The sequence below is a fragment of the Coregonus lavaretus genome, assembly GCF_964263955.1.
Source record: "Coregonus lavaretus genome assembly, chromosome: 27".
Taxonomy (NCBI): domain Eukaryota; kingdom Metazoa; phylum Chordata; class Actinopteri; order Salmoniformes; family Salmonidae; genus Coregonus; species Coregonus lavaretus.
In genome coordinates this window covers 8,739,709-8,883,887 of record NC_140014.1, presented here as the reverse complement: position 1 = coordinate 8,883,887, position 144,179 = coordinate 8,739,709, and the positions used below count along the sequence as shown (strand labels likewise).

The 144,179-nt window shown below is 43.9% G+C and overlaps 1 protein-coding gene and 1 pseudogene across 5 annotated transcripts in view; both read left to right on the top strand.

Moving 5' to 3' along the window:
• Positions 1-10,031, top strand: part of LOC311102593 (parkin coregulated gene protein-like) — a 186,832-nt pseudogene extending 176,801 nt beyond the window's left edge. The window contains exon 4 of the transcript in view: positions 9,873-10,031. The product of the transcript in view is annotated as a parkin coregulated gene protein-like (transcript). The remainder of the gene's footprint in view (positions 1-9,872) is intronic.
• Positions 10,032-23,651: 13,620 nt separating this feature from the next.
• Positions 23,652-111,792, top strand: qkia (QKI, KH domain containing, RNA binding a). Of its 4 annotated transcripts, none has more exons than XM_084144394.1 (8): positions 23,652-24,060; positions 48,658-48,800; positions 62,243-62,359; positions 73,707-73,850; positions 101,454-101,541; positions 103,242-103,634; positions 108,683-108,757; positions 109,886-111,792. In XM_084144394.1, exons 1-8 carry the CDS (start codon positions 23,916-23,918, stop codon positions 109,900-109,902), a joined length of 1,122 nt encoding a protein of 373 aa, XP_084000520.1. In that variant the 5' UTR covers positions 23,652-23,915; the 3' UTR covers positions 109,903-111,792. The 4 variants fall into 4 exon arrangements, with proteins under 4 accessions (XP_084000520.1, XP_084000519.1, XP_084000522.1 ...); XM_084144393.1 differs by having other exon boundaries at positions 103,218-103,634; XM_084144396.1 differs by having other exon boundaries at positions 103,242-103,520; positions 109,886-111,597.
• The last annotated feature ends 32,387 nt before the right edge of the window (positions 111,793-144,179 follow it).

The window sequence follows — 144,179 nt, the reverse complement described above, 5'->3', positions numbered from 1 at the left end:
AGTGTGCCTTGAATTCTAAATAAATCACAGACAGTGTCACCAGCAAAGCACCCCCACACCATAACACCTCCTCCTCCTCCATGCTTTACGGTGGGAAATACACATGCGGAGATCATCCATTCACCCACACCGCGTCTCACAAAGACACAGCGGTTGGAACCCAAAATCTCAAAATTTGGACTCTAGACCAAAGCACAAATTTCCACCGGTCTAATGTCCATTGCTCGTGTTTCTTGGCCCAAGCAGGTCTCTTCTTATTATTGGTGTCCTTTAGTAGTGGTTTCTTTGCAGCAATTTGACCATGAAGGCCTGATTCTCACAGTCCCCTCTGAACAGTTGATGTTGAGATGTGTTTGTTACTTGAACTCTGTGAAGCATTTATTTGGGCTGCAATTTCTGAGGCTAGTAACTCTAATGAACTTATCCTCTGCAGCATAGTTAACTCTGGGTCTTCCATTCCTGTCGCGGTCCTCATGAGAGCCAGTTTCATCAGAGCTCTTGATGGTTTTTGCAACTGCAATTGAAGAAACTTTCAAAGTTCTTAAAATGTTCCGTTTTGACTGACCTTCATGTCTTAAAGTAATGATGGACTAGTTTCTCTTTGCTTATTTGAGCTGTTCTTGCCATAATATGGACTTGGTATTTTACCAAATAGGGCTATCTTATGTATACCCCACTACCTTGTCACAACACAACTGATTGGCTCAAACGCATTAAGAAGGAAAGAAATTCCACAAATTAACTTTTAAGAAGGCACACCTGTTAATTGAAATGCATTCCAGGTGACTACCTCATGAAGCTGGTTGAGAGAATGCCAAGAGTGTGCAAAGCTGTCATCAAGGCAAAGGGTGGCTATTTGAAGAATCTCAAATATAACATTTACATTTACATTTACATTTTAGTCATTTAGCAGACGCTCTTAACCAGAGCGACTTACAGGAGCAATTAGGGTTAAGTGCCTTGCTCAAGGGCACATTAACGTCATTTAGCAGACGCTCTTAGCCAGAGCGACTCACAAAACACTTTTTTGGTTACTACATGATTCCATATGTGTTATTTCATAGTAATGATGTCTTCACTATTATTCTACAGTGTAGAAAATAGTAAAACATTAAGAAAAACCCTTGAGTAGGTGTTTCCAAACTTTTGACTGGTACTGTGTCCCAAATTTGTATTGTGTTGTGTATTGACAAATAAACATTTCCATGTTATACCATGTGTATTAACATGTAATACATTTTTATGGCCATGGTGCCAAAGTTAATTATAGGGGGAGAGTTTACGAATAGGCTACACAATAGACCAGACGATGGCCAATCATATACCCCAGGTGGTTCCAGGGGCCAGGTATTTCACTCATTGTTATACAGCAGTTCACAGCCTGAAATGTTGTCATGCTAATTAACCATTGCTAGCCAACACATCAGTCATTGGAAATTATGATTATGAAAAATAGCAAGCAGAAAGCAACAACACTTTGTGTTTTATTCTATTGTGCAATGTAAGGTGACATTATTGTCTCTTCAACCCCCCTTGTCATAAATACATAGGGAACATATGCTATCCTGTACAGCACCTAGGCCTACAGTATATGCAAGGATTTTGGGCACTGGCCAGCCGGGCTAGTAGACTGCAATTTTTACTAGCCCGGGTCCAAAATTTGTGCCATGCAATATTTTAAAAGAAAACATTTCACTGGTGGGCTAGTTGGGCACATTTTCTACAAGCCCGGTCTGAAAAGTACAAGCCGCGGGCTAGCTTCATTTCCATCCCTACCTATTTTTACATGATATGGTTCAATGGTAATGTATCTTTAGCATTTTCTGTTTTTTCCCCCTATAATTTCAGATTGCATATCTCATTCATATGCTTGCTACACACACGAAGCGATGCAAGGTTGGCTTCAGGAGTATTTACATCATATTTATTATTTCGAATTGCTACTAACCATCTTTTGCATCTCTCTGTATACTTTATCGGAAAACTGTGAAATGTAGTGCCTTCTTCCCTTGATTTCCTGTATAAAGTGCAGCCAGGGACCGAACATCAGCTTGCTCTCTTTATCCACTTTGCGTAACTAACTTTATCTGCGATATGCATAACTCTATCAACTTTCGCACTAGCTCCTTCCCCCACCCAATTGTTTTTGGGGATCTGTGACATCAAGGTCCATATAAGGGCATATTGTGAGGGCGCACATGCACACTTGTTTCCCATCTCCGCTGCTGTGGCAGTCAGCTACATAAAATAATGATATAAAATAATCGCAAACGTTTTAGTGGAAACATTTCCTGACTCAAATCCGATAGTACTTTTGACCAAAATAGTTCATTTGGTCGTACGATTTCAATAAAACAACAAATTTGCCCACACTTCGCGGATTTCTTAATCATGAATTCACTGGCAGTGGAGCAGAGCAAGGCATGCATCCAGCAAACGTCATGAGTCACGTGACCCGTTTTTGCAGCTGTTTCAGTACAGCACTACAGGGAGAGAGAGGGGGAGAGGGCAAACTCCCCTGGACTAGTTTCAATGTATGGAATTACTTGGGAGTTTCTGTATTTTGGATAAACTTCTCCTTTAAGGTTTTGGATAGGGTAAAAAAATGAAATTGTGTCTACCACTGAGATTGAACACGCAACCTTTGGATCCGGAGTCATGGGATTACGTTCGGAATGGTTAAAGGCCCAATGCAGCCGTTTTTTATATCAATATCAAATTATTTCTGGTTAACAATTAAGTACTTTACTGTAATAGATTTCCATTCAAATGGGCAAAAATAGCTTTTTAGCAAAAAACTATTTCTCAAGCAAGAGTTTTGCTAGGACTGTCTGGGAGTGGTCTGAGAGGGGAGGGAGAAACTGAAAAGTAGCTGTTATTGGCAGAGATGTTTGGAACTCTATTTGTTATTGGTCTATTAACCAATTTACCGTATAGGTGATGTCACCATGGAAAGCTGAAACTCCCGCCCATGCAAACCTGCTGTTTAGAAGGTCCTGTGTAGATTGTATTTTCAACCAGCAACTATCAGGAAATAACACTGATCAAATGTTTTCACACTTTTACAGTGTTAGTTTCATCAGCTGTTGTACAATATGATATAAAACACAGGAAAAAGTGAATTTTGACTGCACTGGGCCTTTAAGTTAAGGGTTAAAGCTTTTGGAAAGGATTAAAACATTACGTTTAGGAATTCATTCCGAATGGCTAAATTAAGGCTTGGGATAAGGTTAAAACCAGGGGTTGGAACCGGTTCAGAGAACAGAACCAAAAACCGGAAAATAATGACATTTTTCAAGGAACAGAACCGTAAACGAAAGTGATCCATACTCTTCCGGAACAGAGCCGTTATTTTAAAAGCATGGGAACTGGTTAATAACATAATTGTATGTTTTTTTTCTAGTCCCACAAAAAAACGCAACAAAGTGCCTATGCAAGGTCCTGTCACTCATAAACTTATTCCAGTGTCTGCCTGCAAGCTGAAAATCTTTGCCAGTGTGTGTGTGTGTTTAGGCTACCTGACCCTCCCCCCTCCGAAGCATAGGCTACTGTACTGACGTTAAAAGCTTGATTCAGAAGATAGGGAGAGATTTTTAATTAGCTATAGAAGAATGGATTAACTTGTGTGTTTTTAATTCTGGTGCCGCTCTGCACACAAAAGCTTGTTAGATAGCTAGCTCAAGCTTCTTAGCAAGCTAGCTCAAAGGACATTCAATGTTCCTCCATAGAAGGCGCTCCTCCTAGGTATAATTCTGTGGACCTAATTCCAGTGGTGGAAAAAGTACCCAATTGTCATACTTGAGTAAAAGTAAAGATACCGTAATAGAAAATTACTCAAGTAAAAGTGAAAGTCACCCAGTAAAATAATACTTGAGTAAAAGTCTAAAAGTATTTGGTTTTAAATATACTTAAGTATCAAAAGTAAATGTAATTGTTAAAATTTAAGTAAGTATCAAAAGTAAAAGTAAAAGTATAAATCATTTCAAATTCCTTATATTAAGCAAAGCAGACGGCACCATTTTTATTTTTCTATTTTTTTACGGATAGCCAGGGGCATACTCCAACACTCATAATTTACAAACGAAGCATGTGTTTAGTGAATCCGCCAGATCAGAGGTAGTACGGATGACCAGGGATGTTCTCTTGATAAGTGTGTGAATTGGACCATTTTCCTGTCCTGCTAAGCATTCAAAATGGAAGGAGTACTTTTGGGTGTCAGGGAAAATGTATGGAGTAAAAAGTACATTATTTTCTTTAAGAATGTAGTGAAGTAAAAGTAAAAGTTGTCAAAAATATAAATGGTAAAGTAAAGTACAAATACCCCAAAAAACTACTTAAGTAGTACTTTAAAGTAGTTTTAATTAAGTACTTTACACCACTGTCTAATTCAGATAATGCATGTCATAACAAGATGCCCAATGATTCAAGTCTCCTCAACCCTCTCTCGCTCTCTCCCCACCAAAATTTCAGTCGCATCTTGCGCCATAGGCTACAATTGTCTGTCCATCATGCATGTAAACAACTAGCTTGCCTGCTCTATCCGCACTGATTGGTGAAGTAATTTAACGAGCTAAATGTAAAAAAAAAAACGGTTGATTTCACAGGTTAAAAAAGGAACAGAAAGGAACGATGTAAACTGGTACTTTTTTGGGGTTTGAACCGGTTCAGAACTTTATTTTGCTGGTCGGAAAAGTGGAACAGAACAAAAAAATATAGTGGTTCGATTGGAAAATAATTTAGGTTCCAACCTCTGGTAAAATAAAATAAAAAATAATAAACAAGTGTCTACCACTGGGATTGAACATGCGACTTTCGTATCCAGAGTCATGGGATTACATTCCAAATGATTATGTTAAGGGTTAACGTCTGGGATAGGTTTAAACAAACATTTTACAAAGAAAATGTCTATCCCTGGGATTGAATACGCGACCTTTGGATCCATAGTCATGGGATTACACTCATCTGCCACCCCCGTCCATAATGCCACAGCAAAACCCAAGCCTACTTGATGGTAATAGCGCTCACTGTTGCCCCTAGTGGCCGGTTTTGAAGGCATTTCCAGGACATGGACAGATGTCCAATTTCAAAGTCAATCTTGAGCGATCTGGCTGGGAAGAGAGGGGAGAGAGGGGGAGTGAGCTAGCCTCACAGCAACCACATCTTCCCACCCCTTCACCTCCTCACCTAGTCTCTGTCTGCTAAGAACTTCCCAATCACAGGAGGCTGCTGAGGGGAGAACGGCTCATAATAATGGCTGGAACGGTACAAATGGAATGGCATGAAATACCTGGAAACCATAGAAACCATGTGTTTGATGTATTTGATACCATTCGAGCGTCTGCTAAATGACTAAATGTAAAACATTCCACTGATTCCGCTCCATTTATTACCACGAGCCCGTTCTCCCCAATTAAGGTGCCACCAACCTCCTGTGCGCCCAATCCAAGGGATTTGATATGAAAGACAGAAACAGAAGGACACATTTTCTTTCCAGCTCTTTTTTCTATCGGGCTGATTTGTAAAATGACGCTCCCCCTGAAATCCCCCCCAGATTGTGCATGCATCCCAAATGGCACCCCATTCCCTCTATAGTGCACTACTTATGACCAGAGCCCTGCCTGTGGGCCCAGGTCAAAAGTAGTGCACTATAGAGGGAAAAGGGTGCCATTTGGGACGCAGGCTGTGTGGAAGAAGCACTCCGTATCGACCGCCCCTCTCCCTCAAAGCACTGCCAAGCCAACTCCTGCTTCCCTTCTCTTTTCTTCCCTTCTTTTCTTATATATATGTATTGTTTTTAAAGATTTTTTGTCTGCCCAGAGAGGGGGAGAAAATAAACGTTTTCCTGAAGGACATTTGCACAAAGAGCTTTAACACCCCTCCCCCTCCACCCGTCGCTAAACACACTATTTTTACCTCTTTAAATAATGAGAATCATTGCAAATTCCTCCTTCGCCTTCCTTTGATGCTGCATGCCTCCAAACACCTTTGTGACTGGGTTCTATGTCCCAAATGGCAGCCTATTCCTTTAATAGTGCACTGTTGTGCACTTCTTTTGACCAGAGCACTATGGGGCCTGGTCAAATGTAGTGCACTATAAAGGGAATAGGGTGCCATTTGGGACGTAACCTAGAAGTGGACCAGGGCTGAAATATACATGAACCTTAGTCGTTGCACCGTAGCCTACTCTTATTACCCAGGATCCCTTGCATCCGTGCCAGGGGACGGCCTCCCTCGCTCCCTATCGTGTCACTCAGGCTGCCACCACCCCCTCCTCCATGTCAGCTGGAAAATGTCTCCACTAATAGGGAGTCCCTCTCTGGGCCTGGCCCACCGGGGCCCCTACACACATGCCACAGCTGCAGAGAGAGAGACCATCTCGCAAACTACACCACAAGAACATAGTACTCTCTCCTCACCCTCCTCTGCTGAACACTATATTCACTCAGCACAGGCCCCACCCAAGTAGATTTTAGTCATTTAGCAGACACTCTTATCCAGAGCGACTTACAGTTAGTGAGTGCATACATTTTCATACTGGCCCCCCGTGGGAAACGAACCCACAACCCTGGCGTTGCAAGCGCCATGCTCTACCAACTGAGCTACAGGGGACACTGCATGTTGTTCTCTTTGTTCATTGATGGGCTTGACCTTTCTCTTTTACAGGGTTATGTCTTGCTTTTTATTGCTCAAATGCCTGTGTGTTTCTTTTTCAGTTTTTGTGCTGCTATAAAAGATGTGGGTTAACTGGTAGGTGGGGAGAGCCTGTATTGTGGGTGGCATTAAAGAAAATACAATTTTGAGTTCAGGAGTCAGAGATATAGGCCTACAACATGAATATAGAACCTTTTCTCGGAGTGTGTTGCTGAGTGCATATGGTTGTTGGAAAATATGTATATTGTAGCTAACATGAGCCAAGACATTGGACTTTCCCTGTTTGTAATTTGCAGAGCGGTCTGGCTCTGATCAGTGTCAGAAATGCTCTTGCGCACGCTAGCACATGCATACACATGCATGCACGGATGCACGCACACACACACACTATCGGAGGTTCAGCCATACACTTCCTTTACTGTTCTCATGGGCTTTGGGGGCAGATTTTACTACAGTGCTTTGCTCCCACTTTCCTCAAATCCAGTTTTGCATCCTATTAAGCTTTTATGGTCATCCGGCTCAGTTTGAACCCTTAGAATGACTTTATAAAGTGCGAGAGACCGGCTATGCAGTTAGGCCTCTGACACACACACTGTCTCACACACACACACACACACACACACACACACACACACACAGACACACACACACACACACACACACACAGAGAGAGAGAAAACAAGGAGGGATATTTTGGCTCCATATTCTGCCTTTACATCTGTTGCCTCTTGTAGGCTATAGCCTAGTCCAGTGCTATTGGCCGTCAGTCAGTTGCACAAGCGCCTCCGGACATTGGCAGGAGTCGTTTCCTCCCTAGTCCTTTTGTTCCATCGTCTTTACAAAGCTGAATGCGTGGACTTGGATAGAATGGCAGCGAAGCTAGACTGGGAAACCTCTACTCTAGCCTCTGAAGGTTATTAAAACAGATGTTAGACTATACTATACTGTATTCTCCCTTTGGTAACGTCCCAAACCTGTACCATAGGCAGCCTACTTAATGCATCATGTATTAAAAATGTATCAAACTAAAAGTGTGTAAAAAGAGGAGGAGGAGGAGATAAAGACAGATGAGGAATGAGCCCAAACCTCTAGAGAAACACACAGGACACAGAGTCCTATAAGCCTAGCAGGCTAGGGAGCTCCAAGTGTGCCAAACAGTTATTGCTTAACAGGCTTCTTTTTATGTGACTAGCCCCATTTGTGTTTTAACGGCCAGCTAGCAGAGAGGTGAGAAAAGAAAGAGGGAAGGAGGAGGAGGAGGAGGAAGGAGAAAGAAAAGGGAGAGAGAGGGAGTGAGAGAAGGCTTTTCAGAGCTTCTCTTCAGTCCTAATTGGGCTTGTGAGAGAGGGGTGAGAGGGGTGCCACTTGAAATGGGAAGAACAAGCAGGTAAGCTTCCTCTCTCTCTCTTTCTTGTTCTCGTTCTCTCGCTCACTCTCAGGTGGAGTACCTATCTCTTTCAGTGTCTAGTGCGAGGTCAACGTGTTCCCATGATATCTCTATATGATCCTGAATCACAAATCACTCCTGGCTACGGCAAATACTGAAACTCTCTCTCCCTTCTGCCAAGACAAAGGGAGGGATACCTGCACAGTGTGTGTGTGAGTATGTGTGTGTGAGACTGTGTGTGAGACTGTGTGTGTGTTTGCGTGTGTGCGTGCATACTTGCTCGTGCATGCGTGCATAATCGTGTTTGTGTGTGTTAAAGAACAACTCTCCAAATGTCTTTTTAGCAAATAAAATGTTTGAAAATCCTTGAACCACATCATTTGCCAACAACCAACTACCAGAGGCTGATTGTATATGTCTGTGTGGGCTTCATTACTTCCTGATTGACCTCCCTTAGAAAAGCCCTGCTCAGTGTCTCAAGTGTGGCAGCAGGAGATTGGCAGTTTGCGACGGCCTGATAAAGTTACAGTAATAATCAGAGGCTGTGTTGGGGGAGGGGAGTGGAGGGAGGGAGGGAAGGGGAGGGATGGGAGCATCTGGGGGTGGAAGGACACTTCAGGAATGTTTTTTGATAGCAACCCATACACAGAAAAAAAAAAATGTATGCACGCACGACTGTAAGTCGCTTTGGATAAAAGCGTCTGCTAAATGGCATATTATTATTATTATTATTATTAAGTTCCCTCAGCGCAGTGTGTGTGTGTGTGTGTTTCATATCCTCTATCCCCTGTCTACCCCCACCACACACACAACACACACACACGTCTTCCTCAGGGACAGTTTTATGACTGTGCTCTATGGCCTCCCTGTCACTGGACCACAATGGGGCTCACATAAATACTAGGAGGGTGAGAGGTTGTGGTAGTACTGTTGCTCCTCGGCTGACTCCCAGTTGACTCTGAGAGAGAGACAGAGAGAGAGATAAACAGATAAACAGGCAATGCGGGCTCACCTTATATTCACCACACACACACACACTCGGCTGCCTTGGGAACACCACTATGCCCCAGGTCACTGAGCATGCCCAGTTTGGAACAACACCACGATAGATAGATAACCCTTAACAAAGGACAATTGGTATGCGATAACATCACGCACATGTGCTCTACATTGCTGTACGCTACAGGTTCATCATGCTTTCAGTCATGGTGTTACAATTGTGCTAGAGAGCCAGAGAGAGAGAGAGAGAGAGAGAGAGAGAGAGAGAGAGAGAGAGAGAGAGAGAGAGAGAGAGAGAGAGAGAGAGAGAGAGAGAGAGAGAGAGAGAGAGAGAGAGAGAGAGAGAGAGAGAGAGAGAGAGAGAGAGAGAGAGAGAGAGAGAGAGAAGAGAGAGTAGAGAGAGAGAGAGAGAAGAGAGAGAGAGAGAGAGAGAGAAGAGAGAGAGAGAGAGAGAGAGAGAGAGAGAGAGAGAGAGAGAGAGAGAGAGAGAGAGAGAGAGAGAGAGAGAGAGAGAGAGAGAGAGAGAGAGAGAGAGAGAGAGAGAGTTAGGTGGAAAGAGAGCTAGAGAGATACAGAGAAAGAAATGTAATTCAGTGGGGAGCATTTTGTTTGAAATCAATCAGAAACATCACATTAGCGTCAGATTTAGTGTGGCCTGGTGAAATGTATTTCTGTATCACTCACTCAGAGACAGTCCTGCTGCCGTGACAACAATGCTCACTGTTTCTCCCCTCTCAGCCATAACACCTACTGTATCTGTGTGTGTGTGTGTGTGTGTACATGCATAAATCTCAGACAATGCCCTAACACCTCGTCTCCCTCTCTATCTCCACAGTCAACTCGGGGACGGCATTGACTACAGCCAGCAGAAGAGGGAGAACATCGGAGACCTGATCCAGGAGACCCTGGAGGTGTTTGAACGCTACGGGCTGAGGACGCCTTCATCAACATCAAATACATGGTGCCCACCTACGAGTCCTGCATGCTCAACTAAATGGATGGACACCGCCGCAAAGACCCAACATCACTAACTCACCCCCAATACTTCCCTTCCCCTCCCCAATTCAACTTAACTTGAGCCAACCTCTCTCTACACTACCTTTGTGACCCATTAAATTCCTAACCGCAAGTCATTATTCTTTTTCACCTGTCTGTGTAATTTGGGAATGTGCACTGTATATTTCTACAACTGTCATACACTTCTTTGTCAGTTCTTTGTCACTTCTCTTGTGAGCGGGGTTCAAATGCAAAAACAGAACAAAAGAACACTCACTCTATTTAATTCTCATTAAAAGCAATATTGTCAGATCCATCGTCCTATTTTTTGCTGTATTTTAATGGGTTTCTCTTTGGTGTAGACTAGATACTATACGACTTGCTATTTTCTACTAGTTCTAGCTACTACCTTTTGTTATGTTCCTGTGAATGCGAGTCCCTCTATGTACATGTACATTTGGGCACAACTCAAAAATACCTTTACATAACAAATGCTGAAATATGCAGCTGGACCCTATGATAAAAATGTCAATTTAAAATTAGTTTACCATTAGAATTATTACAATATATCCCTGGAATTCAAATTTGAACCTCGAAACCAGTTCCACAGTTTTTTTCCATTCTTCCCCTCTAATCAGGGACTGATTTAGACCTGGGACACCAGGTGGGTGCAGTTAATTATCAGGTAGAACAGAAACCAGCAGTAGTCCGGACTTCGTACAATAAGATTTGTATACTCCTGGCATATATCATAGCAAGAGGTAATGAATGTACTGGTAATAAAAGTGTTATTGTGTAGAATGGAAGGCAGTCGGACACAACTGCTGCTGCTGCTGTGAAAATCTATGCCTCCTTCCCATGCTGGAGCGTGCCCGAGCATGTTGGGAAATGCCTGGTGGAATGAGGGCTAGCAGCATTCCTACGTGCTGCTCACTCGTTGCCACAGAACCTGGTAACTTGCTTTGTCGCCTTTGAACCTGTGTGAATGTGTGCATATGCATGCGTGTACTCATACCTGTGTGTACATGTGCACGTACGTGTGCATGTTGTTTACCTCCAACACACTCCACCGTGACCTGGTAGAGAAGCAACACAAGTCCCTCTATGCTACAGCATTGCCTCTCACCCCATCATTGTGTCTCGTCAGTCCTCTCTCTAAGGCTTGCCTTGTTGTAGCCTAGAGTACAGTACTTAATTAGATTCTCACTCAATGAGAGCCTCTCTCCAGGCAACAATGGCTGAATTAGTCCGACTGCTGCTCACATCACACCACGCCGATTCACCGGGGAGAAAGACACTCTAATGGATTTGTGACACTCACAAAGACACTCGCCCCAGCTCTCATTGTAACTAACGTCCGCCACAAAGCATCTTTACAGCTGCACAGAGAAAATAAGAAGTTTGGCACGAGACAACTTCATAACATCGTATTGCTCATATGTTTGGGAGCTTTGTAAGTCTCTGCTGAAGGCGTATATGTTGTTGATGCTTAATACAGTAAGTCTATCATTCATGGTTTTAAAATATCCCTTCCCATAACAGTATGTTTTCTCCACTACTCCCTGACTGGATCAATTCACTATGCAGCTCAGTGCTACAACTTCATAACATGAATCCGACTCCACTTCTCTTCTCCACACCAAGGGTCTGTTTTGAGCTCGATTAGGTCACATCAAAGGAACTAATCTGTGTCAAATAGAGTCTGTATTGTGTGTCGATCACTCTGGACCAATGCTCATTTAGGTAGGTGAGAGTGCAGAAGCGGAAATTGACATTGGCCTCCAGCAGGGCTGATCAGTAATGTACACACACACACACACACTGGCCTCCAATAGATCAGAGTAGTAACACACATAAACCCTACTAGCATCAAATCTAGGCAGTGTATTGTCCTTCTACATCCAAACGTTAGAGCAAAGCGACAGAGCAAACTGAAACAAGCATGAAAAGAGAGCAAATAAGGTGTTATTTGTCCTCATCTGAAGCTTTGCACTAGACTGCGTCTGATTTGCCTCAGACTGGATCACTGGCGTGGAAGGCCCAGCGTGAAATGAAATGAGTTGAATGTTTGTTTTTATGTTCTCGAAATGAAATGGGTCACCTTAAAAGAGCAACATTCATTTCCGAGACCACTGCTGCTGATCATGTTCTAACTTCCCTCTTGAAGTATAATGAGCTATTTCTCATTTTGTCACCCTTTGTGCCAATCCAAAAACCTAGAAGTGCTTTGTTTCCCAAAACTGAGAAAATCGTTTAAAGCTGCAAGACTTTGTCCTCTACAACTGATAGAAAAAAGGGATTTGAATGTTTTATATACCAGATGATTTTTGAAGGTTCGTTTGATTCACTGCCTACTGTGAAATATCAGCCTGTTGGGTGTTTTGGAGGATAATATTGATCAACGCTTTATTCAAACGTTTTGCAATATCTCTGTATTTGGGTGTTCAGGTTTTCCTGATACTCTAGATGTGTGTTGAGAATATTACGGAAATTCTCTGGCTTTGCTAAAATAGCCCAAGCCCCAAATCCAAGGTTTGAAGTTGCTGATTCTATTTGTGCCGTGTAATGTTTCCTATGATGTTAGCATTGGAAAGCTGTGTGTGTGTGTGTGTGTCTGTGTGTCTGTGTGTCTGTGTGTCTGTGTGTCTGTGTGTCTGTGTGTCTGTGTGTCTGTGTGTGTGCAAGAAAATAAACACTGAAAAATGTGGGAGAGAAACTACAGTACTGTAAAGAAAGCACTGATCTGGTTTGACAGACTTCAATATTTCTGATTTATGTGTACAAAGTCCTACAACAACCCACCATAGGCATGCCCATTGCCAAATGCCCACCTGTGGAACAGGGTTGTTCCTGGAAGAGGGAAATAGCTTTCCCTAATCCCCAAGCTGGCCTTATCCTTACTCTGTGCTGCAATGTGAGCCCATGGAGGGTCACCCCAGACCCTGGGCATTCTTGGGGGGCTCAGTCACTCAGCGCTACCAACTTTGCCCTCGACAGCTGCCTCTGTGGCCCGCTGAGTGGCAATAAACCCCCCTACAACTGGCCCAGCCAGAGCTAACGCTATGCTACGCTAGCCCTTCTGTTAGCTCTTGTTCCGTTAGCTCGCTGGCCGCTCTGCTGCAGAAGGTGACTTTCCTAAAGCCGACCTCCACAGAGCTCAAGTGTGTCCTTGGTGTGTCTCCGTCTTGCCGCATCATAGCGGTGGCAGGCGAACAAAAGCTTTTGTAACGGTAAGCCTACAAAGAGTGACACAAAGGCAATGGAAACAGCCCGGTTGTGCGCTGTGAACAAATAGGAGTGTCTGAGAGAGAGAGGGAGGGTGAGAAAGAGAGCGCAAGATATGGAAAGAAGAGAGAGAAAGAATGAGAGGGAGAGACACAGATAGAGAGACAAAAAAAGAGTGAGGGAAAGAGAGAGAGAAATAGAGAGAGCAAGAGACAGAGAGATTGTGGCAGAGGTATAGAGACAGTGGCGAGGAGGACTCCTGGAAAGAGAGGGAAATGGATCCGGAAAGAGTAAGTGTCTGTAGCAGGATGGGTAAGGGGACAGGGGCTGTTGTGTCACCTGGTGGGGAGTGAGCTGTCTAGTCAGGCTCCACCTTTAAGAGCAGTCAGCTGCAGAATAGGACTGCAGGCTGTGTCCGGCCAGCTCCTCTCACTCGCTCAACCAGACGGAAAAAAGAACAAAGGTTTCCCTACAATGACTACTGGCTGGTATTGTGGTGATCCTAGCCAGTTGTGGCCTACCTACCCACAGCACACTCCAAACCCACTGACGTCCTTAATGCAGTTCAGTGCAGCACTGTCTCTCAGAGAGCTGCTCTCAAAAGGCAGATAGAAGTAACAATAAAGGAAGGGGAGGGCGGCACAAACTAAATAAACAGCCCACTGGGAACAATTCATCTTGTTCAAGTAAGTCTAGCAGAGGCCACACGCTACGAGCAGAGTCTCTGAGCATGTGGAGATTTTTTCGCAGCCACAATGGAGATGTATTTATCTCCGGTGCCAATGCACCAGGTGTCAGGTCTGTGGTTTAATTCAATTCAAGAGTATGATAAGGGGGAACACTTTCAAAGGAAGCTCGTATTACGTTTTCCTCCCAGTACCTTCCGAAATGCCTCCTAAATATTAATAAACGTAGACGCCGCTACAACCAATACAATCTCCCATCCTATTTATTTTTAGTGTGTTTTTCTTATCGATGTAGAACAGGAGATTTTACTACAGGATCAACCCTTCTTCTCCTTGGAAGGACGTGATCAATGAGGAGGCTCTCACTCCAGCTGCCCTCATCCTCTCCCTCACCCGCACCCGCAGGTCTTATCTTAAGAAATGTGGCTTGGCCCCTAAGAATCTCATGAACTTCTACAAATGCACCATTGAGAGCATCCTGTCGGGCTGTATCAACGCTTGGTAAGGCAATTGCACTGTCCGCAACCGCAGGGCTCTCCAGAGCGTGGTGTGGTCAGCCTAGCGCATCACCGGGGGCACACTGCCTGCCATCCAGGACATCAGCACCCGGTGTCACAGGAAGGACAAGAAGATCATCAAGGACCTCAGCCAGCCGAGCCACAGTCTGTTCACCCAGCTACCATCTAGAAGGCGGAGACAGTACAGGTGCATCAAAGCTTGGACTGAGAGACTGAAAAACAGTCACCACTAGCCGGCCTAAGCCCAGAACCCTGACCTGAACTTAGCCACTGTTCACTGTTACCACCCAGTATTATACCTTGCACCTTAGAGACTACTACCCTATGTACATAGTCATTGAACACTGGTCACTTTAATAATGTTTACATACTGTTTCACCAACTTCATATGTACAGTGGGGAGAACAAGTATTTGATACACTGCCGATTTTGCAGGTTTTCCTACTTACAAAGCATGTAGAGGTCTGTAATTTTTATCATAGGTACACATCAACTGTGAGAGACGGAATCTAAAACAAAAATCCAGAAAATCACATTGTATGATTTTTAAGTAATTAAGTGTCACGCCCTGGCTCTGGGGACTCTAGTATGTTGAGCCAGGGTGTGAGTTTTCATTAGTTTTTCGTTCTAGTTTTGTAGTTCTATGTTGGCCAGTGTGGTTCTCAATCAGAGGCAACGTGTATCAGCTGTTGCTTGTTGTCTCTGATTGGGAACCATACTTAAGCAGCCAGTTTTCCCACAGTGTTTGTGGGATCTTGTTCCAATTAGGTTTGTGTTTGATCCAAGGACGTCACGTTATCGTTTTGTTGGTGTATCATTAAATAAAAAGTATGTTCACCTTCCACGCTGCGCCTTGGTCCTCTGTTCCCGACGATCGTGACAGAAGATCCCACCAACACTGGACCAAGCAGCGTGTCCAGGAGCCAGCGCCAGAGGTATCGCTAAAGGACATCAACCTCGACTGGGCCTGGCCCACGGGGAGGAGAGACCCCCAGAAATGTTTTAGGGGGGGGGGCTCACGCCGTGGACGACGGGGCAGCAGGAGGCCGCGATAGAGCGGTCCAGTGGGTTTGCAGAGGAGGCCGCCAGGTTAAGGGGGCCACTGGTCAAAGAGGAGAGGGAAAGTGTAGAGGCACGGCGAGAGGTACTGGGGTGTGTTACCAGTCCGGTCCGGCCCGTTCCTGATCCCTGCGTAGGACCAGTGGTGTGTGTCCCCAGTACGGTCCGGCCTGTTCCTGTTCCTCGCATCGAGCCTGTGGTGCGCGTCGTCAGCCCGGCCCGGCCTGTTCCTGCTCCACGCACCAAGCCTATGGTGCGCATCGTCAGCCCGGCCCGGCCTGTTCCTGCTCCACGCACCAAGCCTATGGTGCGCATCGTCAGCCCGGTTCGGCCTGTTCCTGCTCCCCACACCAAGCCAGTGGTGTGCGTCGTCAGTCGGCACCGGTCAGCTGCTCCACGCCGGAGCTAGAGCAATCCGCTCCACCGGTGTTCAGTCCAGCTCCGGCCAGCAGGGTCAGACCGGACCAGGGGTACTTTGGGGGGTTGGAGTGGGAATCATGCCCGGAGCCGGATCTGCCGCCAAGGCGGAGTGCCCACCCGGTCCCTCCCCACCCGGTCCCTCCCCTGTGGTGTTTGGTTTGGGGATCAAGCATGGTGGTGGTGGTGTGATGGTTTGGGGATGCTTTGCTGCCTCAGGACCTGGACGACTTGCCTTAATAGAAGGAACCATGAATTCTGCTCTGTATCAGAGAATTCTACAGGAGAATGTCAGACCATCCGTCTGTGAGCTGAAGCTGAAGCGCAGCTGGGTCATGTAGCAAGACAATGATCCAAAACACACAATCAAGTCTACATGAAAATTGCTAAAAAGCAACAAATTGGAAGTTTTGGAATGGCCTAGTCAAAGTCCAGACCTTATCCCAATTGAGATGTTGTGGCAGGACTTGAAACGAGCAGTTCATGCTGGGGTGCAAATTAGTAAAATAAATAACAATATGGGGATGGGGTAGTTGGGTGGGCTAATTTCAGAAAGGCTGTGTACAGGTGCAGTGATCGGTAAGTTGCTCTGACAACTGGCGCTTAAAGTTAGTGAGGGAGATAAGAGTCTCCAGCTTCAGAGATTTTTGCAGTTCGTTCCAGTCATTGGCAGCAGAGAACTGGAAGGAATGGCGGCCAAAGGAGGTGTTGGCTTTGGGGATGTCCAGTGAGATATACCTGCTGGAGCGCAGACTACGGGTGGGTGTTGCTATGGTGACCAGTGAGCTAAGATAAGACGGGGATTTGCCTAGCAGTGATTTATAGATGACCTGGAGCCAGTGGGTTTGGCGACTAATATGTAGTGAGGGCCAGCCAACAAGAGCGTACAGGTCACAATGGTGGGTAGTATATGGGGCTTTGGTGACAAAACGGATGGCACTGTGATAGACTACATCCAATTTGCTGAGTAGGGTGTTGTAGGCTATTTTGTAAATGATATCGCCAAAGTCAAGGATCGGTAGGATAGTCAGTTTTACGAGGGCATGTTTGGCAGCATGAGTGAAGGAGGCTTTGTTGCGAAATAGGAAGCCGATTCTAGATCTAACTTTTGATTGGAGATGCTTAATGTGAGTCTGGAAGGAGAGTTTACAGTCTAACCAGACACCTAGGTATTTGTAGTTGCCCACATACTCTAGGTCAGACCCGCCGAGAGTAGTGATTCTAGTCGGGTGGGTGGGTGCAAGCAGCGTTCGGTTGAAAAGCATGCATTTAGTTTTACTAGTGTTTAAGAGCAGTTGGAGGCTACGGAAGGAGTGTTGTATGGCGTTGAAGCTCGTTTGGAGGTTTGTTAACACAGTGTCCAATGAAGGGCCAGATGTATACAAAATGGTGTCGTCCGCATAGAGGTGGATCCGAGCGTCACCAGCAGCAAGAGCGACATCATTGATATACACAGAGAATAGAGTCGGCCCGAGAATTGAACCCTGTGGCACGCCCATAGAGACGGCCAGAGGTCCAGAGTTAAAGCAGTTCGGCATAGAAGAGTGGGCCAAAATTCCTCCACAACGATGTGAGAGACTGATCAACAACTACAGGAAGCATTTGGTTGGAGTCATTGCAGCTAAAGGTGGCACAACCAGTTATTGAGTGTAAGAGGGCAATTACTTTTTCACACAGGGGAATTGGGTGTTGCATAACTTTGTTTATGAAATAAATATGTAATTGTTGTGTTATTTGTTCACTTATGTTCACTTTATCTAATATTAGGTTTTGGTTGAAGATCTGATAACATTCAGTATCACAAATATGCAAAAGTAGAGAAAATTAGAAAGGGGGCAAATACTTTTTGACCAAAAGTCGTCGAACATCTCATTCCAAAATCATGGGCATTAATATGGAGTTGGTCCACCCTTTGCTGCTATAACAGCCTTCTCTCTTCTGGGAAGGCTTGCCACTAGATGTTGGAACATTGCTGCGGGGACTTGCTTCCATTCAGCCACAAGAGCATTAGTGAGGTCGGGCACAGATGTTGGGCGATTAGGCCTGGCTCGCAGTTGGCGTTCCAATTCATCCCAAAGGTGTTTGATGGGGTTGAGGTCAGGGCTCTGTGCAGGCCAGTCAAGTTCTTCCACACTGATCTCGACAAACCAGTTCTGTATGGACCTCGCTTTGTGTTGAAAAGGCCTTCCCCAAACTGTTGACACAAAGTTGGAAGTACAGAATCGTCTAGAATGTCATTGTATGCTGTAGCTTTAAGATGTATTTTCACTGGAACTAAGGGGCCTAGCCCGAACCATGACAAACAGCCCCAGACCATTATTCCTCATCCACCAAACTTTACAGTTAGCACTATGCATTGGGGCAGGTAGCGTTCTCCTGGCATCCGCCAAACCCAGATTCGTCCGTCGGACTGCCAGATGGTGAAGCGTGATTCATCACTCCAGAGAACGCGTTTCCACTGCTCCAGTTTAACACATCAGTCATTGGCTTCATTAATACACTACATTACCAAAAACATGTGGACACCTGCTCATCGAACATCTCATGGGCATTAATATGGAGTTGGTCCCCCCTATAACAGCCTCCATTCTTCTGGGAAGGCTTTCCACTAGATGTTGGAACATTGCTGCGGGGACTTGCTTCCATTCAGCCACAAGAGCATTAGTAATGGCAGTGAGCTTTACACCACTCCAGCCAACGCTTGGCATTGCACATGGTGATCTTAGGCTTGTGTGCGTCTGCTCGGCCATGGAAACCTATTTCATAACATCTGCAAAAAATTTGTTGCACAACCAATAACATCTTCTGCCTCACACAAACAACACACACATGAACAACACACACACACACACACACACACACTCTATTTTTCTTATCTGCTGTGGGGCTAGGAGTACCCCACACATGGTTACAGTTGTAGCATTTGCAGGATTTCCACCTTAGCTCTAGCCACTCGTAGACTTTACAGATGTGTGATGAAAAGTTGTAAATGTTTCTAGTAGTTTGTCCACAGTTTGTCAGAGTGACCCATGGTTTAGGACACTGTTGGTCATTTGGAGTGACATTGGGCTGACTTTTGGTGTTTCCTCCCGCTGACTGATGAATGGCAAGCAGGTTGAGGGGTAAATTTGTCCTATCAATGCTGTCCATTAAAGGTGGCTGCAGCTGTTCTAGTTCCACCAACCTCCCTCCCTCCCTCCTGTGACAACAGCCACGCATGCCATTCCACCGAGTGGACGGACCACTAATAGAAAAAGGCACTGTGCCAAGGTGACCTTCAACAGCAGCGCTATTCCATGTAACATCTGAGGACTTTGGAACAATAACACTTGTTACACCTGCAAACCAAGCTTGCCATCTCTTCACCAAATCCATCATCCATCCATTCATCCATCCAATGCCATGTCGGGATCAGCCCTGCTTTCGGGTGAAAAGGTGAAAAGACTCAAATATTGCCTTGAGAAGGTGCAATAGGACAAGGAGGTTATGGCAAATCTTGCCTCCTTAGAAAATAAAGTCCTTGGCTTTACCCCTCCACTCTCAGCGACCAGCTGCGCCTGTGGCCTGTGGCATGGACGGACAGACAGCGCCTGTGGCCTGTGGCATGGACGGACAGACAGCGCCTGTGGCCTGGACGGACAGACAGCGCCTGTGGCCTGTGGCATGGACAGACCCGGGGGCTTGATTAGAGCGCTGCATTGGTGCCGGGGGGAGCCACATCCATCATTTGATATCTGTCTCCATGCTGCTGACTGGATTAGAGTCCTAATCCACCACCACCCAGATGGACAGAGCTGCTGATTGCTGAGGATGGGTAAAAAAAGAAAGGAAAGGAGCCGCTCCACTTTGAGCACCCTCTGACCCCCCCCCCCCCCCCCCCCCACACCCGCACAGACACACACTCATAATCATCTCAGGTACTCAGAGGTCTCCTGGGGTTCATTTGTGTGTGTTAAAAGTTTCAAAAGTTTTGATGATGGTAATTTGCATATACTCCAGAATGTCATGAAGAGTGATCAGATGAATTGCAATTAATTGTAAAGTCCCTCTTTGCCATGAAAATGAACTTAATCCCCCAAAAAAACATTTCCACTGCATTTCAGCCCTGCCACAAAAGGACCAGCTGCCATCATGTCAGTGATTATCTCGTTAACACAGGTGAGAGTGTTGACGAGGACAAGGCTGGAGATCACTCTGTCATGCTGATTGAGTTAGAATAACAGACTGGAAGCTTTAAAAGGAGGGTTGTGCTTGAAATAATTGTTCTTCCTCTGTTAACCATGGTTACCTGCAAGGAAACACGTGCCATCATCATTGCTTTGCACAAAATGGGCTTCACAGGCAAGGATCTTGCTGCTAGTAAGATTGCACCTAAATCAACCATTTATCGGATCATCAAGAACTTAAAGGAAAGAGGTTCAATTGTTGTGAAGAAGGCGTCAGGGCGCCCAAGAAAATCTAGCAAGCGCAAGGACGTCTCCTAAAGTTGATTCAGCTGCGGGATCGGGGCACCACCAGTGCAGAGCTTGCTCAGGAATGGCAGCAGGCAGGTGGAAGTGCGGCAAATACTTTTGGAGGATGGCCTGGTGTCAAGAAGGGCAGCAAAGAAGCCACTTCTCTCCTGGAAAAACATCAGGGACAGACTGATATTCTGCAAAAGGTACAGGGATTGGACTGCTGAGGACTGGGATAAAGTCATTTTCTCTGATGAATCCCCTTTCCGATTGTTTGGGGCATCCGGAAAACACCTTGTCCGGAGAAGACAAGGTGAGCGCTACCATCAGTCCTGTGTCATGCCAATAGTAAAGCATCTTGAGACCATTCATGTGTGGGGTTACTTGTCAGCCAAGGGAGTGGGCTCACTCACAATTTTGCCTAAGAACACAGCCATGAATAAAGAATGGTACCAACACATCCTCCGAGAGCAACTTCTCCCAACCATCCAAGAACAGTTTGGTGATGACCAATGCCTTTTCCAGCATGATGGAGCACCTTGCCATAAGGCAAAAGTGATAACTAAGTGGCTCGGGGAACAAAACATTGAAATTTTGGGTCCATGGCCAGGAAACTCCCCAGACCTTAATCCCATTGAGAACTTGTAGTCGATCCTCAAGAGGCGGGTGGACAAACAAAAACCCACAAATTCTGACAAACTCCAAGCATTGATTATGCAAGAATGGGCTGCCATCAGTCAGGATATGGCCCAGAAGTTAATTGACAGCATGCCAGGGTGGATTGCAGAGGTTTTGAAAAAGAAGGGTCAACACTGCAAATATTGACTCTTTGCATAAACTTAATGTAATTGTCAATAAAGGCCTTTGAGACTTATGTAATACTTGTAATTATACTTCAGTATACCATAGTAACATCTGACAAAAATATCTCATAACACTGAAGCAGCGAACTTTGTGAAGACCAATACTTGTGTCATTCTCAAAACTTTTGACCACGACTGTACAGTATGCCTTGTTTCACCCACTGCCAGCCTCTCAAACAATGTGCTTACCTCTCTTTTCTATTTCACCCTCTCTCTCTCCCATGGATTTGTCTGTATTTGCCCCAGATTCAGGCAACATATTTGACTGTAGATACCCAGTAGTAGGCTATAGAACACAAGAACACAAACGGGAAAGAAACTATGTTTTGTTACGCACCTTTTGTGCTGTGTGTATGTTTGTTATCAGAGCCTTTGGGCCTCAGCATCACTACTGCTGTGAATGTTACAACAGCGTTATCACAGTGTTATCTCAACCTAGCTAGAATAATTTCCTTGACTAACCTGTGGCAGTGGCCTCTGATGCCAGGGACTGTGGCCCCTTGTGGCCCTTTGACACCCTCTTCAAAAGGAGCTAAACGAACGCATGTTCACAAAATAATCTGGAGCATCTTTCATTGGATTAATTGTTAAAAGGAGCCTGTGTAAAAACAAACAAAAACACAGGGGTTGGGGGTGAAATGGGGGTGATTAACACTATCTCAGCTCTACACTAGCTCGCTGCCAAGACAGTATCTCTGTCTCTCTCACACACACAATCACACCACGAGCATGTGACCCAATTTAGAAACAAAGCCAGGCGCAAGGTACAAATTACCATGCGCGCCAATAGAGATAAAAAATAAACACATTTTTTTAGTTTTAAATAAATGCCAGATCTTTTTGATGCCAGAAATCTGTGACTTCTCTCCATCGCTTATATTCAAATAAGGGAGGGGGTGAAAAGGGGAAACATAAAGCAAACACTATGAACAATTTGGCTATCTCTGAGCCACAGAAAATAGGGGTTTCTTTTTCTGTCTTCTTAGTTTTTCCCCGTGTATTGCCCAGTGTGTTATCTCTCCTTTAAGTAAAAGGGACCTGATCCAGTCAATTCTGAAGAAAAAAAAATCCAGACATTTGTGATGTGTTTTCACCGCTGGTATTGCGTACATTCACAGCAGTACTTTAGTAATTGGAAGAGAGGAGGCACACATATCTTACCCCAGGTGTAAATTGCATGTTGGAGCCTTTTTTTCGCTGATGGATGGCAACAAAATCATGTGGATAAATGTCTTAAGATCTGGTATGTCGGTGTTAATGATATTTCTACTTTGTTGTCTTGTTCGATATACCACAGCTTGAGATGGCTAATTGTAGTAGCTTAGTGTGAGGGACAGATATTACAATGATTAATAGACCTCATTCTATTTCTATGGGCAACCATATCACATCTCCCCTCCTGCAGTGAACAATCCAGGGGCGTAATGTAGAACAAACATGCCTCTCCAACATGTAGAACAAGGAATTATGTCTGCGCTATTCACAGCATTTCTATCTGCAACGTTCGACAACGTTTGGCAACTGAACATGGCCCTGGCATGAGATTTGTTCTTCCTTGTTGTTATCTTGAGAAATGTGTGTTGTCTCCCGTGTGAGACATACCAGCAAAGACCTGAAGTGTATCACTGAGGGCTGACACTTGACAGCTAAAGCAGGTCACAGTGCAGCTGGTTAGTATTCATACGCCAAAGCAGAGAGACTACTCCCACAAAGGCAGATAGACTACAGTGAACCAATTGAATAGGGGCAGAGGTCAAATTTGCAGATTTAGGTGGGCCCCGCTCAGTCGACAGCAGCCAAAATTAGAACATGACAGGGTTTCATTTGAATTAGACAATTAGGGAACGACCCAGGCGGCTCCATTGTGTGGGCTATTGATAATCTGCATTGAGTTCATCTTCAATGGATATGGAAAGGTCTGTCCAAGGAAGGGGAAGGCTTGTTATAATAACCTAGGCCTGTACTGATTATTGTCACAGTGATTAATTCATCCAAAGCGGACCTAGAGAGGTAATTTAGGTAGCTGTTTTCAATTTAAACATCATCACAACTAATAATACAACTGTTGGTTGTCCAATGTTAATACATTATTTAAGTGTTGAAATGTAGCAATGCTTAATTTGCAATGTTTCCAAAGTATCCTATGCTTTTGATTTCTCTGTAACTACCGAAATATCCTATTTAGAGCCCCATAGAACCTGTGTATGAAATCTGTAAATAAACTCACTGTATTGGCTCTAATCTCTGTGTAACTCGTGATACCTATTGGCACGTCACCGCCTTCATGGTGCAGTACCTTGTCGTTATTGGTTATATCATCAGTCCCTTGAAAGCGATTCTAGCCAATAGGTGAAGAGGAGGACGAACGCTTTCGATTAATACTTGCTCGCGCTGACAGTGTTGAATTGGTACGTCCCTGGGCGCACAGACTGGAGAAGAATACACGGCGAACTAACTCTTTGGGAGGAGATAGTGGTTATTTTTTCCTCTCAGCTCTAACAACAACTTAAATCAGATATTGCACACAGGGTCGTCAAACTACAGCGATCTAAACTTGGGGGGACCAAAGGATTTGATCTCCAAGTTTTTTTCTTGAGCATTTTTTCCCTTCTCAATAAAAAGGATTCTGTTGGAGGCTCGCTCGCACTCTCGACGCAAAGATGATGGTCGGGGAGATCGAAGTGAAGGAGAGACCGAGGCCGAGTCCCGACTATTTGATGCAATTGTTGAACGAAAAGAAGCTGATGACCAGTTTGCCAAATCTGTGCGGCATCTTTACACACCTTGAGAGGCTTCTCGATGAAGGTAAATGCCGTCTTGAGAAATGGGGAGGTTGGGAGGGGAAGCGTATCCCTCGGGCTCGGTGGGCATTCTTGCTGCAAAGAAGAGCGCATGCATGGTAGCTAGCTACCTAGCCAGGCTAACATGTCAGGCTAGGGAGTTACAGTATCGCATAGCGCAACACAACTTCTTCTTTTAACTTTACAAAGTGAGAACTACGAGGAAGTGAAACTAGTTTCGTGCACCATTCAACAAGGATATATTTTCTACCACCAAACCTCAATTATTTCTTTTGTAGCTAAGCATGTCGTTTTGCTTTACTTGTGACGACGAAATAAAAGTTTTTAGCCCGCAAACTAGCTAGCCATTTTCCTACCAGTGTATCCCAGTTGTAGGAAGAAACTGGATGGTAACTTTACATTTCTATTGTAGCCTATCCTGTCAAGTTTGATATGGGTGAATACGAGTTTATTACAGAGGATTCATTAATTGTAACGTTAGCCCGTCTCCACGTTCCATCGAACTCGTGTGAACCGGATTGGTAACAAATGAGCAAACTTGACAGGGTAAAACGCGCCAGGCTTCGTGGATAACCTTTACTACAAACACGACAAAAAGTTGCCTATCAAACACAACAATGTAGATGTCCGTATTCACGCATAATCAGCTCGTTTCGGTGTGATAAACATACAGTATTTGCATATATTAGCAGCTATCTGATTGCGCCACATCGGAATGTTCCTCGACTGTTGCGATTCGGATATTGAAACAATGGCTCGGCAGTGGTGGTTTGCCTTGCAAAGATTTCTAGGTTCCAACTTTGGATTTGCAATTAAATTGCGGTCTTTAGGCTAATAATGTAGTTATTAACCGTGGAAGAAATATCGACAATGTTTAGGCAGGAATTGTGTAGTTTTTTTTCTTCTTCATTCTATAGTCGTGTTTTCATCTACATGCCGTCTTTGTCAGGGCCATCGTCTCAGCCACGTTGTCGCATGATCTTTTCTAGTCTGCCACTTCAGATCCATAGTTTACATTACTATATACTGCTATTGCGGCCTAATTATATTATATACAATAATTCCGTTTTTCCCTAACTCGGTCCTGCTCCCACCCCCCACACGTTTAGTTGTTTTGCCCTAACACTAACGTTACATAGCGGATTCAAATAACCAACTCATCATTTCAATCGACTGTTTAGCAAAAAACTAAACGTCCGAGTTTGGGAAACCCTGCAATAATGTACTATTCATAACGGGAGTCGTGTGTGGTTTATGTAATAACGTAGGTGACGCTAGAGAGCGCCACTTCCCCCTCACTGCCCTGTCCTTATCTATCTGATATGGACAGCTGACATCTAGTCACTTTTCTGGAAATAAAGACTAGCGTCGCTATAGAACGTGTATTCTAGTGCGTCGGTAATGCAAAAAGGAAAGGTATTCAGTTGAATCTAGTCTGGTAAGGTACGTTTTGAAGACTGACAGTTTTATTCCAAATATAGAACCAAATGTGCCCCAGAGTCAAATGTTTTATCTCATGGTGCACATTTTTACCAACCAGTTAAAACAAAGAAGTATTGTGTCACCTCCTGGAAAACAAGTTTTGTTTGCACTGTGACATTTGTGAAATGCCTCACCAGCTGGTCTCCTCTACCTCTCCAGTCTACCATAAAGACAGTTTAGATAAACTCACAACTTCCACTTCTCCAGTTGACGCATTGCTAAAATGATTACCCTGCAACAAGCAGCACTCATGGGTTAAAGTTCTCCATCACTGCAACGGCTTTCCATCATATGTATTCTGGAGAGGTCGTTTTGGAGATAATACAAATGGTTGGAGTTGACACAGCCTAATACAGACAAACGTCTGTTCTACAAAAAATATTCCCAAATAAATGTATTTTCAAGTATATGGGATTTTTTGTTGCTTAACCCCTGCTCACTCAACCCTTTCCTTCCCTCCCTGCTGTTTTTTCAGTGGAGACACAGGAAACTGTGGGCCTTTTTCTCCCCTGACTTCCATCCTACCCCACTGTCTTGCACCCAAACTCCTCCAGATAAGAGGAAAAAGGACCAGGCACCACAGTGTGTTTCTCTCTCACGCTGAATTGGTTTACCCAGTCAGCTCTGGAAGCCTGGCCACAGTGAACACTCAGCTGCCAGCCCACCCTGGGCTTGTTGTTGCTCAGAGTATGGGGGGGTGGGGGGTTAAGACACTGGGGCTGAACCCCCCCCCCCCCTTCCCTGGCTGCACATGTGGTTTCACAATTCACATGGTGCCTTCTGCTCTTTCCAAGCACACAGCTCCACAGTTTACTGGGGTTACCACAGCAGCCACCCAAACTTTCCCCCTCTGCCAAATGTTGAGTGTGTGTGTGAGGAAAATCACCCCAGTGCAGGAGGCTCTCTAGGTTCACCCCTGTTTGCTGATTCTTTGGACTTTCTGGCATGAGCCGACCCCCATTATAGCGCACTGCTGTGATATGTATTACTGAAATTGAGTGCAAACGTCACCAACGTGTAGGGAAAAGCATTACCGTAGCAGGATGATGTTTATAAAGTGGACTGCTTCTATTAATCACAGTGGGAAGCTAGTGGTGTGGGGTAGGTACATTTGCGTGCCATTCAGGTTATGCAAATGGAGACCACGGTTTCAGTAGGCGGCGAGGGTAAACATTGCAGTTCATTATGACTTCTGTCTGAGAGGACCGCTCGCAGACTGCAGTGATTTTGTTTATTTAACCTTTGGTTATTGTGTGAATAATTTTTGATTCCAATGAGGTGTCAGGAGTTTTATCCAGGAAGTAGCTTACAGCCTGGGATTCTGTTTTGGTTGCATAGGAAGTGGCACTATATAGGAATCACACCTGTCTAGTACATTTAGTCAAGGTGACCCTGGTATCTGCTGATGTAACTGAATGACAACGGGAGTTGGCTGAAGGAAATACCCTGGGAAAACAGACAAGGGGGCTTTTTCTCTCTCTCGACGTTTCAGCAGCATTGTCTTTGTCAAGACTCCATATGGAGAAATACCCAGCGTGTAGATAGAAGCACACTGGAGCGTTTTCATAGTGAGAATCCTAATTTACTCACAGGTAGTGTTGCACGGTATACTGAAACTGCTGTACTTTTGAATGCTAGTTTAGACACTGGGAAAGAGAAGACTAACCTGTTTCAACGCTTCATAAAATGGCTGAAAGCGAAGGCCAAAAGCACAGCTCCTTTATGTCCCTGGTTCTCTGTAAATTGTTGTATACTGAACAAAAAGATAAACGCAACAATTTCAAAGATTTTACTGAGTTAGTCAAGACTCCTTATGGAGAAATACCCAGCCTGTAGATAGGTCACTGGAAAGTTTTCATAGCGAGAATCCTAATTTACTCACAGGTAGTATTTACTCACAGGTAGTGTTGCACGGTATACTGACACTTCTGTACTTTTGAATGCTAGAACATGAAAAATGGTTCTGTTGTAGAATTTGTTACTTTCGTTACTTCTGTCAAATTTGTCTGGCTGATAAATTCTGTATTAGCGCAGCTGATGTCCCCTTTATAGCGCGAGTGCACCATGTCTGCTCTAATTAGCCTGCGCTGGGAGACTGAGCTGCATCATGTTAGCTCCCTACTCAAGGTTCACAGAAGTTAACACTTAACCGGCGCCTGTCCAAGGACCTGAGTTTGAGAGGGGCTAGAACACTACAATGCAATGGGCCTAGGCTACATCTTGATTTATAATAATAATAATATGCCATTTAGCAGACGCTTTTATCCAAAGCGACTTACAGTCATGCGTGCATACATTTTTTTTTTTGTGTATGGGTGGTCCCGGGGATCAAACCCACTACCTTGGCGTTACAAGCGCCGTGCTCTACCAGCTGAGCTACAGATTTACCCAGTTTATGAATAGAGATTTACCTTTCAAATAAATTATAATATAATGGTAATGTTGTTAGATTGGTAAAAGTTGAATTGATTCATGCATACATGGCTGTCATTGAAAAATTCATGTAACATTTTTCACATGTAATGATGTTAAACGTAAAAGATGTCCAGTAATTGAACAGCACATTAGCGGAGTTGGTCTGGATCAATTGCCATTCTGTGACCGGCTAATATGCCTAGTTTTTCTTTGCCATGGTGTCGATTCATCATGATACGAAACCTGGTATTGAAGTAATTCTGGTATCGTGGCGCTACTCATCAACACTTCGCCTCATCTCTCACAGAGAACAGCTGAAGCGAAGTCGAGAGTGGAAGCGAAAGGAAGGTAAGATTCTCCCCTGGTTGCCTCTCCTTCAGAGCCCTGCTGACAGCTGCGCGCACAAGCGTATATAATACACATTCCCGCGCCTTCAACTTGGTGCGTGTGCGCAGCTGTTTCCGTGGCGAGGGAAAGCCGACATCATGAACATTAGCTCCTGTGACCCCCTTGTGTAACAACTACTCCCGGTTCCCTGGTTTAGCTCAGTACCGAGATGCGTGTGTCGCCTAGGTCCTTAAATTGCTGGTGTGTATTGAGCCACTCAAGGTCACTTGACAGGCGTTTTTGAAAGCTGTTCATCTTTCCCAGGTGACACCCGCTGTGTATGTGTATATATTTATATTATTATTATAATTTTTTAGAATCTGTCATGCCAACAAGCAAACTTGTTCAATCAAATAGCAATTTTTTTCTGTTCGCGTCGAGATGCTATAACATTTTGGAAGGCAGTTGAAGTACAGGCAATTGGTTAAGAGTAAGCACTAAATCAGTATAGACTAGAATCAGACTGTATAGAGTCATCTCTTTGGATGTCAAACCTGATGACTTTTTACTCAAGCCTAATCTGTTTTGTTCAAAGGCTGTTTCCCTACAATCTCCAATTAGCCCTTGCTTGTTGCTCAAGTCTTGTGTTAGAGCGGAGTGCTTCAGGTTGTGCGTGGCACTGATTCGCCGCTAACCAATGCACAATGGATAGGTTTTGTGTTTACGGTTTGTTGCAGGCGTTGGGTTTAATCAGATGCTCCCTTGCGATTTGTCACCTTTTTAAGAGGAGTGAATCTGTGTTTAGGCATTGGAAGTCCCTTGGGAGAGTCAGGGTTTAGAGTTGGCCTTTAATAAAGATTATAGGAGAGTATGCAGTTCTCTCTGTCAGTCTCTACCCAGGCCCTGCCCGTTGCCGAGGGACTTCATTTCCTGCCGTAGGGTGACCCTTTGCGAGCGCAGGGCAGGGCTAGACCTGCACTAACCTTCGACACGCAATCAATTTGCCATCAAACAAGATTGAGTGCCACTTGCAAAGTAAGACAGCGCCTGGGGCTTTCAGAGACACAAGCTCTTGAATGGAGAGACTGTGGAAGAGGGAGAGAGGAGGGGAGTCAGGGCATGGTTGTTGTGCAGGCTGAAACCTTTTATAGGTCTCTGTCGCCCCCCCCCTCCACACGCCTGCCTCTGATTCCCTCCCAAGGCACCACTTATAAGATGGAATTTAATTAACCAGACCCATTCACTGAGCCACCAGTTGTAAAGCTGAGTTGCGGGCCTGATTTTCTCAATCTCGCGCTCTCCATGGGTAATAAATTGGGCAGCCAGAGGAGGCTGACAGGGTGAGTGTAAGGCTGTCCCAGGGTCCAGCGTGTCTCTCACCCCCCTCCCTCCCATCTCTATCTGATGCCTGCACACTGGTGTCTGTGTGAGCTCAGCCTGGCCCACGGCCCGGTGCAGGCCCCGCTACAGCTGATAAAGTCATCCTCCAACAGGCCCTGCCTGCCCCGTTATCTCGGGCCACAATCCCGCGAGTGTCTTATCACAACCGCCTCTGCCCCAGTTGTCTGGCTTTTCCTGTCACCCAAGCCACTCTGCGTTTGGCTGCTTACAAGCAGACCACTTTTTTTTTTATATATATTTTTATTCTCCCCTTTAATTCGATAAGATACAACATTTAGTTGTTCAGTTTAGCTGTTCTCTGAACTTGAGCAACTCAAAGTTCCATAAGCAAGGTCACGGTGCTTCCTTTCAGAAGGGAAATGGCACAGCATTTGGAACACTGGAGAACAAATGATGCGGGGCGTGAACAGGACATGACAGTTTAGAGATGTTTTAATCTGTAACGTAGCCAGATTCGTTGGTGGGTGGGCTGAAATTGAACCACTCAAATCATAGAATTATAATTTAAACGCATAGGCTACCTTACTATTGCGCTACTGTACTCGATCGCACACAAACCATTTAACACCTGATTTCAAATACCAAACAGTCATTTTATTTAGAATGTAAATTCATGGCTATGAATTTCACAAGCGACTCACAGCCTATACAATTCACACACACACAATAAACCCATAGGCTATAGCCTAGAACTATAACATAATGCCATGACATTGCACAGTTCACAATAGGCTTGGCGGCCTCTTTCACTGGATCCAGTCCAGGATATCGGCTGAACTAATTGCACACACAGCCTATATATGTAAAGTTAAAAACCAGATTAAATTGAGAATAGTCTGATTTTTATTATTAATAGCCTATATTCATTGTCAATTTATGAATGAAGAGACTGCGAACGGTGTGTATTTGAGGCGGGGAACACATGCTGTTTTAAATGACCAAAATTCAACTTTTCAAAATCTTCACAAAGTTCCATGCAGTCCATACCCTAAAATGATATAGACCATCTAGAAGTGAGTCTCAGGTTTACAATGCACATAACGTTTCCAAATAACTCTGACACGTGAATGCAAGGGCGCTGTTTCAAAATATGATTTTTTTTTTAAAAAAAATGTATCACTGTTCCACAGGCGCTACAGTCAGCAGTTTGGGAAAAATATATGTTCTATTTCATTTTGTTATATTACTACTATAAAATATTGGCGTGTTGACTGATTAAGGCACTGAATTATGAGCCGTCTCGGTTGCTAAATGAGCAAATGAAATGGGCAGTGGCATGGCGCATATAGCCATAGAAGCACAGTGACATATGCCTCTATGCTGACTTTGGAACTCCTCCAATTCTAATACATCTATTTAATACACCATCACAAAACAATCTATAGTTTTGTTTAGGCAGGTCTTAAGAAACATGGTGCAAAAGAAATATATTTCAAATTATCAGAATAGCACATTTTTGAGTTAACTGTCCCAAAAAAATCGGAAAACGCAGACGGAATCCAGACAGTTAAAACGGAATGCAACAATATTTAAAAATGAATTGAACTCGGTAGGATAACAACTAAATAAATGTATTGAACTTTATTAGACAATTCATTGATTTGCCCAACATAATCACAAGACATTAACAAAATGCATCAGTGATTTGTATTTTCATTCAACTTTCTGAAACGGAACAGGAATGCCTCTGTGTGCGGTGGGCGCGTTTGTCTGGTCTTCACTTTGTGTAGACAAAAGTGTGATTTATTGAGAACGAAAACCTGATGACATTTTAAAACGGACAAAAGCGAATCAGGCAAAATTAATAAATCAAACCGATTTTATAGGACCCTTATACACCACCAGAGTTCATAGCAAGCAGTGCACTGGGGGGTGGCTTTCAGTCAGTTATTTTTGGCCACCCATAAGGTGTGTCAATGTCTTTCCAGTTACTCTGTTCTATTATATTTCATCAACTCTGACTAACCCAGTGCACTGCTAGCTATAAATTCTATCAGATGGTGTGTGCATGTTTAGGTAAAGACAAATGTCCCGTTTGGAACACTGACCAGTAGAGCATAGAAAACTGATTTGAGTGGGCCCACCCGTGCCTTTGCGGCAGGTTGAAATACTTCTGTCACAACAGCTCTCTTGTTTTTTTGTTTATCTTTGGGATGTTTTGGCTTGAGAACCTCGTCCTCCCTAGACTTTGACCTACCCCCTTTCCCCTCCAGTTTTTGTATGTGAGGAACATGCCTAATCAAAGAAAGTAACACCCATTTTAGGCAGGAAAGAGCTGCCTAAGTTTGGTTTAGGCTCTGGGAAAGAGAAGACCAACCTGTTTCAACGCTTCATAAAATGGCTGAAAGCGAAGGCCAAAAGCACAGCTCCTTTATGTCCCTGTTTCTGTGTAATTTGTTGTATACTGAACAAAAATATAAACACAACAATTTCAAAGATTTTACTGAGTTAGTTTGTATAAGGAAATCTGTCAATTGAAATACATTTATGACTGCTTAGGGGCGCAGCCATAGGAGGGCATAGGCACACCCACTGGGGAGCCAGGCCCAACCAATCAGAATTAGTTTTTTCCCCACAAAAGGTCTTTATTACAGACAGAAACACTCCTCAGTTTCATCAGCTGTCCGGGTGGCTGGTCTCAGATGATCCCGCAGGTGAAGAAGCCGGATGTGGAAGTCCTGGGCAGGCGTGGTTACACGTGGTCTGCGGTTGTGAGGCAGGTTGGACGTACCGCCAAATTCTCTAAAATGGCGATGGAGGCGACTTATAGTAGAGAAATGAACGTTCAATTCTCTGGCAACCGCTCTGGTGGACATTCCTGCAGTCAGCATGCCAATTGCACGCTCCCTCAACTTGAGACATCTGTGGCATTGTGTTGTGTGACACAACTGCACATTAGAGTGGCCTTTTGTACCCAGCACAACATGCATCTGTGAAATCATGCTGTTTAACCCTCTAGTCTAAGCTGGGGGGGGGGGGGGGGGGTTCTAAGCTAAATTATGGAATTGTTTTAAGATGGTCATACCAAGGATAATTTAGCTAATTTATTTGGAATTTTAAGATCCCTTAAGGCATCAAATAATTATTGGATGAAACATTGAATTTGGCATTTCTGCATTGAATAACAGATTCACTACATGGAACAACAGATGGTCAAAAGAAAATCTCTAAAGGGCGTTTGTTCTGAAGTTTCTGTCGTATATCTGTGAGATGAAAGATCAGGACACGGTTAATTGTCTCTCTCGCGTATTTATCGCCTTATTTTAGGCACTAAACTCTCCATATACAATACCAGTCAAAGGTTTGGACACCTACTCATTCCAGGGTTTTTCTTTTCTTTTTACTATTAATTTTCCGTATTGACTGACCTTCATGTCTTAAAGTAATGATGGACTGTTGTTTCTCTTTGCTTTTTTGAGCTGTTCTTGCCATAATATGGACTTGGTCTTTTACCAAATAGGGCTATCTTCTACCTTGTCACAACACAACTGATTGGCTCAAATGCATCAAGAAGGAAAGAAATTCAACAAATTAACTTTTAACAAGACACACCTTTTAATTGAAATTCATTCCAGATGACTACTTCATGAAGCTGGTTGAGAGAATGCCATGTGTGCAAAACTGTCATCAAGGCAAAGGGTGGCTATTTGAAGAATCTCAAATATAAAATATATTTTGATTTGTTTAACACTTTTTTTGGTTACTACATGATTCCATATTTGTTATTTCATATTTCTGATGTCTTCACTATTATTCTACAATGTAAAAAATAAAGAAAAACCCTTGAATGAGTCGGTGTAATATGGGAAAAAAATATAAATGTATGCACTCACTAACTGTAAGTTGCTCTGGATAAGAGTGTCTGCTAAATGACTAAAATGTAAATGTGTCCAAACTTTTGACTGGTAACGTATATACTTCCATTCATTAAAAAAATTGTAGGCTAAGGGTTAATCAGCTTCTTGATATGCCACATCTTTCAGGTGGATGGATTATCTTGGCAAAGGAGAAATGCTCACTAATAGGGATGTAAACACATTTCCAGACAAAATTTGACAAGCTTTTTGTGCAAATAAATTTTAGGGGCTCTTTTTATTTCAGCTCATGGGACATTTTTACACTTTACATTATTTCGCTACACCCGCAATAACATCTGCTAAATATGTGTATGTGACCAATAAGATTTGATTTAACATGTTGCGTTTTTATTTTTGTTCAGTATAGTTTCTCGGCATGGTGCTTCTGTGTCTCCCGTTTCCTGTGAGTTGTTGTAAGAGTCCATCTAAGACTGCCTGTTTTTTTTCCCCATTCCCTCCATCGAGTTGTGTGTACACACACGCCTCAGGATTGAGGAGTAGAGTCCACTCCCCTTGCATTCCTCGACTGCTTCGAATAGCTCCCATCCCACTCCTTCCAACACTCCCCTTTTTATTATCTTCTCTCTTTCTGTCTCATTTGTTTTTGCTCTAGTGTGAGTCTATTGACTCTCAGGCTGGCTGCAGATGGGGCCTAACAATTAGGCTCCGTGAGAGTCACTTATTTGTCAGCGTTTTCCTGTTCATCTTTGTTTTGTTTTGACACACTGAGCGGGAGGTGAAGAAATGAGCTGATGCTCGTTCTCTCTGCTTGCGTTCTTTTCCCTCTCTCTTCTGAGAGGAATGGCAAGCATTAGCGGCTAGCTGAAGAATTTAGGCTAACTTGAAGTGCGCTTAACGGATAACCCAGTGTTCATTTTTCCAAATGCCTGCTGTTAGTGAGTTTTAACTCAATTTGATCTATATTACATTAACTGGAGACAAGCCCGATCTGCATTGTGGACATCATGCAGGACTTATTTTTGGAACATTTAGTCGTGGAATCCCCTCAAAGCTTTCTAGCTCCCCCTCCTGTTCTCCATAAATGCTATAATAGATCCATTTTCCTGGCTGTTTGCAGCTTTCGACTTCTCCTCGCAAGGCACAAGCGGCAATAAATCAACTGAATCATTTACCTGTCTCGAAAACCGCTTGTGTTGTTTCTCTAACGCTTCTGCAGCCGAGCATTAACCTCCCCTTTGGGCGAGTGAGACCGTCATCATTAGCACTACACCATCAAATATGTAGAGGGTAGTGCCATTCAGATCCCAAGGCTCTGCCTGTTTCTCCCTGCAAAGGATGCTCCTTTATCTGTTCCTCTCTCTAGCCACACAGCTATAACAACCTGTAAACATCCTCACTGTTCTATTGTTGTCTGTGGAAGGGTGTGCCTGTCTTGTAAACAGACACTGATTTCACCTTGGCGGTTTGAGTGCAAATGCGGCATAGTCCTCTCAATCCGTAAGCCTTAGCCTAGTTGTTTCCACCCTGGCAGTAAGTGTAGACCTTCGCTCAGCTGACAAAGGTGTTTTTTAAGATCCCAAGTACAAGTTTGAGTGTTAATCGTGACTCGCGGTTGAGGGAAATGCAAACGTGCAGGGTACCTTGAAGCACAGTTCTGTGGTGATAGTTGCTGAATTCCACACTGCAGTTGCTCAAATTAGTGCAGCCTTGTCCCGTCCCCTACCCAGATCTTGTCATTGGATTGTCCCCCCAATACCAGTGGTTGCGTCACAGCTTCAGGTGATACCAGCAGAGCACCATGAGGGTAGCATTGTACTGCAAGTTTGCCTTCCTCTGCTCTCAATGCTGCCGACATTTTGCTACTAGTCTGTTTTCCTGAAGGATTAGCCTGACTGTGTTATCAGTTTGAGGTTTATGACTAGATTACAAGCAAACACAATGGCTGTTTTGTGCGATTTGGTTTTTAATTGGGGAAACAAAAGCTTATTTAACACCATTACATAAAATGAAAGCATAAACAACATTCCCAGTGGGGGAAAAAATGGGAAATCATTGTGGCCCTAATGAAAGGGTTAGTGTGTTTTCTAGGCACAGAGAATTGATTGATTGTGTGCACTGAAAGGAAAAGGGGAGCAAGGCCGAGAGGGGGTGTGGGCGATAAAGAGAAAATGCATATGTGCTCTGAATGAGGTCATCTCCCAGGCTGAGGGGAAGGTCAGTTGCTCTCCCTCCCCCCTCAGTTCCACACAATGATCCCTTGTATTGTAGGGCCAACCACCCACCGCTGACCCCAATGGCACTACCGTGCTAGTACGCACTACAACCGGCGTCCACTCTTAAGTAGGGACCGATAAAAGCAGTGGCCCGCCATAAAGATATATATTATTGTGTTAGATTAGATTACGATGGTGAGATATCCGTATGTGATGCTCTTGTGTGCAGTAGGCAGGCGTCCGTATTCTCTGCGAGCGGTCTGGGCGTCTGAATCGATGCAGAGACGCCAGCTGCTCTGTCACATTCGGGTGAGGTATCGTCCCGGGGCACTAGTCTGCAGCAGTGGACTGCTCCCTGTGTTTATCTTGCTCACCTGGCAGCCTGTTTTTCCTCCCTCCGCCTTCATTTTCTCCTCTTGGACGTTCACTGATTGCACTTGACACCGGTTCAAACTGTCGGTGGCGCGAGCTTTTCCTCAAACCTTATTGAGTGTCTGACACACTCGATGAAGGAGGCTCCGGTTCCTTTTTCCTCCTCCTCCTCCCCCTCACCACATGCCTCTGCTAGAATTAATATTTTTGCCTCGTACTCTTCTGTTTTGTTCATTTGTGAACTGGTAAATTATGTTTTTTGTTGTTGCTCTCCCCAAAGAAGCATAACGTGAATGTTTTAACATAATGTATAATACACTGATTTCTTCTTGTGCAAAAAAAAAACACTAACATGTGGACTTCACCAGCCACGAACATGTAGATTTTTGTCCAACCACACCAGATGCGGTCATGACACACAGGTTGAAATATCAAAACGCACTTTGAACCAACTATTAATTTGGGGACCGGTCGAAACACAAACATTCAGCTAGCTAGCTTGTTGCTAGCAATTTTGTTCTGGGATATAAACATTGGGTTGTTATTTTACATGAAATGCATAAGGTCCTTTTTTTCTGGATCTTTGTAGAATTTTTAGTCACATAAAATTGTGTGTTCTTTACTCTGACAATTAATCAACAGATAAAAGGGGAAACCTAGTTTCCAGTCATCTCTCCTCCTTCAGTCTTCTGTGGACTTTATATGGCAGTTGGCAACTAACTTGAAGGTGCATTACCGCCACTAACTGGACTGGAGTGTGGACCTCAGTTTCTATCAATCACCCACGTGGGTATATACTCCTAAAATTGGAGATTGGAGAGGTGGGACTTGTAGTTGTAGTTTAGCGCCTGGCTACGCATACGCTTGTTGACGTGCGCGAGCAGTTTGGATGAAACGTTTGAACAACATGTATGTGTACATTTGTTTTGCCATGCTCGCGCACACAACGCGGGCGTGGTGGTCAGCATGAAAGAATGAGTCTAGTTTCCCATGGGAATTGTGAATGACTCCATGTCCTTGACACTGTCTTAACCCATTTTACGTCGGCATGGGGAGAAGTCCGTAACACCGTAACTTACCTGCCTTCTCCGGTCTGTCGATGTCGGGCACGTGCTATGGCTCGCTTGCTGTTTCCTCTTTCTGGTACTCTGTTTTCTCCTCTCTCTCTCTCCTCTTGCATGGCAGTAATTCTGCCTGAGGGATACATTTCATCTTTTATCTGAAGACCAGTGCTGACATTTTTAAAGGCTTGTTACGGGGCCTGTCTATTTGCATTAGCCCTGGGTCACCCATTCTTCAGACCAGCCTCCCCTGCTCTGGGTCTCTCCACCACCCAGACAGACCAGACTGCCCTGCTCTCTCCTCCCTCCCCTCCTCATCAGACACCCAGCACTCTGAAAACAATCAATGCCTAAACTCTTAAGCAGGCTCAGGGACTCTGTGATGGCTTTCCTGACTCACTGCTGACAGATCAGGTCGGAAATGGTTTGCTTGCTATGACATCCTGACCCACTTCTGCCAGCCCTTTCCAAAACCTGATGACTGCCTCGTGTTTCAGCGTCAACACGAACTGGTAGTTTTGCTTACTAGGGGATGGCCAGGCAAAGATCTGAGGCTGGTTTTCCTTCCCACAATCCCCGTCACCACAGCCTGATCATATACAGCCGCTGTTGAGCAACACGTTTTGGCAGGTTCAACCAGAGAGCTGCACAGTGATGTCACCTCCTAGCACGCAGCATGTTATTCTGTGTGCGAAGTGAACATTAACTCGCATGTGACTTCGTGTTGAAATTTTCTCGTTACGAACAGAGCCCTCGGTTGTTGTCTAGGTGCTCCATGCCCGAGGCATCATCACATATTATATATCACGGCCATTACAATGTCACTACAGGCATTTAGTCTGTTTCTCTCCAGCCCTACCCCCTGGCCCTAGTGTAAACGCTCCCTGTCATGGCATGACCTCATTTCCTGCTAATTAAAGCCAAACGAATGCTGTTATGCTTCCTCGTCTCTTACCCTACCCACCAATGGAGGATGCGATGATGAACATCACACAGATAAAGGAGATGCTCCTCTCCCCTTCACCATCCCAGTGAGTCACAAGGCCTGCTTACTGACCGCTCGACGAACGACAGCCAATTGGAAAGGCACAGATAAGATTGCTTTTGCCCGGCCCTATGAAAAAAGCCCTATCGACATGGTGACAATACTTGCCCTGCTCTGCCCTTTTTGATCAAATTAATTTTAGCCATTGTGCTGCCTTTGTGAAGGTGGTTTGTAAGACTGCAAGGTGCAAGCGTCTTTCGATATAGGGGAGAATGAAGGATGGGTTACGGGGGAGGTCTAGTTTTTTTTCTGAGTTGGGAATAATTAGCCATCTGAGTGACAGGACGGCATAAGAACCCCCCCCTCCCCCCCCTAGGATGTTATGTGGGCGGTTCAGGTTTGGGGAGGAAGCCGGACAGGGCTTATCTTTTCTTAGCACATTCCTTCCTCTTCTGACAGCTGGACTTTTCCTGTCATTGTGGCGTGGCGAAGGGGGTAATGCTGGCTTCCTGTGTGTGTTTGTGTCGCCCAAGTTTGTTTTCAGCCTGCTACTCTGCCCCGGCAAGCACCGACAGGAAAGGCTTCCTCTGAGGCCATCGTTACAGGCCTTCCAGTGAAAACAATGTGGCCATGGCCTCTGTCTGCCTCTGTTCCCCTCAACAGACACATAATCAGCCCAACATCCTGGTCCTTTCCTGTTATTCACCCCCCTCTCATTAACTCTCATCCTAGCATACTTAGAGCATTGTATTCTCCTCTAAAGCAGTCACCCAATGTTTTGGTGTGTGGGTGTGCGCCTAAGGGCCAGACTGAATGAGGGAAGGTGGGTGGTGCTTGCTTCTCCTGCTGGATCAGCCGACACGCTATGGAAGTGGGTTAACATAAACAAAGGGAGTTAGTCTGGAGAGTCGAGCACAGGTCTTGGGTTTGTTTGTGCTCACAAATTCCGTGGTAGGTGAAGTCTGACATGAGCGCCCTTGAAATCTGAGAATAAAAGGGATGTGTGAGATTAATACCCCATTAAAAAAAAAAAAAAAAAAAAAAAAAAAAGTCTGTCACGTCTCTGCAATCTTTTACAAGTTTGCATCTCTACAGAGCTGTCTGTGTTGGCTCTCTTGTTATGCTGCTAAAGGGTGGAGTTTCCCTCTTAACACAGCAGCCAAATGTAGGCCTGGTTTGGGAATGTCTTCATTTCCAAAAAGTATCCCCAAAGATGAATGATAACATTTTAAGTCATCTCTCACCTCAAAGCACTTTCCAATTTAACTCTACATATCCTACCCTCTTTTTGATGGTAGCAAAGCAGCAATAAAATATGTATCTTTATTTTGTTTTTAAAGAGGTGGTTGCATTTGGGTGCTTTAGAATGACTAGTTGGTGAATTCCATCATTTGCAGGACTTGCTGAGTGAATCATTGGCATCAAGCTCTACCTTTTCTCCTTACACTGTTATGCTACATGAATGTTGGCATGTGGTTGCCAATGGGAGGGATCCAATGGTGACGTCAAGGGCAGCGTATGTGTGTGTTATTTTCCATTACCCAGTGTCGCCGGCTTGTAGTGCTGAGGACGACATGGCGAGTGAGCACCCTGGGGGGTGTCTTCCTAAAGTACCTCCACGTGGAGAGTACTGAGAGCCTGCCCCCCGCGGCGGCCATTAAAGATGGAGGCCATTACGGCTCTGCATTGAGCCGGGCCCTCCTTGTGAGTCTGCTGCCCTCCAACAGCAGATCTCTCCCTGTGCAGGAAACAAGCACTCCCATGCCTCATTGAGCTGATACCATATCCCCATTCGCACCCAGACCCATAAAGCAGTTCCACATGTGGTGATCCCCTGTTCTAATTTTAGTCGCAGGGCTTAATGGCTCTGCAGAGATCCCAAGGTCTTAGTTTTCAGATCTGGTAATGGGTAGGAGGCTTTGGTACTGGGAGGAGAGCTTGTCTTTGGGAATGCTCACAGATGTTCAGGTGTTACTTTTTTTTCAAGAATTTGAGATCTGGGCAAAGCTCCTCCCTTGCGACAATCATTGGCTGAGATGTTGGCTAGCAATATTGCTAAATTAGCACTTCAGTTCTTTAGTCAGTTGAGTCAGGCCTACCTTTTCCTACTCACTGGCTGTCCAGTCACTTCCACAGCCACGCCGAATTTCCATCTCGCTGCCCATTCATTTCTTGCCAACAGGATAGGAAATAATGACTGCAACGGCCTGCTTTGGTCTGTGGCGCTTTACACGGACCCAGAGATTCGCCAAAGCTGTGGTACCCAAATGCATAACTGTGTATTTCACTAGTCCTCCCGTGTGCATGTCTGTTTTCATTGTCTAATTGTCACGCTGACCAGCTATGACACATCCTATTGGAGTCGTCATTCCGCCTCCAAGAGGCACATTAAGCCAAGTTTGTCCTATTTTCGGCCGCTAGCGCCGGGAACCTCAGAAGCACTGTGATTACTAATAAAGAATGGCTCTTTGGCAACAATTGTGTTGGCTTCCATCAGCACACCAACACACTGAAATCTATCCAATCCCTGGCTAACTGCCGGAATGCTTCAACTAGCAGGCAGGGAAGATGAAGTTGGTAGCGATCAGAGGGAAATGATGTACTTTTTTTTTTTTTTTTTTTCTCAACGGGAAAGACGAGCATCTCAAACAGTCAAGTTTGGCTAAAAGTCTTGATACTGGTAAAGGGTCTACTTTTTCCTGGTTATTTGCACAGTTTCTGCACCGAGGCGATTCACCCCTCTTCTCAAGTGTTTATTATAATAGTATTTTTATAAATGTTTTGGGAGGTGGTGGAAATGATCCACATAGGACCTGCACAGCACACGTAACAGTCCTCGTTTCGGTATCCTTTTTCTACCATTACAGAAGCAGCTCAGCACCCGCTCATTATTGACTATCATCAAGCAGAACGTGCTGCATTTCGGACGTGTGTGTTCTATACTCCAGGCAGGCTTACGCTTTGTCCCTGTCCAATTTATGCAGCCCACTGTGTTTAGGAAGTACTGTAAAGCATCGAACGACCAAACCCAATTTGTGCGGTTGTATTTCTTCTGCCTTGGCTCACATCAGGCCCAAGAGAAAAGCGGACAGATGGAGGCGAGGAGGATTGAGAGGCCTTGTTACTCCAGTCGTTTATTGAGTAGCCTATCTGCTCAAAGTACTGGCGCTGGAGGTTTTTACTCTGACTGCTTAGCAGAGTCCTGAAAACGTAAATCTCTCACTGGCTGGCCCAGGAAACTGCAGTGTCATTCCTTTCACTGGCAGTTTAGTGCTTTCATTTTGTTTTAGCCCAGCAATTACATCGGACCCTGAGAATATTGAGGCTTGCGTAGCATTTGCCACAGTCATCATCCGTCTCACTGGTCCATGCACATCTTGGCCGCTAAAACTCAGATTATAGAGGAAAACTGACACTGAAACGCAAGGGTTTTAATCGTCGAGACTGCTGTGGGTCTGCGATTAAGTGCAGAAATGCATACGTTTTCATGGCTCAATCGCCCGCATACTAGATTTTTGTTCACCTTTTTTAAGAGCCATTGCTCATACCTTCCGCCTCAAAGCCTTAACTGTTGAAGTCGAGTGTCACTTTGGATAAAGGCGTCTGGGAACTGAATAAAGGGAAGGGAATGCATTAAGCCCAAATCCGTTCACTGCTGTGCTTTGTGATGGCTAAAATGCGCCGCTTCAAAGTGGAAAAACTTGTACCTTAGCGAAGGCTCTTCTCCACCACCACCGAGGGTGTGTATTTTTATAGCGGTCGTCCATCCTCCTTACCCCTCTTTCTCCCTTTTTATCTTTCCTCCTCATCTGACATCATGGGATGGAGAACAGCATTATGGTGGTGGACTGGATCCCTACCTGGTTATGGCTTGACGTTCACCTGTCCCTGTTCTTTCCTATCCTGTTGTCTGGTGTGCTGACACACACACACACGTTATTCCCCGACATAAGGCCTCAGGGTGGTCAAGAGGAAAGCCTATTTCAGAGAGCTGCAGCAGGTTAGAGGACAAAGCAGTTAAAATGTCACGACGGAACGCTTTTTTTATTTTTAGACTGACTTAATGATCCATTGTCCCAGACCTCGGATCTTGTTTAGATCGCCGCTCTCTGCCCTTCAACCTGATTAGATTATTCCCCTCTGCTGTTTCCACCGGTTCCTTTCTAGGGCAATTGGAGACCCATGACTCTTTGCAGTTGCGACTGTAAAATGGTGTGTTTTTGACTGCAGCCCTAAGTCATCTTTGTACCTCTCCAAAGAAAATGTTCCTTCAATCTCTCGCTCTTTCTTGTTCTCCTTAAGCTTTCCGTGACTGAATCCTCCTGTACTCCTGAGTCACTACTACTATTACTACTACTACTACTACTACTAGATTGTTTACAGAGAGTAGATAAATAAGAACACTTGATGCCGCAGTCTGCTCAGAAATGCACACGCTCTGTCAGATCACATAAAATAAGATGGCCATTCTATTTTTATTCCTCCTTTTTCCCTTTAGTAAAAGCCTACTTTTCCTGGCTGTGCACCCCTGGGGTGTAGGTTCGTGTGTGGGTGAGAATTTGATCTCTTACTGTTGATTTAGCTCGGGCTGACGTGAGGAATTGGCCTGCTAGGACCCAGACTGCATGGGGAGAAAAGCATTAGCTCTGACTAAGAGGGGATTTTGGAAGAGGAGTAGTAGTTGTCCAGAGAATGTTGAGCGTGTGGCAAGCCAGCTATAGAGATTTTTCCCCTTCAGGTGTGTGCCTGTCATGTGTTGTCACTCTCTACATAGTACACGGGTTAGCACTATAGCACTACTGCAGCCCCCATACCCTTACATGATATTGAAGAAAGATTACTTTGCGCCCTTTCTCTATAGGCCTATGTGGTCCATGCCACCTCATAGACTGATCAGAGTCCAACATCTCACGTTCTACACAGCCCCCTCCATCTCCTCATAAGAAATTATCTAGTTGAATCCATTCATAGAGATGGATACTGTACTTGCTCTGTTATGTAGGCTATTTCTATGGCTCAATGTTACAGAAGAGAGAGTTGAAAGGAAGGCAGCCAGACCAAGGACTTGATTTAGGCCCGTTTCTAGTCTGTCTGGATTTTTGCCTTTGGTTGAACAATTCTGTGTTGGCCTACTCGGGAATGTGCTTGAAAACAGGGTTGGGATATGAAGGCCTAGTTATTGATGTCACAGTATTGACGGTCAAGCATGAGCCGAGCTAAAGTCAATGATGTCAGTAGGCTTGAGCGGTATACCGTATACTGGGGTATTTGGAAAAAGCCACGATATGGTTTTTCAATATCGTTAACTAGTTTTTAGTACATTTTGAATATTTGTAGCTACTTTTTAAGTAAATACCTGCAGTTAACTTGTGCAATGTCTTAGAAAAAGAACAGTTGCGTTCTTCACTTCAGCTGTGACATTATTGTGAAGCTTACGGTAGTCTCCAGTCACATGTCATGTGGTGTTTGTTTACAAGCACACAACGAAGAGAGACCGGAGCCTTGTAAGTCACTCACTTGTGCAGCATGCTCCAGGTGATCTAATTGCAGTATGAAATTCGCAACTAAATGTTTGCCAGTTAATTAACTTAATAGTTAAGATATCTGTCTAAATTGTGCTAAATGCTCTGTAGTTGTGCATTTGCTTTGCTAATTTAATAGCCAGTTAGCTAAGTGGTTAGCTTCTTCCAAAATCAAGCATTTGCTTGGTAACCACAATCTCCTCCTGGATCAAGAGCCTTGCTGGCTAATATTTGTTTTGTGACTGCAGCAAACGGTGTAGCATTTTTTTAGTTACTTGTATAGTTTTAGGTCAAACTGTACGACTGTTCACAATGTGCTCGTTAGCATTTAGTTAGCATTCTCTATGGAATTGTACTTGTTAGCCTTGCAAACCTTTTGATTACAGAGCATCAGTGGGGGTTGGAAACGGTGCCCCTTGTGTTCAGTGCTGGTATTACCGAATGTCCCAGTATGGCACAAGGTCGGTATGAAGGTATGACAATCTGGATACCACCCAAGCCTAGTTGTCTGTATGCTCTCATTCTAAATGGCCCTATCCTAATGCCGTTGAACCTCCTCTTTCTCACTGGCCTAGTTCTCAAATCTTATTTTCCTCCCCCATAACAGTAGAAATCCAGTCTTTATCATAGCTCAAGGAGAGCGGCCTGTGCTCTGAGACTTGGGAGTGTGACATTTTCTTGGCACTGAATGGGAGAACAAAAGTGCAGAAACTAGAAGGTAGAGGGAGAGAGATGAGACCGTTCTGAGCCAAGGGTGTTTTGGAAGCAGTGAAGTGTCTCGTCAAACGCTGTGTGTATGTTCTGTCTCTTTCAGCCCAGTGCTCGCTCTCCATCTCTCACTCTCCTTCACTGTGACTGTCCTCCTCCAGCCACTCAAGGTCGACAGTTTTATTTTGTTTACGTCATATCAGTAGTCGAGAGCAGATGGTTCAATTCTGTGTGTTATGCAATAGGCAGACCTGGCGATTCGGTATGTGAGCAGCAGACCGAATGCAGACTCTGGCATTTTGAAACACTAAAAATTAAGCTGAGTGGGGTGGTTGAAGGGAGGCCAGGGGATCTATTACTACCTCATTTAACCTCTCACACACACACACAGAGGTGATACGTCGACTGCCATGCCATTATCCTCTCCAGTTCTTAGTCTCCTCAGGAATAGTTAGAACCTCTACGCTAACAAAGTAGTTTCCGATGGCACCCTGCTAGCTAGTCTGTGTTTGTGTGCTTCAAACAGCACTGGAGAATCTTCCAGAGTTCTACTGTTACTGCCCAAGTTTTCCAGCTGTACTTTATCCTTTCCTTTCTCCATTTCGACTGAATAATCCTTACACCGTCTCCTCTACCTTTTTTGACTAGCCGCACGTCACCGGTGGACAAAGACAAATTATTTAATCGCAAGCGCCCAGGAAGGGGGTAATTTTTAGGTTAGCCCAGCGGTCGAGAAAAGACTTGGTGTGAGGATTTTGACGCCGGTGAAATTAGACGTTGTCAAATGTCTCGCCTCTCAGGCTGATGGCCCGGCCTCTTTATGTTAATGTGACATTTTAGCAGGAGGAAATGGAATTGGGCCAAGGAGGGGAGTACGAGGGGGGGGGGGGTCGAGTAGAGCCTTTTGATAAGAGAACGTGCTTGTCAGAGTAAAGGGAGAAACGTTACAAGTTGTTGGCCGGGTTGCAAGATTCTAAGGCTTGGAAACCTGATGAACCTTGGTGCCTGGCCGCCCTCCTACGAATCCCTCCCTGGGAGGCTTGAGCCTGCACACTCATTCTCGCTGAAACTGACACACACACAATCTCTTTAAATTCTAGGCAGTGTGCACTGCCGCTCCACAGCTTACCTTTTTAGCACTTCACCACCACTGAGCTCTGTGACCATACGGCCACACTAGCCAACCAAGGTCTTCCCCGTTGTCCCAGCCTGGCCAAATTCATTAGGTTACACCCTAGCCAAACGTTTTACAGCGACTAAAAAATAATAATGCACCTTTCTTATTGGACAAATTCATTTAAGTCCCTCCCTGATTGTCAGTCTTCTTCCATTTGGTGCCAACGATCTCTCTTCTCTACTCAAACAGATCTGTGAGAATTGCATAGTTCAACTAAGGCCAGGCCAAAAAATGTCATTGTTCAACGTTAAACTACTAACTGATTTGGCCTGGCCTAAGAAGCTTTCAGTCCTTTATCCAGGGAAGGACCTAGCCACGTAGAGGTATTGCCTGCACTCCCCACCCCACTATTCATTCATAGATTGACAGATGAATAGATTTGTCATGAAGTCACCCTAATGGGGAGGACTTACAGTTGAAGTCGATATAAGGAAGAAGCCACTGCTCCAAAACCACCATAAAAAGGCCAGACTACGGTTTGCAACTGCACATGGGGACAAAGATCGTACTTCTTGGAGAAATGTCCTCTTGTCTGATTAAACAAAAGTAGAACTGTTTGGCCATAATGACCATCGTTATGTTTGGAGGAAAAAGGGGAAGGCTTGCAAGCCGGAGTACACCATCCCAACCGTGAAGCACGGGGGTGGCAGCATCATGCTGTGGGGGTGCTTTGCTCCAGGAGGGACTGGTGCACTTCACAAAATAGATGGCATCATGAGGAAGGAAAATTATGTGGATATGTTGAAGCAACATCTCAAGACATCAGTCAGGAAGTTAAAGCTTGGTCGCAACTGGGTCTTCCAAATGGACAATGACCCCAAGCATGCTTCCAAAGTTGTGGCAAAATGGCTTAAGGACAACAAAGTCAAGGTATTGGAGTGGCCATCACAAAGCTCTGACCTCAATCCTATAGAACATTTGTGGGCAGAACTGAAAAAGCGTGTGCAAGCAAGGAGGCCTACAAACCTGACTCAGTTACACCAGCTCTGTGTGGAGGAATGGGCCAAATTTCACCCAACTTATTGTGGGAAGCTTGTGGAAGGCTACCCGAAACGTTTGACCCAAGTTAAACAATTTAAAGGCAATGCTACACTCAAGTAGTATTTGGTATGTAAACTTCTGACCCACTGGGAATGTGATGAAAGAAATAAAAGCTGAAATAAATCATTATCTCTACGATTATTCTGATATTTCACATTCTTAAAATAAAGTGGTGATCCTAACTGACCTAAGACAGGGAATTTTTACTAGGATTAAATGCCAGGAATTGTGAAAATCTGAGTTTAAATGTATTTGGCTAAGGTGTATGTAAACTTCCGACTTCAATTGTATGTCATCTCAGCGGTCTGCCCTGGGCCTGCATGCTCAGTGACTCTTTACGGTATGGAGGAATGACGTTTGTGGTAATGGAGGGTTGGGTTACGTGTGTGTGTGTGTGTGTGTGTGTGTCCAGCCCCTCCCTATGCGCCCGTCCCCCAGGTGCTTCCCACTATAGATGTTCTCCCGAGCTGCTTGCCAGATGTGCCTTGCCACATTCAGTAGTGTGTGGGAAGATGTGTGTTAAACCTCATCGACCATGCGGCCTGTCAATACTTCTAAAATAAAACACTACCGTTTTTCTATGGGCAGCAAATCCCTTTCAACATCCACTTCTCTTTTTTTTGTCATCCTCAGATCCTCTACGTATGTTTTTAACACCCTCTCTTTACAAGCCCCATTGCTCTGGGTGGTGCTACAGCACTTGAGGGACCGTGGCATTTGGTGTTAGCGTTCAGGGTTACTTTGGGCTGTAGAGGTGATTTTTCCCTCCCCTGTCGGGTATTGATGTCTAGGACTATGATGCGGAGGCTTTAATAGAATGATTGCCTTTTGAGGCCCACCCCAGGTTGCCTTCCACCACTCTCCCTCAGATGGCTGCTGTTCCCTCCGCCTCGGTAGTTGTTGTGATCTCCTGTTGGAGTCACATGTCTCTCCCCCCGCCAATAGTCTGAAATGAACTCTCTCCGATCCACAGTTTTTGGCTAAACCTCCTACAAATGTGCAGTTTGGGTTTTTACCTCAATCAAATTAGAAGGAATGCAGTGAAAGCTAAACATTTACTGAAATGCAGTGTGGTCCGCATAAGGGAGGGGCTAAATTCTGAAGGAGGACATGGGCCTAGCTAATTTGTCAGGACCAGGCTCGAACATAACAGGCACTTTGGTTGAGGGATGGTTTGTGAACATCAACTGGTGGTTGAGGAGTACATTTTCATGGTTTAAGGGGCCTAGTGGAGTTGTGTGTGTGTGTGTGTGTCTGGGATGTAGGGAGAGTGGGAAGCAGCGTGACCAATGGTTGTCCATCCTGTAGTTAATGTGTGTTTGGGCTACAGAACACCGTTCTGCCCTGCCTCATCTGGCACAACTGAACATCATGAATGAATCCCTTGTCTCAACATACCCCCCTGGAGACACACTGACTGCATGCCTCAGCTGTGTGTGCGTGTGAGACTTGGTATATGGGGTTCTAGTATTTGTATTTTTTAGGCTGTATTTGCCTGAAAACTGTACATTTGTGCATGAGTGTTTTGGTGGCACTATGTAGGCTGTAATATCACGTGTGTGTGTGACTGTGGAAATGTGTGTCGGTCTCTGCCTTTGGTCTATTTGTTTTATCGGACAGGCTGATCTAAACTGAAGGCATATCTCCCCCTGAACGATTTGGCTCTCTCTCACTCTCCTATTCCCCCTCTGCTGCTGCCCCCTCAAACACACTATTTCACTAGACCAGCCACCACGGACCACCAGACATGCTGTCTGAGCTAGCTTTAACCCCTCACACACCACAACTCCCTAGACCTCTCATCGAATCAGTCAATTACAACACATCCTCAATGGTTAGATCGAACACACAGCGATGGGTCGTATTCGTTAGCATACGCCGTAGTGAAACATTTCCAAACGTTGTGCAGTGGAAAATGAAAACGAGTTCTGATAGCACCGTCCCGTTTCGCTCTGCTTCGGGACCGATTCGTTTTATTGTTGTCTAGTTCTATTGTCTTGTGTCGACTATTGTCCATAGCCTTAGTTTTTTGTTGTTCTGCATACAATCCTCTAACAGTGTGTTGCTTGTGTCTTTCAGAGATCAACAGAGTGAGGAAGGAAATGTACAATGACACAGCGAACGGCCTGGTAGAGAAACACCCTCTGGATTTACCCGAGGCCATGGGACCCATCATTCACCTGCAGGAGAAGCTCTTTGTGCCTGTAAAAGACTACCCTGACGTAAGTGATGTCACACACACACACACACACACACACACACACACACTACACAAGCACTCGTAGGCTACTTGTACACACACCATTTTGGATTTAGCCCCATCAGTTGTCTCCACCGCCACCTCTGCGTTCACCTTGCCCATGACTGTAGTGACAAGGCATCAGCGGCTTGATAGCCCCACTCAAACAAATAGCCCCCAATGTACCTAGTAAATCAAGGAGAGGGATATCCTTGAACCCTTTCTCTCTGGTGGCTCTCTCCCTCCATATCCCACATGTAGGGGGGGGGGTGGGGAGGAGGAATCCGGGTTAATGGCAGTTTATAGTCACTGAAGGACAAAGGAGCCCTCTCTCTCTCGGTCCCTATTTTCTCCCAACTATAACTTCCTACTATCCCTCGTAATTACACAGAAGAGCATGGAATGCTACTTTGCCTCGCAGAAGAGCATGGAATGCTACTTTGCCTCGCAGAAGAGCATGGAATGCTACTTTGCCTCGCAGAAGAGCATGGAATGCTACTTTGCCTCGCAGAAGAGCATGGATTTACTTCATGGAATAGCATTGAAAACTATTCAAATGCTAAATATTCACTCCACCAGTAGCCTGTTCTATTGGATGTTGCGGCATCATTAAAGGGGAATTCTACTCTGCAGCCGCCAGGCTAAATGAGCTGTCTCCAAACAGAAAACGACACTCCCAGCTGTTTACGACTTAGTTACCCAAACGGGAAGAGGGCAGGTGGAGAAAGAAGGGAGCGGAGGAGGGGGGTGGTGTTAAACTACCTTTTCTAAAAATACACAGGAAGTAGAAAATGGACGGCTTACCACTCGACTCCCTGAATAGCCCCTGGCAGCGTCCAGCATTGAGGCTGGACTGGGTGGAGAGGAAGGTTATAGCTGGATAGAGGGCACTGCAAAGACCGACAGAGGCCTGGATAGGAGCAGACTGTTACTGTTACTCTAGCTGCAGGCGTCAGGGGAGTCATGGCTTTGGGACAGTGGGGGGTTGAGGGCCATGGTGAAGATGTTGAAGTGTGCTTGTGCGTACAATGACTGTGTGAGGAGTTTGGCGAGTGGGGCGGCACAGAAGGATGCCCGTGTCACATCTCCAGGAGCAACATTTCTCTTCCTAATCCGAGCGACTGGGGGGGGAGGGCGGGCGACGGGGTTGGAGGAGGGGGAGGGACAGCAGCGGAGGGGCCCAGCCAGGCGTGAAATGCATTTTCCCCCTGACAGAGCTGATAAAGGGACCCACTCTTCCCGCACCCCAACCCCAGCCTGTTCCAACCCAGCCTTCCCTCTAGTCTCGCGAGGCCCTACACACCTCCCTGGCTTAGCCTAATATCCAGGCCCTACTACAGCCCTAAATAAGATTCCCAAAGCCCTCAGTCCATCCTCCTAAATCGAATGGCTTCTTCTAGGAAAACTGGCTGCCGTGACATGCTAATGTCTCACCATCATCCAGACTTACGATCACACACGTTCACAGTGCGTGTACATGTTCACCTTGGGTTTAATGGGTACCTGCATACAAGGCGTACCCCTGGGTTCTGTGTCACATGGCATACCCCTGGGTTCTATGTCACATGGCGCTATAGGAGTGGGTGGACGGCACCGCCTGTAACCCCTACGCCTGCTGACGTGGGGAGACTGAATGGCAGCTCTGCCTTTTGGGACCGGAGAGCCGTCTGGAATGGTGGTACATGCCTCAAACACACACGCATACACAGCAATGTACCGGCACCCCCCTGTTTTCCTGGGCGAGCCGTAGCTGTGTAATGTGTTTACGCAGAGCACAGCGGGGACTGGGCTAAATGAATTAGAGTTCCCCCTTGTGGATAGGATGAGTCACCGTGAGGTCTGAGGAGCACTACTCGACCACGCCCTCTCGCTCTCTTTCCCTTCATCCCCTGTCTCTCTCTCTCTCTCTCTCACTCTCTCACCAACCAGTCAGGTCATTAAGGCAGTAACGTAATAGAAATGTAAAAAAAAAAAGGCTAAACCGTCATTGAGGCTATTTATAGAGGACCTGATTGAAACAAGGCAAAGTCTAGGCTGACATGAGATTCATCTTGGCTGTAACCGAATTGCTGCGTCGGGTTATAGTCACTCTTATTAGGTAGCCTAGGACTTAGTTGTTCGTGTTCAGTGTGTCATAAACTAAACCGATGGTAGTCAACAGAACAACGCCATGGCCTTAGTCACCTGCTGACGTCAAACGAAAGCAGAAATATTCAAATATCCTGACGCTTAAAGAGTGTAGCCAGCTATTATTTGTTATGACTACCACTTAGTTTTCCAGTCAGTAGATATTCATGCCAATGCTAATCTTTCATAGAGAAAGGGTGGAAATGTGTTAGCCTAGCTGTTAGCTTAGCAGCTAAACAGAGAAGTGGGGTAAGCTGTGACGCGAGGGCCTGGAAAAGGGGGGCCTACTTTCTCTCCTAGGCCAGACGAGCTCTCCGTCTCCTGTCTAAACAAAATTGGTCCACATTCAGAAATCCCAGCTGTTCCCTCGCTGTTCTGAGGATACTGTAATGATTATTAGCCGAGGGGAATTCTCTCCCCCTCACATTTGAGTGATTTGCTAGATTCTTCCAGGATGTGTCGAGGTAGTGCACTGTATAGGGAATAGGGTGCCAATTGGGATGCAGCCTGTAGCCTAGCACTTGTAGAGTGCTCCGAGCTCCCAAGACAATGGTTCTGCTTTCCAAGTCCACATATTGAGCTCTTGGCATGATGACACAGCTGCCACTGAAGATTTATCTCTATAATCTTTACCTCCCCCTGGTGTTCTCTGTCCTTATCCCCCCCCCCCCCCCCCCCCCCCCCCTCCAATTGTTTCCCTTTCCCCATTTTCATATCCTCTTCCCCAGTTTCCACACCTGTCCCCTCCCCCCCCTCCTCCCCTTTCCATCCCCTCTTTCTGCCACTTCCCTCATGCACTCTCTCCTTCATTTGTCTCGTTACATCTTTCTCTCTCTCATCCGTTTTCCTCCTGTCGCACACTCCAGACATAATACCAAGTAATTAGATTGTCTTGGGCCCTTGCTGCAGTGCAGCATGTCAATTTCACCAAAATAACTTGTCCTGCCAAGACGACCGTGTTATAATTCCCTTTGCATGGGGATGTGCACGCTGAGGTGTGAGAGCTCTATCGAGTACGTACGTGTGTTCGCACACACCTGAGGAGATGTTTGCTGATGTCATCAGCACGGCACCTTCCGAAGCCTGGCATCACTTCACTCACGGAGGCGACTGCAGGTCGTGATAGGACAGGAGGAGTGATGGTCCATTAAATTCAATTTAGCCCCCTTGCAGCCTGGGATGGGCTGCAGAAACCCTCACCCTCTCATTTCTTCCTCTGACCTTCAAATGCAGTAACTTCACTCCCGTGTTCCTTTACTCCCCCTGTTTTTATGTCTGCCGTCCACACCCCTGATGATCCCCAATGGGTTGTGTGTAGAGGAAGGGATTGTGGGAGTCTTACTAGGTTGAGGTAGTCTAGACTAACCCCCAGCTGCTTGAGGCTGCCTGCTGAGTTTATGAAATGGGACACCCTGTTGGACGTAGGCTGTTGAGCAACTGGTCTGGAAAACAGGTCGAACTGGAAAGGGCTCTTTTTGAAGGAGCCGTCAGTTGCCTATAGGTCCTCAGGCTGGTGTGTGTGTTGCCTAATCATGCTTTGGATGTGCATAGAATTGAATGACTAGGCTAGATTCCAGCCAAGATTTAGTTGTTGACAACTGTTAGTCCATTGTGCCGTCTTGAGATTCAATACAAGAAAGTATTCTGTGCCTCCCACCACAATTTAATTATAGGATGTATGAGGTCTGTTTTTATTAATCTGTATTCAAATAAGCCTTGTCTCCTCCCCTCCCCCACTAGAATGTGCTGTCTGGCGTGACCGTCCCTAACGCTACTGTAGTCTACCAGGGCTGCTGTTGTTGTCATGGCGTTGTTGTTGTGGGTAATAATAAAACAATATTAGGCCTCCGTCTCCACGGCGGCGGCTGCAACCGGAGCCTGTAGGCAAGGTAACAGCTGTTTGATCAGCGTGCAGTGCCAGCCCCCTCTCCCAGTCTTAATTTACAGGTTATTACCGGGGATTCTGAAGCGAAATGACTTCAATTGAGCGTCTCAAATGTTTTTCCAGTGTTTGTTGATAAATCGTTGGGGTTTAAAAATAAATAAAATAAAATCGCCTTGGGCTCTTATTTACGCATTTGAAAGCGGAAGATGTTTATTTACTCCCTGTTTGCTCCGATTATTTTGGGATGTCACTTTCGCTTTAGTCAGTTTTTGTGTATCTTCTGTAGGATTTCTTATGATTTATGCCCCATTGGACGTCATTGAAGATGTTTAGACCGCTGCCACCAAATGTCAGATTACGGATGAAAAGCAATGAAAACGCTGTTAAATAGCGTTGCCGATGGCTAGTGTCTGTTTTGATTCTCCTAACATCTTCTATTTGTGGAGATGACACGTGCCCCCCCCATCCTCCTCTCCCTGTAACAACAATGACTTTACACTAAGCGACCGCGTCGTGAAAAATAGTCTAAGATGGCATTTTTTTTAAACAAACGTGTCACAATTAATCTGCCTCAAAAGAAAACCGCTCCCGTTCAGCATAAATCATTCTGTGGGCTGGAGGGAAAGGCTCTGAGTGAGCCTGAGTGAAATAATGCAAAATAGAGTGCCAGTGTCATATCTAGTTAATTTCTGTGTGTGTTTCCGTGGAAGGGTGGGTGTGCGTGTGCACAGAGCTGATTTAACTCAGCGATCGCCGCTGCTAGGGACAATAATTAGAGGCCACTGCGGACATGCTCTTTTGGCAGCAGGACAAGAAGCCTGCCGCAACACCCACCTGTGTGTGTGTGTGTCAGTCATTGGGTGAACGCTGCGACAAGTGGGCGTCCTTTACTCAGGGTGACCAGGGCAAAGAGAATGGGAAAATGGCAGCAGTCTCATTTAGAGCCTGCCCTGCCAGGACAGCTGTTGTCACACGTGATGCACTGCTCTGGTGTGCCACTACCCGTCAGCCGTAATGATCAGTCAAGGTCCCACTGCCATTTCGGCTCCATTGTCTTCACTACAACCAGCAGGTCTTCACAACCCAGCAGGGGCTAGTGGGATTGTACAATTATGCTCACCCCCATTTTGACTCTTGGGTATTTTGTTTATGGTTTTTGTTCATAAAATGTCTCTGTTTTAGAAGTTGTATAGGGTCTGAAGGTGACCTATCCAGCCTCAATTTTTCACTTAGAAGTTTACTTGAAGTTTTACCTTTTCACAATGTCCGTTGCTAGTACTCGTCAGAGGTAAAGAAATTGGGAAAGAACCGAGAAGAGTTTGCGAGTGGGTTTTAGGCGATCTAGTACACTGACCCTGGGCCGGGTCCCTCCACAGAGAAAGTAATTAAGCGGGCCCCCGTGGGAAACATGTCATTAGACATGGCCACGCACCACACTAATGGAACTGGAGATGAGATGTGCTGGTAGGGACTGATTTTGAATAGGTCCTTTTTAAAAGCTACAGTTGATAGCCGTTTCTGATGAAGATGGTAATTGAGGATTTCTGTACTCTACTTAAAAGCCTGTGATCCGTCACAGCCCAAACATGATCGAAGCCCAGTTGGAGTTGGTTAGCGTTTGTTGATCAGAGAAGGGGACCGTGACGTGGATTAAACATGACGCAGGAGTCACGCCGCATCCCAACCACCACAGCGACTGCTGCTGACAGAAGGCGATCTGCATGCACACACTCATTCACTTACCCTTGGCCTACACACATACTTGTGCGCAGCTACACACACTGTCACACACACACACAATAAGTGTGTACACACACACACTTCTCCCTGCTCACACACACTCCCTACCCACTTGCCCTTCTCTCATGCACACACTTTCTTCACTCGTACACGCTCCGTTTACACCCAGCCTGCCTGTGACAATCTACATACAGAAATCATACCATTGACTGACTGTCAGTGGTTTTGTCTTCTGAAAACAGTTTGAAAATCCAGTTCAGGGGCATCCCAGATGCCTTTTTGTACAGACAGGATTTTTATTTGATTTGTTCTGATCCTTTTTAGCTCCGCAAGCAGTCTGTGAATTTAGTATAACCCCAATTAAAGCAACCGACTAATCTTATTTGAATATCTGACTTGCTGAGGGAGATTGGGCTGTATCGTCTGTACAGTACATATTCTGCTCTGACTCAACGTGCTCACACCCTCAGCCTCCACTCAGCCTCATCAGAGGGTTTGTGATATTGACTTATGCTGATTTAACTCGACACTCCGATAAACAGAAAGGGGGGGAAAAACAGTTTATTGGGATTTTTCAGCCTCTCTGCATACTAGAGTCCATGAACTTTGCCCTCTGCGCCACGCCAATCCTCAGTTTTCCTCCACCCACCCACCCCTTTGCATCTCAGCCCGTTTCCTCCGCTGCGAACTCAAATAAACCCCCAAAACAAATGTATCTATCAAAGGCAACTGGAATAGGTGCTAGATGTGAGCTTTAATGTGAACATTTCGAGAATCTGCTCACATTTTTACTCCCGCTTGCTTCTCCAGCCACCCTACTTTCCTCCCTACAGACCAAGGATACAATCTTATTCTGGGAATTAATCTCCGACCACCGCAACTGCTATCCCGGTGCAGTTACCAATATCATCCTAGTCCCCCTAGCCCAGGGTCGTGTTCATTAAAGCACACCATAGCAAAACATTATACAACGGAAAACAAAGTTATTGGACAACTTCAGATAACGCTCCAAAAGCCCTACTAAACATTACCCAGGTAGAGCAGAGGGGGTTAATTTGCTATCTTAGCCCTGGTGGCGCCAGCCACGTGTGACACACCCAGGGTCTTGGTTGGAGAAGGAGAAGCGACCACATGTGCCCAGGCACTGTATTACTTGGCGGAGGTTAATTAGTAATGGGCAGCGCCGTGCTCCAACACTCGCTCTCTCTCCCCCTCCTCTCCTCTCTCAGACGGATAAGGGGAGGGCCACGGGGCATGGCGCATAGCAAAGGTGAGGAAAACGGATTAATTGAATGATACGCTGGCTAGTATTAACATTTCAGCCGGCGATGAATTAATGATAAAACCCAAACAGTCACCTGGGAGACGGCATGTACTGTAGTAAGAGGGGAGTATTGATTTATTCTAGTGAGGGATCCAGCGTGGCTAGAGAAGAGATGGAGTGGGGGGAGGGAGACATAAATGCAAAGAAGGGAAGTCTGGATGTGATGCAGCACAGGGAAGAAAGGTCTGGACTGCAGACGCTGAAAGAACAGCAGGTGGGAATGGACTTTGTTGGGGTAGAGGTGAAAGTATACAGCCCTGTCTGTGTGGTGTGCTGCCAAATATGTAAGGAGCAAATAGTGTTTTGTCTACCTGCAAGACCTCTGCTTGGTAGGGCTCCTACAGTGCCCTCCACTATTATTGGCACCCCTGTTTAAGATGTGGTCGAGGACTTCCAAAAATTCTCCTTTTTTTTTTAAACAACAGAACCCAAATGCAAAAAAAGAGAAATCCAACCTTTTTAAGTACATTACTTTGGTGGTAAAAAAAAAAAATCACACATTTAGAAAAAAAAAAACTTGAAATCATGTGTCCCACAATTATTGGCACCCCTAACATTTCCGCTGAAAATTTTAATTGATTTTTTTTTAAATATATTTTTCTGTAGTTGTTAAAGTTGGTCAGGGTATCTAGGAACTTTTAATTAGTAATTCATGACTTCCTGTTTCCCTGGGGTATAAATATGACGTGACACAGAGGCCTAATTATCTTACCCATTTGTCAACATGGCAAAGACAAGAGAACACACCATTCAAGTAAGGCAGATTTGTGTCGACCTTCATAAGTCAGGCAATGGCTACAAGAAAATAGCCACTCGCCTTAACTTGCCCGTATCTACAGTCAGAGGAATCATTAAGAAGTTTAAAACAACTGGAACAGTGACAAACAAGGCTGGAAGAGGTCCCAAGTTTATCTTGCCACAACGCACAGTGAGGAGGATGGTAAGAGAAGTAAAAAAAAGTCCTAAGCTCACTGTCACAGAATTGCATCAAAGAGTGGCATCTTGGGGTCACAAAGTCTCCAACAACCATCAGACGCTCTCTACATGCCAACAAGCTGTTTGGGAGGCATGCAAGGAAAAAGCCTTTTCTCACTAACACTCACAAACGTAAACGTCTGGAGTTTGCTAAGCGGCACTGGGACTTCAACTGGGATCGTGTGCTTTGGTCAGATGAGACTAAGATTGAGCTTTTTGGCAACAAACACTCTAAGTGGGTCTGGCGTAAAACAAAAGATGAGTATGCCGAAAAGCACCTCATGCCCACCGTGAAGTATGGTGGAGGATCTGTGATGCTGTGGGCCTGTTTCTCTTCCAAAGGCCCTGGGAACCTTGTTAGGGTGCATGGCATTATGAACGCTTTGAACTACCAGGACATTTTAAATAAAAACCTGATGGCCTCTGCCAGAAAGCTGAAGATGGGTCGTCATTGGGTCTTTCAGCAGGATAATGATCCAAAACATGTGGCAAAATCTACACAAAAATGGTTCAGCAGTCACAAACTCAAGGTCCTCCCATGGCCATCTCAGTCCCCAGACCTCAACCCAATCGAAAACCTGTGGGGCGAGCTAAAGAGGAGAGTGCATAAGAGAGGACCCAGGACACTGGATGATCTAGAAAGATTGTGCAAAGAAGAATGGTCAAAGATCCCTCTCTCTGTGTTCTCCAATCTTGTGAAATGTTATAGGAGGAGATTAAGTGCTGTCTTGTTGGCAAAAGGGGGTTGTACAAAGTATTAACATCAGGGGTGCCAATAATTGTGGGACACATGATTTCAAGTTTTTTTTTTTCTAAATGTGTGATTTAAAAAAAAAAAAAATTACACCAAAGTAATGTACTTAAATAAAAGGTTGGATTTTTCTCTTTTTTTGCATTTGGGTTCTATGTTTAAAAAAAAAAAAAAAAAGGAGCGTTTTTGGAAGTCCTCGACCACATCTTAAACAGGGGTGCCAATAATTGTGGAGGGCACTGTATGTACAAGGAGTGTTATTAAGAGAGCAGCGAGGGAGGGGATATCCTCTGGCGTGGTTTGAAGGTCACTTCTGCTCTGTGAGTTTGCCAGGCAGCCAGTCATGCTGCTGAGAGCGCTCTCTACAGTGAGTGCATGGGGAGAGGTTGTAGACATGTTCTGCAATGTAAATGTATTCCAACAGACCACATACTCTCGTCTCCCCTGGTAAAAGGAACAGGGCAATATGTATGAGATGTGGAACAATAACCCAGGGTGTCTTGAGTTCTTGTTGAGAAACATGATGCAGCTCTGTGCATTGCCTTAGACATTCCTGTTGCGCTCATCTCGCTGTATGAAAAGGGAGGTTCGCTCATTTACACAATTGGCTAATGCTACTCTAATTCTTTTTCACATTGTATACTTCCTTAAAACATTGTTGGTGGAGCCTCGGTAACCTGCCTGCTCCCTGCTTCGGCGCCCATGGGAGCCAGTCAACTTCAGAGCAAAGAGTGGGGCGTCGGCAAGGAGTTTCTCTCCGTGCCCCCGGTCGGCCCCCTCCGCCTGCAGTGTGGCGATAACGGGGGTAAACAAAGCCCCTTTAATGTCACTCTAAGCCCCCGTCCTGGGAGGCCTTCGGAAGTGGGGGCCCAGGCAGGGAGGGGTTCGGGTGGCTGTGTGCGTGTCGATTCGCAGGGGCTGGAGGAAACCGAGATTAAAGTCGGGAAGGGAAAAAAACTGTAGTCGAAAGGTCCCAGTGTCTCTAATCTCCTAATGCCTTAAATGAGGAAAGGGAATTGGCTGATCTGAGAACGGCCTCCGCAGAGAGAGAGAGAGCGAGAGAGCCGGCAAAGTTCTTGTTGAGTTTGCAAAATAAATAGATAGCTTATGCATGCATTTCATTCAACAGATAAAAACAAAAAGGGATACGGATGAGTTTGGGTCGGCGCGGAGGTGGCGGGATGGAGGTTCATATCCTGAATTAGTAATTTGTACAGTCACTGCTGGAAATATTAAATCAGTTTCTCTCCAGTGATTGATGGATGCTGATTTATATGGTTGGTTAGCCATGTTTGATTGTTGTACAGCCAAACGTTCCTTTCATGTCACCAAATCTTCTCCAGAGTTAAGTGACTCTTTCTGACAATTAAAGGGGACAGGGGGATGCCTATAGCGTGACCTTTGGCCAACAATGACCCCCCCTCCCCCCACACACATACATGCTCACTCACAGGTGTCTTTTGTTTAGAATGGTCGGATGTCCTGGGATCGCCTCTGACTTTATTTTAGAAAGGAAAGGTGTGTAGTGAGGTCCTGGAACTATAACCACCTTTATGATTGGTCACACATTTAGCTTTGTATGGTTTTATACATTCCAATGGCTTATGAGGGAGGTTACCTCATTTGGTAGAGCGTGGGTTCGATTCCCACGGGGGACCAGTATACCATGTATGCACTCATTACTGTAAATCGCTCTGGATAAGCATGCTAAATGACACAAATTCAAAATGTTACCACCTCTGAGAAAAATGTTGAACCTTTGCTGGAGCATAGAGCCATTCTGTTCCACGATGAACAATAAGGGGTGATTAGAAAGAGGGATGTTTGCAACTCCATATGGGGACAGTTCTTGCACATGTTGACTTGCCACGTTTGAAATAAAGTCCCCCGTTTGTCGAATAACTGCTTTTTTCCCCTCTATCCTGTTGAATTATGTGATGAGAGTATCGTATTTCTGTCTCAGACGTTTGATGTGGCACTGCGTTAGTTGACATTTTATGATCCGCACTGAATTTTCCTGGACAGCTCAGCCAGACGCCTGCTCTCCCCTGCCTCGTTCACAACAGTCGCCATCAACAACCATGGCTGCTGTCCACGCGTCAGTCTCCAGAGACTGAAAAAGACTCTCACCCCCCCCCCCCCCCCTCATATCTTCTCTAGCCACGCACTAGAATAGATCTATCCCCCCCCCCAAGCCCCTTCACAACCCTATGTCCTTGAACCACTCTTATCACCACCCATATCATGTATGTCAAAGGGGTGTATTTAAAGCCATTAGAAAAAATGGCTCAACTTTGGGGGGGGGGGACAGTGGCACCCCTCCCCACCCTCCAATGAGAAGTGGTGCCTGCCCTGCCCCTTGTGGCGGTAATTACTGTCTTGTCCCAGTATTCAAAGTGAGCAATTCCTCCACTTTCCAGCAAGCCCCTGCTCTGTCATGTACAATCAGCATCAACATATTCATTGCAAGGGAGAATTCACTTCTCCTTCCTATCTGCCTGATAGCAGTTGCAGAGAGATCCATGGTAAAATGATATTTCTGTATCAATATAGGAACTCATTTCATAACCAAGACTATCCTCAGATGGGGATTAGAGCTGCTAGTGTGGGTTTTCTCTGGCTATGTCTTCAAATAAACATATAGCAGAGTAATTGGGCAGTCATTTTATAGTATAGCACGCAAGCTTTCTTTGTGTCACTGGCTGGGGTTGGATTAACACGGAGCTTGTCTGACCTTAAATATCCATAGCCATGCTGACAGACTGTGTGAATTATCATGCAGTCTGCACTGTCAAAGACATTAGCTCTAGCTATTTTCTTATTTTATGACACTGAGTAAGCTTGGGCGCACTAGCTAGCTTTAAAGGTTATGCTTCACCTAGGGACCTTGCTCCTGTCGCCTCCGAGCGTCTATGAGCGTGTGCTTGTGGTGCTAGACTGCTGGCTGATGGCGGAAGGCCGTTGGTGGCCGACCGTGGGTAGGGACTGTGCCTGGGAGCCAGTACTCTTGTGTCGTCTTCTGCTTCCCGCGTGATGCAGACCGACAGTTCGCTCCTCCGCTGCCTAAGGCAGTCTAGTGACTAGAGTTCGCCAAACAGACGTTGGCCTAGCCTGCTCCATAGTAACAGTAACGTCATCCACAGGGAAGCGAAGGGCCTGTCTATGCAGAGTTAGGAAATGCCCAGGCTGTAAGGAAAGGTTAGGCCTTTGTTAGTAGGCTGTTCCTAGAGATGTTGTTTTTGTTGAAGTCATTCTATCAGATATGTGCAAAATGCTGGCCTTGAGGACATCATTAAATTTTTGTTGAGTAATTAGTAAGCATGGATTTCATTACATTTACATTTTACGTCATTTAGCAGACGCTCTTATCCAGAGCGACTTACAGTTAGTGAATACATTTTTTTTTTTTATACTGGCCCCACGTGGGAATCGAACCCACAACCCTGGCGTTGCAAACGCCATGCTCTATCAACTGAGCTACATCCCTGCCGGCCATTCCCTCCCCTACCCTGGACGACGCTGGGCCAATTGTGCGCCGCCCATGAGTCTCCCAGTCGCGGCCGGCTGCGACAGAGCCTGGATTCGAACCAGGATCTCTAGTGGCACAGTTAGCACTGCGATGCAGTGCCTTAGACCACTGCGCCACTCAGGAGTATGTATTTACATACCTAATACAATTTAGTGTGCCAACCATAAAACTGACAAAGGTTGCGCCATATGAATGAAGAACATTGAGCAGGTCTAGGAATTTTGTATGAGCGCATAAATGCCCCTCTGAATAGTTATGGATCTCTTACCCGTCACGTTCTCGGCTTGGCACTGTGCATGTGGTAAACATGCCCGGTTTGTTTACCTTTTCAACTGTCCTCACTTCTCTCCCCATTCTTCTGTTTTTTATTTTGGCAAAATATTGTTATGGATTATTTTGACACATTGTTCCTTTTATCCTAGTGGAAGCCAGTTTCAAGTGGAGAGGATTACGTCTGTAAATACGTTCCCTTTGGTACAAAGCCGCAAAGCCACTCACGAGTGAAAGGGCCTCGATAAGAAAATTGTCAAGCAGAGCCCACTCCCCCCACCATAATTCCCTGAAAGTAGTTTCATTTCTATTTTCCCCTCAAGAAAGAATTCATTTTCTTCAGCCTGTTTTTTTGGGCGAGCCCAGTCCCAGTGTGATGCCGTAATATTGGCAAGGCAGCAGGGTGCACCGTCGGGAACATGAGACTCGTACCTGTGCTCTTGAATTCATTCAGTTTTTATATTAGGCCAGGAAAAAGAGGCCCCTAAAGGTCACACTTGGTTACCTGTTGTCTGGAATCTGCTGTCGTGGTAGCAATGAACCGATATCACATGTTGAGCACTATGGAAAGAGAGCAGAGCAAAAGAGGACTGAAGCTTAGGAAGCAACCAAATTTAAGAGTCATTTGAGGGTTTGAACAATTATTCTATGAGTCCGATAGGTATCACATGATTCAGATAAGTAGGCTATCGCATGACAAAGGATTCATAGTATGCAAGTAGTTGTAGACTTATTTCATTGTGGCCTGATTATCTACACTGCAGTCTAAATGTGAAATACTCTTTCTACCTGTATAATAATATATTTGTTCCATCTCTCTGCAGTATAACTTTGTGGGCAGAATCCTGGGGCCTCGCGGACTCACCGCCAAGCAGCTGGAAGCAGAAACTGGATGCAAAATCATGGTGCGAGGAAAGAGCTCCATGAGAGACAGAAAGAAGGTGAGCTCATTGGTTTATTTGCTCCCCCCCCACCCCTTTTTTTCCACTCAACTTTGTGCAAAAACGGGCTTGGATTTAAGACTCACTTCCAACTGCCCCGTAGTAAAACAGCCATTTTGATTTGTTAGTCAATGTGTGGAGAAGTGGTTGCCATACCCCCTATAATTTTGAGCTATAGCCCACCAAGCTAACAGTACAACATACAAACATAGCCTACATAAAGCGTGAAAGATACTTGACTCTATGTTATGGAAAGGCTGCTCAGTGGAAAGTTACCTCTAAAGTGACGGGTAGGCCCGGCCCAAGTGCTGGTTCTATTCTGGGCTTCTGTGGATTTCTGAAAGGGCACCAAGGTCACGTGTCCTGTTCTCATAAACCAGGGTTACCCAATTGTTTTTATTTGCACCCTCCCCCCCCCCCACCCACACACAGGTTTACAGAGCAAAACAAAATTTTATTTGTTGGACTGTAAAGACTGTAAAAATACCAGCAAATTACCTCCAAGTAATTTTAATTTTGAAAATCTGTTCCAAAGTATTCCCACGCATAGTAGAGATGTGATCGTATACAAATGTCAGCAAGGTTGAAAATTATTGTTTAGTCAAATATTATATACAGTATCTCACAAAAGTGAGTACACCCCTCACATTTTTGTAAATATTTGAGTACATCTTTTCATGTGACAACACTGAAGAAATGACACTTTGCTACAATGTGGGGCAGTATTCCAACATGATAACGACCCCAAACACACCTCCAAGATGACCAGTGCCTTGCTTAAGAAGCTGAGGGTAAAGGTGATGGACTGGCCAAGCATGTCTCCAGACCTAAACCCTATTGAGCATCTGTGGGGCATCCTCAAACGGAAGGTGGAGGAGTGCAAGGTCTCTAACATCCACCAGCTCCGTGATGTCGTCATGTAGTGGAAGAGGACTCCAGTGGCAACCTGTGAAGCTCTGGTGAACTCCATGCCCAAGAGGGTTAAGGCAGTGCTGGAAAATGATGGTGGCCAGACAAAATATTGACACTTTGGGCCCAATTTTGATATTTTCACTTAGGGGTGTACTCACTTTTGTTGCCAGCGGTTTAGACATTAATGGCTGTGTGAGTTATTTTGAGGGGACAGCAAATTTACACTGTTATACAAGTTGTACACTCACTACTTTACATTGTAGCAAAGTGTAATTTCTTCAGTGTTGTCACATGAAAACATATACTCAAATATTTACAATAATGTGAGGGGTAAACTCACTTTTGTGAGATACTGTATGTTTGGGCTTCTTGCGGTCAATTTGCATTCTACAAATTATCTGTAATTATTTCGGACCCCTGATCATCCGCTGAAGAAAAATTGGGCCGCGGCTGAATCTAGTTGATCCCTGGATATATGGCGGCAACCCAACTAGAGGAAGAGTCAAACACAACGTTATACTGATCAATCACTGTTATTACTTAGTTTTGATCTAACCACAGCAGATTTCTTCACTTTTCATAAGTGGCATCTTATAGATATAGTCTGAGAGAATTCTGTTATATTTTGAAAGCAAATGCCAACCATTTTCTACGACACCTTTCAAAACATTGACAATGCGACAGCACATTGTTATTTTGAAGTGAGACATGTTTATTTGGCTAGTTCGGTCCCCCCCCCCCCCCCTCTTCCTCCTCAGTGTAGTTAATTTGTTAGGCAGCAGTGTTCCATTACAGTGCATTTGCATAAGTAAGGCGGGAGAAGTGTACTTTATCCCCTCCACGAAGGACCCCCGCCTGCCTGGAGGCTCTGCTGCTTCCCTAGAAGAGACAGCAGCAGAAAGCAACAATGAGAGAATGCACAAGGATTCCCACCGGAGCCTCAATCCTAGAAGCTCCAGTTTACAGCTCTAGGGGTGGATCATTTTTGTCTTTCTTTAACACACCCTCATTCTTGGCTTGTTTTCCTTTTTATTTATTTTAATCTCCTTTTGGAGTCTTCATTATCACAGCACTGGTTAGTTTTTTGTTGCTAATTCTGATATTTTTTCAGAATTTGATTAAGTGAGAGGTTTTACACACACAAATGCCAACACACCTCATTTAGAAGATGACTGCTCTTCACAGCTCATCTATGATTACTTTTATAATCTTAAGGCTTGATGACCCATGGTAGCTTATCTCCTTTAATTTGTCTTTCTATGGCCCTGAGACCTGTCCGATGCGCGCTGCAATTACAGGCCTATAAACGGCCAGCAGTTTTAACTGCCTCTAATAAATAGTCTGGAAAAGACGAGGGTGATTATTTTAAGAGTGTAATATAAAAATGAAGGGGTAACAAAATATTCCAAATATAGATTGTGCCTCATGTAAGTTTGATTTTATTTGTGTCCCAGAGATGGACAATTTCAGAGGCAAAAATTGACAGGGGCTCACCCAGGGGTGAGAATGGGGTAGGTATGGGAGGCAGAGGAGGCAACCCTTGGCGGAACTATATGAATGCGTTTTCAATCAAACTTACCTGGTAAAATAAGTTACATTCATAAATTTAAACCCTCTCCACCTCTGTTTCCCCCAGCACTGCCACTAATAGTACCACACGGTACTGTTAACCAAGGACCTCTTCCTCCCTCATAACCAAGGACCTCTTCCTCCCTCATAACCAAGGACCTCTTCCTCAGTCTGTCTGCTGTAGTTTTCCCTCCCTGAACCGCCCTGTGTTCTCCCAAACTTCCATGGAAACAGAGGCAGCCGTGGATAATGCAGTCTTGTTTATTCAGGAGCCATTACCTCTGCCGTTTTTTGGCTCTCAATAATTCAGTTTGCAGCTCCCTCCGGGGGCAGGCCCAGCCCACCGGTGGCTGGAGCAATGGAAAGCGGGGGGGGCATGTGACTGGAGAAATAGACTCCCCAGTATGGAGAGCTAGTCAGGCAGGGGGGAGTTGGCATGAGAGAAATTGAGCTGGAGATGTGGTTTCAGGGGACTGGAGCCCCAGGGAAGCCACTGGGGCTGGGCTGTTTGAGGTGGCAGGTTGTCTCTGAGGATTTTCAAGGAACTCCGGTTCTGGTGGATGCCCATGCACGTAGGTCAACATCTATTTAAAGGTGTTCAAACGACAACTACTAAGTATAAGACCACATAAATAGTCAATTAGAAGTGTGCACCAACTAGCCAAAATTCTGAGCTCCGTGCATATTGACTTCCGCTGCCCCCGCCCCCCCACCCCCACGGGCCACTGTTAGAAATCGTACAGACTGGGTAATTGTGCACTTGATAGCCCAAACCTTTTAAAAAGGAAATGCTAAGTTTATCGCCCATTCACTATAACGAGGCACCTCTCGTAGTGTTAACAGTCAGCAGTCTTAAGTCACCACTCTGTTCGCCCCCACCTCACCATGGCTCTTTGAGCCTTTATGTGGCAGTGCAGATGGATAGGAGCAGACAGGGGAGACGAACAGAGGATAATAACCTGTCCCTCAGGCGACGCTCAGTCCTCTGATCAAACAAGGCCTAAATCACGTGGGACCTCCTCTGCAAATACAGGGAAAAAAGATCTGAGACACTGGAGACATCCAACCACTGGAGACCATGTGTTCACGCTACTATGATCACAACCCAACTCCTGAAGAACTGTGCCTTTTTTGAAGGTGGTTATGAAAACACCAACTTTCTGTCTAGTTTAAAAAAAAATAGTTTAAGGCTTAGTTTGTAGTTGCCTCTAACCATGTCTTCAGATGCGGCTCACTGCAATGGCCTTTCTGTATTAGGTGTTGCAGTTCTCAGCAGAATGCGCAATTGAGTGCCAAGTTGGGAAAAACGTCAGTGGAAGGCCCAGAATTTCATCGGCAGAGTTTCAACGTCTTGATTGTCAATTGTTACCAATGACCTGTCACTGGCATTAAACAAAGCATGTGTGTCCATGTATGCTGAAGATTCAACCATATACGCATCAGCAACCATGGCTAAAAAAGTCACTGAAACCCTTAACAAAGAGTTCCAGTCGGTTTTGGATTTGGTGGCCACTAAAACTGTTCCTGAACATCTCTAAAACGAAGAGCATTGTATTTGGTACAAATCATTCCCTAAGTTCTAGACCTCAGCTGAATCTGGTAATGAATGGTGTGGCTGTTGAACAAGTTGAGGAGACTAAATTACTTGGCGTTACCTTAGATTTTAAACTGTCATGGTCAAAACGTATAGATTCAATGGTTGTAAAGATGGGGTGAGGTCTGTCCGTAATAAAGAGATGCTCTGCTTTTTGGACACCACACTCCAAAAAGCAAGTTCTGCAGGCTCTAGTTTTGTCTAATCTTGATTATTGTCCAGTCGTGTGGTCCAGTGCTGCAAGGAAAGACCTAGTTAAGCATCAGCTGGCCCAAAACAGAGCGGCACGTCTTGCTCTTCATTGTAATCAGAGGGCTGATAAAAATGCATGCCAGTCTCTCTTGGCTAAGAGTTGAGGAGAGACTGACTGCATCAGTTCTTCTTTTTATAAGAAACATTAATGTGTTAAATTCCAAATTGTTTGCGTAGTCAACTTACACACCGCTCTGACACACACTTACCCCACCAGACATGCCACCAGGGGTCTTTTCACAGTCCCCAAATCCAGAACAAATTCAAGAAAGCGTACAGTACTATATAGAACCATTATTGCATGGAACTCAATTCCATCTCATATTGCTCAAATAAACAGCAAACCTGGTTTCAAAAAACCAATAAAGCAACACCTCACGGCACAACGCCTCTCCCCTATTTGACCTAGATAGTTTGTGTGTATGTATTGATATGTAGGCTACGTGTGCCTTTAAAAAAATATATATATGTGTACAGTGGGGGAAAAAAAGTATTTAGTCAGCCACCAATTGTGCAAGTTCTCCCACTTAAAAAGATGAGAGGCCTGTAATTTTCATCATAGGTACACGTCAACTATGACAGACAAAATGAGGGAAAAAATTCCAGAAAATCACATTGTAGGATTTTTTATGAATTTATTTGCAAATTATGGTAAAAAATAAGTATTTGGTCAATAAAAGTTTCTCAATACTTTGTTATATACCCTTTGTTGGCAATGACACAGGTCAAACGTTTTCTGTAAGTCTTCAAGGTTTTCACACACTGTTGCTGGTATTTTGGCCCATTCCTCCATGCAGATCTCCTCTAGAGCAGTGATGTTTTGGGGCTGTCGCTGGGCAACACGGACTTTCAACTCCCTCCAAAGATTTTCTATGGGGTTGAGATCTGGAGACTGGCTAGGCCACTCCAGGACCTTGAAATGCTTCTTACGAAGCCACTCCTTCGTTGCCCGGGCGATGTGTTTGGGATCATTGTCATGCTGAAAGACCCAGCCACGTTAAATCTTCAATGCCCTTGCTGATGGAAGGAGGTTTTCACTCAAAATCTCACGATACATGGCCCCATTCATTCTTTCCTTTACACGGATCAGTCGTCCTGGTCCCTTTGCAGAAAAACAGCCCCAAAGCATGATGTTTCCACCCCCATGCTTCACAGTAGGTATGGTGTTCTTTGGATGCAACTCAGCATTCTTTGTCCTCCAAACACGACGAGTTGAGTTTTTACCAAAAAGTTATATTTTGGTTTCATCTGACCATATGACATTCTCCCAATCCTCTTCTGGATCATCCAAATGCACTCTAGCAAACTTTAGACGGGCCTGGACATGTACTGGCTTAAGCAGGGGGACACGTCTGGCACTGCAGGATTTGAGTCCCTGGCGGCGTAGTGTGTTACTGATGGTAGGCTTTGTTACTTTGGTCCCAGCTCTCTGCAGGTCATTCACTAGGTCCCCCCGTGTGGTTCTGGGATTTTTGCTCACCGTTCTTGTGATCATTTTGACCCCACGGGGTGAGATCTTGCGTGGAGCCCCAGATCGAGGGAGATTATCAGTGGTCTTGTATGTCTTCCATTTCCTAATAATTGCTCCCACAGTTGATTTCTTCAAACCAAGCTGCTTACCTATTGCAGATTCAGTCTTCCCAGCCTGGTGCAGGTCTACAATTTTGTTTCTGGTGTCCTTTGACCGCTCTTTGGTCTTGGCCATAGTGGAGTTTGGAGTGTGACTGTTTGAGGTTGTGGACAGGTGTCTTTTTATACTGATAACAAGTTCAAACAGGTGCCATTAATACAGGCAACGAGTGGAGGACAGAGGAGCCTCTTAAAGAAGAAGTTACAGGTCTGTGAGAGCCAGAAATCTTGCTTGTTTGTAGGTGACCAAATACTTATTTTCCACCATAATTTGCAAATAAATTCATAAAAAATCCTAAAATGTGATTTTCTTGATTTTTTCCCCTCAATTTGTCTGTCATAGTTGACGTGTACCTATGATGAAAATTACAGGCCTCTCTCATCTTTTTAAGTGGGAGAACTTAGGGGCGACAGGTAGCTTAGTGGGTAAGAGCGTTGTGCCAGTAACCGAAAGGTCGCTGGTTCTAATCCCCGAGCCGACTAGGTGAAAAATCTGTCGATGTGCCCTTGAGCAAGGCACTTAACCCTAATTGCTTCTGTAAGTCGCTCTGGATAAGAGCGTCTGCTAAATGACGTAAATGTAAATGTAAAGAACTTGCACAATTGGTGGCTGACTAAATACTTTTTTCCCCCACTGTAGATCTGTCCTTGAGCTGTTCTTGTCTATTAATGTTCTGTATTATGTCATTTCATGTTTTGTGTGGACCCCAGGAATAGTAGCTGCTGCTTTTGTAACAGCTAATGGGGATCCTAATCAAATACCAATAAATATTGATAGGTTGAAATTTGATTGGACATTTGGCACTGCAAGCACACTTGGATTGTTGTTCAGATTGAGGTGACTTGCTCATGCTTTATGAAGCTTGTATGAAATCTTTTAGACTAACGAGAAAAGCATAAGTCTAGTTCCTTCTAGTGCTTTGGGAATAGATGGAGGTGGAATTCAGAAACGCTTGGACATGGCAAAAGCAGTTGGGACTGTTGTCATATAATTTATAAGCGCTTCAACTTAGTTCCCGTTTTGACAGGTATTTAAGAGAGCTCCTTAAACTTTTAAGTTTAGCTGGGTTGTTCCACCAATTCGGTGCCTTTTGAGAAGTCTAACTTGATCAGAAAATAGCTTGATTTCACCTACTTTTAACATGCTGTCATAAAGACCATGTTCTAATTAATAAACAATTTTTCCCATTTGCAAGAGAATCAAAAATTTAAGAAGACTAAGGTGCCAAATAAAGTAACAGGGAAAACTGTAACAGGGTGGATGATTTCTTAAATCCCCTTGTCACAGGGGAATTGAAGTGTGTGCAAGCTTCACAATTATACTTTCTTGTTTTTATTTAAGGTCCAATGCAGCCGTTTTGATCTTAATCAAATCATTTCTGGGTAACAATTAAGTACCTTACTGTGATTTGTTTTCAACTAAAATGGTCAAAAAGAAACAAGTGGCTTCTTAGCAAAGAGCAATTTCTCAAGCAAGAATTTTGCTAGTACTGTTTGGGAGTGGTCTGAGAGGAGGGGAAAACTAGCTGTTATTGGCAGAGCGGTTTGAAACTCTTTCTTATTGGTCTATTAACTAATTTGTCACCAGGCAGGCAAACTCCATCACACCAAAATAGTCTATATATCTCAGGCAGTCTTTTCAAACAGCTTACACTAAAAGGGCATTATCATCATTTTCACAGTTTCACAGTATTATTCCAACCTCATAGTGCGGATAGTGTATAAAACACAGTGGCACTTGATCCAGACAGAGACTCAGCTACTGCTCTGTTCAATCGTTGGGCGTCGTGTTCAACATTTTTCAGAGACTGCCATCTATGCACTAATGCATTGACTATACAATCAATTTGACTTTGGTAAAAACAATTTATCTACATAACATAATGGTTGTCATGTATTTGAATGGTGAATCTCTATTGATAAACTGGGCAAATCATGACTTAGCCTAGGCCTATTCACTATACAGGTGAATGCATATTTAATAAGATTGTGCATGCATTGAGTTACTGAGCTTGTTTTGGCAGATTTCATGGGGCTACAGATGACAATCTCTTTCCCTTCCATTTGGGACTTATTTTATTGTACAGGTGTGTTTGTACTTTAAAAGTGCGCGCACTCTCTTTAACCAGTAATGATGTCATTCACGAGGCAAGTTCGCTGAGCCAATAGATAATATTTGGGACATGAGAGACTGATTTTAAATTAATAGTTTTGGTGGCAATCGGCATATTTTGTGTTGTGTTTTTAACAAAGTTCTAGGGTAGTGAATTGATGCAAGCTTCAGCTGTAAGCGAGCAAGGAAAGGTGGCATACAAATCTGGAAGCAACCGGTGTCATCTTGCATTGTAAAGTGTTCTAGCCTGTATGGACATTTGTTTTGCTAACAGTTTCAACCTTTCTACATGCCATGTCGCATTATGAAAGTGTTTTAACTTCTGTGCAGCATGAATGGGGAGCTAACGTGATGAAGCCCAGACTCAGACTCCCAGGACAGGCTAAGTGAAGCAGGGGGACGTCGGCTGGGCTGATAGACTTGATCCGTGAGACACATTTAACAGAAGTACCGACAGTAATACAAATTGTAGTACCGATCAGTTTTTCATGCTCTAGTATCAGAAGAAGTACAGAAATATGGGGATTTAGTGGGTTACAATCTTCCTAGAAGTGATTCATGCTGAATTTCGGCACTTTACTAAGCCTTTATAAAAAATCTATGTATAGAATTCTCCATGTGGTCTATATTAAAGGATACTTCATTTTATGTAACAGGCTTTTAAAATTAAATATTGGTGCACAATTTCTACTTAAAATGTAATATCCCATTTCATGGAACGACCCAGCTCCTTTGTTCCAGGCATAGCTAGCCTGCCTTGTCCTGTCTTGCCCGCTGTTGCCTCAAGTCCCTTTTGGCCCGGTGGCATTTGCGACTGAAGTGCATCACCCTGTGGCTAAGAGGTGTCATCAAAGAGCCCTTGTGGACCGGGCGATAGAGGGAGAGGGACAGCTGGTTGCGACGGTCGCTTAGCTGTGAAATGTGCATTCCGGCACCGTGTTGAGAGAAATAGTATTTTTAGACTCGCCCAGATTAAATCTAGCACCAGCTGACCACACGAGTTACCTCTGTCGAGGGCTATGGAACTTTCCTCTTCCAGTACAACAAACAAGGGGCAGGTCAAATTAAACGGGACATATGGTCAGCTATTTCTGTTGCCTTTTTTCATGTGGTGTTTTCAGTGTTAAGAGTATAACCTTGGTCGAGGATTTATTGCGCTCAAGCTTAGAGGGGCTAAGCTTGAGGTTCAGGGTGCCACACAAGCAAGTAATTGTTTTTTCGTTGCCATTATAACGTTCATATTTTGGCAAACTTGATTACTTGGCAGTTTTCTCTCTCAGCCAGTTTCAGATGTCAGTAAACAGAATTTGGTCGCTCTTCAAAGGCCTTCCCAGCATGCCCTGCCTCCTCCGTCCCACCACTCTTCCTCCCCCATTTGTCATGCTGTCACTTTTTCTCTTAGGACACTGTGACCTTGTTCACAGCAAGCCACGGTGGGCGAGTGGCACTCCGCACCGCTCCCAGCCTTCCTCGCTTCAGCCCTTCCTGGGGTAGGACTGTGAATCCCCACAGTGCTGGAGCTCTCATGCTGTCTCTCTGTGTAGTGTTCACTTACTCACCATCTCCACTCTCTCGCGCTCCTCTCTGCCGCAGTCTCACACGTGCACCTCAAAATTACCAGTGCTCAGAAATGGCCGATTTTATGCTTGTGACAGGTGCAGTTCCACAAGGTGTTCTGAGGAGGTGGTGGCTGTTCGACTGACTCAACTCCACGCTGCCTCCAAAATAGGCCACAAGTAAACAGCCCGTTGTGAAATAATTTTAAAGTATGCCCTCCTTCCCCTGTGGAATAGGTGTAGACTAGAGAGGAATATTGAACTTCATTTTCCTGCTGTTTTTTTTTGTGCGTGACAAAGGATTGTGTGGGGAAAGTCATAGCAACAGCTCTCTCGGCAGAGGAGGCGGGCGAGCGGTGGCATGCCACTCGACTCTGGCTTGGCGCGCACGTTGCCGCATATTAGTAAACGTGTCAGGTGGACCACCCGCTGCGCCTCACAATGCCTGGGTAGCAATTAGACACAATTACCATGCCTAGTTCACAAACGAGCAGTGATCGGAGGGGCACCAGGAGAAAACATAACGTGTGTGGGTGTGGGGGGGAGGAACTGACGACATGGCATTAATCAACATACACACTACCTAATTTGAGCTTTTTAGTCAAATAGAGGGAAGCGAAGCTAGACTTTCCCTGTACCATGACCTAAATGGCTTGGAGATTTGGCTGTGTTTTGATGCTGAAATGTGTTGTCTTAATAGGGCTCGGAGAGATGGTTCTCTGAGAGCTTAAAGACCGCTGCTGCTTTTGTCATAACATGAAGCTATAGTGTTTCATATTCCTACTGAGGTTTGAGGTTGGCCTAGTCTTTGTTTGAATCGAATTGTAAACCTCAATTCATAGCCACAGAGGAAATGGTGAGCTCAGATCTGTCTACATGTAACCACACACGGCGGTAAGCTGCCAAGGTTGTGTGACCCAAAGCTTTTAAGATCTCTCTGTGCGGTGCAGCGCTGTCGGCAAACGTCTCCAAAGAAGCCAGGTAAATGGGGAGAGCATGTCAATGGACTGTCTCGCATTATCTCCAACGACGTATTCCCTTTTCACAAAAAGCTAGGCGTGCAGGTGTTTTCTGCCAGGTCTGAAGACTTACGTTTTGAATTGCCTTATTCCACTTCCCCACTCAGCCTGGCCAGTCTAATACTGGGCCCCATTGTGCGCACATTGAAATGGCCCTCTATTTAGCCATGTTGAAAGCCTCCCCGCGACTTGATCGTTGTTTTATGAATAAATCCCATCCTGCCATTTCGAGGCGCACCAGCGTCTCAATTTAGCACCGCAAAGTGCTTTGCGGCCCCCTTTCGGAGAGGGGTAAATGGCTCTCTCAGGCCCATTGTTACCATGGCCCAATTGTTCCGTCACACACACACACCCACCATGTTAATTTGTCGACCGCACTGTAGGTCTCCTTTTTGAAAGGTTGGTCAGATTGAAAAGCCTGCAACCCTCTGATGTACATACATACATACTTTCATCAGATATTCATTGCTACAGGGATAGCTGTCACCCTAAAGGGAGTAGTCGCTTCAAAGTTAAAGCTACATCTCTGACTAAAGAGCCTGGCCCTGTCACTGCTGCTGCCTTTAGAGTCCCCCCCCCCCCCCCCCGTCTGTTTCCTCACCTGATTTTGCATGTGTTATGTCATGTAAAACCGTAGCGTTCTAACCGAGCTTGTCACATCAACTCATGTCTCTTCTCTCCCACGCTTCTCTATTTTTCACAGGAGGAGCAGAACAGAGGCAAGCCCAACTGGGAGCATCTAAACGAGGAGCTGCACGTCCTGATCACGGTGGAGGACACACAGACGCGCTCCGAGATCAAGATGAAGAGAGCCTTGGAGGAGGTCAAGAAGCTCCTGGTGCCCGCGGTGAGTAGTACTGCCACGAGGGTTAATCAGTTGACTGACCTCCGCCCACAGTCAGTGTGTACATGATTTGAATAGGCCTAGCGTTCTCCGAAGGGGAAAGGATTTAATATATATTTTCTTATGTGTATATACAGTGCCTTCAGAAAGTATTCACACTCCTTGACTTTTTCCACATTTTGTTGTCACGGCCTACATTTTAAATGGATTCAATTTAGATTTTTTTTGTCACTGGCCTACACACAATACCCCATAATGTCAAACTGATGGATGGATCAACATTGTAGTTACTCTTCAATAGTAACCTAATTGACAGAGTGAAAAGACATGCATCCTGTTTGCAACAAGGCACTAAAGTAATACTGTGTAAAATGTGGCAAAGGAATTCACTTTTTGTCCTGACCACAAAGCGTTATGTTTGGAGAAAATGCAGTACAACACATTACTGAATACCACCACCCTCCATTTCAAGCATGGTGGTGGCTGCATCATATTATAGGTATGCTTGTAATCTTTAAGGACTAGGGAGTTTTTCAGAGTAAAAAATAAATGGAATGGAGCTAAGCACAGGCAACATCTTAGAGGAAAACCTGGTTGTCTGCTTTCCACCAGACACTGCGAGTTGAATTAACCTTTCAGCAGGACAATAACCAAAAACACAAGGCCAAATCTGCACTGAAGTTGCTTACCAAGAAGACTTTGAATGTTCCGGAGTGGCAGAATTAGTTTTGACTCACATCTATATGAAAATCTATGGCAAGACCTGAAAATGGTTGTCTAGCAATGATCAACAACCAATTTGGCAGAGCTTGAAGAATTTTGAAAAGCAATTGTCGAACTGCATTCAGGTTAAGACCCTGGTGAGGAGGAAGAACACGCAGATGAGCTTCCCTGAAACGGTTTCTGACAGTTTGTGAAGAAATTCTTCGTTTGTGCAAACCCACAGTTTCATCAGCTGCCCGTGTGGCTGGTCTCAGACGATCCCGCAGGTGAAGAAGCTGGATGTGGAGGTCCTGGGCTGGAGTGGTTATACATGGTCTGCGGTTGTGAGGACTGTTGGACATACTGCCAAATCCTCTAAAATGATGTAAGAGGATATGGTAGAGAAATTAACATTAAATTATCTGGCAACAGCTCTGGTGGACGTTCTTGCATTTAGCAATTGCATGCTCCCTCAACTCGAGATGTCTGTGGCGTAGTTGTGACAAAATTGCACATTTTAGTGGCCTTTTATTGTCCCCAGCACAAGGTTCACCTGTGTAATGATCATGCTGTTTAAGCTTCTTGATATGCCACACCTGTCAGGTGGATGGTTTATCTTGGCAAAGGAAAAATGCTCACTAACAGGGATGTAAACAAATTTGTGCACAAAATTAGAGCGAAATAACCTTTTTGTGCGTAAGAAATGTATTGGATCTTTTATTTCAGCTCTTGAAACATGTTGCGTTTTTTTTTTTTTTTTTCCATTTTATATATGGTCTGTATTACAATGGGGTAGCTTCAAACATTAACAACTTAGGCTATAAAGACTATTTCAGTTTGTTCTGTTTGCCTGGATATGACTAGAACAACTTTTAACCTCAACCCAGTGGTCAAACAGACAGCAGTACGCGCCCTGTGAGTGTGAGCACCAGATTTCTCCGTGTTCACTTCCTCCCATGTGGCCGGAGATGGCCATTGGGGCGGGGACTGGTTGCCTGCGGTGAACAGACCTGCCGGACAGCTGCACCTCCCGATCCCCCGTCAGGAAGCGAGTTGGAGGGGGCGCTGAAACTGGGCCAAGGCTGAGCAGGCCAGGCCGCCCTCTATCGTAATCAAGTTTATTTCAGAGGATGGACAGGGCCCATCACGCCACCACGCAGGGGCCCCCTGGCACAGTTTGATTACACTCTACCAGAGCCCTGGCATCACTTGAATCGCTTCAGTCCAAAATGGCAACAGAGAGAATAAAGCCTCACTCATATACTTTCTCCCTTGTTTTGAGATTAATCCTCTATCCTCCATTATTCCTCTTTCTCTTTGTCACTGTTGTTTCTGAGCGAGGGAGCATTTAAACCTCTCTCACCGGGGGTACGCCACCAGAGGATATGACGGCGAGTGACGGCACTGACTGTGAAATGGGGGATGCAGCATAAGTCACTATCAGCCAAAGCTGGAGGCAGATTAATAAACACCTGTATACGCTGCTCACCCCTCACTTCCCCTCTGAGGTCATCGGCCGCAAAGAGCCACGCTTATAGTCTAGCTGAATGTCACCAGAAATATTATCTTCCAGAAATCTATCCTACGTTATGCTCTCTTGCGTAAGCGAAGTTCTAGTAGCAGTAGGTTTTCTAGTCCTTTGTGGCTTCCCAGAATGGTGGCTTGTTGGGGTTTATCTCCCCATGAAGTCCCCCAGGGGCTCTCTTTCTCCTCTCTCTAGTGTTGTCATTGTCAACGTGGGTGGGTGGGCAGCCTTGTCTGGCAGTAATGCCCTTTATCATGCTAAATGTAATTGGATTAAAGCTATGGCTGCGGCAATCTCTATCCGGCGACGCACTTTCTAATGAAGGGCATCTTCTCCACATTTGGCAGTGTGAAATCGTCTTTATTAAATCGCTTGTGAAATAAATGGGGTCAATATTTCTTCGACTTCCTCTTTCAAGGAAAAGCTTTTTGGGCTCCCTATTAGGCTGGGGTCCTTGTCCTGACAGAAGGATGAGACTCAGATGACAGTTGTTTGTTTGGCCTTGAGCCAATAGCTATTTTAGCCTTGTCTTGTGACAAAGTGGCACCATTGTGCTGAAATGTAAGCTAGGTTTTTTTTTTTTATGGCAGTTTTACATTTAAATGGTAGCCAAACCCCACTTCTAGTTGATTTATGTGTTGGCTGATATTGAAACGGTGTTACGGGTGTGCCTCTCTTATGTCCCACCCCTTGTCTCTAGACCACCCCCACCCCACGAGCCAGATAGCTTGACTAATGGCAAGGAGAGGGTTTTGATGGGAAGTGTCAAAAGTTCAGCGATTCTGCCTTGCAGCAGCTCCCCAGTCCTGCAAACTTTTCAACTTTACGCAAACTCTGAGGAGAGGGAGAGATGAGAGACTAGAAACGATGGGAGGTGGCGCTTGATTGAGCTGCTCTTTCAAGTGTGGATTTATAACACTGATCCAGCCCCCCCCCCCCCCTCCTCTCACCCCTCTCCCCTCCAGCCCGACAGCCACCCGCATCACATCTTGCTGCTGGTGTGTGCCACTGAGCCTTGCTCTCATGTCATGACTACTGGGTAATAAGGCCCTAAACCCAGTAAACACTGCCTCTAGCATAGTCCTGCTGCACTGGCTAACCCTGCAGAGCATCAGCACTAGTCCCCTGTGGCACCCTAGTTGAAGTGATTTCTAACCAGGTAGCCCATGTGATCCTCCTGCCCCAGTGACTGAGGAATGGATGAATTGACACTCGGGATGAAGGTTAGTAGGTTACTGTGGTTACCTAACAGCGGGCAGGGGGTGATCAAAACATCAGTGTCACCCAAAATAGATATCAGACAAACCGATTCTCCATTCGCTGAAGAGAACACTTAAAGCCAATTTATGCTTGATCCGTAAAAATGTGGTCAGAGGCTTTGTATGGACGGTGTGATGCAATTGCAGAGCCTCCGGAGTCATGCAGAGGCCTTATCAAGCTCCGTTCTGCATCGCCGTGCGCCTCTCAAATGTATCATTGACATGATTGGTTGATGGCAGGTGAGGTCGGGAGGTCCAGTATAAACACAAACTCCCTCCCTTGACAACTTCCTTTACAACAGTATGAATGCCCTGACTTCTGCAGAGGCCGTATCACCGTAAATGCTGCACGGCCAATGCAGACGTCGGATTGACCATGCAGCGCCTTTTAGATCTGTCCTCAGCAGGTTAAACGCAGGGCCCTCAATTCAATGCGGTCTAATTGGGTTGCACTTACACACGTTTTGGTTTGATACAAATGCATTGTGCAGAATTGATTGGCCGATACAAGTGTTTCTCGCGGAACGGTCTTTAAACATTGTCGCCCGCTGGCTGCCAACTCCTGCTCAGGCTGATAAAGATTTCTAGTGAGATGCCAACATGTCTGAGGCTGTATTGAGGTTGTATTGTATCTGCTGAGGGTTCAGAGTGAGATTGAGAAATGGTTAATTGACCGCAAAATCAGCATTTTGCAATGCTCATCTTGGTGTCTGGACCCCATTGAAAACCTGTGGTTTGAATTGAAACCTGTGGTTTGAATTGAAGAGGGGGCAGAACATAAGCACAGAAGAATGCATGCATTCACATTCACACTAAGCTGCTGCGAACTTCCATATAATGGCCTAATTTTATCCGTTTGCTTTACTTGACCTTTATATTTCTATACTTAATTGATGGATGGCGCGCACCCCCCTAACGATATTACGACCCTCGCTGTGCCCTCGCCGTGAAGACGAAAGGCTTCGCTCTCAAATCGTCAGCTCAGATACCTGACCGTGACGATCAATGAATGTCTCTCCCGGTCCTTCATCACTCTGGTCATCTGCCTCCCACTGAAAGACCCACGCATGTAACATCCCATGGAAAATCAGCTCCACAGTATGGATATTAGCAGAAGTTATTTTCTTACCGCTCAGGGACAGCAAGGATTCGCATGCATAGACATACACATTTTTGGGCTGAAGCTGAGCTTGTCTATTCCTAGAGTGGTGATTTTACAGACTACAATGGGTTATTTTAGAGTTACCCATTTTAGTTACCCCACACGGTTTATGCTGTTACTTCTTTCAGCGGGGCCTTCATGTAGACGTTTAACACGTCACAGGCAGGGGCGGCGTAGTGTTATTTTCCTGTTTTTTTGTGTGTTCGGAATTGGCCCACCAGTCTGTCAGCATGGCCATCGCCCTCCTGAAGATGGTCCCTGGGCTTTTGAATATTGCGGGAGTCTAAGCTGTGGGAAAGGCCAAACCCGGTGTCAATGATTACTTTGGTGCTGCTGACAACACGCTTGGTTAATCGCCGGTAGTAACGATGGCTGTGGGAGATGCATCTAAATGACTTCTTGCTAATTGAATCCAGGAGACGATGTTGGTCTGAATATTCCAGAGAGAGAGATGGAGGGAGAGAATAGGTAGCTTCTCGGATTCTTTCCAGTAATTAGCTTTTCAAAACTGTTAACCTGACAAATTGGTTTCCTGCAGTTTTTATATATATATATACACACACACAGTGGGGAGAACAAGTATTTGATACACTGCCGATTTTGCAGGTTTTCCTACTTACAAAGCATGTAGAGGTCTGTAATTTTTATCATAGGTACACTTCAACTGTGAGAGACGGAATCTAAAACAAAAATCCAGAAAATCACATTGTATGATTTCTAAGTAATTAATTTGCATTTTATTGCATGACATAAGTATTTGATACATCAGAAAAGCAGAACTTAATATTTGGTACAAAAACCTTTGTTTGCAATTACAGAGATCATACGTTTCCTGTAGGTCTTGACCAGGTTTGCACACACTGCAGCAGGGATTTTGGCCCACTCCTCCATACAGACCTTCTCCAGATCCTTCAGGTTTCGGGGCTGTCGCTGGGCAATAAGGACTTTCAGCTCCCTCCAAAGATTTTCTATTGGGTTCAGGTCTGGAGACTGGCTAGGCCACTCCAGGACCTTGAGATGCTTCTTACGGAGCCACTCCTTAGTTGCCCTGGCTGTGTGTTTTGGGTCGTTGTCATGCTGGAAGACCCAGCCACGACCCATCTTCAATGCTCTTACTGAGGGAAGGAGGTTGTTGGCCAAGATGTCGCGATACATGGCCCCATCCATCCTCCCCTCAATACGGTGCAGTTGTCCTGTCCCCTTTGCAGAAAAGCATCCCCAAATAATTGTTTCCACCTCCATGCTTCATGGTTGGAATGGTGTTCTTGGGGTTGTACTCATCCTTCTTCTTCCTCCAAACACAGCGAGTGGAGTTTAGACCAAAAAGCTCTATTTTTGTCTCATCAGACCACATGACCTTCTCCCATTCCTCCTCTGGATCATCCAGATGGTCATTGGCAAACTTCAGACGGGCCTGGACATGCGCTGGCTTGCGCAGGGGGACCTTGCGTGCGCTGCAGGATTTTAATCCATGACGGTGTAGTGTGTTACTAATGGTTTTCTTTGAGACTGTGGTCCCAGCTCTCTTCAGGTCATTGACCAGGTCCTGCCGTGTAGTTCTGGGCTGATCCCTCACCTTCTCATGATCATTGATGCCCCACGAGGTGAGATCTTGCATGGAGCCCCAGACTGAGGATGATTGACCGTCATCTTGAACTTCTTCCATTTTCTAATAATTGTGCCAACAGTTGTTGCCTTCTCACCAAGTTGCTTGCCTATTGTCCTGTAGCCCATCCCAGCCTTGTGCAGGTCTACAATTTTATCCCTGATGTCCTTACACAGCTCTCTGGTCTTGGCCATTGTGGAGAGGTTGGAGTCTGTTTGATTGAGTGTGTGGACAGGTGTCTTTTATACAGGTAACGAGTTCAAACAGGTGCAGTTAATACAGGGAAAGAGTGGAGAACAGGAGGGCTTCTTAAAGAAAAACTAACAGGTCTGTGAGAGCCAGAATTCTTACTGGTTGGTAGGTGATCAAATACTTATGTCATGCAATAAAATGCAAATGAATTACTTAAAAATCATACAATGTGATTTTCTGGATTTTTGTTTTAGATTCCGTCTCTCACAGTTGAAGTGTACCTATGATAAAAATTACAGACCTCTACATGCTTTGTAAGTAGGAAAACCTGCAAAATCAGCAGTGTATCAAATACTTGTTCTCCCCACTGTATATATATATCAACACAGATGATGGAATCCAAGGTGACAATGTTTGTTGTGTGGCACATGCGGTGGGTTGAGTAATTGACAGAGCTGTCTGCTGGACATTGTTATGGGTCTAATTAATCCTCATTGACTCCCCGAACCACTGTGGCGTCTATTTGAAGGGCTTCTCTTCATAGATGCACTTAGCACTCCACAGATACTTTTCCTAGAAAGAAATGCATTTGCTAGTATGTCTGTGTACTATTTATCATACCTCAAAGCCAGTGCTACTGTAGGCAACTACTTGTACGGTATGAAGAGAAAAAAAATTGGCTACACTTGTTAGCACATTGCATCGCATTGTTCAGTTTGTCTTTGAGCTTGAAGGGAAGCGTCTGGGATAGTCATTTGCATCCTCATTTGCATTTTAGTTTATTTGTTTGTTGTGAGGACCCTTGTCCTCGGGCGGTCGAGATAACTCCTAAACCTCTCGTGCTTTTTCATTGAAGTTGTGACTTGGGAGCTCAGGGAAGTTGAAACCTTTGCGTAGGCGCGGTTAGCTGCCATCATTGTTAGAGCCTCGTTGTTTTGTTTCAATTCTGCCGCTGCTCGGAGGCACAAGTTTTAAAAGATAGTCAGCCGGCTGCACTCTCTCCCCTGTCCTCCTGGATCCTCCGGAAAACCATGAAAGGCCAGGAAAGGAGGGGTAGCGGAGAGGGAGAAAGCGAGAGGGAGACAAAGGGAATCCACAAAGCTTGCGGCGTCGCTCCCTGAACGGACCCGTCCTTGCCGGGAACAAAGTGACTATTAGCAACTTGAGCAGAGCAGCCCCCAACCTTATTTTACATTTGCTTCACGGCAGGGACTCTGTCCTCTTCTCGCTCTTTTTTCTGTCTGTTCCCCTCTTTGTTGGGCTTTCGGCCTTGTACATTATTTCGGCCTCATTTAGATTTTTTAAGATATATTTTCGTCAGATTATCTTAGACACCATGTTTTCTCGAAGGATAACAAGCTTCTGCAGTTTCTCTCTCAGTAGGAGTCTCAGAATTGCACGCTCCTCTCACTAGCTCCAGACTGCAGTGCCAGATTTGAGGCCTCCCTCTCGCTCAGTCTGCCTTCACTCTTTCCACCGAGGAAAAATCTGGGACATTTTGCTCGGGAGACAGATGGTCCGTAATGTACGCCAGGCGTTGTGGTCAGCGGGGTGTCGTGTGCCACGTCCGCCAAGTTCTCGCCTCCAGCAGCTCGTCCAGGAACACCCAGCACAGGTCGGCCTGGTGGAGGCCTGTTCATGGCCAGCCCGGTTCTCCGTGATCGAATAAACACCTTTTCTTCCTACTAGTGCATAATCGTTTGCATCTTCCCATCAGCCATGGTATGACAAATGAGTACCAAACGCCATCTGGCTGTTTCCATCCGTGGTGCCTCTCCAATTAATGATGTTTACTCTCCTTACTTGCATATAAGACTACCGTATTGTCTTTTGGGGAAAATATTTCCCTGCCTTGCATGGGATTTAGCCCGCAAGGACATGGCTGGCATTCATTCGGCACGAGGTAAGCATAGTCTAGTGGTGTAGTTTATTTGTGTGTGTTTGGAACTACAATGGTTTGAAAAGGCCCAGTAATGTACCCACGGGGCCTCTCCTGGTAACACAGGCTGGCTGGAGCACAGGTCAAAACAACCCGTCTGCAGATGCATCTCACCCCAGTTTTAGAGCGATGTGTCACTCGGACTCAGATTCAAACCACTGCCTCACGGCCTGTTGAAAAGGGATCATCTGAAACGAGAGCGTCCTTGGTCCCGAGCCTGTAACCCCCCCCCACCCCCCTCCACTCAGTGGCTGATGACACGATATTTGCCTGACCGAAGGAAGCAGCCAGACTCATTTCCTCCACGTCTGCACATGGAAACAATATCTTGTATCTAGGGACACAGTGTAGCTGTCTCAAGCTGGGCTTAAAGCTCTATCGCCGAGTAGATTTTCAAATCCACCTGGCATACTTTCCACCCTGGCTCTTAATACCATAATCAAGCTAATTAAGTGTTTGGATTGGATGAAATTTACCTCTTGACTCCTGGGAGGTTAGACTCAGAAACCAGTTAAACCTTGTGTGTTACAGACCTCCAATTCCGTTCGCCCTCTTCCCTTCCACCCGCTTCATTTCTGCATGGATGCTAATAATACTTCTAATTGCTTGCTTTGACTCACTCTGTTGAACCTCTGCTTTAGAAAGCGAAGGATCCGCTGCTCTTGTCCGTCTCTTGGCCGTGTGCCTTTAAGTGAGTCTGAATGCGACAGCTTCAAACGGGGCTGTGACTGCACTGAGCTGCCCTGGGGAAGGGCCTGCCCGCCGTCCTCTCCTCCACTATCGGCCCTTGCACCCTCCTCACTAGTCCCGGTTAGCAACTCGAGACTCACCGCGCCACACTTGGCATCTTGAGATTAAGCTCATTCCAATGTTTAGAGTATGAAACATACTCATTAATTAACTCTAACCGCTAGGGTAATAGGAATGGATTGTTTTCCATTTTACCACTGGCCCCTTTCGACAAGTCTGTCAATATCAATGACTGTGGATCCGATAGTTGCTCGAGTAATGTGCAGGAGTAACGGTAAACAGTGGTCTATCACGTCAGGTGAGAGTTGTTACCATGTAAATCTCTCTCGTTTCCCCAGTGGGATCTGCCATTTCTCCCCAGCAGCTGTTCAACTCTCACTCTGTGCCCATCCTTATTAGAGAGTTCTGGCACCCCAACCACCACAGCCCTAAAGCAAACTAGATAGGAAATAACAATGAAAAGGGCCTTTTTCTCTGGACTAGATGCTAATCCATTACTTGCTGGCAGAGACTTCAAATGCATGATGGACGCCGGCTCAAGGCCCCTGTTTGGCATCGCTTCACACCAGCAGACAGAGAGCGAGAGAGCAGAGGGAGTGAAAAATGCATTCCCAGATTAGCCAGGGATTTCTGTCCACACATTTTACCTGGCCCTCTGCTTCCATGCACTGGGATTGGTAGATGGCAGGGAAGAGGGAGAAGCTGAGTCTATAATCTCTTTGCTTAGCGCGAATGTGCAGCATTTATCACTACAGAATAGACACGCAAACTCCCTTCTGTAGGTCTAAATCAGTGGTCACCAATCTTTTTTGAGTCGAGATCACTTTGAGTCAAAATGCATGCCGTGATCTACCGCTCAGCCTATGCAACATTAACCTGATAAAAACAGTACTGTAGCAATGAGGTTTGTGCAGTAGGCTATAGGCCCAATACATTATCACTGCATATTGGCTTTGCTTGAATTGCCCTACCACTTCAAGAAACGTTTTTTACAATTGAGCTAGACTATATAATCACACCGGTAATAGATCTGTTGTTGTATTACTTGAGGCACAGCTGAGTGAGCATACACTACCGTTCAAAAGTTTTGGGTCACTTAGAAATGTCCTTGTTTTCGAAAGAAAATCATTTTTTTTGGTCCATTTAAAATAACATCAAAGCGAGGTCCGTAAAGAAATGGTTTGTCGATCAACAGTGGAGGCTGTTATAGCAGCAAAGGGGAGACCAACTCCATATTAATGCCCATGATTTTGTAATGCGATGTTTGATGAGCAGGTGTCCACATACTTTTTGGTCATGTAGTGTATGTCATTGACCCTGACGTTTGCATATGGTGCAGTGGTGAAGTCATAGGGTTTAACCTATGTCCCTTGCCCTGCTGACTCTGCCTGCACTGGTCCCATATGTGCATCCGTCCTGATTAGCGCTCTCACAGGGAGCAAACAGGTGGCATTGACCTGAGAAGAGGCCTTCCTGTGGGGCAACAGTTCTGCCTTGGCCAGGCTCCTGTCCTCTCTAGGCTGGTCGCCCCTCCCGTTCCCTGTGTGGAGGGCCTGTCAATCGTTAATCTGCCGTTCCCGGTCGCTCAGGCACTGTGAAGGCACGTGGCGAAGGTTCTGGAGCTAACAGCCAAACCCTTCCTCTTGAGGTATCCGGAGACTGCTCGTTCTAGTCAGCAGCTGAGTTTGTATTATTATTTTTTGGTAGAGCCGTTGTGTACTTTTTTTTTTTCTGTCTCCAATTATTCTAATCATGGCCAAATTGGAAATATACACTGCGTTATTGTTTGAAGCAATCCAGAATTAATCTCATCTTTGATGAAATTAGATCTGATGCATCAGTTATGCACATAACCCGTTTTTTCTACCTGTATCAGTCATGCTCATAGTTGAGAAATGGTTCCTTCTCTTACTAGAGCTTTTCTAAACTGCAGACAGAAGGTGTTTGAGGATCCGCTGGTATTTACATGATTGAGCTGGGAATCGGAGACGTTTATGCCATGTAAAAGACAGAGCAGCCTTCATTTCCACCCTCCCGCTGTTACCGCATCATTGAGATTCTGGTCACGAACTCCGCGAGAGCGTGAAAGGGAGGGAGAAAAAAAATGCAACGTTGGGGAAAGATTCATATCGCAATAATAACGTGGCTGTGCGGTATCTTTGATGTGAGCGTTCCACCAACCTGCTAAAACTGAGGGACGGGGAGTGCAGTGAAAAGGCAGCGTAGTAGTCAATTAGGCGCGAGGCAGTCCCGCCGCCGCTGCCGAGCCAACTGAAAAAGCTTGAAAGGGACTGAAAGGCTCAGTCCCCAGTTAGGCTCACTCCCTAGTCTGGTGGAAATGGTGTAAAGTCACCAACTGCAACTTTGAAAAGTTAGCATACCCACACATACACCAGCCCAATTTGTCTACAGGTCACTGACCATAGCCTTTTCATTTAGCTCTAGTGAGAAGTTTGGTCCCACATGAACCCCATTGACCTAAAAACATAAAGCCTTTATAATCAATCTGATTGCACCCCATATCCTTTGGGGGGGGGGGGGGTTGCAGGGTTTGTCGTGTACCCCCGTCTCCTAGAGGAGGCATTAATCCGTTGTGGTCCTCCAGAATGGGGCCCCTGCGGTCTCCTGGCCAATCACTCTCTCCCTTTGAAGGTCCCCCTAATCCTTTTAGTTGGAAAAGGAGGAAAGGATGGAGTGTGAAGCTGCTGTTTGTGCTGCTGCTGCCGGGTACAGTATGCCCCCCTCCCCGGGCCCCTACACACACACACTGGGATGAGAGTGGTAATTATCCGTTCACACGGCTCTGGCCTGGGAACTGCTAGGGCCAGGCCCAGGCAGCTGGGGGATGCCATCGGACCTGGTTCAACAGAGAAAGGGGGAGATCTAACTTATTTTATCTGTCTGTCCCAGTGTTTAAGTAGGGAAAATGGGATTGTGTATAGCTCAGCCTTTTGAGGCCCCCGAGCCACCTTTTTTAAAATTCTGCCACCATACATGACGCCTCTCTTTGCCAGCTAACACTTCACAACCACTTCAACCCCCTGCGGCTTCCCAGCTCAGTCCCTCTCTTCCTGCCCTTCAGTCTCGCTCTCTCTCCCGCTCTCTTTCACATCGATGCCTGGCAATGCATCCTGTTGCGCTGCCCATTACAAATTTTGGCTTGGTATTGTGTGACTGCGTAAGAAATTCAGCAAATGCCGCCTCTCGGGGGTAATAAACCAAGCTTTCCGCTTCTCGTTGTCTTTTAAGCTTGTTTTACACACTCTATTTTTGTCTGATTGAACCTTAGCATTTCAGTGTCCCCACTGCTTCTCCCATAGGAGAATCCGGTGTAAGCATTAGCATCAGCCATTGAAACAGTGACTAATTGTGGGAATGTTCAATACATTTAACTCACAGCCTTCCCCGTGTCCTTGACTGCTGAGGGATCCCTGCCTCAGAGGTTCGTTCCCAGGTCATTCCTTTGATGGGGGGATTTTGCCTGGCAACCAGCCCCCCTGCTGAACCATAGCCTACCAGCTGATCCCCTCGGCTCACGGTCGAGGCTCAGCCCAACAGATCAAACAGTCGCTGATTTCTTTTCCACCCTCGTCATGTGATGTGACCACTTTTCACCCGAGCCACCATCAAAATGCCCCCCTACCCGCTCTGGAGCATCGCATCTGCCCAATCTTCCCCTGTCAAGAGGGCAGAAGCCTGCCATGGGGGTGGGGCTGAGGGTTGGGGGAGGGCTCTGATCAGCTTTGACTCAATCTCGAAATCTGATGCAAATCCAACATTATTTAAACCTCCCCAAAACAGCCTTGGCCAAATCCCTTCAAGATAGTCCGGGCTCAATTGGACAGCATTAAAGGATCACAGGGATGGAACAATACAACGCCTGTTAATGGAGAGGAGGGCGGGAGGGAAAGGGGGACAGAGGGGGAAGAGCGAAATAATCATACTCTGACAGCTGTCTCAAGGGGGTTTACAGCATGTTATGCCAGTGGAAACCGTGGATTGCTTTAATGTTCGCTCAGTTCTTGTTTTTAGATTATTTGTTTTTGCTACATCCTGCTGTTAGCCAGTAATATCATCTTTGTCAAGGCTGGCACAGGCAAATACACATTCATAATGTATACATTCAATTTCCCCTTTATTAAATCTGTATATTTTCCTAGTTTATTTATACGTTCCCTTTTATCTTTTAGTTAACGCATCCCATATACTATATGTAGCCAAACATTCCAGTTTCCTATCCAGTGTGTACTTTAATGGTACTCACATTGGGAGTGTTGCTAGTGGCAGAGACCATGTGAGAACTGCTCTCGTGTGTTTAGGAAGGACAGTAAGGGGAAAAACATCTTCTCGCCTCAAATTCTAACTCCGTAACGACCCACTGGCTGTCTGTCTGGCAGCCCTGAGCACAGCAGAATATTGATGGGGCTTCTGCTGAGCACCAAGGCTGCCCACTCAGGCCCAATAAAAACTCCTAATAAGCCCCATACATCCAACCAGCACAGTGCCAGGGCCTGCTACGCTAATGCTACTCCACCACAACTTTCCCTACAAAGTTGGTCACCACTGTAACCTATGACAAAATATGTGACTGTACTCTGGAGTCTGCATTGTCAGAGGCTGGGCGTAACACCTCTGGTTTGAGTTCCTAATCAGACTGTGACTGGTTTGGGTCAATGCTAATGACTGCGAGGGGGTTTAGCATGGCTAATGAGGGTAGTGCTAGGCTAGTTAACTGAGAAGTGTTAAGTGAGGGAGCTGGAGTAGCTTTCTGTGAGTGAAGGGGGGGGGTTTGGTTTGACAGGCTAGTGTAGTGTTGCAGGAGATTGCGTTTTTAAGTCTACTGGGAGATTAACAGTGTTTGGTGGAGGCTGCTGCTGATTCTCCAGACGGTGAAAACAGAAAAGAAAATTGCCTTTTGAAAAGCATGATGTGAAATGACTTACTGCACTTGCTCTCTCCACTTGTTAATAAATTATACTTTTTTCAAAAAAGTTCATGTTTCTTGTCTGTGTTATAAGTAGTTGATTGGAAGTGGAAGGTTTAAAGGGGGGCTGAACTTCCTGATTTAGCCTCTGTTTAAATGTCCTCATTAGGAAATGTGACTGAGAACGAGATTTGGGTCTTTGGTGTCTCGTGTGTGTGTGTTCGAACCAGACTGTGAGCGAAGTGTGCCCAATTTGACTGGAGCACAGTTTCTCGCCCGCTCCAGTACTGCTCCAGTAGCGCTCACGTCACGAGCTCAGGGCATGCCTGGCCCAGCATGCATTTGTAGGCTACTTGTGTGCTAATATAGCCTCTTGCATTAGCTACTGTCATGGAGTTCTCTAAATTTTTTCATAAAGAAACTGATAAAACCCACAGGTGCAAAATCAAGGTGACTTACAAAGATGTGGATGACCAAGACACGGAGTGTGGCGATGTGGTGTCCACAACTAACGAATCATTGTGGAATCTGAAAAGGCGCAGATCCTGAAAAGCATGATGGTGTACTATGTGCACATGCTAACAGAAAGGAACGAGATGGGTAGCTAGTTAAGTGTGTCATTGTAGCGAAGTATTTATAAACAAAAAATCTGATCTCTTAAAAGCTGCTTCGTTTTCCGCTGCTGACCTGCTCTCCAGGCACCATTGAATGAGCCTGAAGACACACTGGCCAAACGTGTGTTTTAGAAAAGTGAATTCAAAGGCTTTTTTCATTTCATTTTTATTTAATTCTAAGTCGCAGCCTATATGCACAATTTATAAACTATGATTTAATGCAACTACATGTTTAGATGATGAGCGCTTCATGTTCCTGCCAGCCTAGTGTCGCACTCTCATGCTTCACAATTAATATATTTGTAGGCTATAGCCTTCAAATAATGGGCTAATAATATAGCCTAAAGAATTCATTTTCGTTTGTTCTTAGGCTACCTGTCTGGCTCCTGACCTATTTAGTGTTTACAGTACATTCGGAAAGTATTCAAACCCCCCTTTTCATTTTTATTTAGCACATTTATATAAAACATTTAAAAAACGGAAATATGACATTTACATAAGTATTCACACCTTTACTCAGTACTTTGTTGAATCACCTTTGGCAGCGATTACAGCCTCAAGTCTTCTTGGGTATGACGCTACAAGCTTGGCACACCTGTATTTGGGGAGTTTCTCCCATTCCTCTCTGCAGATCCTCTCAAGCTCTGTCAGGTTGGATGGGGAGCGTTGCGGCACAGCTATTTTCAGGTCTCTCCAGAGATGTTCGATCAGGTTCAAGTCTGGCCTTTGGCTGGGCCACTCAAGGACATTCAGAGACTTGTCACGAAGCCACTCCTGTGTTGTCTTGGCTGTGTGCTTAGGGTCGTTGTCCTGTTAGGTGAACCTTTGCCTCAGTCTGAGGTCCTGAGCGCTCTGGAGCAGTTTTTCATCATGGATCTGTTCATCTTTGCCTCAATCCTGACTAGTCTCCCAGTCCCTGCCGCTGAAAAACATCCCTACAGCATGATGCTGCCACCACCATGCTTCACCGTAGGGTGAAGGCAAACTCCAAGCAGGCTGTCGTGCCTTTTACTGAAGTGGCTTCCGTCTTGCCACTCTACCATAAAGGCCTGATTGGTGGAGTTCTGCAGAGATGGTTGTCCTTCTGGAAGGTTCTCCCATCTCCACAGAGGAACTCTGGAGCTCTGTCAGAGTTACCATCAGGTTCTTGGTCGCCTCCCTGACCAAGGCCCTTCTCCCCCGATTGCTCAGTTTGGCTGGGCGGCCAGCTCTATGAAGTGTCTTGGTGGTTCCAAACTTCTTCCATTTAAGAATGATGGAGGCCACTGTGTTCTTGGGGACCTTCAATGCTGCAGAAATTTTTTGGTACCCTTCCCCAGATCTGTGCTTCGACACAATCCTGTCGCGGAGCTCTACGGACAATTCCTTCGACCTCATGGCTTGGTTTTTGCTCTGACATGCACTGTCCACTGTGGGACCTTTTTATATAGACAGGTCCAATCAATCGAATTTAGCACGGGTGTACTCCCAGTTGTAGAAACATCTCAAGGATGATCAATGGAAACAGGATGCACCTGAGCTCAATTTCGAGTCTCATAGCAAAGGGTCGGAATACTAGTCATTATGGGGTATTGTGTGTAGATTGCTGAGGGGAAAAAAACAATTTCATCCATTTTAGAATAAGGCTGTAACGTAACAATGTGGATAAAGTCAAGGGGTCTGAATACTTTCCGAAGGCACTATGTGACCGACCGGCTAAATTTTGTCTAATGTATCAACGTTTAAAATTGTGTTTTTTTACGTTGGATAAAAGTAGAGACTCAGGGCTAGAAAATTGTGTATCATACACTACAGTTGAGGAACAATGGGAAAGTAATTTCTTTACACACTTACTGGAGAGCTCTTCTTTGTCTACACCCATTCAGCATCGTTCACACCCTCTTAAGCCTTAGCCCCACCCATGCCTTTAAGGATTCACATGTGTGGCCATGTGAAAAACAGTGAGTAGATAGTATACTATGTCTATCGACATGTCTGTATACAGTTGTTGCAGTGACATGAACATTCCATTGTCGTCCAACATCAAACTTGTCGTTTTGAAAAAGTGTAAACACAAAAACGACAGGCTGCATGACATCAGCAGCCTGGTGGTCCAAAATAGCATAACTGGTGTATTTTAACACCAAAAAACCCATCCGTTTAACAATTCATAGAGTATATGTCAATCTAGCAAACCAGGCAACTAAAAGCAACTTTCTAAACAATGTTTTGGTTCGTTTCTTGCTTGTTAGCTAGCTAGCTAATGTTACGTTAGCTGGCTAGCCAGTTAAAATAATGGCCATATCATATAACTGACAACGTCTTAACTTTAGCTCATTTCTATTCAGTATTACAGGAAAATAAACTCACAACAAGATTATTATTCACAAGTTAATGGCAAGCTAATTACAGAAAATAGCTTATGGTTGAGTGTGACAAAATAAAAGCAGGGCATTCTACCGGATAATTTTTTTACTTGGACACTCTCCTTGGCCTAACGGTATATCCTAATTTGACTTTGGTGCAGGTCATGTTGTTCTTCACATTACCGTCTCTGGTAAACGCACACTATATCAAATAAAATCAAAGTTTATTTGGAACATGCACAGGACACAGAATGTGTAAACAGTCCTGTGAAATGGTTACTTGCATAGTGGAGTCTTTTGTTTAGACATGTGGCTAACTAAACAATTAACCATAATCATCCCAAAAAGGCCACTTTTAGAAAGGATGACCTACACATACTAAGCAACTCATGTTATAGACAAAGCGTGTTACAGTGAGGGGAAAAAAGTATTTAATCCCCTGCTGATTTTGTACGTTTGCCCACTGACAAAGACATGATCAGTCTATAATTTTAATGGTAGGTTTATTTGAACAGTGAGAGACAGAATAACAACAAAAAAATCCAGAAAAATGCATGTCAAAAATGTTATAAATTGATTTGCATTTTAATGAAGGAAATAAGTATCAAAGTAATTGTCTGCATCACTTCCAATCCCCAATGCGCCTCACAGGTCCTCAACTGGCAGCTTCATTAAATAGTACCCGCAAAACACCAGTCTCAACGTCAACAGTGAAGAGGCGACTCCGGGATGCTGACCTTCTAGGCAGAGTTGCAAAGAAAAAGCAATATCTCAGACTGCCCATCTTAATCTTTTATTTTTATTGGCCAGTCTGAGATATGGCTTTTTCTTTGCAACTCTGCCTAGAAGGTCAGCATCCCAGAGTCGCATTTTCACTGGTGTTTTGCGGGTACTATTTAATGAAGCTGCCAGTTGAGGACCTGTGAGGCGCCTGTTTCTCAAACTAGACACTAATGTATTTGTCCTCTTGCTCAGTTGTGCACCGGGGCCTCCCACTCCTCTTTCTATTCTGGTTAGAGCCATTTTGTGCTGTTCTGTGAAGGGTGTAGTACACAGCGTTGTACGAGATCTTCAGTTTGTTGGCAATTTCTCGCATGGAATAGCCTTCATTTCTCAGAACAAGAATAGACTGACGCGTTTCAGAAGAAAGTTATTTGTTTCTGGCCATTTTGAGCCTGTAATGGAACTCACAATTGCTGATGCTCCAGATACTCAACTAGTCTCAAGAAGGCCAGTTGTATTGCTTCTTTAATCAGCACAACTGTTTTCAGCTGTGGCAACATAATTGCAAAAGGGTTTTCTAATGATCAATTAGCCTTTTAAAATTATAAACTTGGATTAGCAAACACAACGTGCCATTGGAAGACAGGACTGATAGTTGCTGATAATGGGCCTCTGTACGCCTATGTAGATATTCCATTACAAATCAGCTGTTTCCAGCTACAATAGCCATTTACAACATTAAAAATGTCTACACTGTAAAATATTGCTTTTCTTTCGAAAACAAGGACATTTCTAAGTGACCATAAACTTTTGAACAGTATTGTGTGTGTATATACATATCCTTTAAATATATTTCCCTTTATTACTTTCCAACCCCACCACCCCTCCCCTAATTGGAGTAAACTAGTGAACAACAAAGCTTAGGCCTCTACTTCCAGCTTATACATACTCTATACATTTTATGGACACAGTCAATTTTACAATAATTCTGTTTAGTTTGTTTACTCCTGAACTTCCTCTACCCTCAACCTCTCCGATCATTTTCATGATGTCCATCTGGTTTGCTTCTATATGCCATATCTTTATAACTGCTCTTTCACAAAAGCTTTAAACCTATAAAGTTTACTTTGTAAAACAATATTTGGAAGTTGAAATATTTTGCCTACAGCATACAGATTAGTGTTCTCTTTTCAGCAGGAGCCATTTGCTTTCCAACCTGTGTTTTCCCACGACTGTATTTGAAATATTGCGGAAGGCCTGTTTTGTCTGCGTGCTGTTCACTGACACATTTGCCCCGCGTTCCCGACTGTAGGCCTGAACATAATCCACAGCTAGGCTAGTTTTTTAAATAAGCTACTGATGCTCTGTGGCTAAATTATAGGCCTTCTCATGGTGTAGTAGGCTATTCTGAATTATTTCATTTCTTTATGAACACAGTAGTAATTCTATAACTTTGGCAAATGTATTTCAACTCATTGGTGCTGCAGCTCCTCCAGAACACTTTGCGCGGCTATTATTCTAGAAGGAAAGGAAATAAATTATGACGTGCAACGCTGGAGAGATGAGCGTTGCAGGCTCATGTCTATCAGAGCGGAGAGATGGTGAGATCATATAAAGTGACTTATCAATTACAAAAGATCAGCTCAGTTAATCCCTACCATTGTGTTGCTGAGTTGTCATAATGCTGCAGCAAATGTACATTATCCCAGGGGCGTTGGCAGACACAATGTAAGTAACTTAATTTATATCCCTCTAATTTCCCTGAATGCATCTGTTGATCCTACAGCTATTGTATGCAGTAATCATGTGCCTATGAACCACCGGAGTTATACTGTTAGCACTGAGGCGGTGTGCCCTAGTAGGAAGCCACTGTGTGCAGCTCACCCTGCACCATCAGCTCAAATATAAATAACATGAGCATGTCCACTTCCAGTAAGCATCCCAGTAAAGTGCTAAAAATTGCCACATTAACATATGTAGCATAAGAAACAAGGTTCATGAAGTCAATAACTTGCTAGTAACAGATGACATTCATATTCTGACTCTCTGAAACTCAGTGGTAGCAATACATTGTTATAGCATCTACAGAAAAGACAAATGCCAATGGGGGCAGTGTTGCGGTCTATATTCAGAACCACATTCCTGTAAAGCTTAGAGGATCTCATGTTAAGTAGTGTTGACGTAATATGGCTACAGGTTCATCTGCCTCACCTAAAGCCCATTCTTGTGGGAAGCTGCTATAGACCACCTTATGCGAACAGTCATTATCTGGAAAATGTGTGAAATGCTTGATAATGTATGTGATATCAACAGAGGTATATTTTCTGGGTGATTTTCAATATTGACTGGCTTTCATCAAGCTGCCCACTCAAAGCTTCAGTAGCCGTATCTAGTTCTAAGGGCTGGGCCAAATATAGTGTATAAGAGGTCATACAAAAAGTTTTGTAGTAATTCTTATGTGGATGATGTAAAGAATATTTGCTGGTCTGTGGTGTGTAATGAGGAGCAACCAGATGCTGCACTTGACACATTTTATGAAATGGCTTATTCTAGTTACTAATAATTAAGAAAATGACGGTAAAAACTGTTAAATCCCCTTGGATTGATGAGGAATTGAAAAATGGTATGATAGGGCAAAAGATATGGCAAATAAGTCTGGCAGCACAACCGAATGGCTAAAGTACTACAAATTGAGAAATCATGAGACTAAACTGGAAAAAAAGAAACTATACTATGAAACAAAGATAAATGATAGACCGGTGTGGCTTTTGACATTATCGATCATAGTCTACTGCTGGAAAAGCATGTGTTATGGCTTTATACCCCCTGCTATATTGTGGATAAAGAGTTACCTGTCTATCAGAACAGAGGGTGTTCTTTAATGGAAGCCTCTCCGACATAATCCAGGTAGAATCAGGAATTCCCCAGGGCAGCTGACTAGGCCACTTTTTAAAAATCTTTACTAACGACATGCCACTGGCTTTGAGTAAAGCCAGTGTCTATGTATGCGGATCACTCAACACTATACACATCAGCTACTACAGTGACTGAAATGATTGCAACACTTAACAAAGAGCTGCAGTTGGTGTCAGAATGGGTTGCAAGGAATAACTTTAGTCCTAAATATATCAAAAACTGAAAGCATTGTATTTGGGACAAATCATTCACTAAACTCTAAACCTCATCTAAATCTTGTAATGAATAATGTGGAAATTGAGCAAGTTGAGGTGACTAAACTGCTTGGAGTAACCCTGGATTGTAAATTGTCAAAACATGTTGATACAACAGTAGCTAAGATGGGGAGAAGTCTGTCCATAATAAAGCTCTGCTCTGCCTTAACAACACTATCAACAAGGCAGGTCCTACAGGCCCTAGTTTTGTCGCACCTGGACTACTGTTCAGTCGTGTGGTCAGGTGCCACAGAGGGATTTAGGAAAATTACAATTGGCTCAGAACAGGGCAGCACGGCTGGCCCTTAAATGTACACTGGGAGCTAACATTAATGATATGCATGCCAATCTCTCATGGCTCAAAGTGGAGGAGAGACTGACTTCATCACTACTTGTTTTTGTAAGAAGTGTTGACAAGCTGAATGCATCGAGCTGTCTGTTTAAACTATTAGCACACCGCTCTGGGGATGAGAATTAAGAGGCAAGTCAAATGAACTTGAATCGCTTTTATTATAATATATATATATATATATATATGAGGTTCTGGAACGAAACAGTCCAAAACTTGAGAGGTGCCAGGTCCTGTTCCGGCAGGATCCGGCTCAAATTAAGCACTGGTAAAGACAAGATTAAGTTGAGAATTGTCTGAATGGTGAGAATGTTATCACTTGTGAATGATGCACAGCGCATGCATTTTTCTTTGCTACATTTTCAAATCATAGGCCTATAGGTTTTGTTAAGGTTTGTATCACAACTGAAGTGGCCAAATAACTCCAAATGTAGCCTATAGGCCCAAGACCCCTGGGACATGGTTAGAGAGTCCATAGCCTACAGCCGGGTTTCCCAAACTCTGTCCTGCCCTAGCACTACACAGCTGATTCAAATAGTCAAAGCTTAATGATGAGTTGGTTATTTGAATCAGCTGTGTAGTGCTAGGGTAAAAAAACAAATGAAATGAAAACAAAACGGGCAGCATTCTAAATCAAGAAATTCAACACATGTTAGTAGGCCATATGTAAAGACCAGATTAAATTGAGAATGTTGCGTGAGAATGTTATCAAGTGCTTGTCAAATTGTGAATGAGAGACTGCTCCATTTCTTGTGCAGGCTGCACACACTTCAGAGTGCTTCCCTTTCATGTCACTTTTTTCAAATAATTATTCGTCGCATCATATAGCCTTAGAATGTATTAGAAATCTAAATGTATAGCCTAATGTTTGTATCACAACTAAAGTTGCATAAATAACTCTAAATTAAGCATATAGGAGGACCTGTTTCTTTGTTAACCGCTCAACACAGAATAGCCGCATGTGCACACTCCCTCAAATCGTTTGTGGAGAACAGCTATGTTAAATTGTATTGTTCTTACTAGAACAAAATATAAAATAATGCCATGGGCATTATAAGCAAATCTTGCCTGCTAAATGAACTAGTGTAGCCAACAGCCATATGGCATAGCCAGATCTGGGCCTAACATAAGGACGACACAGAATATGCTATTCTGCTCTTCTGAAATAGGCTACATTTTCTTCATATAATGTTTCTTGAGATCTGCCTAAAATAACTAATGGATTTATTGTGATGGTGTAGGCAATATTAAATGGATATATTAGACTTTTTTTAAATGTAGATGTTCCAAAGGTCCGCATCAATGTCTTATAGGCTATGTGTGGAAGCCGGAGATGCTAAATGTGTTAATGTTAATTAACGGTCAATTACCGCGAGACCGGCAGTTATTTGAATGACTATCACCGGCTGACAAAATGTCATGACTGCCACAGCCCTAGTCGTGCTGCACACCAGATACTTTTTTTTTGGTATTGGTGTCCAACAGATTCCCAGTCATGTGAAATCTATAGTTTAGGCTCTAATTAATTGATTTCAATTGACTGATTTCAGTAAAATCTTTGATTTTGTTTCATGTTGTGTTTTTTTGGTGTTTTCAACTTTGAACAAATGTCAATTTCTCAACCTCCCGCCCTCTTGCGCTCTCTCTCCTTTTCTTTCGCTCTCTCCCTGGTGAGTTCTTTAACTCTTGGCACAGTGGTGAGTAATCACTTTCCTCCAGATGTTAGTTTGGGAGGAAAACAAAGGGAGGAGAGGATGAGAAAAAACAGCTGCCTGTATTCAGGCAACCCACTCCCTTGTTGCTCAATGTGAAGTCATCAGTCTCTTACCACACACTTTACCATTCCTCTACTCTCCTTTCCCTTTCCTTCCTCACCTCTTACGTTCTCGTTCTCTGCCTCATGGCCTTGCCGACCAGTCTCTGTAGTCATAGGAGTCGTTTGGGAAGCAACCTGACCCGCGCCCAGCCTCTCCCCTCTTGTTATGACTGGCAGCTTAGACCAGTGAAGAAAAGCACGGCGGAGCCAGCGTCAGGCCACTGGGGATTGTTCTCCCTACATACCCTCACTCTCTCTCTCTCTCTTCCCCCTCTCTCGCTCCCTCTCCGCTGTATGTCACGGAAGCAGAGGCCCCTGCCAGACATGAGCAAATGTTTTCGCATCGGCACGGCAGACATGAGCAAACGCACCCGCCGCAGTTGGGGCAAGGGTGTGGCCCTCCAAACATTATGATACACCCATCTGTTGCTGCAGCTGAGCTGTCCACACAAATCACCACTAGCAATTTTACATTCCCATGCCGTTCCAGGAGCCATTTGTCATTGTATGTGGCTCCTCGCTCTCTCTGTCTCGGCCCCTCTCTCTCGTGTCTCGGCCCCTCTCTCTCGTGTCTCGGCCGCGCTCTCTCGTGTCTCGGCCGCGCTCTCTCGTGTCTCGGCCGCGCTCTCTCGTGTCTCGGCCGCGCTCTCTCGTGTCTCGGCCGCGCTCTCTCGTGTCTCGGCCGCGCTCTCTCGTGTCTCGGCCGCCCTCTCTCGTGTCTCGGCCGCCTTCTCTCTCTCTCGGTTTCTGTCAGACTGTGTGAGAGCGTGAGTTTGATTCCTGATGGTAACCTCATCCGTAGGGCTGTCAGGTAGGCAGAGGGACGACACCTCTCTTTGCTCCCTCCCCTCTGATAGCTTTTACCGCTACACTGATTTCACAAATAGGCCTTATTGATTGAATCTGATTCCTGTGGATAGAGCAGGTTTATTGAGTGGCTTTTGCTGATAGACTGTGTGTGTGACGGTAAAGGGGGAAACTTTCACTCCTGTCCTCAGCGCTTGTAATCCAGGTCACATTTTTCCCAGGAATGGGTAGCCCATTCCCTCTCCGATATTTCACACACACTCTGCATCCTCCTGACAGCTGCCCTGAATGTTTGAGGAGACCTTGGAGTGTGTGAGGAGTGCCCACTCAGTGTATTGTGATGGCACTATGGTCACAAGGACATCAAAGAAACATCTAGTCCCTTCAGCCTGGCACATAAAATGTTCATTCAGGAACCTTTGAGTCCTTTCATAGTTGACCCACTGCTAGATATTAGCAGACAGTAGACACCCACTTTCTGTAGCTTTAGTGTGACCAAGTTCCAGCTCTCAAATCACTCCATACAACCAGCGTTATAGTAATAAGTCATATTTATAATAATAGCCTTGTTATGTTGACTAATGCAGTGGAGTAAATGTATCTGCTTCCATGTGGCCATTAGGACATTTTTAGTAACAGCCTGCTGTAGTATGAAGAAAGAGCTGTGCCAGCAGAATTCCTGAGGGGGTGTGCCTGCCCAGAGTTCACATTCAGTTTGCCTCCACTCTCCGTCACTCTCTCACACACACACACACAATAGGCTTACTTTCTGTTTTCCTGTCTGCCACACGCACACACCTCCCTAGCAGGATCTGTATACCCTCGCCTCTGCTGCCCTCTATTTTCCTTTGCACCCCTCAGAACAGCGCCTCCCGCTCCAATGCTATGCAGAGCCGGAGAGATGAGGATGGTGACACCCATGTCCCGGCAGCCTCTTTAACCCTCCCAACCTTCAGATCAATCATCCTTCGGCCCTTTCCCGTCCCTGTCTGCCTGCGACTCTCTCACCCCCCCCCCCTCCAAACAACACACGCCTAGAAAAACCAGCCAGGCCTCTCCTCCCCCTGAAAGGGAAAACGACTTTCTAACTCATTATTCGGCCTGCATTTAAAAAGGTTAACTGCGTCAGCGAGCATTCAGGTGTGCTGCGAGAGAAACCACCCAATGGTTATTCAATCTCACGCTCCAACATCTGGCCGCTCTCCAGTTTGCACATTAAACAGAACATTGTAGCAGTGTTCTAAATGCATTACGGGCAACACACAGTAGGCCTTTGTTTGGGACAGAGGGTAGAGCAAAGACTTAGTGACCTTGCAGACGCCTGAGGCGATGACTGTTGTGGGTCTCTGTCAACACTGACTCAGTTCTCTAACCACGGAGTCAGGGTCAGATTCTACTACGCCAGGCTAGTCTGGCTCCATGTAAAGGCTTTTGTGAAAGCTATTTTTCTCTGAGACAGAATCGGAGAAAAGAGCCCATCTTGATTCATGCCACGTTTATGTCACCGAAAACCACGTGCAATAACTTCACGTGACTACTTCTGAGTTTTATTTTTTGATTTTTTTGGGGGAGGGGGGGGCTCATTAGTTTTGTCTAACATCACCATTGGCTCAGATCCAAACAGACTGACACAGTCTGGGGCCAAAAAAACTAGCAGAGAAAGAAAACAAGCTGTCTCGTTCCTGGGACTCATTTACGAAAATTCTTCCAGACTCTGGAGAAGCTGTGTGGAAGGTCAGTGGGGTCACAATATGATTTAATGTGCGATGATAAAAAAGGAAGGGAGGCAGACAACGGAGAATCTTAACAGAATGGGTAGCTCTACCGCAACCACCTCTGATTGGCAAGTGTTTGGGCAACTAAAAATGGCCTGACTGGGCTCTGTGTGGATAATTTTAACAGCTAATTAGCAGTGATTTGAGGCTCTTTCCAGGTTGAAGGGTTAGCGGTAGCCATCCTGTGAACATGTCTAATTAGGCCAGCAGGCCTGGTGTAGAAAATGTGAAGTAGCCTCTCACTCACCACCTCTGAGGCTGCTGAGGTTGTTGAAATGGCCACTGAATGGGCTAGGATCGATGTGGGTCATGTGCCTTTTCTATGCTTTCAGTGGCCCAGAATGTTCTTGGGTAGTGCTAGCGCTAGCTGCTCCCTCTTACTCTTGTCTCCCTCTTATGTTTCTGAAATATACAGTACAGAGGCGTGGGAATGATGTAGGCCTATTCACCAATTGATATTACTCATACACAGTACTTGTCAAAACATTATTTTTTTTATGTATAGACCTGTTCCGAACGGAACCGAGGATAACTAGACCCGTTCCGTATAGACCTGGTTGGGTCCAGACCCGGTCCGATCCGAGTGAGGGAAGCAGCAGAAAAGTCCATTTTTAAGCTACTTTATTAACCAGAGCTGATAAAGCTTGAGGGAGGGGAGGTAGAGCGAAATGACGCTCTAGCAGGGGCCGTGCTGTGTGTGTGTGTGTGTGTGTGTGTGTGTGTGTGTGTGTGTGTGTAGGCTACTGAGTGTGTGAGCAAGTGACCCGGTGAGCAGGGCGGTGGGAGAGACGAGACCGCAACCAACCAAGCCGACTCATGCTATAGTAGACTAATAGCTGCAATAGCTAGGTTATTTATCATCCAATATGATTACATAGTACCTGTGTTGACTGCATCAAACCGGGAGACGCTAGTAAAGCTAGCTAGGCTAAGCAACATAAATGATACAACTTCTCTCTCTACTGCAGCAGTCACGTTCGGATCTGAACGGTTCCTTCCGGACAAGTCCGTTAATTACACATACCCGTGACAATCATATCAGATCAGACCCGTGACATTTAGAATTCTGAATCCGGACCAGCTTCGGTCCCAGATCGGGTCTCGCGTATTCGGGTACAGGTGCATCCGTGAAGACCTCTACTGTGAAGCACTTGTCTGTCTGAAGCGTAGAGTAGATGTGAGGTCTAGGGGGGCCTTGTCTGTGTCTGTCTGCAGCCTTATCTATCTTGTCTGTCTGCTGAAATCACACCGGTCCTACTTTATTACGATCTACTACCTGGAAAATTGCTGCGTTGTCATGGTTATGGAGTGTTTAGTCATTTCGGGGGGAAATGGCAGGCTCGGGAAGAGGGGGCGCTAACTTAATTGCTCTAGATGAATAATTTCACTTGCCTAATTTGGGTGATAATGACAGAGGCAGCGCTTATGTATTTATTTATCCAAACATTAATTGACAGGACTGACATTAACTGGGCCATTATTGTGCATTTGAGTGCGCACAAGGGAACACAAAAAATACAGTAATTATCTTGCTGATAGGGTGGTGGTTTATGCATGAGTTTTCCCTGCCTTATGTCTCTGTCAGCGATTTAGCAAAAAGTGAGATGCAGCAACATGACAGTGGTGTAGTTCATCTCAGTGCCTTCCACCCCCATGCAACTTGTGCTTATGGAGAACTAACTGGGGTGTATTCACTAGGAAGCAAACGAAACTGGGAGGGACCTGCCTGAGTTTGTCCAATAGAAACTCTCGTTTTCATTGCAAAGGGTTTTCCGTTTACAAACGGTTTGCTACGGTGTGCACTAATGATTACACCCCTGGATTTTGTGACCAAATAGTTTTTCTGTCCCCATGTACCCTCTTGCAATAGTGACACAGCACAGTGAAATGACTTGACAGAAATGCCTTGAAATTGTCAATTGAAATGACTCGTTGATTGTTGTTCCAGGCGGAAGGAGAGGATAATCTGAAGAAGATGCAGCTAATGGAGCTGGCCATTCTCAATGGGACATACCGTGACACCAACATCAAGACACGTAAGCTTTACAACCACGCGCACACACGCCAAGGTCCTGTTTCGATCCACATTGACTAACGTGACACTCAAGTGTATCATTTATCATCTTAATCCATCTGTTAATATATTGACGGGTAATAATCTCACAATGACCACAGTGAAGAAGTTGACATGCTCATGATATACTGTGTGCCTTTACTAGGTTCATGAATGTAGTCATTGCAGTATCATGTCTTGACCAGTTTCTTTTATAGACTGCACTTTGCTCTGAAGTGTTGTCCAACATGTCCAACTAGTGTCTACCTACCTCCAAAAACCACCTGTATCCAAGTAGAGCAGTTTCCCCTCCATCACTCCCTCTCGCTGCTCCCACTTCTAAGTGCCCCTTTCCTTCCCTCCCATATGGATGCAATCACAATTTGTTGCAATCTCGGGGTGGTTTCTATATGCCTTCAGCACACCGCAGAAATCACTCGCTCATCTCTGCATGATGTAGTTCACGCATCTGTTACAAACAGTTTTGTTTTCCAATCACCAGTATTACTTTCTTTAGAGTTCATCCCACCCACTCCTGCAGTTCTGCACTTTCATGCCTGTGATTTAAATAAATGCATTGCATATAAAAAATTGTGTGGCTGCTTTCAATTTGTTACCATTTACTGTTTACATTATTATTATTATTATTATTATTATTATTATTATCATTTCTTACTGAATGATATTAGTAATGACGATCAATGGATTTGTTTTGCACATTTGGTCATTCCAAAAAGTCATGGCTTGAAGTATTGAAATAAATAAAAATTCACATTTAGAAAATGTGAAATTATTTGACTTGACATTGGTTTGTAACACCAATGTCTGGATCAGTGTCTGGTTATCTCGGCTGTGTTGCCAGACTAGCGATACTAAGTGTGAATTAGCCTAGACGGCCACCGAGCCATGGCCCAAAGAGCTACATGTAAAACATTGATTCAGTCGCCCCCGCCATCAGTGATGTTCACTGTTGTGTGGTACGACGTCAGAACATTTGCAAATGCAAAGCCATTTGGAAAAGCTTTTATTGATTTTTATTTTGTCAGCCAACCAAAATGGTCTCACGGTCATGTAGAGGAGTGGAGTGAATCAGAACTGTACTTAGTCATGGCCAATTTCAATTAGTCCGTCCAACACAAGGCCTCATAGGCCCATAGTCGTCCAATAGACTGGATTGTCTTTTCTGGGGATTGACGTAATCCTATTGGTCCTTCTCAGAAACTGGCACTCCATCTAGTCTCCTCTCCGTGGCTAGTGGCTCCATTTCTGTTGGCTTGTGTATTTTTGTTCGCTTGTGTCGTCCGCAGTACATTAACTTTTGTTATGCTTAATATGGTCTGTGCATTGGGGTAATGGAATCATTTTTAGCTACTCTTTTTATTTTTTTATTTTTTTAGTATGGGTTTCTTTTCTTTTCTTGTTTGTTTACTTAATTTTTGGTTTGCTGGTTCACCTTGATCATTGCATGGACTAATTTTCCTTTTTTTCGCCCCTCCCCTCCTTTTCCCCCACCCTTACCCACTTTTCCTGCTTTTCGTATTTTCCTACTCTCGCTTCTCTTCACCTGTGATTTTGGTCACCCACACCACATCTTTACCCCATTGTCTTGTACCTCTGTCTCTCCATCTTTCTGTCTTTCACTCTTTTTGCTTATGGCAGACCCCCTTGCGTTCTCTCTTGCAGCGGCGGCAGCCGCCGCTCAGGGCCCCCGCCTAATACAGGCCCCCCAGGGGCATATGATGGCCCCCCATCAGCAAATGAGGCCCCCCACACCAGGAGGCACCCCCATCATGAACATCATCCGACAACCCCAAATGCAGGGCATGTTGCACAACGGCACCCCAACCTTGGTGCCTCCCTCGCCGGAAGGCGGCATCATCTACGCATCCCCGTACGACTACCCGTACGCCCTGGCGCCCACCTCCCTGCTGGAGTACCCCATCGACCACAGTGGGGTTCTAGGTAAGCGACCCTGGGGCCTGGGCGGCGGCCCCTTTAGCCCTGGACAGGAGGGCAGCTTGTTTTACCCGGGGTTTTTGGACGCGGCTTCGATGAGCCACAGTCAGGACTTAAAAGGTAAATATGTCGTATCCAGCTGAAAAAAAGCAGGGTTGTTATTGGTGTGACCTTATGACCTAACAGCTGTGCAGGACTAATGGGCTAATAAAGGGCAAGGGGGACAGGGATTTTTTTTCAGGTAGACATTTTTCATTTTTGCTCATCTCCCCACCAAATCCTTTTCCTGGCTCAAGTTTTGTTTTCGCTCTGTTCTGCAGTTGCCATTATACTCCCATGCAATATAAGAGCAGTTGCCTTGTCTGAGAAGACGCACAGATGTACATACACACACTCTGACAAGGACATGCGCAATTGCACACACCCGCGTTCTAGCCCTTTTATGCACTCGCAAGAGGCAGATTCAGTCTGGCGGAAATAATTCAATTTTTCCCCAGCTAGCACTGCAACTCTGGCCTTGATGCCAGTAGAAAGTCCCCTTTGTCCCAGTGGGGATTTTCATTAAATTTACTGTTCTCATTTTTCCCATTGTTTCAGTTTTCACCTTGAACTTCAACTTAGTACAAGCCACAGACATTCCCTCTTCATTACGTCAGCAGTGGGAATTACATTCTGTTGGTGCGGGTGTGTATGCACACCCAACATGTACACTCAAAGCAATATGCTGCCAAATAAATATTTAAACAAAATAGATGATAATGACTAACATTTGTAACCAACCGCCTCGATTCGGTCTTATGTAGCAACATTTGAAATTTAGTTTATGTTAGATAAAAGTAGACTCATAGCTAGAAAATGATAGTTGAAGAACAATGGGAAAATAATTCTGCTTTGAAAGTTGATAAACTTGTAACCCCACTTTTGAAAAAATGGCCCTTGAATGTTTTGGTACCTACTGGAGAGCTCTTCTTTGTCTACATCCATTCAGCATCGTTCACACCCTCTTAAGCCTTAGCCCCACCCATCTCTTTAAGGATTCACATGTGAGGCATTTGCAAAACAGAGTGATTTAGTTTAGTAAACAACCAAAGATTTCAAGACTAAAAGTGGCGAAAGTAGTAGCTTACAATGAGGAAAAACTGTCTAGTCCTTGGCCTATATCCTAATCTGACTTTGGTGCAGGTCATGTTGTTCTTCACATTACCGTCTCTGGTAAACACACTATATCAAATCAAATAAAAAGTTGATTTGTCACATGCACAGGATACAGAAGGTGTAAACATTACTGGGAAATGGTTACTAGTAGCATAGTAGCGATATCAAAAAGTGTCCAGATAAAAATGTTTTATAAGTATTAGATGACGCTTACCTGACACACTTGTCTAAATTGATGGGTTATGTGAAGGAAATGCTATAACCAACCCCCAGCCACATCTAGCTAAGGGGGGGTTCTAAGCTGACATATGGAATTGTTTTAAGATGGTCATACTATGGATAATTTAGCTATTTGATTTTGAATTTTAGAACTTAAGGTAATTATTTGATAAAATACTTTACTACTAAAGCCCATAGAAACGCATTGAATAACACATTAATAAACGGTAAAAAGGACAGTCAAAAAAATTAATCATAAGAAACAAGGTTTTGAAGTCCGTCCTAAATCTAGGAGATAAAGAAAACTCACAAATATATATACACACACAGTTGAAGTCGGAAGTTTACATACACTTAAGTTGGAGTTATTAACTAGTTTTTCAACCACTCCAAGTTTTTTGTTAACAAACTATAGTTTTGGCAAGTCGGTTAGGACATCTACTTTGTGCATGACACATGTAATTTTTCCAACAATTGTTTACAGACAGATTATTTCACTATCACAATTCCAGTGGGTCATAAGTTTACATACACTAAGTTTACTGTGCCTTTTTAAACAGCTTGGAAAATTCCAGGAAAAATGTCATGGCTTTAGAAGCTTCTGATAGGCTAATTGACATAATTTGAGTCAATTGGAGGTGTACCTGTGGATGTATTTCAAGGCCTACCTTCAAACTCAGTGCCTCTTTGCTCGACATCATGAGAAAATCAAAAGAAATCAGCCAAGACCTTAGAAAAATATTTGTAGACCTCCACAAGTCTGGTTCATCCTTGGGATCAATTTCCAAACGCCTGAAGGTACCACGTTCATCTGTACAAACAATAGTACGCAAGTATAAACGCCATGGGACCACGCAGCCGTCATGCCTCTCAGGAAGGAGACGCGTTCTGTCTCCTAGAGATGAACGTGCTTTGGTGCAAAAAGTGCAAATCAGTCCCAGAACAACAGCAAAGGACCTTGTGAAGATGCTGGAGGAAACAGGTACAAAAGTCTCTATATATATATATATATATATATATATATATATATATATATATATATATACATACAGTAAAACGAGTCCTATATCGACATAACCTGAAAGGCCGCTCAGCCAGGAAGAAGCCACTGCTCCAAAACCGCCATAAAAGAGCCAGACTACGGTTTGCAACTGCACATGGGGACAAAGATCGTACTTTTTGGAGAAATGTCCTCTGGTCTGATGAAACAAAAATATAATTATTTGGCCATAATGACCATCGTTATGTTTGGAGGAAAAAGGGGGATGCTTGCAAGCCGAAGAACACCATCCCAACAGTGAAGCACGGGGGTGGCAGCATCATGCTGTGGGGGGTGCTTTGCTGCAGGAGGGACTGGTGCACTTCACAAAATAGATGGCATCATGAGGAAGGAAAATTATGTGGATATATTGAAGCAACATCTCAAGACATCAGTCAGGAAGTTAAAGCAAATGGGTCTTCCAAATGGACAATGACCCCAAGCATACTTCCAAAGTTGTGGCAAAATGACTTAAGGACAACAATGTCAAGGTATTGGAGTGGCCATCACAAAGCCCTGACCTCAGTCCTATAGAAAATGTGTGGGCAGAACTGAAAAGGCATGTGCGAGCAAGGAGGCCTACAAACCTGACTCAGTTACACCAGCTCTGTAAGGAGGAATGGGCCACAATTCACCCAACTTATTGTGGAAGGCTACCCGAAGCGTTTGACCCAAGTTAAACAATTTAAAGGCAATGCTACCAAATACTAATTGAGTGTATATGAACTTCAGACCCACTGGGAATGTGTTGAAAGAAATAAAAGCTGAAATAAATAATTATCTCTACTATTATTCTGACATTTCACATTCTTAAAATAAAGTGGTGATCCTAACTGACCTAAGACAGGGAATTTTTACTATGATTAAATGTCAGGAATTGTGAAAAACTGAGTTTAAATGTATTTGGCTAAGGTGTATGAAACTTCTGACTTCAACTGTATATATCACAAAACTACCTTCATACTTCCATTTGTTTTTTTAAAATCGGTACTGGTTACCTTCAGACGAGTCCCGTGACACTTCTGGAGGGTGTAAAGCAAAATGGAGAATCTCCCCTTTCCATAGCGGTCATAATAGCTGCAGGCGTTTGTGAGAAGAACGATTTTGGGGCTGTCTCATAGTCTGACAAACACCGCTCTAGCTCTGCCACCTTTCACTGGCAGATGAGGTGGATTGAGACTAATCCAATGCAAATAAACAACAACATGTCTTTAGCTTAAACCGATGGATTAGGATGGATTTTTTTGTATGTAATTTAAATTTGACTCTAGGGGGTAAATGAGGTGTTGATCCTGACATCACGAGACTGCCATGTTAGCTGACCCGTGTCGGTGCATGTGTGAGGGATGCCTCTGGGAGCAGTTGTGCAGTACAGAGCCTACTGGCTTTTCTCTCTTTAACTCTGAGGGCACAGCAGCTTAGTGCGTTTTATTTACTTGCCGTATTGATCGGTGCCTTCAGCAAAGGAGACCCACTGGAACACACCACCAATTGGCTCTACTAGCGCTGCTTAGGCCTTAGCATTAGCGTTAGCTCGGAGGAAACCTCAGGAGATCTGGTGCTACAGATTGGAATGTGGGTGGGCCTGCGTAGTCATCAACCATCCCTGTGAACCATTGCACAGTTTTCCTACCTGCCCAGCCAGGGCTGTTTCAAATGTGATGTAACCATCACTCGTCCATTCCAGCATAGAAACCTCCCCAAGCCTTCTGATCCTAGAGATAACATTCTTGAGTTGAGTCTCCTTTAAAGTGCTCACTTGATAACTGCAGCTAAGAGCGTTTAGTAGTGTGCAATTTGACTGGATGCCCAGATTGTTGTCACGGTGACCCATTCTGTGGGGACTGCCACTATTTAGCCAATGAAGGCTTCTGACACAAATCTCTTTTAACGCTCTCTGGGTAATGAAGAGCAGAGAAATATGGGCACCCCAGCATCATTCTGTAGTTTCTCTCTGGCCCCGAAATCTGGGAGGCCATCCTTCCCCGGCTCAAACTAAATCAGAAATATTGACTTAGTCGGATAAAAGCCCAAGAGATATGACCTCTGTGTTCTGAAATGGTGTCTTGCTGACTGCACTGCGCTCTAGCTTTTAGACTAATTTAAGGATTTACCTTTCACACTTTTTAATCTAGGATTTCTTTTTTTGTCGTAGACTCATTTTTTATCTCTATGCACGGTCACAGTTCCTATGCAACCATACTTGCAACAACCTTACTGAGACATAGTATTTTACTCTATTTCCTTGTGTGTCAAGACCAACCACACACTAGGATAATTGAAATGTCTGTCTTCATTTGTGACAAATATTCAGAGTGGAATGACTGCCACTGCCAGTGAGTAGATTGACTGAGGTGTAGAGACGTGAGAGAGCCAGGTGGTGTCTAGCACTATCCAGTTAGGATCTGAGCTGCTTTGGATTTTCACACTTTATAAAATCACTCATTTTTCTCAATCCCCCTTCTGGAACATGTTTTTCTTCTAGACAGCCTTAGTCCCCTGTCCCCCTGCCTGCCAGTTTCAAAGAATCCTCTAACACTGAGTACTGTGGAATTGTATTACCTAAGTTATACATTTTATAGATATCAAGTTAAAGCAAATGTGTATTTTTTTCTATGCATTTTCTATACATAAATGTCTATGTATATTATATATCATGTATAAGCAGTATGTGTGTAAATGTGTATTACTGTAAGACTTGTTTTCCCCTCCTAAAGTGAATGGTTTCTAACCTTGTGGACCTGTTGCAATCTAGGTGCAATGGCTACTAAAGTGAGACGGCATGACTCGCGGGTCCGTCCTTACCAAAGGATTGTGACCGCAGACAGAGGTTAGTTTAGTCTCTAAGATACTTCACTTTGACTGTTGATTGCATTGCCTTTTTATTTGCATTAGTTGGGATTTCACGTAATTTGATGAGCTTTATATTATTTATTCACCCCACACATACAAACACCACCTAAATGGTTGACTGTGGTATTCACATTGTTTACATACATAGTTCTCATAGTACTCCATATAACTATATTTCAATGCTCAGGCAAAAGCGATCTTGATTGCTTTGGTTTACATGAACTGTGACCCTTGGTGACAGAACAGGTAGTACACGCGGTGTTCAAGCTACGTTTTCTTAACATTCCTCTGTGAGATTAGACCCTAAAATAGGTCAGACGTGTTCCCATACATAATTAATCTGTTCTACTTATGAGGAACAGAGTGGAAAGCGACTCTAAACGCTAACTAGAAAAAGTAGACACTACAGTAGCCTTGTTGCCACCATGCACCCTTCTTTCCTCTTGATTTGTTTATTTTTGATGTAAGACGGACATACTTCATCTAAGCTAGTTTACACTTTCTCTCCGGTGTATTTTAAGTATTGAAATAAAATATAAAAATGGAAGTATTTTCAGTTGTACACGAGGTACTGTAATTTTATATTCCTTTTATTTTTTTATAACAAATGTATTTATGGCTACTGTATATAAATATACTGATAAATAAAGAGAAGGAATCGGAAAACAGTGATTTATCGATTCATTACATAACACTAGTTACTGTTATTCCTTGCATAACACTAGTTTAATTCTTCTTACCACTAATCACACTGTTCGTAACTTGCATTCCAACCGCGAAAAACTAAAACATACTATTTATTTTTTACTTTTTCTGTTTGTTGATTTCGCTTTGCTTCTGTTTGTGGGTACTGGGGGCAATGTAGCGCTTTGATTAAAACAACGTTTTGATTTAGGTTGGGGGCTTAGTAGTTGGGATCATGATGTAACAACCTCATGATTATAACAAGATTAGCTGGGTCTGTTTCTTGGCAGGGAATTAGGGGGAATAAGAGATTGCATTCATTTTATTGTTAAAATGATATCATTCCAGTCTCTTCTTGCTGACACTAATATCCTTTCTATCTTTTTTTTTCTTTGTTTGTTTTTTGTTTCTAACCACCTAGCCGCCACCGGCAACTAACACATGACCTTCTGACCTCTGAACTCTTCACCCAATGACGAGCCGCCCCAAGCCTGCCTGCTGATCAGTTAACTGGTAATTGCCTTTTGCTAGCTTCTCGGATGCAGTGAGAGAGGGGCGCCTGTCCGTACAGTTACCCTAACATGTTTTTGATAAAACAATTTTGTTTTAAACACACAATCTCATAGTAACCCAACAAACCCAACAAAAAAAGTTAAATTTTATTTCTTTCTGTTCATTGAGTTGAATTCCCATTCTTTCTTTTTCTTCATGAATCACAAACTGGGTGGATGTGTATGCATTGTTACTAATTAATCTGCACTGAATTTATATAGCAATAAAGATCCCACCCTCCCTGTCCGCAACCCCACCCCATACCTGCTCTGATTCGGTGACCTCACTAGTATTCACTAAACAACGCTAAACAGGAAATGAACCCAGACTGTATGTGTCCCCCAAACATGGCCTCCTTCTCCCTCCAATGTGCAATGCCAAGTCCTTTATTCCCTTAACCCCACCCACCCCATTCCACACCTACTTGCTGGCAATGAAAGAAAAAGAAATAGAAGGAAAGAGAAACTACACTCCAACATGTTAATGTAGTCCTGTATTTTGAAGCTCTGAGACTTAATGATGTGCTGACACATTCTGGGTGTGCCCTGAACGGCTGTCTGTTAAAAGCATGGCTAAATTGATTGCAAATTGAGTTTATTATAATTGTAATTGTTTTCTTTGGTTTTACCTGATTTTTGTTTTCTCGTTAAAATACACTTTCTTATTAGCTCTGTTGTGAAGGACTAGCCAGACAAAGCAGGTTCTAAGAAGAACTCAAAAGGCAGCTTTTGAGGTGGCAGGCCTATCATGGGCAGTTAGCGGAAGCTAGGAGGGGTGCTGGGGAAGAATTGGGATGAGGAGAGGTGTTTTTATTACTATAATGAAAGTAGGATGTGTTGAGGGCTAAGACAGTGGAGCGGTGGATATATAGTTAACTAGCTACTGACCTTAACTATGCTCCTCCACACTTCCAAGTGTACAGTGCCTGATGTATTTAGAGAATTCCAACAAATTATGCGAGCTGTGATCTAAAAGACAAAAAAAAGTATTAAGTGTGAGTATTTAGCCAAAGGGTTTTCAGTTGAATTATATCTATATAAATATGTATCTAACCGCAGAGGGTGCGCCGTAATTTTAGAGCTTGAAAGGATGTAATTTCGTGCATGCGTAAGTGCGACTTGACTGCCAATCAAAAAGATGAAGATTGTTTCACATAAAGCTCAAGTTTCCCATGAAGAGACAAAGCCGATTGACACTAAAGTAGGCTTCTGGTGGGGGAGGGATCCTGATAGTGGAGTTTTGTAAATATATATTTTGTTTTTGTTTTTTCTGTTTGATTTTGCCTTTTTATTTTTGGTTGTCATATCTACACCCCTGCCTAAAATGCATTTTCATATTGCGTATCAGCATTCGGCTAATTCTCTTTGCTAGTATGTTTGTAGTTTTCCTTAATCTCTTGATACTTGCCCTCATGCAAATAAGAAAATCTATTTGAATTTGTATTTTATTAGGGGGGGGGGTGTATTTCTTTATAACCCTCGCCATGCCATTTTGAAGTCCCCCAATTAGTGCATCCACAATGTGTCTCCATAAAGGTATAGTCCAGATCCTAAGCCCATGACGTTTCTCTAATTCTTTCTCAAGAAAAAAAAAAATAGGATGTGAAAGCCATGCCTGCCTGTTCAAATTGCTTTATTACATACCTGTTATATATGTAGATACCTGTCATTGCATATTAAAGATAGAGGAGAACACAATTGGATACTTTTACAGGGTGCTGGAAAAGATAAATATATTTTTGGCAATTTTAGCTTTTTATACTTCACTTGCAGTTACAAAATAAATAAAAAAAATGCAACAAAAAAAATAAATAGTATAGAGAGAAAAAAAAAAAAAAGGTGGTGATGAAGATGCTGTGTTACTTTGGATATTATTGGCTAGGAAAATAAAGACCAAAATAGTCATACCTACGAACGTTGCAAGGATGTAAGTGTTACGAAGAGAGGGAGAGACATTCAGAGAAGAGAGAAAAAAAGTGCCTTATCGACGGTCGTTTCTTTTTCCGAGTGTTAACATTCTGTTCAATAATATCCAGCACCAACGAGGAAGGCGCAGAGAGCAACGGCTTCTGTGATACGCTCTTAAGAGTTGAGCAGGGTAGCTCCGTCATTATTGCTGAGCTACTGAAGTTATTCTATGCAAAAAGAATAGCAGTCGTATGACCAGCTAAAATATGTGCCATGGTTCGTCTTCCCAAGTATAAGTTAAGGTTTTTGTTTTATGATTATTATTTTATACCCTCTGCCATCCGAACAAGTTTTATTTCTTATTTCTCTGCGTTTTGATTTAGATTAGTGCTATTGTTGTCTTGATTTCTGGTTACTGTGATTATTCTACCAAGAACAAACTGCCAATAGCAATGCAGAAGTCTGCCAGGACATCTTATTCATGCGAAGAAATACAATAAATATCAAATAAATGAGATTAACAGGAAAAGAGACATTTGCGTGTGTATACCAATTTGTTTAAAGAACTGCCAATGCTTTCACGCTACAGTTGGGTAATGAAGCCAAGTCATGACTTCAAGCCCAAAGATTAATTTTCCAGATAGTAGTTCAGAGCTGTTTTATATTGGGAGGGGAGGCACTGATGATGATGATGATAGGGCTTGAGCTGGATGAAGTTTATTGATTACGATGTCGTAGTCAAACAATCCCGCCACAATGTGTAGTGGTGCCAATTCTGGAAGTGATCAACATGTAGTATACAGACTAGAAAAGGGTCTTACCTCTCTATGGCTAACACATTTGACTTCACAGCCAATCAGTTTTCAGTTACTGAAACAAAAAGGGGTATATCTAATCACAAAGAAATAAATACTATAAAAATCTAATCACATAGAAATAAATACTATAAAAATAAATTGAGGACATTATGGATGAAGTATTTTACCTTCCCTGGCAGTCTGACACTTTATTTTTCTCATACATGCTGTTACACAGAAAATGTCAATGAATTTGTTTTCAGTGTTATGAATTCTATATAAAAAAAATAAAAAAAGCAATATTAAAGTGGAGGAAGATGACAATTCAGCATTTTGACAGTATTAAGAAATATTTCCTCTGCAATGTTACATCACGTTGTGTCATCGTATAACTTTGGTTTAGTCCATCAGGTGTATGGTGAACTGCCTGCCTACTACATGTATGATAATGTAATTTACAGCCATTGTTACAGGTTTATAATGTATTTTTCTAATCTCATTTTATATGTATATTATACAATCTCTTTTCTGACTCTTTTTTTGATGAAGCCCACTGCAACTTGTTTTTAACCCCCCCCCCCCCCCCCCTCCCCCCATCATCATCTTGAAATCTGTCTCTCTCGTGGGGAGTGTTGCCTTTCCTAGAGTTATATTTGGTTTTCTTGCCAATTCCTAGCTTGTTTAACTCATTAGCGACTTTATTCGTTTTTCTTGTCATAAGTATTTTTACATGCTTGCATTTAGTTTTCATGGTGTATGCTGTTATTTTTCTTATTAACCCCTTGGCATTTATTTTAATAAAACATTCTTAGTAAGAATTTTACTAACTTGCTGATATTTTTTTGTCTTGTGTTTTTAACCAGTTTAATGAATGTATTACCTTGGTCTGGTTCACGGACTAACACAATTAAAACTGGTGTCTGGCCACCAAACACTTACACTGACATGCCTGTACACAAACATACACACATGCATATTTGTACACAGCAGCATTCATATTTGCACGCACATACACAAGTAGAATACGCACACAAAAAAACGGTCTAACTGGAACCTGTGCACGAGCCGATCCGTCCCTCCCTCTCGCTCACACACTCGCACCTGTGTTGCTGGAAATACTATATACTCCCAATTCCAACACCGTCTGTGTCTCGTCCGTCCTTTCTGTTTATCGCGACTCTTGTGGTTTCGCTTAGTGTTGGAGAACCAAGGAGCTGCTCTCTGTAGGTGTAACTGGAGGTGTAGGGCTGCAGGTGAAACACTAGGGTCCAACAAAAAGGTCCAACTCAAACCTAATAGGCAGCTCATCATACAGTATCTCAAGGCACTATGCCTTGTGTAGGAGTAGCTCATCTGATTCACTACCAATGTGGTATTAAAAGTATCACTCTACATCTGCGATGGAGATATATACATATACACAGTGTGTGTGTGTACATACATACATGCATACATGCGCGCGCACACGCACTGTAGAGCAGGAGATACGAATGCACATATTCATGACTTAACGCACTGTTAAGTAATCAACCTGAACTGGTCCTGCATGCGACACTGTTGATGTATAGAGTCACTATACAATCCTTGAAAAGGCTATGCATTAATATAAAAATAACAAGGTTTCTATACTATAATTATTCTACTGATAGTAATGCTTGCATAGGGCCGTTTCACTAAGCACCAGCCATTATCCATAGGATAAACTCATTAGTTTCAGGTCATTGTGCCTTTCGACCATTGTTGGGTATTACCAGTGTGAATTGTAGATTCATAGTCTAGATCAGACATGACGTAAAGGCAATACCAGAAGGGAGTACCTGTAATGCTGACACCAAATATTCGAATGCCTTTTCCCAAGAGTGTAATCTTAGGTATTGACAATGCAAACACTTTGGGATCAAATTTGATGATATTTTTTTCATTAATAGATGTTAAGTGTTAGCTTTTATTTGTCGCTTTGAAATCCGACTACGCACAGCCAGTGTGTACTAACATCTCACTTCTGTCTGGGTGTTCTCCCGCAGTTCTTTCCTGTTTTTGTGCTTTTCACTAATTTGAGGTGTTCAGACTGACACACAAGCCAAGATTAACTTTATTAATCTATTTTGATGACTATACTTTAACCCACTGTGTTGCCTCCAAGATTTCAAACTATTTCTGCACAAACAACTTTGGCTTTAACCGCCTAATTCCACAGTTTCGACATGCCGAACAGGCGAGTAAAGCCCCTAACAATTTTACTTTCTCACTGCTGTCTGAAATTAACAATTCTTCCCTATCTGATCATGGTTGTGTTTTTGTAACACTTGACTTTGCACCAGCAATAAAGAAAATCGATATCAATGGGAGATTGTCAATTAAAACTTTGGTATTTCTATTAGGAGCAATGTTTAAGTAGTACTTGTGTTGGGTCTTCTTAGAAACTTTTATATGTATGCAGTTATTTGTACAATTTGGCTTTACTCTGTGCCCCAAAAAATTGCCATAACTGGAATTCATCTTTTAGCAGTGGATATCTTTATGCTGTCTGAAGTGTGTTGCTTTTATTTTTCTCTTGTATTGGCTCGTTTCCGGAGTTGAGCTGATGAAAATAATTTGAAGTGGCAAGTTATTTGTCTGGTGCAAATGCATTACAAACACTGCCTGGAAGATTGCACCTGGGAATAAGTGCATATATATATATATATACTTTGCCATTGAATTGTGTATGTGTGTGTATATATGTATATACATACATACATACATACATACTTCTACTTAGTCATTGAAGTGCCAATTACTATCTCTCTAGCCCAAAGCCTGTTTCTTGAGCACTAAAAACAAAATTTCTGCACACTATAGATTGCTTTTTTTTTTTGTGTTAAACTAGAATATTTGACTAATTAGATTTTTTTAAAATATATCTCCCCATTAAATCATGTTTAATGGCTGCTACTCTTGATTAGTTTGTACGAAGTAAACCAGGCCTACATCTAAATCTTTCAAACCCTTCCCTTTCTCTGTTATAAAATTGGACCACAATATGCATATAATAGCTGTGAAGGGAAGTAGTCATGTCGTCTGAATTGTAGTGCCTTACAGGACTAACACAGGGCATTCATTGTATCTATGTACTACCTTTTGCCTGTATTGTCAAGTAGTGTGTGTGTGTGTGTGTATATATATTTTTTTTACATTCCGATGGCAGGTCAACCAATTAACGTGGTCTCAATGATGTAGAACTCGGGATTAAAGGGCAATGCTACCAAGAATTGGAATGACAAATAAAGACCCACTGGAATTTGTTTTTTCTGTTTTGTTTGTCACCGATGTGCATTGAAAACTAAGAATAAAAAACTTCCTTCAAAGCGATCTACCATAGAGATTTTTGAGGAGTTGTACGATTTTATGTGAAGTAGTTTGTTTTGTTACCTTGTTTTATAGAGGACTAGAATAGGAATCTTGAGTAGGATATAAAACATGTATTGGCAGTTATGTTGCTCACACCAAAAATGGAAGATGTCATGTGTGCAATAAAGTACCTTTTGACTGCTCTTCCTGGCCGTCAGACTTCTGCCTTCTTTCTGCTCTGCTGATGTCATCTTGGAATTCTGGACCAGCATTTCAAGGTACGTTTAGCACACAGGAACACAAATGACATACAAAAGTGTAATCTCTCGAAGAAAGATGTCGTCTGGAAATGGAAGTGTTGACATTTGGAAAGGGTCAAAACTAAAGTTCCGTAGGTGTCATTTGAAGGTCAAATCAATCAAAATTGTTTTGACATTTGAGCAGTACATCAAAATGTATACATAAAAAAATGTATACTCATCCTCTCATAACCCTAATTCATTCCGACTTTCAATAGTTATCAAGTCCAACACCATGGCAATTCCAATCATACATATTTTACAGAGTTGTATTTTCTATGCCATGAATGAATCTCCATCAGTACAGAAATCAATGATCCCGCCATGACCACTGACTAAAAGCGCAGCAACCCATGAACCACTTGCTACTGATTGAGATGGGCATTTAGACTATAAATGCGTCGTAATCCTTTGCTAATTTCTACCTGCCTGTGTGTCTGGGTAATTAACGCATTTTGTTGAGCGCCACTTGATTAAACATCGAGTACAGTCCATTGACATATTAAAGTTGGTGCATGTCCCCATGAGACTTTTGATTAGTCATTATGTGCTAGCAGGTTATCAGGGCCCACTGCTTATCATGCTGACAGCAGCCTAGTAGTGTTGCAACGTCAATTAAAACAGTGCAGTGTTCCTTTTTAACCTTCATTAGACGAAACAACTCTTTAAAGGCCACTCAATTGGACTCTCATTTGGACAAATGGACAATGGGAAGTAAGTATGAATACAAGACAAATGTAAAGGATTAGCGCTAGAAGCGATCTGTAGAAAAGGATGGGGATGGAGCTCTTTAATAGGGCAGTGGGGAGTTGTCTCATGTAGGGCTTGTGGAAGTGACTTACGTGTCTTGCAGAAAGGGGGGCGGGAGTTGGTTGCTGGTAAGATGCGTCAAAGAAGCAGTTGTTGCCGGGACCAGCTGGGAGTATAATCAGAGAGGGGGAAGGGAGTAGAATGGAAGGGTTGCGTCAGGAGTGACAGATGATCCCGGTTTCTGTGAAATGAATGTGGGGCATTCATCAAGAGTGCAGCTGTTTTTAGCTGTGTGTGTGTGTGTGAGAGGGAGAGAGTTGTTTCACAGTTGTTGAGTACACAGTTGTTGTGGGTTTCAAGTCCAGTTTGATAAATGAAGCCATATAGTTCTCTGGGAAAGTGGGCTATGTGACACAACCCAGCAGCTGTAGAGTGTGAGTGTGTATGCAGGTCTGTGTTTCAATTGTTACTGAGAAAACACATTTGGAGCAGCAACGGCTCAGCCGCGAAGTGGTAGGCCACACAAGCTCACAGAACGGGACCTCTGAAGTGCGTACCGTGTAGAAATCATCTGTCATCGGTTGAACAAGAACTGTTTGTCGGGAGCTTCATGAAATGGGTTTCTATGGCCGAGCAGCCGCACACAAGCCTAAGATCACCATGCGCAATGCCAAGTGTCAGCTGGAGTGGTGTAAAGCTCGCCGCCATTGGACTCTGGAGCAGTGGAAACGCGTTCTCTGGCAGTCCAACGGACGAATCTGGGTTTGGCAGATGCCAGGAGAACGCTACCGGCCCCAATGCATAGTGGCAACTGTAAAGTTTGGTGGAGGAGGAATAATGGTCTGGGGCTGTTTTTCATGTTTCGGGCTAGGCATCTTAGTTCCAGTGAAGGGAAATCTTAACGCTACAGCATACAATGACATTCTTCCAACTTTGTGGCAACAGTTTGGGGAAGGCCCTTTCCTGTTTCAGCATGACAATGCCCCCGTCCACAAAGCGAGGTCCATACAGAAATGGTTTGTCGAGGTCGGTGTGGAAGAACTTGGACTGGCCTGCACAACCCCCGTCGAACACCTATGGGATGAATTGGAACGCCGACTGCGAGCTAGCCCTAATCGCCCAACATCAGTGCCCGACCACACTAATGTTCTTGTGGCTGAATGGAAGCAAGTCCCTGCAGCAATGTTCCAACATCTAGTGGAAAGCCTTCCCAGATGAGTGGAGGCTGTTATAGCAGCAAAGGGGGGACCAACTCCATATTCATTCCCATGATTTTGGAATGAGATGTTTGACGAGCAGGTGTCCACATACCTTTGGTCATGTAGTGTATCATTTAGATGTGGTAGCCTACTTCCTTTATTAATCCCATGCTTTTTTTTGTCAATCCAAAAAAGTGTCACTGCTTTGTGATGGTTAGTCTATCAAATACCATTATAATTTCAGATAAGATCACAATTTATTTACTTTGGCTGTCAGAACTCATCACTTCTGAATGACACCTACATATGATGGTAATGCTAACCTATCAAACATATTCACATTTGACAGTTGACAGTTGATAAACAGCACTGATTTACATAGACAGTCAGCTAACACAGACTTCCCACTGGGCACAGACGTCAGTTTGTTTAGTTCTGATTTACATTTGGTTGAGTTGTCAACAAAGTTGAATCAACAAAAAATGTAGGTGCAAAGTTGGGTGAAAAAAATGCCCTTATGTTGATCAGTTTTCCATGATGATTCAAAGTCATCATGGGTTGGGCCCACTCACAAATGCCTATTGTTCCAGGGGTTGACTGATTGGGCCAGCTGTAGGAAGGATAGGCCGGCTGCGCGCTGATGCTAACTAGTAAGTGATAGCTAGCCCAAACAGGTGCGTGGAGGGCTTTGTCCCTCACAGGAGCTGCACATTAATCAAGCTCAATTACTTCAGACAAGACCAGCCCAACGCAACCCTGCAATCACCTCACCCCATCAGACAACATTTTTTTGCTGCTCTGCTCATTTCAACCTTGTCAAATAGATAAACAATCACACCTACGCATTTGTTGTGTTACCAATTTCACTTAAGTAATATTTACTCCAATATTGCTTACTAATAAGATTTAGCATCCCACATTCAGGTGAATCATGAGATGGTTATAGTACTTCCATTAAATCTGAGGCTCCAGTGACATATGCAGGGGGGATAAGGTGGGGTGCGATGACGAAAAAGGTAGTGCGGTGCTAATCCGCTTCCCCACAATTAACACTGTGTCACACATTCCGCCCGCGAGCGGAAATAGGCCTTTTCTCAATTGGATTTGCTCAACTCCTGCATCCTCCGTTTCTCTGGCATCCTTTTGAAAGAGGTCAAAGGTAATCGAGGAGAGGGGGTAAGGGAACGTGAATGAAAATGTGCTTATATGAAATGACTCTCCTCCAATTGTACGTCATCAGGCAAATGGCGTTTACAGGGCAGAATCCCAAAATAAATGTATAAAATGATTTTAAAAAATTGACACTCTCCTCGACCACTTATCGGTTTCCGGGTGACGGAGGAGAGAGGGCAGAGGACAGACTTTTGCCCAAATTAGAAAAGGCACTAGTTTCCGCATTAGCATGGATGTGCAACCCTTTTTTCCTTCCAACCCTACATTTTCCCTGGATGTGTACTTCCTCTTTGGTTGTAATTAATCTCAGCGCAGCGGGTGTAAACATTAAGAAAGACGTGCTTTTGTCTCCGATAAATCTTTCCTGTCAGATTTACATCCCGTGCTAAATCACGGCGTGGCACGGCGGGGTCCCTCTGAGTCATGGCTGCAGTCAGCAGAGAGACACACGATAACAACACGGAGGAGGGAGGAGAGCTCAGCCGCTAATGTTGCCAACACCCAATAACAGAGAAAAACCTGTCCCATCGCTCACATTTCAGCTAGGTGAGGCCATAAGATAGACTAGCCGCAAGACAGAACAACTTAGGGCATGTCAGAAATGACATCCTATTCCGAATATCGCTTAACTTTTGACCAGAGTCAGGGCATCTGGACTATAAAAGCCTGGCGCCGACGGAGCAGGCCGACATTTAATGAGTTCCAACCCAAATTTATTCATGTTTTTATTTACTTTTTTTGTACAGAAAGTTAATAGTATTGTTACATATGACTGCCAAGCACTTTTGGACATCAGATCGACAGTTACTAACCTCAGACTGACATGTATCACGGGTGACCAGGCTGCTCTCAGGACACCATCACCCACTTACCCCAAGGCAGCACAACTTACCCCAGTTGTGCCAAGCGACCACTTTTTTTGGACAAGCTATGTTTTCAAAACTGTTATGTTTACATGAATTCTGATTATTTCCAGGGATACATAACATCCTGAAATGTACTGTATGTAGATATCTTTGTTAGAAAGAATACTATATTCCCTTGACATACTGATGTTGAATGAAAAACAATTCTCAACATACCCCTCTCCCCTACATACAGTGGGGAGAACAAGTATTTGATACACTGCCAATTTTGCAGGTTTTCCTACTTACAAAGCATGTAGAGGTCTGTATTTGTTATCATAGGTACACTTCAACTGTGAGAGATGGAATCTAAAACAAAAATCCAGAAAATCACATTGTATGATTTTTAAGTAATTAATTTGCATTTTATTGCGTGACATAAGTATTTGATCACCTACCAACCAGTAAGAATTCCGGCTCTCACAGACCTGTTAGTTTTTCTTTAAGAAGCCCTCCTGTTCTCCACTCATTACCTGTATTAACTGCACCTGTTTTAACTCGTTACCTGTATAAAAGACACCTGTCCACACACTCAATCAAACAGACTCCAACCTCTCCACAATGGCCAAGACCAGAGAGCTGTGTAAGGACATCAGGGATAAAATTGTAGACCTGCACAAGGCTGGGATGGGCTACAGGACAATAGGCAAGCAGCTTGGTGAGAAGGCAACAACTGTTGGCGCAATTATTAGAAAATGGAAGAAGTTCAAGATGACGGTCAATCACCCTCGGTCTGGGGCTCCATGCAAGACCTCACCTTGTGGGGCATCAATGATCATGAGGAAGGTGAGGGATCAGCCCAGAACTACACGGCAGGACCTGGTCAATGACCTGAAGAGAGCTGGGACCACAGTCTCAAAGAAAACCATTAGTAACACACTACGCCGTCATGGATTAAAATCCTGCAGCGCACGCAAGGTCCCCCTGCTCAAGCCAGCACATGTCCAGGCTCGTCTGAAGTTTGCCAATGACCATCTGGATGATCCAGAGGAGGAATTAAATAACACATATGGAATCATGTAGTAACCAAAAAAGTGTTAAACAAATCAAAATATATTATATATTTGAGATTCTTCAAATAGCCACCCTTTGCTGTCATCAAGGCAAAGGGTGGCTATTTGAAGAATCTCAAATATAAAATATATTTTGATTTGTTTAACACTTTTTTGGTTACTACATGTTTCCATATGTGTTATTTCATAGTTATGATGTCTTCACTATTATTCTACAATGTAGAAAATAGTCAAAATATAGAAAAATCCTTGAATGAGTAGGTGTGTCCAAACTTTTGACTGGTACTGAATGTAAGTCGCTCTGGATAAGAGCGTCTGCTAAATGACGTAAATGTAAATGTAAATGTATTGTTGATAGTAAGTGTTTAGCTGAACAGGATGAAAACCATTTAGATATTCCAAGGTTATGAAATACTGAGTGAAGAATGTACTTCATGAGAATACAAACAACATTTTGGTACAGATGTCAGAGTACAAACTGAAAATGAAAATAATAAATTAAAAGATTGAATACATATAGATAAATAGATCTGAACAAAAACGATGTCTACTGCGCACACTAATACTCACCCACTGCAACACGCATGCATATATGTACAAACACACACACACACACACACACACACACACACACACACACAAACACACACAGCATACACCTTTGTTGCATCAGCATGGTAACACATGGCCAGCATGGGTCGGCCTGCTGTATCTCTCTAGGTCCAGAGCGGGGGGGATGATGTTGGCACGGGGGAGGGGGAGGAGGATGAAGAGGCCTCTTTCTCAGACTGCTCAACTGAGTTTACAGCAGTGAGGTGGGAGATATATTTTAATATAAAACTGTCTAAGTTCCTGAGGAAACCAAGGGAAGGAAGAAGTTTCGGATTTAGTCATTTTTTCCTGATTCCGGAAAATGTCTAAGGTCAGTAGGTCTACAACACGGGATGCGGAATAAGGGGTTTAGAGTTCTCTCACCCAAGACTGATGAGGGCTTTCGGACCATCATATTGACATCGCTCAGTTCGCTGTTTCTCCATGGTCCCGTCAGGCGTCCTATTGGTAATTCAATGTAAAGCTCTTACAAGATGCCACTTTTTGATCAAGATTCCAAGGCTTTTGGGAGAGGTGGGGACAGCGGAAAGGGGAGTTTAAGTCTCTCAGTCAGTGGTGGGACGTGGAGACATTCCAGATTCGCCTGTTCTGTTTGGAACATGTTTTCACTGTCATTATGGGGTATTGTGTGTACATGGGTGAAAAAATATATATTTTATCCATTTTGAATTCAGGCTGTAACACAACAAAATGTGGAATAAGTCAAGGGGTATGAATACTTTCAACATTTTATGTTACAGCCTTATTTTAAAATGGATTAAATTGTTTTTTCCCCCTCATCCATCTACACACAATACCTCATAATGACAAAGCAAAAAACAGGTTTTTAGAAATTGTTGCAAATAAAAAAACATCACATTTACATAAGTATTCAGACCATTTACTCAGTACTTTGTTGAGGAACCTTTGGCAGCGATTACAGCCTCAAGTCTTCTTGGGTATGACGCTACAAGCTTGGCACACCTGTATTTGGGGAGTTTCTCCCATTCTTCTCTGCAGATCCTCTCAAGCTCTGTCAGGTTGGATGGGGAGCATCGCTGCACAGCTATTTTCAGGTCTCTCCAGAGATGTTCGATCGGGTTCAAGTCCGGTCTCTGGCTGGGCCACTCAGGGACATTCAGAGACTTGTCCCGAAGCCACTCCTGCGTTGTCCTGTTGGAAGGTGATCCTTCGCCCCAGTCTGAGTTCCTGAGCGCTCTGGAGCAGGTTTTCATCAAGGATCTCTCTGTACTGCCAGGTTTCTTCCACACGTGACGCTTGGCATTCAGGCCAAAGAGTTCAAGCGGGCTGTCATGTGCCTTTTACTGAGGAGTGGCTTCCGTCTGGTTACTCTACCATAAAGGCCTGATTGGTGGAGTGCTGCAGAGATGGTTGTCCTTCTGGAAGGTTCTTCCATCTCCACAGAGGAACTCTAGAGCTCTGTCAGAGTGACCATCTGGTTCTTGGTCACCTCCCTGACAAAGGCCCTTCTCCCCCAATTGCTCAGTTTGGCCAGGCGGCCAACTCTAGGGAGAGTCTTGGTGGTTCCAAACTACTTCCATTTAATAATGATGGTGGCGACTGTGTTCTTGGGGACCTTCAATGCTGCAGAAATGTTTTGGTACCCTTCCCCAGATTTGTGCCCCGACACAATCCTGTCTCGGAGCTCTACGGACAATTCCTTCGACCTCGTGGCTTGGTTTTTGCTCTGACATGCACTGTCAACTGTGGGACCTTATATAGACAGGTGTATGTCTTTCCAAATCATGTCCAATCAATTGAATTGACCACAAGTGGACTCCAATCAAGTTGTAGAAACATCTCAAGGATTATCAATGGAAACAGGATGCACCCGAGCTCAATTTCGAGTCGCATAGCAAAAGGTCTGAATACGTATGTAAATAAGGTATTTCTGTTTTTTATTTGTAATACATTTGCAAAACATTCTAAAAATCTGTTTCGCTTTGACATTATGGGGTATTGTGTGTATATTGATGAGGAAAATGTTTAACGTAACAAAATGTGGAAAAAGTCAATGTGTCTGAATACTTTCCGAATGCACTGTACATGATATCTGCATTTGTATGTACTTTTACTTTATAATTGAACATGCAGAGAAGAAAAACAAATGATGCATTGTTGATAGTAAGCATTTTGCTGAGCAGGATGAAAAGCATGCAGAAATTCCAAGGTTATGAAATACTGAGTGAAGAATGTACTTTGATGTTTCATGGCAATACAAACAAACTTTTGGTACAGATACAAGTGTCGGAGTACAAACTGAAAATGAAAATAATAAATTAAAGGGTAAAAACAGGACATACTTGCGAACATAAGCAATCATTTAAATGGTGTTTATCAAGCTCAAAATGCGTATTAGCCAATTAAAATCTTTGATTTACTTGCACGTGACAGAATGCTAAATTGTAGCTGGTCACATAAGATTTTCATGGCAGACGTTAGCCCTATGCTAACCTCACCAGGTGGCAGTGATTATATCCTGGAAGTTCTGCATCAGCCAATTAAAATCGTTAACGTAGTTGGACGTGTTCCAACACTTGTTCATGGAAGCGGCCTTAACATACCTCAGTCCAACAGCACGTTCTGATCATCAAAGCAACTATCACGTATATTTGACTGACCGGTCAAATTGTTCTCAGTGTAAAGTGCCTAGTCCATGTAATTGTCGCAGATTGTGGATTATTGTGTATATTGTAGATTATTATTATTGTGTATATCTATGTGTACTGTGAATTGTGCACACACTAATACCCACCTACTGCAACACATGCACACACACATGCACACACACACACACACATCTTGGCATCAGAGAGAAAGCATTTAGTTTTAAAGCAAATGTCCTGCAATTTTACACATTTTCCCATGGGATGTAGAGAAAATGTTGCAGTTTGAGCACAACCGATATGGGATTTTTTTATCTGATACCGATTCCGATTTTAGAGTGGAAATATTCACCGATAGCCGATATTTATATTCTTTTTTTAAATGGAAAAACTGTGTGTTACCTACTCTAGTGAAAGGAGGATAAACTGCTCTGATTCCAGCAAAACATTTGCCTCGGAAGACTGAGCTGCCTCATGCTAGCCTGCTGGAAAACAACAACATCAATGTATTGGTATTTAGCTGTTTTCATCGGTTGTAGGGCTGTAGCCACTCAATTCTGGTAGAACATTCTGGTAGAAAAACATCAACCACAACATTCACAGCTTTACAGCACTACCTCTCGCCCCAAGCGTTGTCTCGGTGAACAGCCCTTGCAATCCGGAATCCTTGGGTAGTCCCTACCCCATTGAAGTTGAAATTTAAATTGGTTAGGGTAGGGTTTAGCGTCGGGACATCCCAAGGATCCCTGGTAGGAATAACCAGTGAACGGCGTAAAGTACCACACAGTTAGTTAGCTGGCTAGATGGGTGTAGCGAAACGTGAATTTGGACCAGTCCCTTACATGTGACAACCCAAACATTCAAACGTAGCTGTGAAGCCCTACTTTGTAACCTGCTATGTTTTTTTGTGTCTCTGAAAACATTTGAATGACAGAGTTTGAGGAATACCCTTCGCAAAAAGGGTGTCGTGGGCTTCCCTGATGTAACGTTAATGTTACCACATAGTTTGAACGTTCTTAGCATGACACTTGCTTTATATTTGGGCATAGCATCCATTGTTCGTCACGACACCCAACACCCTACTATGACACTTCACGTAACAGTATATGGCCAGTGCTCATTTTCTGCACTGGCAAGTTTCTATCTACTCAGCACTCACCGTAGAAGCAGTAACAGTCCACAGTATTTCACTCTCCTCTCCGACTGGTTTATTTGTGTTGGGTTATAGGCCTAGTGTCCAGTCTTGCTGTAGAGCGCTAAGGCCAGATAGGCTTATAGACATGTAAAGAGTGCACTCTTCAGGAAAAATAATGAAATGCAAAAATAATAAAATACAATTCTATGAAGAAAAGCTTTTTTCCCAGAGCGTTTTCTCCGCATTTTATATCGGCCCTTTAGAGTGGATTAAATGCCAATACAAAATACATCCATAAAAGGCTAATATCGGCCGACAATATCGGTCAGGCTCTAGTTGCAGTTTTAAAGCAATTTTTCTGCAATTCTACACATTTTGCCATGGGGCGGAGAGAACATTTAGCAATTTGATTTAAAAAATGTCATGCAATTCTACTCATTTTGCCATGGGGTGGAGAGACATTATTGCAGTTTTAAAAATAATTTCCTGCCATTCTACACATTTTGCTATGACTTATGCCATGTTAGTGATATGTGAGTGAGAGTGACTAACAAAATAAATGGGGGCCCCTTGGAGGTCAGGGCCCCTGGGCACGTGCCCTGAGTGCCCGATTGGTATTCGGCCATGATTACTACAAGTTTAGATAACTGGCTAGAATAACTTACCAATCTAAAAATTGTTAGCTGACATGGCTAATTGAGTGACTTTCAGTGACTGACAATACAAGACAAAATGCTGATGCACAACCACATTTCTAACTTGCACCTTGTGTATTCTACTATTCTAACTCTCAACAGTAAGTTGAAAACCAGACTAAGTTCCCCAAAAAAAATTATGATAATAATAATAATAATGTTGCTTATGCCTGGAGTCGGCCCTGCACGCGCACACACAGCATGCACTCTCTCCCAGCAGTAGACCTTTGTTGCATCAGCAGGGTAACACATGGCCAGCATGGGTCGGCCTGCTGTCTACCGCTCCCTCTCTATTCATTAATGTTGGGTATTACTCCAAACCCATTAAAAAGGCTCCTCTTAATCTAAATCCAATAATTTGCTCACATCTCCCTCCCCCGATCAGCATCATGCTTTTCTCAATGTAACTTCTTTGACAAAAGAGAATATTCATTATCTGTTGTTTGGACAGGGATTAGGCTGATGGCGGCAGATTAAGGCAGAATATATAGTCTTAATAAAATTATTGAACTGTGCCGCAAAGTCCCTTCTAATTTAAAGCTGTCAAGCCACCCTCTCCCCATCCGTCCCTCTACCCGTTCAGATTTGTCATGATTCCCTTTTGTTGTTACTGTTACCCATTGAAAAGTAATCCTACGCAGAATTAGGGTCACTGATTCCAATTGGCTATCTTGTCTATAGTTTGACTTAAGTCCTTTTTGAAGCCACCAGAGGTTTGTGCAAAACAAACATCAAGTAATCATCATCTGAGACGCCATCCTGTCTCTTTTCTCCCCAGCTCATCTATTTCCGCGGTGGGACGCCAAGATCTGATCAATTTATCATTCATAACAGCTATTAGCCTTCTCATCTTGCAGTCTGTCTGACATGCTAAGAAGGTATGGATGCTCTGTGCGTGTGTTGTGTTGCATTGATGACCAATAAGAGCATGTAAAGGAGGAGGCATGATACGAGTGTGATTTCTCATCTTAATAGGCAACGATAAGGGCAGTGTCCCTTTTCCCTCTGATGATTCCCACACCTATTTCAGGAGTTCCAAGTGTACTTCCTTTACTCAGGCCATGAGGGGATTAATGCATTTCATGTAGAGTCCATGGATAAGAGATGAGGATTGGTAAATGAGGGAGAGACTTTAAGATATAACTCCATCAGAGCACTTTAAACGCTGCTGGCCTGCAAATGTCTCTTCCCAGTCCTGACTCCTGCCTATTCATCCAATATACATGCTAAAATGGGTGCAACATATATGCATAATACATATATGACTATATTCTGCCAGTTTAGAATAGTCTGCCGGTAGAAAACCACACACACACATCCAGTTCTTCAATTGGTTAAAGCCCCCATGCAGTCTTTTTCATTTTCAAATCATCACTATATAAATCACTGTGTGTGTTTATTTAATGAAAATAACTCCTAATCATGGTCTTCAGTTTAGAATGCAATTAGTTTAGTCAGGTGTGCTAACAAGAGGGCTGGGGGAAAAGTATGACACCAGTTAGGCCCCCGAGGACTGGAGTTGGCCATCCCTGGTCTATAGGTCGTTATCAATAAAACGTCACAATAGCGTTCGATTTGGCAAGGATACCCCCAGCTCCGCTAAAACCATTGACAGCTACGTGCTGGGGATTGTTAAATAAATAATAAACTACACATTTCTGATTATTCCACATTTAGCTCTATCATGGAAAGAGCTTGACATCGTCCTGGTAAAGTTGTCAGTCGGACTACTGTCATCAGCACTATAGATGGCAAGCAAATCAAAAAATATTTGGATATAGCTATCTTGTTTACCCCCTGAAAGTTAGCTTTTTAACGAGCCGTTCGATTTGCCCCACAGCAGGCAAATCGAACGCTCTGCACCTTATTGTGAAGTTTTATTGATAACGTCTTATTATAACCAAATCACATTATGACGTCATGATCTGGGCCATCCCACCTGAACAGGCTGAAATTCCAGATTTTTTTAAACAGCTCTTACACAAAAAAGGGCATTATTATATTTTTCACACATAGTGTGGAAATATATACAGTACCAGTCAAATGTTTGGACACACCTACTCATTCCAGGGTTTTTCTTTATTTGTACTATTTTCTACATTATAGAATAATAGTGAAGAGATCAAAACTATGAAATAACACATATGGAATCATGTAGTAACCAAAAAAGTGTTAAACAAATCAAAATATATTTTAGATTCTTCAAAGTAGCCACCCTTTGCCTTGATGACAGCTTTGCACATTATTGGCATTCTCTCAACCAGCTTCATGAGGAATGCTGTTCCAACAGTCTTGAAGGAGTTCCCACATATGCTGAGCACTTGTTGGCTGCTTTTCCTTCACTCTGCAGTCCAACTCATCCCAAACCATCTCAATTGGGTTGAGGTAGGGTGATTGTGGAGGCCAGGTCATCTGATGCAGCACCCCGTCACTCTCCTTCTTGGTCAAATAGCTCTTATACAGCCTGGAGTTGTGTTTTGGGTCATTGTCCTGTTGAAAAACAAATGATAGTCCCACTGAGCGCAAACCAGATGGGATGGCGTATCGCTGCAGAATGCTGTGGTAGCCATGCTGGTTAAGTGTGCCTTGAATTCTAAATAAATCACAGACAGTGACACCAGCAAAGCACCCCCACACCATTACACCACCTCCTCCAAGCAAAATATATTTTGCCTTAATGACAGCTTTGCACACTCTTGGCATTCTCTCAACCAGCTTGATGAGGTAGTCACCTGGAATGCATTTCAATTAACAGGTGTGCCTTGTTAAAAGTTAATTTGTGGAATTTCTTTCTTTCTTAAGCATTTGAGCCAATCAGTTGTGTTGTGACAAGGTAGGAGGGGGTATACAGAAGAGAGCCCTATTTGGTAAAAGACCAAGTCCATATTATGGCAAGAACAGCTCAAATAAGCAAAGACAAACGACAGTCCGTCATTACTTTTAGAGTTATCAGCCTAGGTGAAAAATCTGTCGATGTGCCCTTGAGCAAGGCACTTAACCCTAATTGCTCCTGTAAGTCGCTCTGGATAAGAGCGTCTGCTAAATGACAAAAAATTTAAAATGTAAAAATGGCAAGAACAGCTCAAAAAAGCAAAGAGAAACCACAGTCCATCATTACTTTAAGACATGAAGGTCAGTCAATCCGGAAAATGTCAAAAACTTTGAAAGTTTCTTCAAGTGCAGTCGCAAAAACCATCAAGCGCTATGATGTAACTGGCCGCCACAGGAATGGAAGACCCAGAGTTACCTCTGCTGCAGAGGATAAGTTAATTAGAGTTAACTGCACCTCAGATTGCAGCCCAAATAAATGCTTCACAGTTCAAGTAAAAGACACATCTCAACATCAACTGTTCAGAGGAGACTGCGTGAATCAGGCCTTCATGGTCAAATTGCTGCAAAGAAATCACTACTAGAAGTCACTGTCTGTGATTTATTTAGAATTCAAGGCACACTTAACCAGCATGGCTGCCACAGCATTCTGCAGCGATACGCCATCCCATCTGGTTTGCGCTCAGTGGGACTATCACTTGTTTTTCAACAGGACAATGACCCAAAACACACCTCCAGGCTGTATAAGGGCTATTTGACCAAGAAGAAGAGTGACAGAGTGCTGCATCAGATGACCTGGCCTCCACAATCACCCTACCTCAACCCAATTGAGATGGTTTGGGATGAGTTGGACTGCAGAGTGAAGGAAAAGCAGCCAACAAGTGCTCAGCATATGTGGGAACTCCTTCAAGACTGTTGGAACAGCATTCCTCATGAAGCTGGTTGAGAGAATGCCATTAATGTGCAAAGCTGTCATCAAGGCAAAGGGTGGCTACTTTGAAGAATCTAAAATATAATTGGATTTGTTTAACACTTTTTTGGTTACTATATGATTCCATATGTGTTATTTCATAGTTGTGATGTCTTCACTATTATTCTACAATGTAGAAAATAGTACAAATTAAGAAAAATCCTTGAATGAGTAGGTGTGTCCAAACTTTTGACTGGTACTGTATATAAAAGTTTTAAACTGCACTGCAACTGCAATGATATAGGCTGATATTGCCTTTCAAATTCCTTCCAATTCGAATCTCACTTCATTTTCCCAACCACTATTTGTGTGTTGCTTTTTTATGAAGACATTTGTCATTTTGATATCAGTATATGTGTGTTATTTCACCTCTGTGAAATAGGAATTGTGAAAAGGCAATTGTCAATTGAAATGGTTCAAATAATGCCCCAAAGTTAGTAATGGTGCTCGCAGAAATGTTACCGAGATATCTTTCCTGGCTTATACACACACAAACAAGTGTTGCCTATAATAATACATACTGTACATAAGTATTCACCTTGGATTTTTTCACGTTTTGTTATTTGACCAAGTGGGATTGAAATGGATTTAGTTGTGTTGTTTTGTCAATGATCTACACAAGATACTCCATAATGTCAAAGTGAAAATGAAATTCTATAAATGTTAACAAATTAATACAAACGTAACAACTAAAATATAGTTGTTGCAAAAGTATTCACCCCTGTTGTTTAGGCAAGCCTAAATTAGGTCAGGAGTAAAATTTGACTTAACAAATCACATAAGTTACATGGACTCTGTGTGAAATAATAGGAGTTGACATAATTTGTTTAATGACTACCCCTTCCTCAGTCAAGTATTGAATTTCAAGCACATATTCAACTACAAAAAAAAAACACGGCAAAGGAATACACTTTTTGGCCTAAATGCTAATTATGTTTGGGGCAAACGTAACACAACACACCACTGATTAACTGTCTCTTTATTTTCAAGCATGGTGGTGGCTGCATCATGGTATGGGTATGCATGACATCGGTAAAGACTCTGGAGAGTTTTTCAGGATAAAACAAAACGGGCAAAACGGGCACAGGCAAAATCCAACAGGAAAACCTGCTTCAGTCTGCTTTCCACCAGACACTGGGAGAGGAATTCACCTTTCAGCAGGACAATAACCGGCAACATGAGGCCAAATCTAAACTGGAGTTGATTACCAAGAAGACTGTGAATGTTTCTGAGTGGCCAAGTTACAGTTTTGACTTCAATCTGCTTGAAAACCTATGGCAAGACTTGAAAATTGCTGTCTCTCAGTGTCTGGTAATGTGCTGTATTAGATTTGCCCCAAACATACAGTGGGGAAAAAAAGTATTTAGTCAGCCACCAATTGTGCAAGTTCTCCCACTTAAAAAGATGAGCGAGGCCTGTAATTTTCATCATAGGTACACGTCAACTATGACAGACAAAATGAGAAATGTTTTTCCAGAAAATCACATTGTAGGAATTTTTATGAATTTATTTGCAAATTATGGTGGAAAATAAATATTTGGTCAATAACAAAAGTTTCTCAATACTTTGTTATATACCCTTTGTTGGCAATGACACAGGTCAAACGTTTTCTGTAAGTCTTCACAAGGTTTTCACACACTGTTGCTGGTATTTTGGCCCATTCCTCCATGCAGATCTCCTCTAGAGCAGTGATGTTTTGGGGCTGTCGCTGGGCAACACGGACTTTCAACTCCCTCAGAAATCTTGCTTGTTTGTAGGTGACCAAATACTTATTTTCCACCATAATTTGCAAATAAATTCATAAAAAATCCTACAATGTGATTTTCTGGAATTTTTTTCCTCAATTTGTCTGTCATAGTTGACGTGTACCTATGATGAAAATTACAGGCCTCTCTCATCTTTTTAAGTGGGAGAACTTGCACAATTCGTGGCTGACTAAATACATTTTTTCCCCACTGTAACACTTTGTATTCAGGACAAAAAGTTAATTGCTTTGCCACATTTTTTGCAGTATTACTTTAGTGCCTTGTTGCAAACAGGATGCATATCTTTGAATATTTTTTTATCACACTTAGAAAAAAGGGTTCCAAAATGGTTCTTCGGCTATCCCCATAGAAGAACCCTTTTTGGCTCCAGGTAGAACCCATTTTGGTTACATGTAAAAACCCTTTTGGGTTCCATGTAGAACCCTCTGTGGAAAGGGTTATACATGGAACCCAAAAGGGTTCTACCTGGAACCAAATAGGGTTCTTCAAAGGGTTCTCCTATGGAGACAGCTGAAATACCCTTTTATGTTCTAGATAGCACCTTTTTTTCTAATAGTGTACAGGCTTCCTTCTTTTCACTCTGTCAATTACGTGAGTGTTGTGAAGTAACCATTGGCCTCATGGTGAAATCCCTGAGTGGTTTCCTTCCTCTCTGGCAACTGAGTTAGGAAGGACGCCTGTATCTTTGTAGTAACTGGGTGTATTGATAAACCATCCAAAGTGTAAGTAATAACTTCACCATGCTTAAAGGGATATTCAATGTCTGCTTTTAAAACATTTTTACACATCTACCAATAGGTGCCCTTCTTTGCGAGGCATTGGAAAACCTCCCTTGTCTTTGTGGTTGAATCTGTGTTTGAAATTCACTGCTCGACTGAGGGACCTTACAGATAATTGTATGTGTAGGGTACAGAGATGAGGTAGTCATTCAAAAATCATGTTACACACTATTATTGCACACAGAGTGAGTCCATACAACTTATTATGTGACTTGTTAAGCACATTTTTACTCTTGGACTTATTTAAGCTTCCCATAACAAAGGGGTTGAATACTTATTGACTCAAGACATTTCAGCTTTTAATTTTTAATAAATGTAATACAATTTCTAAAAACATAATTCCACTTTAACATTACGGGGTATTGTGTGTAGGCCAGTGACAAAAAAATTATTTTCAATTCAAGCTGTAACTCAACAAAATGTGAAAAAATATAATATTTATGATACCCACTGTAGGCCTTTATATAGTGCATTTTGAAAGCCCAAAGATGCTTTACAATAAGCTACCATTGGGAAACAAAACCAACAGCAAACAAAAATGCAAAACAAAATAAGAAAGGACTTGTTCACTATGCCTCTTCACTAAAAAGCTACAAGCATCATGCACTTACTTCTTGCCAACTTCCATGCGAAATAAATGTTTAATAAACGATGCAATATTTGGCTTAGAAATACAACTCAGAGATATTTTCCTTGAATTGTGAATGAACTGTGAATAAGTAGTGAAGAAAGTGCAGATTGAAGTAAACAAAAGCCATTGTTTGGCCAGAGCTAAGACGTGTGCAGTGGCGCTTAGACATCAGACTATGGGGAAATATATATGCATGGGCAGGGCTGAGAGGCTTGTGGTCGCTGGACAAACACACACAGCCAAGTCACCTGGGGAATCCACAGCCAATTATTCTGAGGTACCTCAAAGTCTGTACATGTGTGTGTACACACACGTATGCACACATACTGTACATGTGTGCTCTTACACACACATATTGTGCATTCACATAGAATGTGACACACACACACACACACTCACTCACCATACAGTATTATTATTCATCAGGTGTTTTGTCCAAGAAACAAGCACACACACAATATTCCTTCTGGTAACACAAAACACATTCTCTAGCTATCTAACCTAGAAAGCATCCGCATCGCCAGCACACAATATCAACATTTTTGAAACAAATACATTAAATATGACCCTTAAGGAACAGAATCGATAGTGCATGTTTGTCTGCGTGAACATTTAAGAATTTTCTATGCTGACTGTTCAATCCCATACATCAGATATTGCCCTCGCCTTTTCATTTTGAGAAACAGAATTTCATTAAATCTCTTGCTGATGCCTCGAGGCTCAACAAAAGGGGGAAGGAAAAAAAGAATTAATGAATTGAGAGACAGAGAGAGTTATTTAAATCAGCTCAGCAGTATGACCTAGGGGTTGAGGTGTTTTTGGTTGAGATGTGTTGGAGCAGTTATGTGAGAAGTGGGTTTTGGGGCTGGAATGTGCTGTGCTGTCAAGCAGTGTTTTAGGATATATTTTAGGGGGGGAAAATGTGTAAATAGTCTGGTCCCACATAGTTAATAGCCAGTTTGGGGCAAGCGTATGTGGGTTGGTGCCTGTTCCCCCTGAACAATTAAGCCAAACATCTCTATCTTATCTTAAATTAATTGTAAAATTTAAAACAGCCACGATGAGACTTCTGAACTGACGAACTGGAGATTAGAATAAACCTAATTAAATATTGATGCCTATAAATAAACAGTCTAATTTGGTATGCTGCCATAGTTTGCAAGAAAGATGAAAAAAAAAGCTGAAATGTTTTGCTCATTAGTTGTGCAAATGTTGAACTTGGGATGGGGCTGGGGGGATGGAGGGAGGGGAGAGTGGGGGGAGGGGAGAGTGGGGAGAAGGGAGAGCAACAGAAGAATATGGGGGGTTGTTTTGCCGTAGTGATAGTGCCGAGTCCTTAAAAGTGTTATAACTCTATGCAATGCAGGTCACCAGTTCCAAGTTATATATTTGTTTTACTTGCTTTGCATACTCTAGTTTAATGCACACAGTCACAACAGTATATATATTGCATATTTATATTACACATATCAGGAATAGACTACATAAGAAATTAGGTTTGTAACTATTACTCATCACATTAGGGTCTAGGTGGTCCTAATATGGATACATAATAATAATAATAATAATAATAATAATAATAATAATAATAATAATAATAATAATAATAATAAGGGAATATGATGCTATGGTCACACATAAGCAACATGGCTGTCTTGTATCCTCCTGGGTATTTCAGAGGAACACACACCAAAATATGTGACCAAAATCACAGACATCCCATCTTCCCAGATTCAAAGTGGAAAACAAGTGTTTTACAGGCACGCCACGCACACAACTTGACTGACAGTAAATCATTCATAACCCCGAGAAATGATGAGCAGTTGATTAAAGACAAGGAGGGAAGGCCTCCAATGTTAAATCAGTCAAAACCTGAAGACTGATTGCTCAATAATTTTCAATCTTAGAATCTTGGAATTAATGAATGAACTTAACACTTTTACTGGTGCACAGCATTTTGTCTCCTGTAAAGAACATTGTATGCTCTAATGTTATACATTATATGAACACTGATTTTGGCTCCCCTGCCCTGACTATCATTACAAAATGAATCCAAGATCTTGTAAGGAAAAAGTAGACCAACCAGAACACCAACATACAATATACTGTCCATGCAAATAAGTGACATCTAATAATGAGCTCCCCAAAACCTTATTTTCCTCACAGTTCTCATAAAAACATTTAAGCCGGTATCTCTTCCATTGCGATACCATACAGGAACATTTCACTTCAAGCTCATGAATTCATAACACACCGTGTATGCCAAGCTAGGTGGTGTAACACGACAGCCGCTTTGACAGCTCCCATGCACAGGCGTTACTTTCTATATATATTTGAAACTTATGAAAGAAAGGACACATGAATAAATAAAACCAAACATTCTCTAGCGGTGGTTTTGGCACTTTGAGTGTAGATATGGGGAGGGTGTCAGCCGCATGGTTACAGGGTTTGACAACGGGGGCGCCAACGCCGACAGACGCTGTCAGCCCGCCAGGTGATGATGCGTGAATTGGGACTTAGTGAGGAGCCACTGCTCGGCACCCGAATTCATGGCTGCCGCAGGGGCCGGTGATTGACAAAACTTTCGAGAAGGGGGCGATTCACACTCTCACACATACTGTCCCCCTGTCAGAGCTTTGGCCAAGCTTCAGACGTACACACGCATACCGCTGGGAATCAGGTCAGGTCCCGATATCAGTATGGATGTTGAAATTCAGATCAGCAATAGCAAAACAGAAACTGTTGGTGTTGGTGATGCTTTTCTTGTCTGGGCACCTGTTGTCTTTTGAAACCGGATCTACATACTACTACATATGAAATGTGACATATATTTTTTAATTAAATTGTCATCTTTTAACATTTTAGACTGCTAAAGCCAATGTCAATGATCATATACCTCCCTCTTTGTGAAATTCCTTAATAATGGTCATGCAGGGTGGAGGAAAGCAATGCTCTACTGGCTATTCAGTTCCTCCTCTAAGACTTTGCCTCTGTATACTGTAGGCCTTTGCCCATTGCAGTCTATTTATCACTCCACCTTTAAATGGCTCTGTGAATACCTAGACATTTATGTCCATTTCCTGTTCTTTGTGATCACTTGTTTACAGGTCCAAGTTGGGTTGTGGTCATCTCTCTCTCTCTCTCTTTCTAATTCTGTCTGTGTCTCTTTGGATTTCCTGTGGGAAAAGGTGGACAGTGGGGAGAGTGTTAAGAAAGGGGAATGTGGCAGGCGAAGAAAAGCACCATTCAAAGCCCCCACAATACACTATTCATAACGTCCATGTGCTTTTATCATTTAAACATTCTCCAAGAGCACAAAAATCTCCTCCATTATTGTGAAGTCATCTTCTGAAGAAGCCATTTCCTCAGAAGCAGAAAAGAGCCCTATTTATAAAATACTGCTTATCTGCAATGGGACCCTTGGCCAGTCAATGGAGTTAGATGTGTATAGTGTGCAGTTCTTCATATCCCAACTGGTGGAAGAAGGCTATTTTTGCTCTACTTACTCTGACTTCATTTAAGTCCTGGAGAACAACCTTCAGCGTAAATACTGTATAAGAGCCTTGGCTATAAACTGACATGGAAAAGACAGGATTGGCGTTCCATTGTCATCTCGCAGAAATAATTATGCAGAAATCTGAGAAGTCCTCAAGGCTTAACTGAGGTAATGTTTCTTATGTGAACGGTAATCTTGAGATATATTCAGTGGTACTTGAAAGAAACTGCAGATTTGCTGGTTTTGTCACCGCTTTGCTCGAAAACCACTGCATCGACACAAAAACATGAAAGGCAGACGGTTTAATTAATTAATGATTGTCAGATTGGCTGTTTAATTTTTCTGGCTCCAATGTTTGTTTCGCTTATGTTTTCCTCGTTCGCTAGTTTGCCACCCGGCCCTATTGTTGCAAAATCAGAACCACATCAAAGACGGTTTAATTGAACATGCAATGATCCGGTGTTCACAGTGAGCACCGCGCTCTGAAGTTCTCTCTTAGCAACCCCGGAGCTGTCAGCATTCGCCATCAACCCAATGATTGGAGCGCCACTTCTATTATAAATAGAATGTGAACACTCTTTCTAGGCACCACGCGAGCAATCAGCAATTCGAGAGAAATAGAAAGGGCTGTGGACAGAGAGAATTATGAGAAATACCTGTCACGTGTGCTAGGCTGATCAAGGCGAAGTCGATAAATACTGGCAATCAAGGCAAATTCATCAGAGTTTTTTCTTCCTGGCTGGGAGAAGGAAAGAGAAGATGGCAACACTGTAATTACAGAGACATCAGGCTCAACGACAGGCACCCATGCTGTAATTTTGGCCAATTTAGGTAGACGGCTTCGAGGGGCCTATAATTTGAATCCCTTCAGCGTTATGTTAATGCTTTGGCAACGATTGCGACGCGACGACGTGTGATGGGGGTGGCTGGCGGGAGGAAGGTGGCTGTATTTTTCCTCATATCTCTCCCCAAGTCTTTCTGCCCACTAGATGCTATAGAGTGAAGCCATGTTTGAAGTGGTCAGGTAATTTAAGGTAAGGTAGTTAGGCAGTTACTGAAAGTTGTTTTGAGAAACTCAGAATAGCTTATAGTCATGGAAGGAGAGACTCAAGGTTGTCCAGTCCCACAAAGACATCAATTTTAGCCATACCCAAGCTCCTTGCGTTATCAATCACTTATACAATGAGGGAAAAAGGTATTTGATCCCCTGCTGATTTTGTACGTTTGCCCACTGACAAAGACATGATCAGTCTATAATTTTAATGCTAGGTTTATTTGAACAGTGAGAGACAGAATAACAACAAAAAAATCCAGAAAAACGCATGTCAAAAATGTTATAAATTGATTTGCATTTTAATGAGGGAAATAAGTATTTGACCCCTCTGCAAAACATGACTTAGTACTTGGTGGCAAAACCCTTGTTGGCAATCACAGAGGTCAGACGTTTCTTGTAGTTGGTCACCAGGAGGGATTTTGTTCCACTCTTCTTTGCAGATCTTCTCCAAGTCATTAAGGTTTCGAGGCTGACGTTTGGTAACTCGAACCTTCAGCTCCCTCCACAGATTTTCTATGGGATTAAGGTCTGGAGACTGGCTAGGCCACTCCAGGACCTTAATGTGCTTCTTCTTGAGCAACTCCTTTGTTGCCTTGGCCGTGTGTTTTGGGTCATTGTCATGCTGGAATACCCATCCACAACCCATTTTCAATGCCCTGGCTGAGGGAAGGAGGTTCTCACCCAAGATTTGACGGTACATGGCCCCGTCCATCGTCCCTTTGATGCGGTGAAGTTGTCCTGTACCCTTAGCAGAAATACACCCCCAAAGCATAATGTTTCCACCTCCATGTTTGACGGTGGGGATGGTGTTCTCTGGGTCATAGGCAGCATTCCTCCTCCTCCAAACACGGCGAGTTGAGTTGATGGCAAAGAGCTCGATTTTGGTCTCATCTGACCACAACACTTTCACCCAGTTCTCCTCTGAATCATTCAGATGTTCATTGGCAAACTTCAGACGGCACTGTATATGTACTTTCTTGAGCAGGGGGACCTTGCGGGCGCTGCAGGATTTCAGTCCTTCACGGCGTAGTGTGTTACCAATTGTTTTCTTGGTGACTATGGTCCCAGCTGCCTTGAGATCATTGACAAGATCCTCCCGTGTAGTTCTGGGCTGATTCCTCACCGTTCTCATGATCATTGCAACTCCACGAGGTGAGATCTTGCATGGAGCCCCAGGCCGAGGAAGATTGACAGTTCTTTTGTGTTTCTTCCATTTGTGATTAATCGCACCAACTGTTGTCACCTTCTCACCAAGCTGCTAGGCGATGGTTTTGTAACCCATTCCAGCCTTGTGTAGGTCTACAATCTTGTCCCTGACATCCTTGGAGAGCTCTTTGGTCATGGCCATGGTGGAGAGTTTGGAATCTGATTGATTGATTGCTTCTGTGGACATGTGTCTTTTAAACAGGTAACAAGCTGAGATTAGGAGCACTCCCTTTAAGAGTGTGCTCCTAATCTCAGCTCGTTACCTGTATAAAAGACACCTGGGAGCCAGAAATCTTTCTGATTGAGAGGGGGTAAAATACTTATTTCCCTCATTAAAATGGAAATCAATTTATAACATGTTTGACATGCGTTTTTCAGGATTTTGTTGTTGTTATTCTGTCTCTCACTGTTCAAATAAACCTACCATTAAAATTACAGACTGATCATTTCTTTGTCACTGGGCAAACGTACAAAATCAGCAGGGGATCAAATACTTTTTTCCCTCACTGTATACTTTCTCAATTAACCAGTGAAAAATATTGAGACTGTGACATTTTCTGGATGTGGGTAGTAGGAGTAGGTTCATGTTGTTGTTAACATGCCTGCCTGCCTGTGTGTCCTTACTGAGTGTAACTTAATAACAACAGCATCAAAGCTGTCCGGTCAGAGGTCAAGAAGACGCAGGTCACCAACCTTAAAGAACCCTTTGAAATCCTCACAATGGCTTACATTCACCGTCAAAGCAGAAAGGGAAACAGCGAATACGTGCGACCAAGACAACATGCCAAGCCAGGTCAAAGGTTAGAAAGGTCAGTCAGCCTCACAATGTATCTGATGTGTCATGGCCGGAGATTAACAAGCCTAGCGTCCTCTCTCTCCGGCTTCCTCTTAACGGCCGCAGAGAGATGCGGGGTTCCAAGGAGAACCGAAGCGTAGTTTCTCCATTTTGGCCTCATCAAGCCCTCATCTCTTTTCACCCAAGCTTCCGCTCGTTAGGACATCTCAGTTAATCTTGTAGAATCATAATTAATTTTTTTTATTTTTTTTTATTTCACCTTTATTTAACCAGGTAAGCCAGTTGAGAACAGGTTCTCATTTACAACTGCGACCTGGCCAAGATAAAGCAAAGCAGTGCAATAAAAACAACACAGAGTTACATATGGGGTAAAAAACATAAAGTCAAAAATACAACAGAAAATATATATACAGTGTGTGCAAATGTAGCAAGTTATGGAGGTAAGGCAATAAATAGGCTATAGTGCAGAATAATTACAATAGTATTAACACTGGAATGCTAGATGTGCAAGAGATTATGTGCAAATAGAGATACTGGGGTGCAAAAGAGCAAAATAAATAACAATATAGGGATGAGGTAGTTGGGCGGGCTAATTTCAGATGGGCTGTGTACAGGTGCAGTGATCGGTAAGGTGCTCTGACAACTGATGCTTAAAGTTATTGAGGGAGATAAGAGTCTCCAGCTTCAGAGATTTTTGCAATTCGTTCCAGTCATTGGCAGCAGAGAACTGGAAGGAATGGCGGCCAAAGGAGGTGTTGGCTTTGGGAATGACCAGTGAGATATACCTGCTGGAGCGCAGACTACGGGTGGGTGCTGCTATGGTGACCAATGAGCTAAGATAAGGCGGGGATTTGCCTAGCAGTGATTTATAGATGGCCTGGAGCCAGTGGGTTTGACGACGAACATGTAGTGAGGACCAGCCAACAAGAGCGTACAGGTCACAGTGGTGGGTAGTGTATGGGGCTTTGGAGACAAAACGGATGGCACTGTGATAGACTACATCCAATTTGCTGAGTAGAGTGTTGGAGGCTATTTTGTAAATGACATCGCCGAAGTCAAGGATCGGTAGGATAGTCAGTTTTACGAGGGCATGTTTGGCAGCATGAGTGAAGGAGGCTTTGTTGTGAAATAGGAAGCCGATTCTAGATTTAACTTTGGATTGGAGATTCTTTATGTGAGTCTGGAAGTTGAGTTTACAGTCTAACCAGACACCTAGGTATTTGTAGTTGTCCACATACTCTAGGTCAGACCCGTCGAGAGTGGTGATTCTAGTCGGGTGGGCGGGTGCCAGCAGCGTTCGATTGAAAAGCATGCATTTAGTTTTACTAGTGTTTAAGAGCAGTTGGAGGCTACTGAAGGATTGTTGTATGGCATTGAAGCTCGTTTGGAGGTTTGTTAACACAGTGTCCAATGAAGGGCCAGATGTATACAAAATGGTGTCGTCTGCGTAGAGGTGGATCTGAGAGTCACCAGCAGCAAGAGCGACATCATTGATATACACGGAGAAAAGTGTCGGCCCAAGAATTGAACCCTGTGGCACCCCCATAGAGACTGCCATAGGTCCAGACAACAGGCCCTCCGATTTGACACACTGAACTCTATCTGAGAAGTAGTTGGTGAACCAGGCGAGGCAGTCATTTGAGAAACCAAGGCTATTTAGTCTGCCAATAAGAATGCGGTGGTTGACAGAGTCGAAAGCCTTGGCCAGGTCGATGAAGACGGCTGCACAGTACTGTCTATTATCAATCGCGGTTATAATATCGTTTAGGACCTTGAGCGTGGCTGAAGTGCACCCGTGACCAGCTCGGAAACCGGATTGCATAGCGGAGAAGGTACGGTGGTATTCGAAATGGTCGGTGATCTGTTTGTTAACTTGGCTTTCAAATACTTTCGAAAGGCAGGGCAGGATGGATATGGGTCTGTAGCAGTTTGGATCTAGAGTGTCACCCCCTTTGAAGAGGGGGATGACCGCGGCAGCTTTCCAATCTCTGGGGATCTCAGACGTTATGAAAGAGAGGTTGAACAGACTAGTAATAGGGGTTGCGACAATTTCGGCGGCTAGTTTTAGAAAGAAAGGGTCCAGATTGTCTAGCCCAGCTGATTTGTAGGGGTCCAGATTTTGCAGCGCTTTCAAAACATCAGCTGTCTGAATTTGTGTGAAGGAGAAGCGGGGGGGGCATGGGCAAGTTGCAGCAGAGGGTGCAGAGTTGGTGGCCGGGTTAGTGGTAGCCAGATGGAAAGCATGGCCAGCTGTAGCAAAATGCTTGTTGAAATTCTCGATTATTGTAGATTTATCGGTGGTGATAGTGTTTCCTAGCCTCAGTGCAGTGGGCAGCTGGGAGGAAGTGCTCTTATTCTCCATGGACTTTACAGTGTCCCAAAACTTTTTGGAGTTAGTGCTACAGGATGCACATTTCTGTTTGAAAAAGTTAGCCTTTGCTTTCCTGACTGCTTGTGTATATTGGTTCCTAACTTCCCTGAAAAGTTGCATATCGCGGGGGCTATTTGATGCTAATGCTGTACGCCACAGGATGTTTTTGTGCTGGTCAAGGGCAGTCAAGTCTGAGGAGAACCAGGGGCTATATCGGTTCTTAGTTCTGTATTTTTTTTGAATGGGGCATGTTTATTTAAGATTGAGAGGAAATTACTTTTAAGGAACAACCAGGCATCCTCTACTGACGGAATGAGATCTATATCCATCCAGGATACCTGGGCCAGGTCAATTAGGAAGGCCTGCTCGCTAAAGTGTTTTAGGGAGCGTTTGACAGTGATGAGGGGTGGTCGTTTGACCGCGGACCCGTTACGGACGCAGGCAATAAGGCAGTGATCGCTGAGATCCTGGTTGAAGACAGCTGAGGTGTATTTAGAGGGTATGTTAGTCAGGATGTTATCTATGAGGGTACCCATGTTTACGGATTTAGGGTTGTACCTGGTAGGTTCGTTGATAATTTGCGTGAGGTTGAGGGCATCTAGCTTGGATTGTAGGATGGCTGGGGTATTAAGCATATCCCAATTTAGGTCACCAAGCAGTACAAACTCTGAGGATAAATGGGGGGCAATCAATTCACATATGGTGTCCAGGGCACAGCTGGGGGCTGAGGGGGGTCTGTAGCAAGCGGCAACAGTGAGAGACTTATTTCTGGAAAGGTGGATTTTTAGAAGTAGAAGCTCAAACTGTTTGGGCACAGACCTGGATAGTATGATAGAGCTCTGCAGGCTATCTCTACAGTAGATTGCAACTCCACCCCCTTTGGCAGTTCTATCTAGACGGAAAATGTTATAGTTGGGGATGGAAATTTCAGAATTTTTGGTGGCCTTCCTGAGCCAGGATTCAGACACTGCTAGAACATCAGGGTTGGCAGAGTGTGCTAACGCAGTGAATAACTCAAACTTAGGAAGTAGACTTCTGATATTTATGTGCAAGAAACCAAGACTTTTGCGATTACAGAAGTCATCAAATGATAGCGCCTGGGGAGTAGGAGTGATACTGAGGGCTGCAGGGCCTGGGTTAGCCTCTACATCACCAGAGGAACAGAGGAGGACTAGAATAAGGATACGGCTAAAGGCTTTAAGAACTGGTCTTCTAGTGCGTTGGGTACATAGAATAAAGGGGGCAGATTTCCGGGTGTTATAGAAAAGATTCAGGGCATTATGTACAGACAAGGATATGGAAGGATATGAGTAAAGTGGAGGTAAACCTAAGCGTTGGGTAACAATGAAAGAGATAGCATCGCTGGAGGCATCAATTGAGTCGGTCTCCGCGTGTATAGGGGGAGGGGCAAAGGAGCTATCTAAGGCAGGTTTAGCTAGGCTGGGGGGTCTACAGTGATATAGTACAATTAGAAATAACCGAAACAACAATAAACTAACCATGTTTGGGCTGAGGCTAAACATAAACAGGATGTAGTACCGTAAAAAGGAACAGTCCAGCAGACATCAGCTGTATAGCTGAGTTATCATAAGGTCCGGTGGTAAAGCACTAGTGAGTAAGAGGCCACGGCTAGCGTGTGCTAGCGGGCCGGGGCTAGCAGATGGATGGAATCTTCGTGGTTAACTTCGTAACCACATCAGACGATTTCGTCGGCAGACCAGTCGTGTAGGATCGGCGGGGCTCCGTGTCAACACTAGGTGGTCCCGTCCGGTTGACAGAGAGGTAGATAGCCGGGAGATGGGCCTAGCTCAGGATGATTAGCCAGACCACAGCGTCCGTTTTGT

Coding starts and splice junctions, on each gene's coding strand:
- qkia (XM_084144393.1), top strand. CDS start 23,916: ATGATGGTCGGGGAGATCGAAGTGAAGGAGAGACCGAGGCCGAGTCCC. Junction 24,061..48,657: donor TGAGAGGCTTCTCGATGAAG/GTAAATGCCGTC, acceptor TGTGTCTTTCAG/AGATCAACAGAGTGAGGAAG. Junction 48,801..62,242: donor CTGTAAAAGACTACCCTGAC/GTAAGTGATGTC, acceptor ATCTCTCTGCAG/TATAACTTTGTGGGCAGAAT.